General features: G+C 37.2%; 6 protein-coding genes, 8 long non-coding RNA genes and 1 other non-coding gene across 19 annotated transcripts; 11 read left to right on the plus strand and 4 right to left on the minus strand.

The window, feature by feature from the left end:
- The first annotated feature begins 15,683 nt into the window (after positions 1 to 15,683).
- On the plus strand, positions 15,684 to 16,348 carry LOC119774750. The gene is made up of 4 exons (XR_005279575.1): positions 15,684 to 15,753; positions 15,837 to 15,896; positions 16,006 to 16,111; positions 16,269 to 16,348. It is a non-coding gene; the product is annotated as an uncharacterized LOC119774750 (long non-coding RNA).
- A 2,684-nt stretch (positions 16,349 to 19,032) lies between these two features.
- Positions 19,033 to 19,967, plus strand: LOC119774749. 2 transcript variants are annotated; one of them, XR_005279573.1, is made up of 5 exons: positions 19,033 to 19,167; positions 19,294 to 19,367; positions 19,452 to 19,505; positions 19,598 to 19,703; positions 19,861 to 19,967. It is a non-coding gene; the product is annotated as an uncharacterized LOC119774749 (long non-coding RNA). The 2 variants fall into 2 exon arrangements; XR_005279574.1 differs by having other exon boundaries at positions 19,107 to 19,167; positions 19,264 to 19,367.
- Positions 19,968 to 24,243: 4,276 nt separating this feature from the next.
- Positions 24,244 to 25,337, plus strand: LOC119774743. The gene is made up of 4 exons (XR_005279571.1): positions 24,244 to 24,284; positions 24,377 to 24,450; positions 24,902 to 24,958; positions 25,067 to 25,337. It is a non-coding gene; the product is annotated as an uncharacterized LOC119774743 (long non-coding RNA).
- A 3,807-nt stretch (positions 25,338 to 29,144) lies between these two features.
- On the plus strand, positions 29,145 to 30,289 carry LOC119774739. Its single transcript, XR_005279567.1, has 4 exons — positions 29,145 to 29,225; positions 29,318 to 29,391; positions 29,846 to 29,902; positions 30,012 to 30,289. It is a non-coding gene; the product is annotated as an uncharacterized LOC119774739 (long non-coding RNA).
- Positions 30,290 to 37,582: 7,293 nt separating this feature from the next.
- On the plus strand, positions 37,583 to 38,855 carry LOC119774742. Its single transcript, XR_005279570.1, has 4 exons — positions 37,583 to 37,612; positions 37,705 to 37,778; positions 38,500 to 38,556; positions 38,664 to 38,855. It is a non-coding gene; the product is annotated as an uncharacterized LOC119774742 (long non-coding RNA).
- A 7,130-nt stretch (positions 38,856 to 45,985) lies between these two features.
- On the plus strand, positions 45,986 to 46,983 carry LOC119774744. Its single transcript, XR_005279572.1, has 3 exons — positions 45,986 to 46,087; positions 46,542 to 46,592; positions 46,700 to 46,983. It is a non-coding gene; the product is annotated as an uncharacterized LOC119774744 (long non-coding RNA).
- A 7,994-nt stretch (positions 46,984 to 54,977) lies between these two features.
- On the plus strand, positions 54,978 to 56,069 carry LOC119774740. The gene is made up of 4 exons (XR_005279568.1): positions 54,978 to 55,027; positions 55,102 to 55,175; positions 55,630 to 55,680; positions 55,788 to 56,069. It is a non-coding gene; the product is annotated as an uncharacterized LOC119774740 (long non-coding RNA).
- Positions 56,070 to 62,692: 6,623 nt separating this feature from the next.
- On the plus strand, positions 62,693 to 64,753 carry LOC119774741. The gene is made up of 4 exons (XR_005279569.1): positions 62,693 to 62,791; positions 62,866 to 62,939; positions 64,302 to 64,358; positions 64,466 to 64,753. It is a non-coding gene; the product is annotated as an uncharacterized LOC119774741 (long non-coding RNA).
- Positions 64,754 to 65,740: 987 nt separating this feature from the next.
- On the minus strand, positions 65,741 to 68,496 carry odam (odontogenic, ameloblast associated). 2 transcript variants are annotated; one of them, XM_038272409.1, is made up of 10 exons: positions 68,373 to 68,496; positions 68,210 to 68,278; positions 68,084 to 68,119; positions 67,949 to 67,996; positions 67,618 to 67,863; positions 67,452 to 67,508; positions 67,249 to 67,368; positions 66,154 to 66,183; positions 65,995 to 66,072; positions 65,741 to 65,900 (listed from the first exon to the last, which is right to left on the minus strand). In XM_038272409.1, exons 2-10 carry the CDS (start codon positions 68,267 to 68,269, stop codon positions 65,865 to 65,867), a joined length of 711 nt encoding a protein of 236 aa, XP_038128337.1. In that variant the 5' UTR covers positions 68,270 to 68,278; positions 68,373 to 68,496; the 3' UTR covers positions 65,741 to 65,864. The 2 variants fall into 2 exon arrangements, with proteins under 2 accessions (XP_038128337.1, XP_038128336.1); XM_038272408.1 differs by having other exon boundaries at positions 66,154 to 66,186; positions 68,373 to 68,489.
- A 3,193-nt stretch (positions 68,497 to 71,689) lies between these two features.
- On the minus strand, positions 71,690 to 73,102 carry scpp9 (secretory calcium-binding phosphoprotein 9). The gene is made up of 8 exons (XM_038272414.1): positions 72,968 to 73,102; positions 72,863 to 72,877; positions 72,655 to 72,777; positions 72,501 to 72,575; positions 72,350 to 72,415; positions 72,129 to 72,266; positions 71,998 to 72,048; positions 71,690 to 71,900 (listed from the first exon to the last, which is right to left on the minus strand). The coding sequence occupies exons 1-8, from the start codon at positions 73,010 to 73,012 to the stop codon at positions 71,841 to 71,843; spliced, it is 573 nt and encodes a 190-aa protein (XP_038128342.1). The 5' UTR covers positions 73,013 to 73,102; the 3' UTR covers positions 71,690 to 71,840.
- A 6,768-nt stretch (positions 73,103 to 79,870) lies between these two features.
- Positions 79,871 to 90,105, minus strand: sparcl1 (SPARC-like 1). Of its 2 annotated transcripts, none has more exons than XM_038272392.1 (11): positions 89,970 to 90,105; positions 89,088 to 89,143; positions 88,903 to 88,968; positions 85,931 to 86,848; positions 85,161 to 85,269; positions 83,167 to 83,288; positions 82,977 to 83,097; positions 82,745 to 82,881; positions 81,254 to 81,402; positions 80,666 to 80,814; positions 79,871 to 80,468 (listed from the first exon to the last, which is right to left on the minus strand). In XM_038272392.1, exons 2-11 carry the CDS (start codon positions 89,139 to 89,141, stop codon positions 80,440 to 80,442), a joined length of 1,854 nt encoding a protein of 617 aa, XP_038128320.1. In that variant the 5' UTR covers positions 89,142 to 89,143; positions 89,970 to 90,105; the 3' UTR covers positions 79,871 to 80,439. The 2 variants fall into 2 exon arrangements, with proteins under 2 accessions (XP_038128320.1, XP_038128319.1); XM_038272391.1 differs by having other exon boundaries at positions 89,966 to 90,105.
- Positions 90,106 to 97,237: 7,132 nt separating this feature from the next.
- On the plus strand, positions 97,238 to 101,247 carry scpp1 (secretory calcium-binding phosphoprotein 1). Its single transcript, XM_038272394.1, has 9 exons — positions 97,238 to 97,498; positions 97,849 to 97,903; positions 98,470 to 98,514; positions 99,173 to 99,226; positions 99,325 to 99,351; positions 99,471 to 99,512; positions 100,177 to 100,218; positions 100,306 to 100,365; positions 100,444 to 101,247. The coding sequence occupies exons 2-9, from the start codon at positions 97,850 to 97,852 to the stop codon at positions 100,918 to 100,920; spliced, it is 801 nt and encodes a 266-aa protein (XP_038128322.1). The 5' UTR covers positions 97,238 to 97,498; position 97,849; the 3' UTR covers positions 100,921 to 101,247.
- A 400-nt stretch (positions 101,248 to 101,647) lies between these two features.
- Positions 101,648 to 101,721, plus strand: trnai-aau. Its single transcript has one exon. It is a non-coding gene; the product is annotated as a tRNA-Ile (tRNA).
- A 1,070-nt stretch (positions 101,722 to 102,791) lies between these two features.
- Positions 102,792 to 109,807, minus strand: aptx (aprataxin). The gene is made up of 7 exons (XM_038272398.1): positions 109,594 to 109,807; positions 106,104 to 106,150; positions 105,601 to 105,879; positions 105,454 to 105,513; positions 105,139 to 105,365; positions 103,120 to 103,223; positions 102,792 to 103,009 (listed from the first exon to the last, which is right to left on the minus strand). Exons 1-7 carry the CDS (start codon positions 109,721 to 109,723, stop codon positions 102,852 to 102,854), a joined length of 1,005 nt encoding a protein of 334 aa, XP_038128326.1. The 5' UTR covers positions 109,724 to 109,807; the 3' UTR covers positions 102,792 to 102,851.
- Positions 109,775 to 121,034, plus strand: dnaja1 (DnaJ heat shock protein family (Hsp40) member A1). Of its 2 annotated transcripts, none has more exons than XM_038272397.1 (9): positions 109,775 to 109,897; positions 111,780 to 111,931; positions 112,012 to 112,204; positions 114,255 to 114,359; positions 117,066 to 117,293; positions 117,411 to 117,525; positions 117,791 to 117,906; positions 118,156 to 118,256; positions 119,251 to 121,034. In XM_038272397.1, the coding sequence occupies exons 2-9, from the start codon at positions 111,800 to 111,802 to the stop codon at positions 119,482 to 119,484; spliced, it is 1,224 nt and encodes a 407-aa protein (XP_038128325.1). In that variant the 5' UTR covers positions 109,775 to 109,897; positions 111,780 to 111,799; the 3' UTR covers positions 119,485 to 121,034. The 2 variants fall into 2 exon arrangements, with proteins under 2 accessions (XP_038128325.1, XP_038128324.1); XM_038272396.1 differs by having other exon boundaries at positions 109,776 to 109,929.
- Positions 121,035 to 122,694: the final 1,660 nt, after the last annotated feature.

A 122,694-nucleotide genomic window follows, 5' to 3' on the forward strand; every position in this document is an offset into this window, starting at 1 on the left:
ATACGTTTTTCAGATGTGGAACTCAAATAGTATTTTTGGAGTTTTACTGTTGGAAGTTGTTGGTTTCTTTTTTTTTTTTTTTTTTTTGCTTTTTATTCAGGGGTATAAAAACATCATCAGGTGTAATAATAGGTTTGCAAACGAGACAAGGTAGTCTTTGCCTTTTTTAAGGGATTGCAATGTCCTAAACATTTCTAAAATAAGTTACACCCAGTGGGCAGTTTGCATTAAGATGGTTTATTTTTGTAAATTTAAACACAGTTATAAGTCATATTTCTCCAATTGATGACTCAACAAAAGTATTCTGGTTTACAGCAGGTCTTGATTCTGAAATGAGATGAGATCAAAAAGTTAATAAAACTCAACCAATTTTTATTCACAATAAAACTTAACCGCTTCAAAAGATATACACTAAGTTAAAAATGAGTCATCACTCAATGTCAAACATCAAAGATCATACACAGAGCAGTAATGTCAAAAACCAGCTTTAACTTATTTGTCACTCACTTGATCATTACTGGTTAAGTAATAGAAGTAGTTGAGCAATCAGTGCGTTCAGGTCAGTTGCAGCAGTTGTTGCACCTGCTGCTGTGGTTGTGGTCGTGGTGGTCTTAGCAGAAATTAAACAAAAGGTATTATTTACTGCTAATATAATAGAAAATGATCAGCTGGGATTTAAAGTTAGTCAGAGGGGACTCTCACCTCATCTGAGTTAGAATCAGAATCAGATGAGTCAGAGCGGGCAAAGTGCTGGTGCTCCATCTGTGCACAGTTTGACATTACCTGCATTAAACTTTTTATATCATATGCTAACATTTATGAAATTAAACATAATTTTATGCTTACAGGTTCGGCCACAATGAGGCTCAGGAGGCATCCAAGAACAAGTGCTACCTTCAGCATGGTTACAGTGATCTGACCTTTAGGAAAACAAAGTTTAAAATTACTTTCTGAAAAACACATCGGTGAAAGTCTATAGACTGGATCATTAAATAAATTCATTACAGAGACTATCAGTTGCTCTTACCTTCAGTTGGCTTCTTTACAGACAAGTGAAGAGGCTGTAATGTTGCTTTTTGGATGTTGAAGTTCTCTTTTATACCCTTACAGATGCAGAAGCGTTTCAAAACTGGGATTACATTTTTCACCAACTTGTTTCAAGGTGTGGCTGAGAATTAAAGACTTAAACATATTGCATTGTGGAAAAATATCCCTAATAGTTATTGGATTGCTTACAATTGGGTAAAAATGGATAATACACGTCACTGCGACCGTAATAGTCCATTCTTAGGGCACCACAAGCAAGACAGCAGATTAATTTACAAATTGCTGAGATCTTTCTTTGATTAATATACTACCTGAATGGAGGAAGCCTCACCAGAGGAAGTTGTCAGATTTTTATGAAAAAGATTGTGTATATCAAGGAGAGCCTTATTAACAAATAATTTTTCTTTTTTGTGTCTGGATTTTTTAAAAATATATATATAATGAGATTAACAGTTAGGTTATTTATAGTTAGGCTTTGATAAAGACACATCAGTGCATTTATTTCTTTACTTTATAGTGGTTATATTGTAGTTAGTCATATTTTCTGATGCATATTTCATAAAACCTATAGATATTGGATTAAATCATGATTTTTCAGATATTCTGGGTTTGTTAATCCTACACTAGCTTTAACAAAAGCAGCAGCACATATGTTATGTTCAGTTATGTTGTGTTTAGATCCGATTGTCTAGTATGTTTTTCAGTGCTTTAAGTTGTACTTGAAATCTTAGCAGCCACTATTTGCTGCACATTTAGAAGCATATCTTCATTAGCTTTTCACAGAATATAAGGCTATAGTATTGCATGTAAATTGCATGTAAATTCCTATTCATTCATTCATACATTAATTCATTCATTCATTAATATAACACGATTTAGGCTACATATCACAAAAGAAATGTTAGAACAGGTAGACTACTTTATTCCTTATGCAGGATTCTCAACTGGTGCACTGGACCAGAAAAAACAACAACAAATAAAGACATAAAAAACCTTTGGAGCACATGAAGGTGATAATGTTCGAAAAAAGAAAAAAAAAAACTAACATTGAGATAAGAGCAAGTTATCATTATGCCTATCAAATTAATAGATTTATATCGGGAATTATATTGCCTGAACACATTCAGTTGCTTGAGATGATCGTGATGCTGACTGCAGCTTCAGCAACTCGATTATGATTCTGAAACCTGCTCTTCTCTGAATCCCTCCCTTTGTTTAAGTTAAAATCAGATGTCTGATGGCCTGAACAACAGAATGTAGTAACAAAAAAAGTGTTAAATACCATTTGCTGTTTCAAAAGGTTTTTGATGTCAGATCTTTTTATGATATTACCCAGATTTCAATTCCAAGTATCCTGCATTAAAAGAACAAACCTAAAGTTCATTTGAGGAAAAATAAAAGGCAACCCCTTGAATTGTGGCTTTTTTAGCTAGGACAAGGTATGGGTATTTTAGGCTGTTTAGTCAATCCACTTTTGCTAAATCAATGAATCTGTAATTGACTTCATGGTCTCTTGAAGAAAATTGAAGACCTGCATTTAACTTTATTTCTTTCACCTGCCTTGACTGCGCCTATTGAACCTGTCTTGGCCTTTGTGAAATGGATAAAGCCAAAAAGCATGCATCATGCAAGGTCAAACCTGACTAGATCTCTTAACCTGGAATTTCTGAATTAAACTTTTGTAAAATAGGCCTTTAACCTATTTTAGAACAAACATGAATAATTAATGTAATTAATATTGCTGGGTTGTACTCCTAAGATGTTTGCAGAGAGCAGAAATCTTTACATTGCCACACCTTGCTTTCAAATGAAGTATAATCTTTTCTTTGCAACAGTGCCGTATATATCCTGTGAATATCCTGGGGTTATTAAAGATTGCTATATCTCAAGTAATTCTACTATTAGGAAACATATGTTTATGCTTTGGATATGAGTTCACATAGCTGGATATGAGTTCACATAGCTGAATATGAGTTCACATAGGTATAAAAATAGGTAAAAGCAATTAATCAGATCATACAGTCAAACTGATTCAAAGTTTTCTATCTAAGGAAAACCAGTTGATTGCATCGACTCATTGACTCAAAGGCAATCTCTCACACAAAGCATGGTTGTAGCGTAAGTAGAGAGGGAAAACTCCCTTTTAACAGAAAGAAACCTCCAGCAGAACCAGGCTCACTGTGAGTGGCCATCTACTGAGGCTGATTGGGGATCAACTAGACAGAAGAAGACAGAAAAAGAATCTAAGATACAAAATGTGAACAAGCTTCAAAGCCAGACCTGTCCAGTAAACACACAGCCATGCAGACGAGCTCCGAGCCAGCCCTCCCAGTCAGAGGATGAAAGAGAACACATACAACACACAACAAGAGAAACAGCACTACACTGAAAAACAGGCGGAGCTCAAACATCTATTGATGGCAGCAGCTGATATTTCTCTCCAGAATGTCATAGCTAAACAGGAACATACCAGATGAAGCTACTATGAGAAAAAGCAGAGTGGTATCAGATTGAACTAACAAATTCTGCAGAACGGGAGAATAGAGATAGCAGAATACTGTAACTATAGAGAGAGCTCAGGATAACCTGAGCCACTCTAACTATAAGCTCTATCAAACACTGCATGAAAAGTGGGATTTTCGTCAATATGCGGCACTGTAGATTGTCGTGGAACTTCAGGTTAGCGGCAGTTTACGACAATTTGCAGGCTTCGCCGAAAACTACCGTAAATTGTCAGAAATTGACGTGGACTTTGTTAGGCAGTGTTCCCCCCATGCCTCCCCCCCATGGAATTCTAGGGGAGGCTTTAACATGTAAATGAACATGCTGTGAGCTATACAAATGCAAACCAGGGTTGCAGGGGGGTTTTTACTCCAAGTGACATTTTTCTAAAAGGTAAGAAATCTCTGATACAAAGAGATCAGGCTCAGTATAGCCTCTTACATTTTAGCTTGAATTGATTTATTTAATTAAAGTATAGAGACCAAAACAGATCTTTAGCTGACAGAGCAATACATTTAGAGCAGTAATTAATAAAAAAAAAAAAAAATTGCATTTAAGATAAAAAATAAAATGTTGTCTGTCAATATGCTCAATTCACAATAACTTAAGTGGAAAAGTTTCAAGAAATGAGTCACTTTATAACATGGCGCATTATCCTGTTGGAAGTAGCCATCAGAAGATTGGTACACTGTGGTCATAAGGTACGGCTAGGTCAAGATCCGCAATTGCAATCGCACCAAACAGGAAAAAGAACATCGACAAATTCCGGTTCGTCAAATTAAAATATAGCAGCAACAGATCGGTGACTAGAAATTATAGCACAATTCTTATAAAAAAAAAAAAACTAACACCGTTTATTTAAATGATTGGATCCAAACTATTGGTTATTCACCAACGAGGAAGCAGATTTCTCATCTCCATCAAAATATTTATTTTATACCGAGGGACTTAAACTTTAATCAAATCCATTCAAAAGAAACTTCTTATTACAGGAATGAAAAGAGATGTTTGGGAGAAGAGAACAAGTTCATTCAAAAAAAGCAGTTTTGAATTATCCTTATCCCCGTTACAAAAATCTACAAAAATATAAATATATATTTGGGCAGAAACTGAACATATGCTGGATGATGGTGGGATTTTTTTAATATGTCATATTAAATTAAGCGCTCACAGTGTTCATACAGGAATGAGTGACTCTAATTTTATGCTATTTGAAATTATTTTAATGCCATCAACAAGAACCATGTACACAAGTTATTAGTGTACATGAAATATGAAGGAGCTGTAAGCAGAGTTCCATGACTCCTGTATGTATGTAAACACACACACACACACACACACATATATACGTATATATATATCCTCTAGCTTTTTCTCCGCCTGGAGCGATATAATATATCTGACGAAATTGTTTTTATAAGCATTTTTTATTAAAGAATTATAAATACTTCGATAAACATATTTAAATAATTTTAGTGCCAATTAAGGCCTTGATTTAAAAAAAAGGAATGATTTTTTAATTATTTTTATTGATCCGCGGAAACCCTGGTTCATCTCGCGCATGCTCTCTACGATCTCCAAGAAACTACAGCGGTGCGGTGTGCAGCCACAGTGGAGGATGTATGCTTTGCTTTGTGCAGGCGGTCTGGAGCGTCTGGATTTCGGGGTAAAACTCCTCTTGGACGCGATGGCGACTCTGCATCGAACAAGACGAACTCAAAGAAGAGATGCTAGCGGTAAATATATGTTCGATTACTGCCTGCTAGGCTAAAAGCAGCCTAGCCTAAGCTACGGCTAAAAGCAGCCTAGCCTAAGCTACGGCTAATAGCAGCCTAGCTTAAGCTACCGCTAATAGTAGCCTTGCAAGAACAAGCTTTATTAAAGTGTATTTTTTGTGATTCACAGGAAGCAGTACGCCGTCTTCACAACTCGGAGACTAATTGCAGGCGCTATGAACCGGAGCAAGGGTAAGATTTAAAGAATATGCTTTCATTCTGCGGTAAAAGGCAATGGATACGGATGGATACCGATGAACATAGCTGTACATTTTGTTTTCACAGACTACTGTCGCCTCACAATGAGGCGGTGACCTCCTATTTGCTCGGAGCCATATCCGCAAGTCCAGATTTGCACGATGTTGATAAAGACGACATTGTGTGTAAGTGACTTGTTTTAATGTTTTCTCCTTCCTTGTTACTGTGACTTGCGTTTGATTTTTTATTTATACCACTCTCATTTAATTGTTTTCCAGCTGCCTGTAAGACGTATTTTCAGACGGTACGCAGGAGCTTCAGATATACGCAGCCAGCCAACTCGTTGTGTGCGCAGGCAATCTGCTCGGAGTCAGGCCAAAGAAAGAGGGTAAGACTTTATTTGGTGACTATTTTTCAGGTGCATTAATAGATGTGTTGTGTCCATACGCAGTGCGCTGATTCATTGTTTGTTTTTTTTCAGCTGCTGAAAGCGAGGCAGAGTGTGCTAGCAGATGAGGAAGTGGAACTCTGGAAGTCCGCCGTCGTCGGCGGTGTCTGTGGATGGATTGTACGGTCGCCGCCATTTCGTAGGCCGGATCTCACTGAACTCTGTGTTAAGCTGCAGTCCCGGTTAGAAGCGATGCCGAAGTACAGGGCCGCGCACAGTAGGCGTCTGCACGTCGGACCTGCCTCGGAGGGAATGCTGCCAGTTACCTCCAACCCCGAGGAAGCAAACGGACCGTTCACGGACGTTTAATTTTTAGAAACGCATGTGTTTGGATACGCGTTGTATATAGTTGTGTGTGTGTGTGTGTGTGTGTTTCAATAAAGCTCTTTCTTTGCATAAACAGCTTCCTGGCAAATGTTCATTTCCTGTATAGATTCATTCATGTCCTTGATGGTAGCATAATAATTGTGTAGTAGTGTAGGATAACATAAATACACACCATATGAATGAATAAATATATGAATGAATAAATATATGAATGAATAAATATATATATATATATATATATATATATATATATATATATATATATAAATATATATATATATATATATAAATATATATATGTAAATTTATATGTAAATATATATATATGCCAACCAATCACGAGCGACTTTACTTGTTTAAAAAGAAGTGGTTCCGTCCAATACTCAGTAAGAAAATTAAAGCCTGACGTGGCCACGTTTGGTTTTGCTGCCAATCACGAGCGATTTCATTTGTTTGAGAATAGTGGTTTCAGCCAATACTGAGTAGGTTATTCAAGCCAGACCTGGCCAGCCGCGCGGGTTTGCTGCATTCATATGCTAATTAGGGCCATTAGTACAGCTGATCGCTCTCCACATACGTCAGAGTCCGTTTCCGACAATTTGTGGCACGACAAACGCTGACAAGCGCGGGTGGCAAATTGTCGGAAACTGACGAAAATCAGGCAGATCTGCGGGAGTTTACGGGGGTTTACGGGGACGAAAATCTCACTTTTCATGCAGTGAAAAAGGAAGGTTTTAAGCCTACAGGCCCCGTCATACCTTGACGATTTAGCATTTGACAGCATATGCCTGACATATGAAAAATCTGTCAAAAACGCTGGCATATGTTGGATAAGTTATGGCAAGTACGACGTATGCCAGCAAATGCTCATATGTTGGCCATAAGTTAAAGGTAAGTTGAAGTTTGATTGTTTACATACGTTAGGTGTAAGTTACACATAAGTCGTGGTGTCTAGCTTATTTAAAACCTATAAGGGACGTGTGCATAACTTATGTTTGACTTATCAAGAACTTATCTCCAATGTATATCAAGGTTTCTCACATGTTCCAGATGACCACTGAATGTTTCCTTTTTTTTTTTCTTTCACTGATTGTTTTTCCAACATACAGCTACTGTATAATAGCCCCCCTCAGGACACTAGCTGTTAAATCATTTCTTGGGCATGACGTTGCCGTGCGTTATACAGCGTAATGCATGGCGATTTTTTCATCCAGAGCTATTAAAAAAAGATAATCAGGTGTAATGATAGGTGTGTAAAAGCGACAAGATAGGAAATGTTTGTTCTGATTTTTTTTTTCACAAAAATTGTGTCTTGTACTGTACTGTTAAGATTTTTTGTTATAATTTGGATATTTAACATAATGGACTTAAAATAATAATGCTTTTTAAAAGCTGATACTGGTGTTGCACCAATACTGATAACAGTATCGGGCTGGGCCCTGATCCAGCACTAAAATGGTGGTATCTGTTTCGGCGAGTACCAACAAATAGGGCACCGATACCATTTTGAGAGCCAAAAGTTTATTTAACTATTGTCACCCATTCCAGGTAGGCAATCAAAAGTTCTACTGGATTCACTTTGTATTAGTCTTTTTCGTGCTTCACAAAGGTAGGTAGCAGCTTGACAAAGCCATGATGACAATTATTTTACATCCAAGTAGTATGCAATTCTTCATATATACACACACACAAATTTTAAACGTTGGTATCGGTATGGTATCGGTATCGGGCAATACTGCACAGCCAGGTATTGGGTATCTGTATCAGGGCCAAAAAAATGGCATTGTTGCGACACTTGTTATTACACACTTACATCCTATCAGAGATGGGGACTTGAGTTTGTGACTTGTACTCGAGTCGCACTTAAGTCGCATATTTAATGACTTTAGACTCGACTAAGACTTGCATTTGAAGGACTTCAGACTCGACTGAGACTCGTGATTTCTGACTTGTGAACAATATTTTATTTTTAAGTGTTTTTTGTTTTACTAACTTGACTGATCGCCGCTCGCCTTACCCGCACACAGCAGAGGTAAAGAAAAAAAAACGGCAGAGGGGATGTCAAACTGTCACGTAGCACTGACGTCACTGATGCAACGCTACGTGACATATATGCCTGCACGCCCGTGCGCATGCATGCATTATCGACAAGCCAAGCTTTAAAAACTTCATGGCAGTCGTAGAGGAGAAATATGTTGTGAATTGGCACTAAATAAATAAACTGAATTGAATTTAACATACTGCCCGCCAAGTCGGTTCTGTCTGTTCCAGGGCATTAAGTTACAAAAAGTTATTGCCACAATGTTTCTTTTATGAAAGAATTTTTATTGTCCTGGTATTTTTTTAGGGTTTTTCTTTATCTGTTGTAGTTGCTAACTTCATATGTATTAATAAAAAGCAGGATTGTGATTGTTTTTTTTTCCCGTAGCCCTCATTTTCACTTAAAAATAAAAGAGCAGACATTTACTCCTAAAACTAGAAAAAGTTGTGACCACAAATGTCAGGTAAATACTGTAAGAAAATAGTTGTTTTTGAAAGAAAAAAATAAAGATGCAAAATTTAAATTGTATTTTTCATTTACCAGTTCAAGATAATGATCATTCTATAGATATAATAGTAACCTTTAAGCTATACCGTCTCAGTGACTGAGATGAAAACACAAGGAGAAACACGCAAGCACGCAAATTATTGCACTTATTTTAATTAATCAAGTGATTTGAATTTATTGTGCGATTAATTGATAATTGTGACAGGCGTTCTCAAGACTTGAGACTTGACTTGGACTTGCTAAAAATGAATTGTGAACATGTCTTCATCCTACTCATTTAAAGGTTTACTGCACAGATGTTTGACATTTTTAGGTGTTGAAGGTGGGGCAGTTATTGTAAGATATTAGTCTTTGTAAGAATTCAGTGGATGATGGCCAGAAATTGGATCAAGATGTTAAATGCAGACATATGGTTGACGCTCCATCGTATTTTCAGTCAAAGTAAATGACACACATATATGTACATTTGATCTTGTATGCACATATATTATATATATGGTTTTATTATATGGCTTGGTTTGAAGTAAAAAAGAAAAAAAAATCCTCCAATTCTGTTTAATCCTCCTCCTCAGTTTCCTCCTCCTCTTCATCTCTCCCTTTAATCTCCTCATCACTCACGCTCCTCCTCATGTTCTGCTGCGTGTCTGTTCTCTTCCTCGCGCAGACGGGGAGCAGTCAGGGCCTGTCGTCCAGCAGCGCAGGGCTGTGGTACTTGTATGTTACTACCACAAGTATAATGTTGAGGTATGCCCAGAAAAAACGTTTATAGCCCCAGCCTGTATGAGAGACCGGCCATTATTTACCTCCTCTGACAGCGAGACCGGCCAATGTTAGAGTCCTGGCAGCTAATGGAATACAGGCCAATATTAGAGAATTTACGGTATATATATATATATATATACTTTTTTCTGTGCGGCCCGGTACCAAAGGATCCATTGCCCGGTGGTTGGGGACCGCTGCTATAGAATATAAGCCTGACTGTTAGTATGGCCTTGAGCCTCTAGCACACAGAATATATTATCAAGGATACCTTATGCGTCATTGTTTTTGTGAAACCAATTCCAGGCTTAATAAAGCCAAGATATCAAGAAAATTCTGAATTAATCCCTTACCTTGGTTTTGTGAAATAGGTCTCAGAAAAAAAAATTTGACTAGTATCTGAAAATATGACTACTGGAAAGTGATGAAGTAACATGTGTTCATTCCATAGCAAAAACTCCCTGAATGTAAATCTCAAAACAAATGTATCCAAAATTTATGTACATAAAAAAGTTCATATAAATGATTTGATAATAAAACTCTCCATGATTTAAATATGTTACAAAACTTGACAGCCTCCTCAGAAGAAACTTTTTTTCCAATTCAGGTACTGTACTAACCAATCACTGATCTTACCTATGTCTAAACTAAACTTCTGTCTCCCATCATTAGGCTGTCTAATTTTTCTTCTTTTTTTTAAACCTCGCTGTGTTTAATCCAAAATCCATCAGGGATATTTGTCCACAATGTAATGGATTTGTCATGATGGGTTCTTAGAGTTAAGCCCAAAATGCAGAACACACACGGAAACAGGGTAAAAGTTAAACAGAGTTTATTGTTGCACAAACACAAGGATAATGAATGAGTTCTGAAACAGGGTTGGGCTGGTTAACTGAAGTCTTGACTGGGACTGGAGACTGTTGGTTAGCAGAGGTCATGTGAAGCTAAGCATCTAGCTTCAGGCTTAGCATAGCAGACCTTGATCTGAGCTTCCAGCTCACTGCAGAGAACAACAGGGAATTTCCACATAGGATTCTTCAAGGTTGAGCTTCCAGCTCTTAGCAGAGAACAACAGGGAACATCCACATAGGATTCTTCAGGATGAGCTTCCAGCTCATTGCAGAGAACAACAGGGAATATCCACAAAGGATTCTTCAGGGTGATTCCACATAGGAACCTTCAGGTTGGCTCACCAGGGCAGATTAGCAGGTTAAGCTCTCCTAGAGCTTCAGGCTTGAGACTGGTTCCTGTGAAGCAGCTCTCGCAGAGCTTCAGACCATAGACAGGGTTCCAGTGAGGCAGCTCTTCCTGAGCTTCAGACCAGAGACAGGTTTCCAGTGAGGCAGCTCTTCCTGAGCTTCAGACCAGAGACAGGTTTCCTGTGAGGCACAGACAAAGGAGAGATAAGAATCTAATCACACACTAGAGACAACCAAGATTCAATCTGTAACAGAGGCTTAGGAAGCTAACCAACTAAGATCAACACTGCGGCGTGGAAGCAAGGTCAGGCAGGAGCTTATAAAGGAGAGGTCTTCTGATGAGAGGATTAGCAACAGGTGTGCAGGAAGACTCCAGCCCTTGGAGACCCACGGCGCACTCTGCTGGAGACAGAGGGTAATCTCCAGATCCCAGCAGTAACTCCAGTCCTAATGGAAAGAAACAAAGAACAAAAGAGGATCCTCGGTGCCCTCTGGTGGGCAAGCCTGAGGATCCTAACAGAGCCTCCCCCTCAAGGGCGGATTCCAGACGCCCCCTGAAAAAAATCCAACAAAAATAAACAAAAAACAACCCACCCAGGGTGGGCGGAGGGGGCACTAGGGCAAGGAGGGCCAGGAACAAAAAACAAAGTCCAGAAAACAAAAAACAACCCACCCAGGGTGGGCGGAGGGGGCACTAAGGCAAGGAGGGCCAGGAACAAAAAACAGAGTCCAGAAAACAAAAAACAACCCACCCAGAGTGGGCGATGGAGGAGACAGGCCAGGAGGGCAAAAACAAAAACAAAGTCCAGAACAGAAAATGATCCACTTACGGTGGATGAAAACAAAAGAAAACCCAGAAAATTTTTTGGGCAACGTCTCAGGTGGCCGGTCGTGGCACCGGCAGCGGGACAGTCTCAGGTGGCCGGCCGAGGGACCGGCAGCGGGACAGAGTTTCAGGTGGCCGGCCGAGGGACCGGCAGCTGAAGCGTAGCAGATGCTCAGGAGGACGACCGTTGGGACGGAAGCGAGGCCGATTCTCAGGGAGCCTACCGCTGGGCCGGAGGCGAGACAGATGCTCAGGAGGCCAACCGCAGGGCTGGAGACGGAGCAGCGTCTTAGGAGGACCACTGCCGGGCCGGAGGCATGGCTGAGGTTCTGGAGGCCGGCCGAGGATCCGGCAATGGAGCAGAGTCTTAGCTGGCCGGCTGCGGGGTCGGAGGCGAAGCTGACACTCTAGGGGTCTGCCACGGGGTCGGCGGTGAAGATGACGCTCCGGGGGTCTTCCACGGGGTTGGCGGAGAAGATGACGCTCCGGGGGTCTGCCGCGGGGCCGAAGGTGAAGCCGACGCTCCGGGGTTCTGCCGGGGGGCCGAAGGCGAAGCCGACGCTCCGGGGTTCTGCTGCGGGGCCGGAGGCAAAGCTGACGCGCTCTGAGGGTCTGCCACGGGGTCGGCGGTGAAAATGATGCTCCGGGGGTCTGCCGCGGGGCCGAAGGCAAAGCCGATGCTCCGGGGGTCTGCCACGGTGCCGAAAGCGAAGCAGCTTCTCAGGAGGATGACGCCCACACTTCAGCAGTTACCCCCACGGAGTACCCCGTCCCCTCCTCGGCAGCTCAGGAACAGGCTCTGTAGTGACCGGCGACTGTGGCTCTGGAGGAGGCTCTGAGGAGACCGGCGACTGCGGCTCTGGAGGAGGCTCTGAGGAGACCGCCGACTGCGGCTCTGGAGGAGGCTCTGAGGAGACCGCCGACTGCGGCTCTGGAGGAGGGTCTGGAACAGGAGCGCCCGCCGACTGCAGCTCTGGGTCTGGAACAGGAGAGCCCGCCGATTGCGGCTCTAGGTCTGGAACAGGAGAGCCTGCCGATTGCGGCTCTAGGTCTGGAGCAGGGGAGCCCGCCGATTGCGGCTCTGGGTCTGGAGCAGGGGAGCCCGCCGATTGCGGCTCTGGAGCAGGGGAGCCCGCCGATTGCGGCTCTGGAGCAGGGGAGCCCGCCGATTGTGGCTCCAGGTCTGGAACTGGAGAGCCCGCCGATTGCGGCTCCGGATCTGGAACAGGGGAGCCCGCCGATTGCGGCTCCCAGTCAGGAACAGGGGAGCCCGCCGATTGCGGCTCCGGATCAGGAACAGGGAGGACCACCGACCGCGTCCCAGGAACAGGCCCACAGGAGACCGCCACCTGCGGCTCCTGGACAGGAACTGAGGAGCCCGCCGTCCGCGGCTCCACATCCGGGACATGAGAAACCACCGACTGTGGTTCTACCTCAGGAACTGGAGACACCACCGACTGTGGTTCTACCTCAGGAACTGGAGAGACCACCGACCGTGGCTCCGTCTCAGGAACAGGGGAAACCACCCATGGAGGCTCATGTTCAGTCTCTGAAGTGGCTTGAAGCGTCTGTAGAGGGCTCTTGGCAGTTTGTGGCCCCTGCAGAGAGGCTCTTGGAGGCATATTTCCGCCAACTCCAAACTCTGAAGCCCTCTTAAGTGTATGCTCAGGGGTCTCTGGATGGCACAGGACAGGCTCAGGGGTCTCTGGACGGCACAGAGCAGACTCAGGGGTCTCTAGACGGCACAGAGCAGACTCAGGGGTCTCTAGACGGCACAGAGCTGACCCAGGGGTCTCTAGACGGCACAGAGCTGACTTAAGGCGACGCCGTTTCTTACGCCGAGGGGTCTTGGGAGCTAAGCTAGCAGGTTTATTGACTGATTCTGGCAACAAGTTAGCGGGTTGGAAAATTAAAGTTCCAGAACGGATTACTGGTTCAGTGGCAAGAGAATCAGGCATGGGAACAGGTTTAAAACTAACTGAGTTATTTTCAGGTTCTGGAGCAGGATCTGGCTGGCGTGGAGCTGAATGTGGTGGCATGAAGGGGAAGATATCCTCTCTATCCCCATAAAAATAATTCCAGAGATCAGACTTATGGACGTGGGGAGCTCTAACTGTTTGATGTTTATCTGGTGGGCCTATTTTGAGTCCTTTAACGGATAGAGCTAAGTGAAGATCGCGTAAATGAGAGCTGAGACTAACCTGGCGCAGAAGGGGACTGGATCTGGCTTGCAATTCTATATCTAGCCCTATAGCTAGCTCTATGAGGTCCTCCAAGTTAGCTGGCTCATCATAAAATGTAAGCTCGTTACGGACAGGTTCATTTAGGGCAAGGAGATTAGCGGCTTTAAGCGCAGACTCGTTCCACCCGGAAACGGCTGCTTTTACCTGGAACTCGGAGGAAAACTCGGCAACGGATCTATCTCCCTGTTTAGTTTCAAGAAGTCTACTAGAAACGAAGGACTTAGTGACCTGATTGAAGGTCCTTTCAAATTCCTGGATGAAATCCTCATAGGTACAGTTAATTCTGGTCTTAAATGGAAATCTGGTCTCTGCCCATTCAAGGGCTTTTCCGGACAGGAAAGACACAACAAAAGCTATCCTATCCTTATCATACAGGAAATTAGACTCATAAAATTGAAAAAATAACCGACACTGAAATAGAAATGACTTGAGCTTACTTGGACTGCCGGAAAATCTCTCAGGCAGAGAAGGACTGAGTGAAGAATATGACGGGCTGTGTTCTGACCAGAAAGGAGGGTTATTATCTTGACTAGGAAATGACATCACTACCGGTGACCTAGGAAACGGAAGTGGATTCGGGGCAGGACGTGCCGCTGACGTGGCGTTAGCATTATCTAAGTGGCTAGCGAATGTTTGATTTAGATGTAACTCACGGAGGGTTTGTGCATGTCCATGGATCTCAGCGTCCCGTTCCTCAATCCACCGACGGAGGTGATCTGCTGGGCTTTGCGTATGGCCGCAGTGTTCTGACATGATGGGTTCTTAGAGTTAAGCCCAAAATGCAGAACACACACGGAAACGGGGTAAAAGTTAAACAGAGTTTATTGTTGCACAAACACAAGGATAATGAATGAGTTCTGAAACAGGGTTGGGCTGGTTAACTGAAGTCTTGACTGGGACCGGAGACTGTTGGTTAGCAGAGTTCATGTGAAGCTAAGCATCTAGCTTCAGGCTTAGCATAGCAGACCTTGATCTGAGCTTCCAGCTCACTGCAGAGAACAACAGGGAATATCCACATAGGATTCTTCAAGGTTGAGCTTCCAGCTCTTAGCAGAGAACAACAGGGAACATCCACATAGGATTCTTCAGGCTGAGCTTCCAGCTCATTGCAGAGAACAACAGGGAATATCCACAAAGGATTCTTCAGGGTGATTCCACATAGGAACCTTCAGGTTGGCTCACCAGGGCAGATTAGCAGGTTAAGCTCTCAGGCTTCAGGCTTGAGACTGGTTCCTGTGATGCAGCTCTCCCAGAGCTTCAGACCAGAGACAGGTTTCCAGTGAGGCAGCTCTTCCTGAGCTTCAGACCAGAGACAGGTTTCCTGTGAGGCACAGACAAAGGAGAGATAAGAATCTAATCACACACTAGAGACTACCAAGATTCAATCTGTAACAGAGGCTTAGGAAGCTAACCAACTAAGATCAACACTGCGGCGTGGAGGCAAGGTCAGGCAGGAGCTTATAAAGGAGAGGTCTTCTGATGAGAGGATTAGCAACCGGTGTGCAGGAAGACTCCAGCCCTAGGAGACCCACGGCGCACTCTGCTGGAGACAGAGGGTAATCTCCAGATCCCAGCAGTAACTCCAGTCCTAATGGAAAGAAACAAAGAACAAAAGAGGATCCTCGGTGCCCTCTGGTGGGCAAGCCTGAGGATCCTAACAGGATTTAAATCTTTATTTCTCAGACGCGCCTTGAAACAAGTTGTTGAAATATCTAATCCCAGTTTTGAAACGCTTCTGCATCTGTAAGTGTTTAAAGGAGAACTTCATCCAAATAGCAACAGTAATTTAAACTTTGTTGTCCAAAAGGTCAGATCACTGTAATCATGCTGAAGGTAGCACTTGTTCTTGGATGCCTCCTGAGCCTAGTTGTGGCTAAACCTGTATGTATAAAACTATGTTTAATTTTATAAAAACTAGAATATAATATAAAAAATTTGAATGCAGGTAATGTTAAACTTTACAGATGGAGCACCAACGTTTTGCCCGATCAGACTCATCTGATTCTGATTCCGACTCAGATGAGGTGAGAGTCCGAACTGCCCAGAATTTAAATCCGAACTGATCCTCTTTTAATATATGTGAGAAAGTCATCTGCTGTGTGTGATAATATGTTTTTATTAATTTCCTCTAAGACCACCACGACCACAATCACAGCAGCAGGTGCTACAACTGCTGCACCTGACCTGAATGCACTCATTCTTCAACTACTTCAACAATTACTTCGCCAGTAACCATCAAGTGAGTGACAAACAAGTTAAAGCTGCTTTTTGACATTTCTGCTCTGTGTCAATCACTAATGTTGAATTTGTGTGATAATTAATATTTGTCTTAATTCATTTTGTATTAATGTGATTATTTTGTGAATCTTTGACTATTTGGTCTCATGTAATTTCAGAATCAAGGCCTGCTGTTTGCCAGAATACTTCTGTTCACTCATCAATTGGAGAACTATGACTTATAACTGTCTGTACACTTAAAAAAAATAAACCGTCATAATACAAACTCTTAACTGATTGTTCCTTGTCTTAAAAATGTTAAGCCATATTGTCTTTTATTGTTTAAAGGCATCAGCCATAAAAAAAAAGAGATGGTCGAGAACTTCACAATCTCTACCATTGTTAAGGCTTTTTGCTATGAAGGGTGATATTTTTTCCCCTGACCTTTTATTGGAAATTATGAGGCATACAGAATAGCATTCTGCTCACAAATCATCAAGAATATTCAACACACAATCATAATACAAACTTAGTGTTAGGGGGTAATACAGGAGGGGCTTTGTAGGGAGATACCTCTAATTTTTTAACTCTGTTATATACCATTCTAAACGTAAATCAAACTGTATGATAAACATAATTGCACAATTTTGCAAAAAATATAGATCACAATACTTGATCAAAAATATTTAGGGTAGGGTTCTCTGCCTAGTTCTCTGCCTAGAGAACCCTACTAGAGAACTGCTAATTCATGTAAAGCAAGCATTGGTATATCACAAACATTTCTTAATTGGACAGTTTCATATAATAAGTCAGGAATATGATAAAACGTACGCATTTAGCATAATGTTAACTAATAATATCAAGACATAACATGCAATTAAATCAAACTCTGTTGTATTGGTCATTTCGGTGAGTACCACAGAGAGTTCAGGGCTCTGCCTCTCAGATGCACAGTGTTTACACCATGGACTGGGTCATCAAATAGGAGGAGCTTGAACTGCATGAAACTGACGCCCACCCTCATTTAAAAAAATCATTGAATAGACTGAATGCTTAGTGTTTTTTTCGGTACAAGTTTGTTGATGTAAATTAGCATTTGTAAAGAAAAAGATAATTTATGCTACCTTTTTGAGATGCTAAAGATTATAGATTATGTCATCCAGAAGTCAACCATCCCCCATTAAACTCTGAGTTGAATCAAAGTGGTGTATGCTTTTAGTGCTGCTTTTGTACAGATGCATGCAGGTAAAACTGTTGTTTGTGCTGCTTTTGTTTTTTTAAGAGTCATTTTAGACGTCAGTGCTACACTTGTTGCAAATAATAAGTTATCACATAACATAATATAGCATTCCTGTTCTGGCATAGGTATTTATCAAATTAAGTGGGTGGAATTGTTATTTCACAATATTTAGTAGACTAGTAGCCTGGGTGCCATTCCGAACTTAGTCCCGCCCACAAGGTTTGAGGTCGGGAAGTTCGGTCTGGCATTGCTCCATAGTAGCGCGAGTATGATCGCCCACTCTCTGGCGATCCAATCAAATTGTCAGGGCGGGCTTTATACGATGATGGACAGATGAACAGTAACGTAATCAACCACGTGACCAAAGCGCGCTTGGGTGACAACAACAATGGCTGCTGCCGGAGAGTTGAGGTGAGTAGATTCTGCTATTAGGTCTGTTCTAGAAGATATCGACAGCAAATTAATTTTAAAAGAGGAACAGAGAAACGCGATCAAGGCTCCTTTTCTTATTCTAGGCGTGCAACTGCACGCTTTGATTTTTGTTGACAACAACTATGCGTCGCTTAACATACGTCAGGCACTCCGTTGCTCTTATTGGTTGTAGGTCTATCTAATTGAGTGCAGAGGCATTTTTTTTCCAGGTTCGTTCAAAACACGCCCCATAATCACAGCTCTATGGAGCAGTATCAGACTCATATTCTGACTAGAATTGAGTAGGACTACGTCAGGCTAGTAGACTAGCCCTTTGAACTCACTCTTTCTTGACTATGCTCCCTGCAATCTGTTGTACTGGTATGTTATACTTCAAGACCCACGGTTTACCCAGTGGAGATTCAGCCTCAGTGGTATATTGAAAAAAGGAACTGTTGGAATTTCACTTGTGAATTTAGGCCTGAAATAGTGCTTAAATCCCCCTCAAAGTAATTGAAATAAGACAGAATCCCAGGAGCTGTACAGGCTACGTCACCTCTTTAAGCTGCCAACCAAACCTTGTGGGCTGATAAAAATACCAAAAAACAAAAACAAAGAAGGAAACAGAATTAGTAACAAAACTCATTGATTTTTGATTCATGTGATGCTGACTGTGCAAATAAGGCACCAGGATTACCTTAGGCTGAATGTTTGTCTAGTCTATGGCAGATTAGCTTACAGAATATATCACCATAATATCTTAGGTGTTACTGCTTTTGTGAAGCAATATATTACTTTAATTAAACCAGGACATCCAGTAAATCCTGACTATATCCCTTATCTTGGTTTTGCATGAAAAGCTGTGGAAATTCGACCAAAATCCTGAAAACATGATTACTGGAAAGTAATGAGAAAAAAGAACTTATGTGTTTATTTAATAGCAAGGAATGTCTGAATCAAAGTACAGGTGTAAAATAAATATAAATAAAATAAAAACATGAAACAGTTCTGATTAATACTTTCCTAACAAAGTACTCCATGGTGTAATAATTATCATAAAAACCTGACAGCTTCCCCAGAGGAAGCTTTTTCATTTCAGGTAATATATTAGTCAATCACTGATCTTATACATGACTAAATTTATCTCCTGCCTCATTTGTGGTGTCCCAACAATGGCTGTAATTGTTGCAGTGTGTGTTTCTTTTTGTTTTTTATGTAATTATGAGTGAACTAAACTATTAGGGATATATTTGTCCACAATGTTATAGGTATAAGTCATTAATTCTCAGCCACACCTTGACAAAAGGTGGTGAAAAAATGTAATCACTGTTTTGAAACACTCCTGCATCTGTAAGGGTTTAAAAGAAAAAGCCTTCTAACAGCAACACTACAACCTCTTCACTTGTCTCTAAAAAAGCCAACTGAAGGTATGAGGACTTGATCTTTTTATTATTGCCTTTGATAGTTTCTTTTATCAATGTATTTGATGATCTATATAGTCTGTTTACGAATTCGTTTTTCAGAAAGCAACTTTAAACTTTGTTGTCCTAAAGGTCAGATCACTGTAACCATGCTGAAGGTAGCACTTGTTCTTGGATGCCTCCTGAGCCTTGTTGTGGCCAAACCTGTAAGTATAAAATTATGGTTCATTTCATAAAAATAGCATATAATATAAAAAAGTTTGATGCAGGTAATGTCAAACCTTATGCAGATGGAGCACCAGCGTTTTGCTCGCTCAGACTCATCTGATTCTGACTCAGATGAGGTGAGAGTCTGAACTGATCCTCTTTTAATATAATATCACTGAGAAAGTCCTCTGCTGTGTATGATGATCATTTTTCCTTAATTTCCTCTAAGACCACCACGACCACAACCACAGTAGCAGGCGCTACAACTGCTGCACCTAACCTGAATGCACTCATTCTTCAACTACTTCAACAATTACTTAGGCTGTAATCATCAAGTGAGTGACAAACAAGTTAAAGCTGCTTTTTGATATTACTGCTCTGTGTTAATCACTAATGTTGAATTTGTGTGATAATTAATATTTGTCTTAATTTACTTTATATTAATGTTATTTTATTGTGAATATCTGACTATTTGGTCTCATGTAATTTCAGAATCAAGGCCTGCTGTTTGCCAGAATACTTCTGTTCACTCATCAATTGGAGAACTATGACTTATAACTGTCTGTACACTTTAAAATAATAAACTGTCATAATGCAAACTCTTCACTTGTTGTTCCTTGTCGTAAAGATTTTAAAACATATTGTCATTCATTATTTAAAGCCATCAGCCATCAGAAAAAAAAGAGATGGTTAAGAACTTCACGATCTCTACCACTGTTAAGGCTTTTTGCTATGGAGGGTGATATTTTTTACCCTGACCTTTTATTTGAAATTATGAGGCATACAGAATAGCAGTCTGCTCACAAATCATCAAGAATATTCAACACACAATCATAATACAAACTTTGCGTTTCGGGGTAAATACAGGAGATGCTTTTAAGGGAGATACATCTAATTTTTTAACTCTATTAAATACCATTCTAAACGTAAATCAGAGCGTATGATAAATAGAATTGCACAATGTTTTTATAATTATACACCACAATTCTTGATCAAAAAAATTGTAGAGTAGGGTTCTCTGCCTAGATACCACTGCTATTTCATGTAAAGCAAGCATTGGTATATCACCTACATATCTTAATTGGACAGTTTCACATAATAAGTCATGAAGGTGAGTAATTTAACAAATAAAGTGTATCAGAAGGACTTTATAATGTACATTATGTAAATAAAACTTACACATTTAGCATAATGTTAACAAATATTCTCAATGTTAATTAACTTTCTGAAGACTTAAAAATTAGCAATTGTAAAGAAATAGAGCATTTATGCTACTTTTTTTTTTAAAAGATACTAAAGATTATTTCTTATGTCATCCAGAAGTCAACCATCCCCCATTAAACTCTGAGTTGAATCAAAGTGGTGTATGCTTTCAGTGCTACTTTTGTACAGATGCATGCAGGTAAAACTGTTGTTTGTGCTGCTTTTGTTTTTTTAAGAATCGTTTTAGATGTTAGTGCTACACTTGTTGCAACTAATAAGCTATCACATACATAATATAGCATTCCTGTGCTGGCATAGTTATTTATAGAATTTATTGGATGGAATTATTGTTTCACAGTATTTAGTAGGCTGGTACTTCAACCACCTGGATCCTTCAGTTTGGATCTGCTGTTATCCCTGGCAACCTGTCAGACTCGCCTAAGCACAATAAAAAACAGGTGAAACATATGTTAGAGACTGCTGCTTAATTCTTCTCTATGCACAGCTTTGGTGCATCATCAGTTCTTGGAAATGCCAAGGAAGCACTGAAAAGTAGATCTTGTTGGTTCATCCAGAGCTGCTTTTGGTTGACATTAGATTTGTGGGTAGCTCTTATATATGGCATGGCCGAAAGCACCAGTCCAGGTGAGAGGAAGGAGGTGACCATGGTCTGCACTGGATGTAAGGTAGGACAATGAACAGGGGTCATTGAATGATTATGTACAGTATTTGGTGCTGGTCCTTAAGGTCTCTGAACAGGGTGTATAACATTGGTTGGGCTGAAAATTGCATCTTTGTTGTTTTTTGAGCCCTAATGCAACACGGGTTAAAAGGCCTAGAATGAAACGACAGGTTTTCTTTCTTTTATGGTATGCTCATGAATATTTAGATGAGCTGTGCACTAATTGGTTGGTTTACAACAACCAAAGCTGATGAGCACAGACACATCATAGCAACAAGCACTCACTCACTGAAACGTCAAAATGTTTGCTTCCAAAAGATCTATCTATCTATCTATCTATCTATCTGTCTGTCTGTCTGTCTGTCTGTCTGTCTGTCTGTCTGTCTGTCTGTCTGTCTGTCTGTCTGTCTGTCTGTCTGTCTATCTATCTATCTATCCATCCATCTCTCTCTCTCTCTCTCTCTCTCTCTCTCTCTCTCTCTCTCTCTCTCTCAAAAACTGAAGCACCTAATGAAATGATTATGTCAAACATTAGAACCATAGCATTTTTGCCCACAATGTTTACTAACCCTCACTCAACTCAAAGCTTTTCAATAAATCAGTGACATGGCCTTTGCCATGGCAGAATCATTGGGAAAAATTTCTTGTCTTTTTAAACATATGAGCCACAGATGGAGTCGTCATGTCGGATGTGCTGTTTGTTTCATCATCATAAGTTTCGCTCGAGTTGTTTCGATGTTAAACTTTTTTGTCCATTTCGACCGAAAATTATTGGTGGCCAAATTTTTGTTGCATGTGTTTGGTACGGTTAAATATTTCAACAACATGTTAGTGACTTAGTGTAGCACTTTGTCTTGTAAGAAAATGCAAATATACATTTTCACCAAGGGCTGTTCTGATTATGTGATGCAACTAAAGACGTGACAATTGTAATGATATTTAGGCTCTAAACCAAACTGATTAAAAATATAGTGTCTTGAAACTGTGCAAAAAAATTTCTAAAACATAAGTGGACATGCATAAAGGGAGTATTGGCCTAGTGGCTAGAGCAGCACACTTATGCTCTGAGAATGTTGCAAGTAACCGGTTTGCAGTGATGGGCAGTAGCGCCGCTACATGTAGCGAAGCTATTAGTTTAACTACATTTTCCAGTAGCTTGACCGTAGTGTCGCTGCTTTATTTACCAAGTTACGTTCCAGTAGTGACGTTATTATTTTTATCAAGTAGCGATGTAGCGTCCACAAACGCTACAAAATCCAGGGCATAACTAAGTAATGAAAGCAGGTTTTCTATTTTTGAAACAACAATCTGAGTTATTCGTTGGACATTCACGCATGAGCCTCTATTCTGCCTCTCCTGTCTGTGTCTACGAAACATGCGCATGCGCACTGCAGTGGAACTCAAAGAATGACACACGCAGACACACGCAGACACACAGAACCACGCACACAGGATGGAGGAGGAGACAGGAGCAGAGCGCCTTATCTTCAGAGATTTTGAAACTTGTTGAATCCTCTGATAAAAAGTACGTGTTCAAATTTCGGTTCTTGGCCATAGAGATTTCATGTGGCCAAGACTAGCCATTTGTTTTACATAGCCAAACACTCATTAAAACAAGCAACTGCAGTCAATTTTTTTAAATAAAAATGAGAAAAATATATCAGCTTTAACTTTATTGGAGCCTTTAATTTCCAGATAGTTAAATCTGATGAGTGCCTCTAAGATATATTCTCATTAGAGAGCAGTCGCCAAACTTAGATATTGTATTTTCATGGCCTAATTTACCAGACAGGTTGTTTACATAAATCTGTTTTAAGGCTTATTTGCACAGATTTTTGGTATGGAGGAACAGCTCTACCGTATAATAAAATAAATACATAAATAAATACATGCTCAATAAATAAATAAGCATTCAATTAATTACCCCCAAAATACAATGAATAGATATGTAGGTAGAAATTAAATTATACAGTGAGACCTAAATGTATATATATCTCTTAATTAGCTTCTTTATTTTTTCACCTTTTTTGTCAACAGTTTCATTTGTTACTTGAATTGACTGTTTAACTGAGGTCTGAAGAAGTTTTCTCTAAGGGAGACCCTAAAGAAATAAGATGCCTTTTGTAGGGTTTTGTTTTCGCTAGAGATGTCCATTGAATGTTAACTCATAGCCATGTCTCGATGTGTAGAACACTACACAGTACCTTTAATTTGGTTCTAATAACAGCAGATTGTTTATTTTTTGTCTAGTAGTAAATACTTTAGTTTTTTTATTATGACCATAAAACAATTCTTACACTGTGTTATGTCATTGGCTGATCTTTAATAAATGTTTTAACTAGTGTGTCAGACTCATTTTGAATTGATATTAGGTTGGTACAATGTTAAGTAGCTTCTGATGTAGTTAAGCTACTTTTAACAAATTAGTGTAACTTAGCTTGCTATAATTCTTTAGGTGGTAGCTTTGGTGTAGTGAAGCTTAATTTATTGTTGAGTAACTGATAGCTTAGCTCACTACACTGGACAAGTAGCTTGCCCAACACTGCCGGTTTGATCCCCACAGCCTCCACTCTGGGTCCCTGAGCAAAACCCTTAACCCCAAACTGCTCCCCAGGTGCCACACAATGGCAGCCCACTGCTCTCCAAGGGGATGGGTTGAATGCAAGGTAAATTTCTCCAATTTGTGATCAATAAAGTTGCATTATTATATTGTTATGAATGCAAACTTGTCTGGTTTTTGCTTGTGTCATGTCTCTGGTTTTAACCTCCCTATTGAAGGGACAAGAATGAGTTAACCTGCTGCAGAAGTTTTAATAACTTTTAAGGGATTTAAGGAATAATATTATCCAATATTGTTACATTAAGAGATTTAGAGGTGTGGTTTCTGTATCAAATCAATAATTAGATATTGCAACCAGGTTTAATCCTTTAACCAACAGTTTCCCAATGCCTCTGATCCTGATACTGTATATAAGAGGAGTCCAAAATTCAGCTCATCATCACCCCCACTTTGACAATCTGTGAGACTACAGTGAGTATATAAAGCTATGCTTAATTTGTCTTTTTATTATGGACTTGAACCCATCAGTTTACTTGACAAAGACTGTATTCTTTCTCCTACAGCTAAGATCATTACAACCATGCTGAAGGTAGCACTTATTCTGGGATGCCTCCTGAGCCTCATTGTGGCTCAACCAGTAAGTGTGACAATATTATAAGCTATTTAAAAAAAGTAGAGAAAATTAAGATTGTAGATTTCCCTGATTACTTTGCATTGATGATTGCATTAACCTAAGTGTTTTATGCTTCATAGAGTGATGTTGGATTGATTTGTTGTTGTTCATTGACTGAAATATTTACACCTGATTTTCCTAATTTTGTCTTGGACCATTCATAAATCTTCAATCTGCTTAAGAATCTGTGGACAGAGTAAACATTAGCTGAATATCATTAAAGAAAAAAAGTAAACTACAATAATAGTTAAAGATTTTTGACTTGACATCCTTTGTTAACAGTGAGATTTTTCTCTTAGGAAGAGCTGTTACAATGATTGTATGTGTATTAAAAAAATATAACACAGCACAGTATACTAAACATGATATAGCTGGGGGCCAGCTTGTGACTTGGTAACTTTCTTGTTTTCCACAGATGAAGCACCAGCGATTTGCCCGCTCTGACTCTGATTCAGGGTCAAACTCAAATGAGGTGAGAATCCATTCTGTTTTCTGATATAAACCTGAAACTTAACAGTTAATTATACATTTCCTGTTCTATTCTGATATATTTCTAACTTCAACTTTGATTTTCTTGAAGGTATCAGCAATTAACAATACGCTGCTAGCCCTCATTGCCCAGCTTCTGGCTTCTCTCGCAACAACAACAACTGCAGCTACAACAACAGTAGCTACCACATAAACGGAAGCCTTCAACACTGGCTATTTGGTCATCTGTTGTTGAGAAACTATTTCTCATTCTTTCATTTGTTAAAAACATTGAGAGCTTTATAAAAACTATGTTGTTTGTCCTCAAACAGGGATCAAACTTGCTGTTATCTGTACTATCTGCTTAATAAAGTTTAGCAATGAAAAATATACTTTTTTTGTCCTTTTAATGTTACAAACAGACGTATTGGGATTTATTTAGCTGGCAATAATTCAAGCACATTAACATAAATAGGTACACCCATGCTACACTTTTGCTTATTTTTTTAGTCATCTGCCATGGATTTTATTGTTGAAGTTCACAAGCTGATAAAAAATCTTAGGAGATTCTCCTGAAAGTTTGAACATATACCGTTATCATGGAGTCAGACTGGAAGAGAAGATAAAATCCAGATTTTCCACCTGACAACATCAATAAGATGTTTATATGAGCAATCTTCTGTTGTGCATACAGCATTGAATCCTGAACCTTCAGATTTTAATTCAGAATTATTCTTCTGATATGCATTGTTCAGCAGTATCTGAATGGGCTTTATGGATCGGAAAGGCCTAGATAGCTATAAACCAGTCCCTATTTTAAAGAATGATGGCTTGAAGAGTAGAGTAGAGTAGAGTAGAGTAGAGTAGAGTAGAGTAGAGTAGAGTAGAGTAGAGTAGAGTAGAGTAGAGTAGAGTAGAGTAGAGTAGAGTAGAGTAGAGTAGAGTAGAGTAGAGTAGAGTAGAATAGAAAATCTCTTTATTGTCCCACAATGGGGAAATTTGGGTGTTTACAGCAGCAAAAAGATTATAGAAAAAAGGTCAGACAAACATGGACCTTAGAAAAATGTATAAGAAAAGAAGAGTAAAAAGATAAACTAAAATACTGTACTGTAAAGTGTTTTAACAATGTAAAAAATGTGCTGCTGGAGAATAAATAACCAATATACAAGTAAGTACATTTTTACACTAATGGATATTTGAAAATAACAGCAACATCAATGATGTACAAAATGACAGCAGCATGTTATTTAACTGACTAAGGTAGAAACTGTGCAAAATCAGCATGAATGTATCAATTTATTGAGGTTGATCGGAACAGTGGTGGTTATAGAGTCTTACAGCTGCAGGCAGGAAGGATCTGTGATAACGCTCCAAGGTGCATTTAGGGTGCAGCAGTCTGTCACTGAAGGAGCTCTCCAGTTCTGGAACAGCTTCATGCATGGGGTGGGAGACATTATTCAACAGAGATGTTATTCTAGTTAGGGTCCTTTTGTTTCCCACCTCCTGCACTGAGTCCAGAAGGCATCCAATCACAGAGCTGGCCTTCCTGATCAGCTTATCAAGCCACTGTCTCTCAGCTACACATAAGCCGCTGCTCAACAGACAGCTCCATAGAAGATGACTGATGCCACCACAGAGTCATAGAAAGTCTTTAGGAGCGCCCCCTGCACCCTAAAAGACCTCATTCCCTTCAGCAGTAAGAGTCTGCTCTGACCTTTCTTATTGAGAGCCTCTGTGTTGTGAATCAAGTCCAGTTTGTTATTCAAATGAACATCTAGGTACTGATAAGAGTCCATGATCTCAATGTCCATTCCCTGAATGTTAGCCAGTGTCAGTGGGATGGATCTGCTTCTGTGAAAGTCCACCTCTAGTTCCTTGGTTTTCCTGCATTAATCAGAAGGTGGTTCTGCTGGTACCAGACCACGATATTCTAGTTCCTGTCTGTACTCCGAGTCGTCCCTACCTGTGATGAGGCCAACTATGGCAGAATCATTAGATAACTTCTGGAGGCGGCAGCTTGTGGAATTGATTGAGAAGTTTGCAGTGTAAAGGTTGAAGAGGAACGGTGCCAGCACTGTTCCCTTTGGGACCCCCGTACTGCAAACCAACCTAACTGAGACACAGCTCTGTTCCCTCACATACAGTGGGGGCCTCACTTAAAGGCTGTAAATTTCCAACAATGTAATCTAATACAAGCTTGTCCACCTGTTGCTGGAAGACGAAGGAATCTTCACTTGGGTGGATGCACTCAACGTCGTTTCTCTATTGGTGAAGAGTTTCTTATGTTCCTCATTCGTGTTTGAGTGTTATATTCTAACTCTTTTAACCTAATGTTTGTTTTTAGGATGACTCTTAAAATCTGTCTAGCGACAGCAGATGAAGAATAGCTGTTGAGGCTACTTCTGGTACATTTACAGACATGTTTACTGATAAAGATTCTCCCTGTCAAATAAACTAATAATTAAAATTTAACATATCAAAGATGTTTCAAGAATATCCTTATTTCATCTCCAAAATATTGCAGGATTTAGAAATATCTTGTACAGGGATTATGCAGAGAAACTAAAGTAGTCAATGGATGTGTTACATCATGGATGGACAAGTAATTCTTTACGATCAGGAAGTCCACAAACTGTAGTTAAAAGCCTTCAGCTGATCCAAAATGCTGCAGCCAGAGTTCTGGCTCTTTTGGTGCATCAGAAGTAAGACAGCAAATAAATGTTGACATTGCTAAGGTCTAAGATTGAGCAGTATACTACCTGGATGGAGAGAACGTCCTCTGAGCGAGCTGTCAGGTTTTTGTAAGAATAAGTGTTCTTTCTTTGAGTAACTTGTTAAAAAGATTTTTGTTTGAAGATTTCATATACTTCTTTTATAATGAGATGTAGATTTAGTCATGTTTACTTATGCTATATATCAGTGCTTTTATTTCACTACTTTTATGGAATGATTGCTTCAGATTCTCTTATTTTACTTTGGAACAAACAAATTCCTTCATCTCATTATATTATTGCAATGTGTTTAATATCTCTATTTAATACTCCTCAGATTTTCATAGAAAACAGAAGGATTTATCTTGCCAAAACTTCTGTTTCAGTTATCTAGTATTTCCTTGCAACAGTTTCTTGTATATCCAGGGATTACATTAGGAGGTTATCAGACATTGCTACATATCAGGGCACTCTCCTCTTAGAACACATTTGCTAATGCTTTGCAGATGATTTCACATAACCTATCATGAAATATGAAATGTTTTAGGATAATGAAACATGAAGGCCCTAACCCTGCCCAGGAGTTGTTGAATTTTGTATGATCGCTATAACCAGTCAGCTCTTTTTTATTATTCAAACAATATAGGACATTATATACCAGTTGTTTGCATGATAGTGAGTGTGTATTAATTGAACTGAAGAATTTTAATAGAAATATCAGATCATCGTGATACTTCTTATTTTATAGTGGTCTAGCTTTCTTTAGAGTTACAAAAAACTAGGATACAGGGATGACTAAAGGTGTATTTTCCTTATGTTTTTATTTATAAACCAATCATTCTCTATCTTTAGGTCTGCTACAAACCCATCTCGAGACTATTTTGTTTCATTCCATTACCTGTGATCTGGCTCCCTCTGGATTTGTAAATATCTCACTTTTGCTATAATTTTAATTATTCCCATTGGTCAATTAAATTAAAAAGAAAAAAATGCACTTGACATTGTATCTGGTTCAAAATTAACATTTCACATGTTAGTGGTTTGGAAAAAGCCTCTTAATCAAGTGCTACACAAACATGTTTGTGTTTTTTTTAACAATAGCTCTACTGATTATAAAAACTAAATACATGAAAGTTCTTATGATAAAATGGCACTTCAGCAAATCAACCTTATTGAACAAATAGTTTCTGGAAGCTGCATAAAAATGCTCTTAAACAAAAGTGGGTATGCATGAATGAAAACTTTTCTGGGTTTTGCTTGTATAATGTCTCTGATTTTTACCTACGTATTTGTTTAAATACTGATGGGACAAGAAGGAATTAAAGCGCTGCTGAAGTTTTAATTACTTGCTAGGGAATTATAAAATAAAGCTATATCATACTGTTAAACTTATGAGCTCTTAAGATGTGGTTTGGGTATGAAATTACTAAATAGATATTGCAATGAGGTCTAATCCTTTAACCAACAGTTTCTCAATGCCTCTGATCCTGATACTGTATATAAGAGGAGTCCAACATTCAGCTGAACATCACCCCCACTTTGACAACCTGTGAGACTACAGTGAGTATATAAAGCTATGCTTAATTTGTCTTTTTATCATGGACTTGAACCCATCAGTTTACTTGACAAAGACTGTATTCTTTCTCCTACAGCTAAGATCATTACAGCCATGCTGAAGGTAGCACTTATTCTGGGATGCCTCCTGAGCCTCATTGTGGCTCAACCAGTAAGTATGACAATATTATAAGCTATTTAAAAAATGGAAAGAAGATTAAGATTGTAGATTTCCCTGATTACTTTGCATTGATGATTGCATTAACCTAAGTGTTTTATGCTTCATAGAGTGATGTCGGATTGATTTGTTGTTGTTCATTGACTGAAATATTTACACCTGATTTTCCTAATTTTGTCTTGGGCCATTTATAAATCTTCAATCTGCTTAAGAATCTGTGGACAGAGTAAACATTAGCTGAATATCATTAAATAAAAAAAGTAACAACACCAATAATAGTTAAAGATTTTTGACTTGACATCCTTTGTTAACAGTGGGATTTTTCTCTTAGGAAGAGCTGTTACAATGATTGTATGTGTATTAAAAAAATATAACACAGCACAGTATACTAAACATGAAATAGCTTGGGGGCCAGCTTGTGACTTGGTAACTTTCTTGTTTTCCACAGATGGAGCACCAGCGATTTGCCCGCTCTGACTCTGATTCAGGGTCAAACTCAAATGAGGTGAGAATCCATTCTGTTTCCTGATATAAACCTGAAAAATTAACAGTTAAATAAACATTTCCTGCTCTATTCTGATATATTTCTAACTTCAACTTTGATTTTCTTGAAGGTATCAGCAATTAACAATACGCTGCTAGCCCTCATTGCCCAGCTTCTGGCTTCTCTCGCAACAACAACAACTGCAGCTACAACAACAGTAGCTACCACATAAACGGAAGCCTTCAACACTGGCTATTTGGTCATCTGTTGTTGAGAAACTATTTCTCATTCTTTCATTTGTTAAAAACATTGAGAGCTTTATAAAAACTATGTTGTTTGTCCTCAAACAGGGATCAAACTTGCTGTTATCTGTACTATCTGCTGAATAAAGTTTAGCAATGGAAAAAAAATACTTTTTTTGAGCTTTTAATGTTATAAACATAAGTATTGGGATTTATTTAGCTGGCAATAATTCAAGCACATTAACATAAATAGGTACACCCATGCTACACTTTTGCTTAATATTTCTATTCATCTGCCATAGATTTTAATGTTGAAGATCACAAGCTGATAAAAAATCTTAGGAGATTTTCTTGAAAGTTTGAACATATACCGTTATCATGGAGTCAGACTGGAAGACAAGATAAAATCCAGATTTTACATCTAACAACATCAATAAGATGTTTATACGAGCAATCTCCTGTTGTGCATACAGCACTGAATTCTGAAGATTCAGTTTTTAATACAGAAATATTTGTCTGATATGCATTGTTCAGCAGTATCTGAATAGGCTTTCTGGAGGGGAAAGGCCTAGATGGCTTTAAACCAGTCCCTATTTTAAAGAAAGGTGGCTTCCAGAAAAGATTACAGAAGAATAGAATAGCATAGAATATAATAAAATACAAAATCTCTTTATTGACCACAATGGGGAAATTGAGGTGTTTACAGCAGCAAAAAGATTATAGAAAAAAGGTCAGACAAACATGGACCTTAGAAAAATGTATAAGAATAACATAATAGTGAAGAATAAAAAGTTAAACAATAAAATACTGTACTGTACAGTAATTTAACAATATAAAAAATTGTGCACCTGGACAAGAAATCACCAATATAAAGCTATGGACATTTTTACAGTAATGGATATTTAAAAATAACAGCAACATCAGAGATGTACAAAATGACAGCAGCATGTTATTTAACTGACTAAGGTAGAAACTGTGCAAAATCAGCATGAATGTATCAATTTATTGAGGTTGATCGGAACAGTGGTGGTTATAGAGTCTTACAGCTGCAGGCAGGAAGGATCTGTGATAACGCTCCAAGGTGCATTTAGGGTGCAGCAGTCTGTCACTGAAGGAGCTCTCCAGTTCTGGAACAGCTTCATGCATGGGGTGGGAGACATTATCCAACAGAGATGTTATTCTAGTTAGGGTCCTTTTGTTTCCCACCTCCTGCACTGAGTCCAGAAGGCATCCAATCACAGAGCTGGCCTTCTGATCAGCTTATCAAGCCACTGTCTCTCAGCTACACATAAGCCACTGCTCCAACAGACAGCTCCATAGAAGATGACTGATGCCACCACAGAGTCATAGAAAGTCTTTAGGAGCGCCCCCTGCACCCTAAAAGACCTCATTCTCTTCAGCAGTAAGAGTCTGCTCTGACCTTTCTTATTGAGAGCCTCTGTGTTGTGAATCAAGTCCAGTTTGTTATTCAAATGAACATCTAGGTACTGATAAGAGTCCATGATCTCAATGTCCATTCCCTGAATGTTAGCCAGTGTCAGTGGGATGGATCTGCTTCTGTGAAAGTCCACCTCTAGTTCCTTGGTTTTCCTGCATTAATCAGAAGGTGGTTCTGCTGGTACCAGACCACGATATTCTAGTTCCTGTCTGTACTCCGAGTCGTCCCTACCTGTGATGAGGCCAACTATGGCAGAATCATTAGAAAACTTCTGGAGGCGGCAGCTTAAGAAAAAATCAGACCAATTTAAGAAAAGGTCAAAAAATAAGAAAGAAAATAAATAATGTATTAAAATTAAAAAGTAAAATGTGGAGAATAAATACAAATAAAGAATTAATAAAATAAAAAACAGCAAAAATAAAATAAGCAGCTTTATTATAGTAAAATAACACAAATGTACAATAGATTTATACAGGGTAAAGGCTACAGTGAGAAGTTGATAGAGTTTAGGGTGATTCCTAGCTCATCGAGCTTCATAGGGCATTACACGTTTATAGGCCTGTTTCACCTCAGCCGGACATCACAGAGTGTCCGACTTTCCCCCTCCTCGCAACACCGCTCTACCCTAGATGCTCAGCTAAAAGCAGACCGCAAACTCTCAGTAAGTCTTGACTCTTTGAACCTCTTGTAAGTCTGTTACCAGTTGTCTGTATATCCATTATCCGATTATGTAGAGTCTGTTCTGATCCATTGTCTGGTATGCTTGAAGTGCTTCAACAGTTATTCTGTATCATGTTCTGTGGCCACTATGCAGACTGAACTCGCGCACTGAATATGAGAATTGCATAAGTGAGGAAGTCATTTCTGTAGTGAAAAACACTAGCTGTTCACACTGCAATTAATTAATTCAATGATTATAAAGCTTCATTGAACAACTTTTGTAGCTAGTCTATTGTAAATTTTTTGTTTGTTTATTTATATTCTAATTTTAACTAATTTTGTTTTAGGATCTAAAATCTTCTAGCAAGAAATTAGATTAATCAAATTATAAATCATGAAAATATAAATTTAATATAAAATTAAATCAATTTACAATATAGTAAAATCTAGAAATGGATAGAGATAAGTGTCATGGACTGATATTTGTAGAAGTCAAACTTGTTAAATTTGTAAATCTGCCATTGTTGTGCTCAGAATAAACAAAATGTTATTTATAAGATGACATTTCCTGATGAAATCCTTATCTTTTAAAATATGTTTTTCTTTATATTGTTAAGATTTTTGTTTGAAGATCTAACTTTTTATAATTGTATTTTTTTACTATTAATATACTTATTTCATCTTGAATTCTTCAATCTCTTTTATGACAAAATCTATTATAATTGAATTTAATACTCTTTTATATAACAAGTTATCACAAATTTATTTTTATTATTTTTCTGATATGTTATAGATTATAAGTTTAGAATCTATTAGATTCTTTTGAAATTTTAATTTAATATTTATAATATCAAAATATTAGTATGAATCTACCTATATTATTTTTATATTACATCAGTTTTTTTTTAATTATATTTTAATGTTATATTTTATTGACTATTTTATAATCATATTCTTTTATTTTTCTTTTATTAAAAATAATTATTTTTTTATTTTATTTCATATTTTTTAGTTTAAATCTTTTTTTTTTATTCCTTATACTATAATTCTATGATTTAATATTCATGTTAAAAATTATATGTTCAAACATTTTTTTGTTGAATTTAATATCAAATTTGTGGTTAACATATTATTTAAATAATAAATTTAAAAAGCTTATATATAAAATTTCGATCTAATGTTAACAAATTGTTCAGAAATTACTTGTTAATTAATTACATAATAAATAATGAAAGATTAATTATTTTATTATTAGATTAAAAACTTTCAATTAAATTACTTAATTGTATTAATAATAATAAAATTTATTCATCTCATATTATAAATGATCATCATAAACATTGTCTCTTATGTCTAACTTTTATAGTTTACATGATTTAACATGTTATATAAATATTTTCTAAGATATACATGATAAATTTTGAATTGTTTTCTACTAAACATTTAATTTAAAAATGAGATTAAATAATTCCGATACGATTATTGATATAAAAACTGTATGATTATTGTTTTATTGAATATTCTTTTTTTAAAAATTGCATATAATTTAATCTAATCGAATAACATTGAAATAAATTAAAAGTAACTTTAGATTTTGAACACATTTACAGTGAATTTCAAGTCATTTTTGTAAAAATAAAACAAATTAATAAAACTTGGCTTATTAACTTTGTTCAAGTAACAATCGCTTACTATCAGTATATAGATATTCTTCTATACTAAAAAATTAAAATTTCTTTTAAATTTACTTTATTTAATTAGATTAAATATGTCATGCACTTCTTCTTCAAAAATATAAACAAACATAAAACTAAATTATTGATTGTTAAACATATTCTTCATTAAAAATAGTAAATAATTGTTCTCACAGCATGTTTATTAATAATAAAATCAAAATTTAGTTATTAAATATTAGTAAAATCAATAAAAAAAGAATAGCATAGAATATAATAAAATACAAAATCTCTTTATTGACCACAATGGGGAAATTGAGGTGTTTACAGCAGCAAAAAGATTATAGAAAAAAGGTCAGACAAACATGGACCTTAGAAAAATGTATAAGAATAACATAATAGTGAAGAATAAAAAGTTAAACAATAAAATACTGTACTGTACAGTAATTTAACAATATAAAAAATTGTGCACCTGGACAAGAAATCACCAATATAAAGCTATGGACATTTTTACAGTAATGGATATTTAAAAATAACAGCAACATCAGAGATGTACAAAATGACAGCAGCATGTTATTTAACTGACTAAGGTAGAAACTGTGCAAAATCAGCATGAATGTAACAATTTATTGAGGTTGCTGGGAACAGTGGTGGTTATAGAGTCTTACAGCTGCAGGCAGGAAGGATCTGTGATAACGCTCCAAGGTGCATTTAGGGTGCAGCAGTCTGTCACTGAAGGAGCTCTCCAGTTCTGGAACAGCTTCATGCATGGGGTGGGAGACATTATCCAACAGAGATGTTATTCTAGTTAGGGTCCTTTTGTTTCCCACCTCCTGCACTGAGTCCAGAAGGCATCCAATCACAGAGCTGGCCTTCTGATCAGCTTATCAAGCCACTGTCTCTCAGCTACACATAAGCCACTGCTCCAACAGACAGCTCCATAGAAGATGACTGATGCCACCACAGAGTCATAGAAAGTCTTTAGGAGCGCCCCCTGCACTCTCAAAGACCTCATTCTCTTCAGCAGTAAGAGTCTGCTCTGACCTTTCTTATTGAGAGCCTCTGTGTTGTGAATCAAGTCCAGTTTGTTATTCAAATGAACATCTAGGTACTGATAAGAGTCCATGATCTCAATGTCCATTCCCTGAATGTTAGCCAGTGTCAGTGGGATGGATCTGCTTCTGTGAAAGTCCACCTCTAGTTCCTTGGTTTTCCTGCATTAATCAGAAGGTGGTTCTGCTGGTACCAGACCACGATATTCTAGTTCCTGTCTGTACTCCGAGTCGTCCCTACCTGTGATGAGGCCAACTATGGCAGAATCATTAGAAAACTTCTGGAGGCGGCAGCTTGTGGAATTGATTGAGAAGTTTGCAGTGTAAAGGTTGAAGAGGAACGGTGCCAGCACTGTTCCCTTTGGGACCCCTGTACTGCAAACCAACCTAACTGAGACACAGCTCTGTTCCCTCACATACAGTGGGGGCCTCACTTAAAGGCTGTAAATTTCCAACAATGTAATCTAATACAAGCTTGTCCACCTGTTGCTGGAAGACGAAGGAATCTTCACTTGGGTGGATGCACTCAACGTCGTTTCTCTATTGGTGAAGAGTTTCTTATGTTCCTCATTCGTGTTTGAGTGTTATATTCTAACTCTTTTAACCTAATGTTTGTTTTTAGGATGACTCTTAAAATCTGTCTAGCGACAGCAGATGAAGAATAGCTGTTGAGGCTACTTCTGGTACATTTACAGATATGTTTACTGATATAGATTCTCCCTGTCAAATAAACTAATAATTAAAAATGAACATATCAAAGATGTTTCAAGAATATCCTTATTTCATCTCCAAAATATTGCAGGATTTAGAAATATCTTGTACAGGGATTATGCAGAGAAACTAAAATAGTCCATGAATGTGTTACTTCACGGATGGACAAGTAATTCTTTACGATCAGGAAGTCCACAAACTAGTTAAAAGCCTTCAGCTGATCCAGAATGCTGCAGCCAGAGTTCTGGCTCTTTTGGTGCATCAGAAGTAAGACAGCAAATAAATGTTGACATTGCTAAGGTCTAAGATTGAGCAGTATACTACCTGGATGGAGAGAACGTCCTCTGAGCGAGCTGTCAAGTTTTTGTAAGAATAAGTGTTCTTTTTTTGAGTAACTTGTTAAAAAGAGTTTTGTTTGAAGATTTCATATACTTCTTTTATAATGAGATGTAGATTTAGTCATATTTACTTATGATATATAACCAAACAGTGCTTTTATTTCACTACTTCTATGGAATGATTGTTTCAGATTTTCTTATTTTACTTTGGAAGAAACCAAATCCTTCATCTCATTATATTATTGCAATGTGTTTAATATCTCTATTTAATACTCCTCAGATTTTCATAGAAAACAGAAGGATTTATCTTGCCAAAACTTCTGTTTCAGTTATCTAGTATTTCCTTGCAACAATTTCTTGTATATCCAGGGATTACATTAGGAGGTCATCAGACATTGCTACACATCAGGGCACTCTCCTCTTAGAACACATATGCTAATGCTTTGCAGATGATTTCACATAACCTATCATGACATACAAGATGTTTTTGGATAATGAGACATGATGGCCCTAACCCTGCCCTGGAGTTGTTGATTTTTACATGATGGTTATAACCAGTCAGATCTTTTTTATATTTAAATAATGTAGGACATTATTTACCAGTTGTATACATGATAGCTGAGTGTGTAATTAATTGGACTGAAGAGTTTTAAAGAAAATATCAGATCATCATTATACTTGTTATATTTTATGGTGGTCTAGCTTTCTTTAGAGTTACACAAGCATGGCTGAAATTATCTTAGCTGTTGGAGAAAGAATACAGTCTTGTCAAGTAAACAGATGGATTCAAGTACATGATAAAAAGACAAATTAAGCATAGCTTTATATAATCAGTGTAGTCTTACAGAACAGGAATGTCTAAAGGTGTATTTTCCTGATGTTTTTATTTATAAACCAATCCTTCTTTATCTTTAGGTCTGCTGTAAACCCATCTCAACACTATTTTGTTTCATTCAATTACCTGTAGTCTGGCTCCCTCTGGATTTGTAAATATCTCACTTTTGCTATGATTTAAATTATTCCAATTGGTCAATTATAATAAAAAGAAAAAAATGCACTTGACATTGTATCTGATTCAAAATTAGGGTTTCACATGTTAGTGGTTTGGAAAAAGCGTAGTAATAAAGTGCTATACATTTTTTTTTTTTTTTACCAACGGCTCTACTGATTATAAAGACTAAATACATGAAAGTTCTCATAATAAATTGGCACTTAAGCAAATCTACCTGATTGAACAGATAGTGTCTGGAAGCTGCCTAAAAATGCTCTTAAACAAAAGTGGACATGCATGCATGCAAACTTGTTTGGTTTTTGCATGTATCATGTCTCCGGTTTTTATCTACATCTTTGTTTAAATTATGATGGGACAAGAATGAATTAAAGCGCTGCTGAAGTTTTAATTACTTGTTAGGGAATTATAAAATTAGTTATATCATACTGTTACACCTAGAAGCTCTCAAGGTGTGGTTTGTGTATGAAAATACTAAATAGATATTGCAATTAGGTCTAATCCTTTAACCAACAGTTTCTCAATGCCTCTGATCCTGATACTGTATATAAGAGGAGTCCAACATTCAGCTGAACATCACCCCCACTTTGACAACCTGTGAGACTACAGTGAGTATATAAAGCTATGCTTAATTTGTCTTTTTATCATGGACTTGAACCCATCAGTTTACTTGACAAAGACTGTATTCTTTCTCCTACAGCTAAGATCATTACAGCCATGCTGAAGGTTGCACTTATTCTGGGATGCCTCCTGAGCCTCATTGTGGCTCAACCAGTAAGTATGACAATATTATAAGCTATTTAAAAAATGGAAAGAAGATTAAGATTGTAGATTTCCCTGATTACTTTGCATTGATGATTGCATTAACCTAAGTGTTTTATGCTTCATAGAGTGATGTCGGATTGATTTGTTGTTGTTCATTGACTGAAATATTTACACCTGATTTTCCTAATTTTGTCTTGGGCCATTTATAAATCTTCAATCTGCTTAAGAATCTGTGGACAGAGTAAACATTAGCTGAATATCATTAAATAAAAAAAGTAACAACACAGTAAGTACAACAGTAAGTACAACAGTAAGTATGACAATATTATAAGCTATTTTAAAAAATGGAAAGAAGACTAAGATTGTAGATTTCCCTGATTACTTTGCCTTTATGTTTTCATTAACCCCATTTTTATGTGTTCTATGTGGTGATGTCTGATTGATTTGTCGTTGTTCATTGATCTGATTGTACTGATTTTGGTTTGGATTATTTATAAAAAATAAATCTGCTCAAGAATCTGTGGACAGAGTAAACATTAGCTGAATATTATTAAAGAAAAAAAGTAACAACAATATATATTATTATAATATATATATTATAACATATATAATATGTTATAAAATAATATTGTATGTGTATAAAAAGAATAGAACTCAGTACATACAGTATACTAATCATGAAATAGCTGGAGGCCTGTTTGTGACTTGGTTACTTTCTTGTTTTCCATAGATGGAGCACCAGCGATTTGCCCGCTCTGACTCTGATTCAGGGTCAAACTCAAATGAGGTGAGAATCCATTCTGTTTTCTGATATAAATCCCAAATAATCAGTTAACTCTATATTTCCTGTCTTATTCTGATATATTTCTAACTTTATCTTTGATTTTCTTAAAGGGATCAGCAATTAACAATACCCTGCTAGCCCTCTTTGCTCAGCTTCTGGCTGCTCTCGCAACAACAACAACTGCAGCTACAACAACAGTAGCCACCACATAAACGGAAGCCTTGAACACTGGCTATTTGGTCATCTGTTGCTGAGAAACTATTTCTCATTCTTTCATTTGTTAAAAACATTGAGAGCTTTATGAAAATGTTGTTTATTAAAACAGGGATCAAACTTGCTGTTATCTGTTTTTTCTGCTTAATAAAGTTTAGAAATGCAAAAATAACCTTTTTTATTCGTCTAATGTTGTAAACATTCGCATTGAGATTTATTTAGCTGACAATAATTCAAGCACATTTACACCCATGCTGCACTTTTGCTTTATGTTTTTATTCATCTGCCATGGATTTCAGTGGTTAAGATCATAAGCTGATAAATATTCTTGGGAGCTTCTTCTGAATGTTTTAACATATCCTGTTGTCATGGAGCAAGACTGGAAGAGAAAACACAATCCAGATTTTCAATCTGACAACATCAATGAGTTGTTTAATACCAGAAGAAAAAAAAGAAAACATGCATCTTCTTATATTGCCGAATACGCATAATTGAAAATGATCTTTAACCTTCATAAATCAAACTAAATGAGGCAGACCATGGTTCTGAAAAAAAACAAGCCAAGCTAAAATATTCTCATACTGCCATTTTATGTCACGTTCTTTATTGGTTTATGTTAATGTTTGTATTTTAGCTACAAAATAATGCAACAGTGCCATATTTGTACTATAATTAGCAAAATAAAGTAAAGTAAAATCTTAACACTTTGCTTCTAGCACTGCACCACTGATGGTGACTAGAGGTTTAGGTTATGCCATGACTTGAGTTAGGGTATAATAAACTCTGGTTTGAGAAAAACACAGGTAAGTGACCATGATAATCTGATGGAGAATGATTATCCATGTGAGTCAATTACCTGGTTTTTCACTTAAGTCCATCTCTATTGAACGCGGTACTGTAGGCGGGCGCCACCCAGATTGTCCTCGATGCTGCAGTCTCAGAGAGCAAGCAGGAGTTCAAGCCAGATCAGGGAAACGGATCAGAACTAGAAGGCTCCAAGGTCCAGGAGTTCAAAGTCCAATCAGGGATACAGAACAGCAACAGGCTGGTTCAGGGTTCCAGGAGACCACAGCTCAGGTAGAACTTTCAGATGGGAAAAGGCAAGCACAGTGGTTGAGAGACAGAACAGGTCAGGAGATCAGGAACACTACGGTACACAAAAAACTTGCTCCCTTCACTGAGCCAAGACAGGAACAGTGGATAAGAGGCAGATCAGGAAATCAGGAACAGCACGAAAACACAATTTGCTTAACTAAGTACTGTTTGTTGTTGAATATAAGATATTTTGCAGATATATTTTTTATACTTACATTGTTTAGATTTTCTTATATGTTTCTACCCGTTTTATAGAATAGAATAGAATAGAATAGGCTAGATTAGAAAATCCCTTTATTGTCCTACAATGGGGAAATTCTGGTGTTTACTGCAGCAAAAAGATTATAGAAAAATGGTCACACAAATATACATATACATACATAGAAAAATGTATAAGAATAGCATAATAGTAAAGACTTAAATCATAAACAATAAAATACTGTACTGTAAAGTGTTTTAACAATATAAAAAGAAGTTCACCAGGTGAATAAAACACCAATATACAGCTACGGACAATTGTGCAGTAATGGATATGTGAAAACAGCAGCAACATCAGAGATATGCAAAATTACAGCAGCTTTTTATTTAAACGACTATGATTTATATCATTACATTTGCTTGTATTTGTTCATCCTCCACTCTGTATCCTCATGAGTGTAGTCTTTGTTCACTTTACAATAAAAATTTTAAAAGAAACTGTTTTGAAAAGTTTGATATTCATTCAATCATTCGTTCTTTTCCTGCTTTGTGTGTCAACTGTCACAATTGCTAAGCGACAGAGCATACAGTGGAGAAAGACCTGTATGGCTAGACCTGTTTGAATTAATTTATTTTCACGGACTTTGAAGGATCCAGTCCAATTAGACGGCATCTTTGGAAGCCCATAAGTCAATTTTGATAATGTCATCTAGTTAAACAATTACAAACTGTCCCACCATGTCCCTGATCATTTACAAGATGTTAAAAAAACAGCTGGAGCGTTAGTGAATCCATAGGGCATAATGAGGTACTCATAATGACCTGTAGGGGTGTTGAATGCTGTTTTCCACTCATCCCCCTCTCAAATGCGTACCAAATTGTACGCGTTGGGGAGATCCAGTCTAGTGAACACTTTAGCTCCCTGAATCTGGTCAAAAGCTTAATCAGGAGAAAACTGGTAATGATTCTTAACTGTTATTGCATTAAGTCCCCTGTAGATAATATAGGGTCTGGGTGAGGATTCCTTTTTCCCCACAGAAAAAAGACAAAACAGCACTTACTGGAGAGAAAGACAGGGGAACAATCCCAGCCTTAAGGGAGTCAGAGATGTACTTTCGCATGGCCTGAGCTTCATGGGCATATGAAGAGTATAACCTCATTCTAGGGGGTGTAGTACCAGGAAACAATTCAATACTGCAATCATACAGCCGATGAGGAGGCAGTGCAGTGGCCCTACACTTATTGAAAACCTCCTGGTCATGGTATTCCCCAGGATCTTAGACAGGTGCAGATATATCTCCTACCCCTCATTCTCAGTCCACTCCGTCGACCTCCTGAGCGAGAGGTTGCCCAACCTAAGACCTCAACATTTTTTAATCTGAAGGGTTAGGGTTTTTCACAGTGGTTGCCCCCCAGCACAAGCTCCGGTTTACAAATAGGTGATGAATGATTAATCTGGTGACTGTCTAAGGCAGGGGTCACCAACTCTGTGCCCGTGGGCACCAAGGTGCCCTCAAGGTCCACATGGGGTCCCTCAGAGTCTTCTAAATAAAGAACAACCCACCAGTGGGCTAAGTTTGAAATTTTATTTTATTCTGTTGTTATTCTTTTTAATCATTTATAGAGATTTCAAAATGACAATGTCTAAATAAACTTAGAAATTAACAGAAACAATAAAAATATGTTGATAATGAACAAAGTTTAGGCTAACGCTAACCCTTGCAGCTCATGGGTCAGTAATAGTCACCCTTCCTACGTCTCGGTACCCTTGAAGTGACCCTCAGCCTTAAAAAGGTTGGTGACCCCTGGTCTAAGGCTATAAAATTGTGGAGGCCGGGGAAGGGAGAAGTCTTATCTCCAGTTATCCAGCAAGCCCCCAATCCATGCATCCAGTATCGGTATTCTTCTGTTAAGGTTGGAAAACAGAAGTGAGACAGCAGATAAAATTTGACATTGCTAAGGTCTGAGTTTGAGCACTATACTACCTGGATGGAGAAAACGTCCTCTGAGCGAGCTGTCAGGTTTTTGTAAGAACTATAGTTATTCCTTTGAGTAACTTATTAACAAAACACTTACTAAAAGATTTTTTTTATTTTTTCTACTTTTATAATGGAATTTAGATTTAGCCACTTTTACTTTTGATATATAAGTGATATATATCAGCAATTTCATTTCATTAGATTTCATCAGAGTTTCTTATTTTAATTTGTAACAAATTACTACGTCCATCTGATTTTATTATATCAATATTTAATATCTCTCTTTAATACTCCTCAGATTCTCAACGACAACAGAAAGCTTTATCTTGCTACACCTTGTGTTTAAATGATGAAGTCTTTCCTTGTGCAGGTTTCTTGTAGATCCAGGGATTACTTTAGGATGTTATTATACATGGCTACATGTCAACAAACTTAGGAAACAATGGCTAATGCTTTGCAAATGATTTCACATAGCATGTTAGGAAATCTGAGACTTTTTAGGATAATGAGACACGATGGCTCTAAACCTGCCAAGAAGTTATGAAATTATTTGCTAGTTGTTTGCATGACAGCTGAGTGTTTATTTAATTGGACTGAAGAGTTTTAAAGAATATATGAGATCATTATTATACTTGTTATATTTTATGGTTGTTTAGCTTTTTTAGAGTTAGACCAGCTAGCATACATGGAGGGCTAAAGGTGTCTGTGGCTGATGCTGTTCTTTACAAGACCATTAGAATTGCTCGGCTGTTTTAAATCTTTAATATTACGAAGGAAAGCTTTTGCAGGGTGTTGCTATGGTGTAGAGATAAAAACACAAGACCTATATAGTGGCTGTCATGGGTTTGTATCCTAATCCTGCTTTGCCAATGTCTCTCCCATTTCTTATAAACAACTAATTTTCTTCCTTTCAATCCAGGTTGGAAAAAACTTTCCTAAAATGATCCGACACACAAATTAGTATTTTATTCATTTAAGAAACATATTATATACAGTATTTACCTGCCATCCATTTAAAATGTATGACAGTTTACAATTAAAGAAACATGTCAAGCTGAATAACTCAAAAATCCCAAAAAATTGAATTATTAAGTGATTCAATCCCATTCAGCTAACTTATGAAAATCATTTAGTTGAAAACATTTTGTACAGATATAAGAAAAATGTATGAAGTTGAAAAATAGCTTTGAGTTCATTTAAATCATAATCAGAGGGCTACGAAGTTAATTGCTTATAAAAATGTTTAAGGAAAGTCAAAATAAGTTGCACAACAATCAATGTAGCTAAATTTAATTTAGTTCCTAGTTGCCATTTCAACACAGATCCCAAAAACAACTCCAAATTCATCACTGGTTGCTCAGTGACGCGGTGGGTAGCACTACTGCTTTGCAGCAAGAAGATTCTGAGTTCGATTCCCGGCCCGGAGTCTTTCTGTATGGAGTTTGCTTGTTCTCCCTTAGCATGGTAGTAGACGGGTTGTGGTTAGCCTCGCTGCATATAGTTAGCCAAGCCTTGTTGCTAAATAATAAAATTACCCTGTCGATCAGCCGCACTTTATAACAGATGACTGTGATGACAGAGCTGTGCTGGGAGTTAGTGTGCAAATGAATTTGCTTTCAGCTCTGGGCGCAGGAGAGCTGCGCCTAGGATGGTCCTATCTTTTGCATTGAAGAGGAGAGTCTGGCAGTGTGTGAATGTCCGCTTGAATCCCTATATTGGGCCATTTTCACAATTTTAGATGAGTGTCCGAATGTCTTGTAAATGAAAAAGTAGTGAAATTTCCCACAATGCACCTTGAAGAGTAGTGATCATCCATGGTCACTAGACGAGCAGATATATCCCGGAATGCTTTGCAAGAGCTCTCCGTTTCTGAAGATATCTCACATCTGCTATGGCTTAAATTATTCCCATTCGTTAATTAGATTGAATATAACTGCCGTTGCATTTGATTCAAAATTCATGTTTCACATATTAGTGATTTGGAAACAGGCTTGTAATAAAGTGCTACATATAAAACATTTTATAATCAAAGGCTCTACTCATTATTGAAGTATTAAACAGGTGACAGTTCTTAGTTTGGGACTTTAACAAATGAACCGGATTAAACAGATAGTGTCTTGAAACTGCAAAAAATAAAATAAAATCTAAAACATAAGTTGACATGCATGAATGCAAACTTGGGTTTGTTTGAATTATGTCCTGGTTTAACCTACCTATTTGTTTAAGTATTGAAGGGACAGGAATGAATTAACCTGCTGCTGAAGTTTCAACAATTTGTTATGGATTTAGAGAATAATATTATACAACATTGTTACACCTAAGAGTTCAAAAGGTGCAGTTTCTGTAACTGTTGTTTTCGTCAAGGATAACGATGACAAAATCATTTCGTTGATGCTCCTTTTTTCATGACAATAATGAAAACTGACAATCTAAACATGGATCTTTGATGACTAAAACATGACTAGTCATAGTTTTGAGATTTAGCCAATGACAAGAAACTAAATAAAAATTAGCAGGTCGTCGGTCAGACGTTTAAAATGCATCATTGTGCTGTAATGAGCAAGGCAATATCAGCCGTACAACTGCGTCCTGTTTAATCCTGCCGCCCACCTGCTATGCAAATTTGCTCATGCTGCAGGAGCACAGACGGATCATGACAGCAGCAGCGGCAGGGTCTGGGAAAATAACTTGGATTGGTACTGCATGCTCAACACTGACAAATTCTGCTCCGAGTCTGCGCTTTATGCTCCACTCTGATGGTTCACTCTCAGCAGTATGGCTCTTTCATCGCCACTTAAGAAACTATGTGGCTGATCAAAAGGAATCTCTAAATTATATCTAAATAAAGTAATTAATTTAATTATGTTTATTTTTGTATAAGGAGCCCGATGAAAAGGTACATAAATCTTTCAATATTTCTCTGTCATTGTTCTCGTTTCTATTTAAATATGATGTAAATGTTTCCTTGTATTGTCAATAAAACATTTTCTCTGTTTCCTTTAAATATTTTAACATTTTAGTTAGCATATGCCAGGCAATTAGGTTCTCTCTGTATTTTTTTTATATCAAAACCCTGTGAATTTAAATCTATTTTGACCCCTGAGCAGTGGAAACTAAGGGGGAAATTCTCAGGAGATAAAGCCAAAATTGCGAAAGCAGAAAGAAGAATTTTTTAGTTCTTTGCTTTTTTTGGAGTGATGACGATTTTATTGATCTGTGTGTAATGCATATTTCATAGTAGATCAGGAAGTGTTTGCTTTAGGATTGAAACCTTATATGTCTAAAACGATTAGTTTATTGTACATTTTGCTAGCTTGTCTGTCTGCTATATTAACCAAAATGATGTGTTTAACTAGATCTACTATTTTCACAACTTTTGTGAGACACGTTTTTACAAATCGATTCTAAAGCAATTCTATAAATCAAACTTTTCTGCCCAAAGGCAATGATGAATTGCACGTCAGCATTCCATACCCAGCTATTGTAGTATCTAGGCAAGAAGTGTCAGTCTGGTCAAAAAAAAAAAAAATGGTTGTTATTCGAACTTGTAAATGTTCACTTTTTTTTGGAACATAAAACAGACAAAAAAACTTTTTTTACGTTTTAGTCCAATAAAACTAACTAAAACTATTCCATATCATAATGACTAAAATGTGACTAAGACGAATAATAGTTTTCGTCTTAAAGACTAAGACTAAATTTGGTTGTCAATGGTTGTCAAAAACATCACTGGTTTCTGTATTAGATCACTAAATAGATATTGCAACCTGCTGTAATCCTTTAGCAAACAGTTTCTCAAGTCCTCTGATCCTGATACTATATATAAGAGGAGTCCAACATTCAGCTCAACATTACCCTCACATTGTTCATCTGTAAGACTACGGTGAGTATATAAACCTCTGTTTAATTTGTCTTTTTATCATGGACTTGAACCCATCAGTTTACTTGACAAAGACTGTATTCTTTCTCCTACAGCTAAGATCATTACAGCCATGCTGAAAGTAGCAGTTATTCTGGGATGCCTCCCGAGCCTCATTGTGGCTCAACCAGTAAGTGTGACAATATTATTAGCTATTTAGAAAAAAGTTTTGTGTGGTGACGTTGGTTTATTTTGTTGTTCATGGAGTTAAATATTTGCACCAGAATTTTAAACTACTTATAGGGTATAAGGATATACATATATAGTTAAACCAATTATAGATTTATCTTTATATTTTACTAACAGGTCTTACATTGATTTTGTTTTGGACCATTTATAAATCTTCATTCTGCTTAATAATCTGTGGATGTGGATGCTTGCTTAATATAATTAATGACAAAAATGTAACAACAACAATAATAGTTAAATATTTTGGCTTGACTGCCTTTGTCAACAGTGAGAATTTATTCTTAGGAAGAGCTGATTAAGGAATGTATTTTTATTAACAGAATACAAAACAACACATATACTAAACATGAAAAAGCAGGAGGACAATTTGTGACTTGGTAACTTGTTTTCCACAGATGGAGCACCAGCGATTTGCCCGCTCTGATTCAGATTCAAACTCAAATGAGGTGAGAATCCTTTCTCTCTTCTGATATAAACCCCAAATAATCAGTTAACTATACATTTCCTATGTTATTCTGATATATTTCTAACTTTATCTTTGATTTTCTTAAAGGGCTCAGCAGTTAACAATACCCTCCTAGCCCTCTTTGCTCAGCTTCTGGCTGCTCTTGCAACAACAACAACTGCAGCTACAACAACAGTAGCTACCACATAAACAGAAGCCTTCAACACTGGCTATTATGTCATCTGTTGTTGAGAAACCATTGCTCTTTCTTTCATTTCAGTTTTTGAAAACATTGAGAGCCTTACAAAAACTATGTTGTGTCTCCTAAAACATTGATCAAACTTGCTGTTGTATGTATTATCTGCATAATAAAAAGCAATGAAAAAATGACATATTTTTTTGTTTTTGTTTTTTTGTCCTTGTAGCCTTTGTACATCTTCTTTTTGGGATTTATTTATCTGACAATATTCCGAGCACATTAACTTTAACAGTTTAATTCAAATATGCCTATTTGTTACTCTCAAAGGAAGGGGAAGACATCTACACACCTATGTTGCAGGTTTGCCTAATACTTCTAGTCATCTGCCAGTGGATTGTATTGTTGAAGGCCACAAGGAAAAAAAAAATACTAGTGCTTCTTCTTAAAGTTTGAACATATCCAGTTGTCATGGAATCAGACTGGAAGAGAAAAGAACGTCCATATTTTCAATTTGACAACATCAATGAGATGTGTCACGGTTTTGCACTATTTGGTTGAGTTTAAGTGTTCTTCAATCAGTTCATTAGTGTACTGTAGCGTTGTTTCTGGAAAGCAAAAAGTGCAGGGGACCGAAACGGACCTATAAAAAAGTGCAGGGGACATTTCCTCCATATCCAAACCCCCCCCCCCCCCCCCCCCCCCCCCCCATTTTCAGCTGAAATCTTCAGCTGAAAATGCATAAAAACATCAAAAAATGCCTCTCTAAATTCAAACTTTTATAGCTTTGAGCCATATGGAGTAAAAATAAAATTCGGGGCTCCATGTAAAGAATATACTGTCTAGTTTTCACCTGTAGATTCTGATTTACTGTAACTGCACTGCTGTGTATCAGGTATGCTTTATAAACAGCTCTGAATGTACAAAGACATTCTCGTGAATCAGACTAAACTTTCAAAATCTTTTAACCCTTTAAAGCCCGATCCAAGAATAAAACAAAATAGAAAATTACTTTTTTTTGGTTTGAAGTCCTTATTTGGCCTTTTAACAAAATATGTAAAAAGAAAAAACAGAAATACATTTTTGATATTAATAATTTATTACTATGCGATAAGTCAAGATTATTTTTTGTGTAGTCTTCTGCCCTCTGTTATCAGGTATATCTGATTGTGTACAATAGGATTTTGAGCAAAATTTTTACCATTAAATTATGCAAAAGGTGTCAGATGTATACAGTATGTGATACCGTATGTATCAAATATGATACATTTGGCATTACAGGGTTAAACACACGTTTTTATTGAAAGAAAAGATAAATGTAAAAGGCAAAAAAAAAAAACACCAGTGAAAACTGAATACAAAATATAGAATAATCTTAAGAAAACTATCTAAAACAAATATGTGTGACCAGGTGGGCTTCATATTGCGGTCTTTGTGCCATTTATCATAACAGTCCCTGCTAGGCTCAAGGCACCTCGCAACATCACAAGTGGCACATTTTAATTGTGTTTTCAAATCACATTCTTGGCATCTAAGTGTCCCAGAGGTACTGTGTCCACAGAAGTAAACAGGCCGGCGATGTGCTGGTGCTGGTGCTGCAGGTGGGGAGTGTGGTGGTTGTGCTTCTTCTCTCACCTGAGAAAGCTCCAGAACAAGAGTCTCTCTGAAAGCCTTTTGATGCAACGGCACAACTTCTTTGTCTTTGCAGTGGTACTTTTACAGGATGTAAATGAAAAAACAATGTCCCCTACCACTTTTTTGTTTTTCGTAGCAACTCCTCCCATATGCCTGCAAAGTAAAACTATACAACATGTTAAGATAATACAGTAAAACTAAAATATTTTACAGGTTATGCATATTGTACATACTTGTTATAAACCTTGGTGGTCCATCGCACTTATGTGTCCTTCACCTTTCTTTTGACCTTCTCCGCCACATGATCTGCCTGCATCCTATCCTGCATTTGGCCCCCATTCAGAGTCTGAGTCAATCAGAAAAGGCATGAAAAAATAGAGGGTACAAATTAGTACTTGTAAAATTCATGTCACACACTCTGCAACACAAAGATAATACCAAACCAATACTGCATATCTGCACCATATATATTAATGCTCTGAACTTTCATATCAATGCATTTTTGGCACCATTTTTTTTTTCTCCCACACTGTTTATATTTGATCACTGTTTCACTTTTTTGAATGGGAATGTTAATTTACTGTCTGAAAAGCTGTAATAAATAAAATTTCTTTTTGTATACACTCTATGCAAAATGACAATAAAAGTTGTCTAAGTCATTTTTGCACAGTTTCTGTCTTGGTCACTTACATAACATGATGCTGTCTTTATGCACATGTCTGGTATTGCTGCTATTTTCCCATATCCACTGCTGTAAAATTGCCCACAGCTGTATATTGATTATCTAATATTTGTGGGAATTCACAGTATTTATATTTGTAGAAACACTGTACGGTACAGTATTGTATTTTGTTTTTTTGTTGTTTTTTGTTTTTAACCCTGTCACTTATTTTTGTTATTTTTTATACACTTTTAAGGTCCTCATCTGTGTGACCAATTTCCCTCCAAGGCCCCTCCTTGGGTGCTTCTCATTTCCGAGGCCCCTCTGTGGGAACTTCTCATCTCCAAGTTCTCTCCCTTTGTGTTCCACATCTTCAAGGCCCCACAGTGGGCATCCCTTGCCATCTGCACTGCCACTTTGTGAATCTCAAGCTGCGCCGCCTCGCAGTCTGTGTTTCACAAGGCTCCTTCCTGCTGCCTCCAAGGCTCCTGCTGCTGAGACGGTGGCCTCAAAGTCTCTTGCTTCCGGGACGGTGGCCTGCAAGGCTCCTGATGCCAAGACACCGGCCTCCAAGCCATCCCTCCAGAGGCACTTCTTCTTTGCTGCCCTTCTTCGTCTCCAGCCTCTTGGCTGTCGTCCAGAGGCCCTTCCTCATGGTCAGCCTCCCGGGCGTCCTCAAGAGGCCCTTCGTCGCTGGCCTCCCAGGCTTCCTCTAGAGACCCCACGCTGCCTCCAGGCTCACAGCCAGCCTCAAGAGACTTTGCTCTGCTTCAAGCCTCACAGCCAGCCTCCAGAGTCACACCTCTGGTAAAATTCACAAATGATATTCTCATCTCAGGGCTGCATTTGACAGAGTTGATCATAAAATTTATTTAGAAAGACTAGAATATTTTGCAGGAATTAAATGATCAGCTTTAGGGTGGTTTAAATCTTTTTTATCTGATAGATTTCAGTTTGTTTACGTTAATGATATATCTTCCTCTTGGGCCAGGGTTACCTGTGGAGTACCTCAGGGATCAGTGCCAGTTCTCTTTACTATATACAGTATGTGCTCCCAGTTGGTAGAATTATTGGACAGCATGGGATTAAATTCCACTGTTATGGTGATGATACTCAGCTATATCTGTCTATCAATCTAGATTAAACTAACCCATTACATAGATTACAGGCATGTCTTGGAGATATAAAAACCTGGATGAGTCTTAACTTCCTGCTCCTGAATGCAGAAAAAACAAAAGTTATGCTCTTTTGACCAGAGTCTTTGAAAAAGAAGCTGATTAGTCAGTCACTTCATTGGATGGGATTAAAATGATCTCAGATAATAAAGTAAAACGTATCGGTGTTATTTTTACCTGTGATTTAACTCCCATATCAAAGAGGTTTCTTGAATTTCCTTCTTTCATCTGCAGAATATTGCAAACAGAAATATCCTGTTCAGGGTTGATGCTGAGAAACTAGTCCATGCATTTGTAAGTTCAAGGCAGATATGGGGGTAAGTCTCATACAAGTAGATCTCAAGTAAGTCCAAAGTATAAGCACTCAAGTCTAAAGCAAGTAGCGAGTCATTTGGAAGGATGATCAAGCAAATCAAGTCCAAGCATAGTGTTAGGATAATCATCATTGATGATGTCTGATATTAGTCAACCAAGTGAAGTCAGTCACAAGTCAAGTCCTTTTTTTTTTTTTTTTAATTCAAACTTTTATAGCTTTGAGCCGTATGGAGTAAAAATAAAATTCGGGGCTCCATGTAAAGAATATACTGTCTAGTTTTCACCTGTAGATTCTGATTTACTGTAACTGCACTGCTGTGTATGAGGTATGCTTTATAAACAGCTCTGAATGTACAAAGACATTCTCGTGAATCAGACTAAACTTTCAAAATCTTTTAACCCTTTAAAGCCCGATCCAAGAATAAAACAAAACAGAAAATTACTTTTTTTTGGTTTGAAGTCCTTATTTGGCCTTTTAACAAAATATGTAAAAAGAAAAACCAGAAATACATTTTTGATATTAATAATTTATTACTATGCGATAAGTCAAGATTATTTTTTGTGTAGTCTTCTGCCCTCTGTTATCAGGTATATCTAATTGTGTACAATAGGATTTTGAGCAAAGTTTTTACCATTAAATTATGCAAAAGGTGTCAGACGCAAAACATTTCAGAAACCGTATGTATCAAATATGATACATTTGGCATTACAGGGTTAAACACACGTTTTTATTGAAAGAAAAGATAAATGTAAAAGGCAAAAAAAAAAAACACTTCAGTGAAAACTCTGAATACAAAATATAGAATAATCTTAAGAAAACTATCTAAAACAAATATGTGTGACCAGGTGGGCTTCATATTGCGGTCTTTGTGCCATTTATTATAACAGTCCCTGCTAGGCTCAAGGCACCTCGCAACATCACAAGTGGCACATTTTAATTGTGTTTTCAAATCACATTCTTGGCATCTAAGTGTCCCAGAGGTACTGTGTCCACAGAAGTAAACAGGCCGGCGATGTGCTGGTGCTGGTGCTGCAGGTGGGGAGTGTGGTGGTTGTGCTTCTTCTCTCACCTGAGAAAGCTCCAGAACAAGAGTCTCTCTGAAAGCCTTTTGATGCAACGGCACAACTTCTTTGTCTTTGCAGTGGTACTTTTACAGGATGTAAATGAAAAAACAATGTCCCCTACCACTTTTTTGTTTTTCGTAGCAACTCCTCCCATATGCCTGCAAAGTAAAACTATACAACATGTTAAGATAATACAGTAAAACTAAAATATTTTACAGGTTATGCATATTGTACATACTTGTTATAAACCTTGGTGGTCCATCGCACTTATGTGTCCTTCACCTTTCTTTTGACCTTCTCCGCCACATGATCTGCCTGCATCCTATCCTGCATTTGGCCCCCATTCAGAGTCTGAGTCAATCAGAAAAGGCATGAAAAAATAGAGGGTACAAATTAGTACTTGTAAAATTCATGTCACACACTCTGCAACACAAAGATAATACCAAACCAATACTGCATATCTGCACCATATATATTAATGCTCTGAACTTTCATATCAATGCATTTTTGGCACCATTTTTTTTTTCTCCCACACTGTTTATATTTGATCACTGTTTCACTTTTTTGAATGGGAATGTTAATTTACTGTCTGAAAAGCTGTAATAAATAAAATTTCTTTTTGTATACACTCTATGCAAAATGACAATAAAAGTTGTCTAAGTCATTTTTGCACAGTTTCTGTCTTGGTCACTTACATAACATGATGCTGTCTTTATGCACATGTCTGGTATTGCTGCTATTTTCCCATATCCACTGCTGTAAAATTGCCCACAGCTGTATATTGATTATCTAATATTTGTGGGAATTCACAGTATTTATATTTGTAGAAACACTGTACGGTACAGTATTGTATTTTGTTTTTTTGTTGTTTTTTGTTTTTAACCCTGTCACTTATTTTTGTTATTTTTTATACACTTTTAAGGTCCTCATCTGTGTGACCAATTTCCCTCCAAGGCCCCTCCTTGGGTGCTTCTCATTTCCGAGGCCCCTCTGTGGGAACTTCTCATCTCCAAGTTCTCTCCCTTTGTGTTCCACATCTTCAAGGCCCCACAGTGGGCATCCCTTGCCATCTGCACTGCCACTTTGTGAATCTCAAGCTGCGCCGCCTCGCAGTCTGTGTTTCACAAGGCTCCTTCCTGCTGCCTCCAAGGCTCCTGCTGCTGAGACGGTGGCCTCAAAGTCTCTTGCTTCCGGGACGGTGGCCTGCAAGGCTCCTGATGCCAAGACACCGGCCTCCAAGCCATCCCTCCAGAGGCACTTCTTCTTTGCTGCCCTTCTTCGTCTCCAGCCTCTTGGCTGTCGTCCAGAGGCCCTTCCTCATGGTCAGCCTCCCGGGCGTCCTCAAGAGGCCCTTCGTCGCTGGCCTCCCAGGCTTCCTCTAGAGACCCCACGCTGCCTCCAGGCTCACAGCCAGCCTCAAGAGACTTTGCTCTGCTTCAAGCCTCACAGCCAGCCTCCAGAGTCACACCTCTGGTAAAATTCACAAATGATATTCTCATCTCAGGGCTGCATTTGACAGAGTTGATCATAAAATTTATTTAGAAAGACTAGAATATTTTGCAGGAATTAAATGATCAGCTTTAGGGTGGTTTAAATCTTTTTTATCTGATAGATTTCAGTTTGTTTACGTTAATGATATATCTTCCTCTTGGGCCAGGGTTACCTGTGGAGTACCTCAGGGATCAGTGCCAGTTCTCTTTACTATATACAGTATGTGCTCCCAGTTGGTAGAATTATTGGACAGCATGGGATTAAATTCCACTGTTATGGTGATGATACTCAGCTATATCTGTCTATCAATCTAGATTAAACTAACCCATTACATAGATTACAGGCATGTCTTGAAGATATAAAAACCTGGATGAGTCTTAACTTCCTGCTCCTGAATGCAGAAAAAACAAAAGTTATGCTCTTTTGACCAGAGTCTTTGAAAAAGAAGCTGATTAGTCAGTCACTTCATTGGATGGGATTAAAATGATCTCAGATAATAAAGTAAAACGTATCGGTGTTATTTTTACCTGTGATTTAACTCCCATATCAAAGAGGTTTCTTGAATTTCCTTCTTTCATCTGCAGAATATTGCAAACAGAAATATCCTGTTCAGGGTTGATGCTGAGAAACTAGTCCATGCATTTGTAAGTTCAAGGCAGATATGGGGGTAAGTCTCATACAAGTAGATCTCAAGTAAGTCCAAAGTATAAGCACTCAAGTCTAAAGCAAGTAGCGAGTCATTTGGAAGGATGATCAAGCAAATCAAGTCCAAGCATAGTGTTAGGATAATCATCATTGATGATGTCTGATATTAGTCAACCAAGTGAAGTCAGTCACAAGTCAAGTCCTTTTTTTTTTGTCAGTTTTTTCGATGTAGCTAAAACACCATACCTGACACATAATATAAGGACAATGTGAGAAGAGAAATGACTGTTTCCTACCTACACACCCATAAATGCACACGCATACATAGCCATTTGATGGGTAGTCAGTTCTGGTTATGACAAGCCAGCTCTAGTTTCTTGCCACCAGATTTTGTAATTTTTGGGAAATACATTAGGAGGTTATTAGACATTACTACATATCAGGAAAGTCCTCTCTTGGGACACATCTGCTAATGCTTTGCAGATGATTTCACATAGCTTATTATGAAATAAGAGATGTTTTTAGGATAATTAGACACAATGGCCGTAACCCTGCCCAAAAGTTGTTGAAATTTACATGATGGTTATAACATTTCAGGTCTTTCTTATTATTTAAGTAATGTAGGACTTGATTTACCAATTGTTTGCACGATTGCTGATTTTTAATTAATGGGACTTAAGCATTTCAAACTATCAGATTTTTATACTTGTATTTTATGGCTGTCTAGTGTTTTTTTAGTTACGTAAGCTAGGACACAGGGATGGCTAAGGGTGTCTTTGTCTGATGCTGCTCAGAATTATTTTGCTATTTTTAATCTGAAAAATTATAAGGTGATGTATTGGGCTCTTATAATAGATATAACACATGTGTTCATGTATGTTTTTTTAGTTATGAGTGACAAAAATGTTTTTAAAAAAAGTGGACGTGAATGCAACCTTGTCTGGGTTTTGCTTGAATCATGTCCTGCTGTTGACCTACATATTTGCTTAAATAATGAACGGACAAGAATTAATTAATCTGCTGCTGAAGTTTCCAAACTTTGTTATGGGTTTATAGATTAAAGTTTTATCATATTTTTACACCTAGGAGCTCTAAAGGCGTGGTTCCTGTTTTAAATCACCTAATAGATTTTGAAACCAATTTTAATCCTTTAACAAACAGTTTCTCAATGCCTCTGATCCTGATACTGTATATAAGAGGAGTCAAACATTCAGCTCAACATTACCCTCACTTTTTCCATCCGTAAGACTACAGTGAGTATATAAAGCTATGCTTAATCTTTCTTTTAGTTATGTATTTGACAAAGACTGTATTCTTTCTCCAACAGCTAAGATCATCACAGCCATGCTGAAGGTTGCACTTATTCTGGGATGCCTCCTGAGCCTCATTGTGGCTCAACCAGTAAGTGTGACAATATTTTAAGCTATTTAAAAAAAAAAGTTTTGTGTGGTGACGTTGGTGTATTTTGTTATGGACTTAGATATTTACACCAGAATTTTAAACTACTTATAGGGTATAAGGATATACATACATATATAGTTAAACCAATTATAGATTTATCTTTATATTTTACTAACAGGTCTTACATTGATTTTTGTTTTGGACCATTTATAAATCTTCATTCTGCTTAATAATCTGTGGATGTGGATGTTTTCTTAATATAATTAATGACAAAAATTTAACAACAACAATAATAGTTAAACATTTTGGCTTGACTGCCTTTGTCAACAGTGAGATTTTATTCTTAGGAAGAGCTGATTAAGGAATGTATGTTTATTAACAGAATACAAAACACATATACTAAACATGAAAAAGCAGGAGGACAATTTGTGACTTGGTAACTTGTTTTCCACAGATGGAGCACCAGCGATTTGCCCGCTCTGATTCAGATTCAAACTCAAATGAGGTGAGAATCCTTTCTCTCTTCTGATATAAACCCCAAATAATCAGTTAACTATACATTTCCTATGTTATTCTGATATATTTCTAACTTTAGCTTTGATTTTCTTAAAGGGCTCAACAGTTAACAATACCCTCCTAGCCCTCTTTGCTCAGCTTCTGGCTGCTCTTGCAACAACAACAACTGCAGCTACAACAACAGTAGCTACCACATAAACAGAAGCCTTCAACACTGGCTATTTGGTCATCTGTTGTTGAGAAACCATTGCTCTTTGTTACATTTTAGTTTTTGAAAACATTGAGAGCCTTACAAAAACTATGTTGTTTCTCCTAAAACATTGATCAAACTTGCTGTTGTATGTATTATCTGCATAATAAAAAGCAATGAAAAAATGATAGCTTTTTTGTTGTTTTTTTTGTCCTTGTAGCCTTTGTACATCTTCTTTTTGTGATTTATTTATCTGACAATAATCCAAGCACATTAACTTTAACAGTTTAATTCAAGTATGCCAATTTGTTACTCTCAAAGGAAGGGGAAGACATCTACACACCTATGTTGCAGGTTTGCCTAATACTTCTAGTCATCTGCTAATGGATAGTATTGTTGAAGGCCACAAGGTAATAAAAAATACTAGTGCTTCTTCTTAAAGTTTGAACATATCCAGTTGTCATGGAATCAGACTGGAAGAGAAAAGAACGTCCATATTTTCCATTTGAAAACATCAATGAGATGTGTCACGGTTTTGCACTATTTGGTTGAGTTTAAGTGTTCTTCAATCAGTTCATTAGTGTACTGTAGTGCTGTTTCTGGACAGTAAAAAGTGCAGGGGACCGAAACGGACCTATAAAAAAGTGCAGGGGACATTTCCTCCATATCCAAACCCCCCCCCCAAAAAAAAGTATATTTACATGAATGTAAACAACAAGAAAATACATTAACATTCCCAGGATCTTCAGCTGAAAATGCATAAAAACATCTAAAATCTAAAAACATCACTTTTATAGCTTTGAGCCATATGGAGTAAAAATAAAATTTGGGGCTCCATGTAAAGAATATACTGTCTAGTTTTCACCTGTAGATTCTGATTTACTGTAACTGCACTGCTGTGTATCAGGTATGCTTTATAAACAGCTCTGAATGTACAAAGACATTCTCGTGAATCAGACTAAACTTTCAAAATCTTTTAACCCTTTAAAGCCCGATCCAAGAATAAAACAAAACAGAAAATTACTTTTTTTTGGTTTGAAGTCCTTATTTGGCCTTTTAACAAAATATGTAAAAAGAAAAACCAGAAATACATTTTTGATATTAATAATTTATTACTATGCGATAAGTCAAGATTATTTTTTGTGTAGTCTTCTGCCCTCTGTTATCAGGTATATCTGATTGTGTACAATAGGAGTTTGAGCAAAATTTTTACCATTAAATTATGCAAAAGGTGTCAGACGCAAAACATTTCAGAAACCGTATGTATCAAATATGATACATTTGGCATTACAGGGTTAAACACACGTTTTTATTGAAAGAAAAGATAAATGTAAAAGGCAAAAAAAAAAAACACTTCAGTGAAAACTCTGAATACAAAATATAGAATAATCTTAAGAAAACTATCTAAAACAAATATGTGTGACCAGGTGGGCTTCATATTGCGGTCTTTGTGCCATTTATTATAACAGTCCCTGCTAGGCTCAAGGCACCTCGCAACATCACAAGTGGCACATTTTAATTGGGTTTTCAAATCACATTCTTGGCATCTAAGTGTCCCAGAGGTACTGTGTCCACTGAAGTAAACAGGCCGGCGATGTGCTGGTGCTGGTGCTGCAGGTGGGGAGTGTGGTGGTTGTGCTTCTTCTCTCACCTGAGAAAGCTCCAGAACAAGAGTCTCTCTGAAAGCCTTTTGATGCAACGGCACAACTTCTTTGTCTTTGCAGTGGTACTTTTACAGGATGTAAATGAAAAAACAATGTCCCCTACCACTTTTTTGTTTTTCGTAGCAACTCCTCCCATATGCCTGCAAAGTAAAACTATACAACATGTTAAGATAATACAGTAAAACTAAAATATTTTACAGGTTATGCATATTGTACATACTTGTTATAAACCTTGGTGGTCCATCGCACTTATGTGTCCTCCACCTTTCTTTTGACCTTCTCTGCCACATGATCTGCCTGCATCCTATCCTGCATTTGGCCCCCATTCAGAGTCTGAGTCAATCAGAAAAGGCATGGAAAAATAGAGGGTACAAATTAGTACTTGTAAAATTCATGTCACACACTCTGCAACACAAAGATAATACCAAACCAATACTGCATATCTGCACCATATACCGTATTTTCACGACCATAAGGCGCACCGTACTAAAAGGCGCACTCTCAGTTATGTGTCCCATTTCTGTATTTAACACACACATAAGGCGCACCGGACTATAGGGCGCATTTTTTATATACAGGTACATGTCCTCTACTACCTTTAAATAGCTCTACTGCGTATTTTAAAAATACAGCGGGCCCAAAACTGAGTATGACTGTGCTTTATTCATGTATTTATTACAAAGTATTAATCAAACTTGGCAGCTGGCCATGAGACAGACACATCGCAGATGACACAGCGATGTGTTCACTCCTAAATTAACTTAAAATCCTGAAACCTGCCGACGGAATATGTTCGCTTTTATTGCCGGTATCCTGGTGCCTGCACTGTAAATTATTTAGATTAAAAACACCTGCCAGCCGCCGTGGTGAGGCTGCTGTTGAAGGGATTTCTGCTGTCGGTGCACCGCTGGAATGTGGGGGTCTGAGCGCCTCCGACAGAAATAGATAATCTGGATGAACTGACTGCAATTAAGTTTTCAGGTGGCCTTTCTCACTTAAAAACATATTAAAACTACTTTATTCCCACTGATCACAGCAAATATAGCTGCAAGATTTAGATTATTTAGATGAAAAAACACCTGCCAGCCACCGCAGTGAAGAGGAGGAGACCCGCCCAGAGGCTGCTGTTGAATTAAGTTTTCAGGTAGAAAAATAGAGCGGGAGCAAAACTGAGTATGATTGTGCTTTATTCATGTATTTATTACAAAGTGTTAATCAAACCCATCAAAGTCATCATCCTCTGTTTCTGAATTAAACAGCTGCGCTAAATCAGACATGCCAGTTTCCCATTCTTCGCTGTCAGTCACTTTCCGTGCAGCGCGGCTCCACAGAAATAATGCCTGCTTTTGCGAAAGCTTGAACAATAGAGCCAGCAGACACGTTAGTCCAAGCATCTACAATCCATCCGCTAAAGGTGGCGTAACTTGCCCGGCGCTGCCTTCCACTTATCCTGAAACTGTGGTCTCCGTCTGTCATCCATCGCTCCCACGCCGCTCGCAGCCTTACTTTGAACAGCCGCTTCACACCGATGTCGAGCGCTTGAAGTTCCTTTGTCAGACCCCCGGGATAACGGCGAGCACAGCGTTCATTTGATTCACCTTTTTTTCACATCGGCTGTGAGATGGGCACGCAGCGATGGTGATGCGTGGAAAAAAGCACCTGGTCTCCTCACATACACCTGCCTTTCATCATCTTCTCATCCATCCAGCCTTTTTCATTTGCGTTAATATCATGTCATCAGAGCGCTGTGTCTGTCTCGCTGTCAGCTCCCAGATCAGCTTCTCTGATTGGTTGATGCGGCGCGTCCAGCAGCAAAACTTCAATTTTTCCATCTCGAGCTGCAGCAGCGCGTTGGCGGCGCGTCAGATGCTTAAACGCTCCCGACGTGCTGCACCTGCAGCTCAAAACGCGCTGCGGGACCTTTTGCTGCGCCTATACGCGCGTCAACCATTGACTTTGCATGTAAACTCGCTGCTTCTGCTGCACCTGCTGGGTCCGGTTCACACCGATGTCGAGCGGTTGAACAGCGAGCACAGCCTTACTTTGTTTCCCCATGTTTTTCACATCAGCTGTGAGATGGGCACGCATGGAGTCACATATTAACAGCGATGGTGATGAGTGGAAAAAAAAACACCTGGTCTCCTTACATTCAGCCACTCTTTCATCATCTCCTCAATGAGGTGGTCTCAAAAGTCGCAGTTACAACACACATAGGGCGCACCGCACCATAGGGCACACCGCACATTTTGAGGGAAAAAAAAGACGTTTAAGTGCGCCTTATAGTCGTGAAAATACGGTATATTAATGCTCTGAACTTTCATATGAATGCATTTTTTGCTCCATGTTTTTTTTTCTCCCACACTGTTTATATTTGATCACTGTTTCACTTTTTTCAATGGGAATGTTAATTTACTGTCTGAAAAGCTGTAATAAATAAAATTTCTTTTTGTATACACTCTATGCAAAATGACAATAAAAGTTGTCTAAGTCATTTTTGCACAGTTTCTGTCTTGGTCACTTACATAACATGATGCTGTCTTTATGCACATGTCTGGTATTGCTGCGATTTTCCCATATCCACTGCTGTAAAATTGCCCACAGCTGTATATTGATTATCTAATATTTGTGGGAATTCACAGTATTTATATTTGTAAAAACACTGTACGGTACAGTATTGTATATTTTGTTGTTTTTTGTTTTTAACCCTGTCACTTATTTTTGTTATTTTTTATACACTTTTAAGGTCCTCATCTGTGTGACCAATTTCCCTCCAAGGCCCCTCCGTGGGTGCTTCTCATTTCCGAGGTCCCTCTGTGGGAACTTCTCATCTCCAAGTTCTCTCCCTTTGTGTTCCACATCTTCAAGGCCCCACAGTGGGCATCCCTTGCCATCTGCACTGCCTCTTTCTGAATCTCAAGCTGCACCACCTCGCAGTCGGTGTTTCACAAGGCTCCTGTGCCGCATTCGGTGGCCTCCAAAGTTCCTGCTGCCTCCAAGGCTCCTGCTGCTGAGACGGTGGCCTCAAAGTCTCTTGCTTCCGGGACGGTGGCCTGCAAGGCTCCTGATGCCAAGACACCGGCCTCCAAGCCATCCCTCCAGAGGCACTTCTTCTTTGCTGCCCTTCTTCGTCTCCAGCCTCTTGGCTGTCGTCCAGAGGCCCTTCCTCATGGTCAGCCTCCCGGGCGTCCTCAAGAGGCCCTTCGTCGCTGGCCTCCCAGGCTTCCTCTAGAGACCCCACGCTGCCTCCAGGCTCACAGCCAGCCTCAAGAGACTTTGCTCTGCTTCAAGCCTCACAGCCAGCCTCCAGAGTCACACCTCTGGTAAAATTCACAAATGATATTCTCATCTCAGGGCTGCATTTGACAGAGTTGATCATAAAATTTATTTAGAAAGACTAGAATATTTTGCAGGAATTAAATGATCAGCTTTAGGGTGGTTTAAATCTTTTTTATCTGATAGATTTCAGTTTGTTTACGTTAATGATATATCTTCCTCTTGGGCCAGGGTTACCTGTGGAGTACCTCAGGGATCAGTGCCAGTTCTCTTTACTATATACAGTATGTGCTCCCAGTTGGTAGAATTATTGGACAGCATGGGATTAAATTCCACTGTTATGGTGATGATACTCAGCTATATCTGTCTATCAATCTAGATTAAACTAACCCATTACATAGATTACAGGCATGTCTTGAAGATATAAAAACCTGGATGAGTCTTAACTTCCTGCTCCTGAATGCAGAAAAAACAAAAGTTATGCTCTTTTGACCAGAGTCTTTGAAAAAGAAGCTGATTAGTCAGTCACTTCATTGAATGGGATTAAAATGATCTCAGATAATAAAGTAAAACGTATCGGTGTTATTTTTACCTGTGATTTAACTCCCATATCAAAGAGGTTTCTTGAATTTCCTTCTTTCATCTGCAGAATATTGCAAACAGAAATATCCTGTTCAGGGTTGATGCTGAGAAACTAGTCCATGCATTTGTAAGTTCAAGGCAGATATGGGGGTAAGTCTCATACAAGTAGATCTCAAGTAAGTCCAAAGTATAAGCACTCAAGTCTAAAGCAAGTAGCGAGTCATTTGGAAGGATGATCAAGCAAATCAAGTCCAAGCATAGTGTTAGGATAATCATCATTGATGATGTCTGATATTAGTCAACCAAGTGAAGTCAGTCACAAGTCAGGTCTTTTTTTTTTTGTCAGTTTTTTCGATGTAGCTAAAACACCATACCTGACACATAATATAAGGACAATGTGAGAAGAGAAATGACTGTTTCCTACCTACACACCCATAAATGCACACGCATACATAGCCATTTGATGGGTAGTCAGTTCTGGTTATGACAAGCCAGCTCTAGTTTCTTGCCACCAGATTTAGTAATTTTTAGGAAATACATTAGGAGGTTATTAGACATTACTACATATCAGGAAAGTCCGCTCTTGGGACACATCTGCTAATGCTTTGCAGAAGATTTCACATAGCTTATTATGAAATAAGAGAGGTTTTTAGGATAATTAGACACAATGGCCGTAACCCTGCCCAAAAGTTGTTGAAATTTACATGATGGTTATAACATTTCAGGTCTTTCTTATTATTTAAATAATGTAGGACTTGATTTACCAATTGTTTGCACGATTGCTGATTTTTAATTAATGGGACTTAAGCATTTCAAACTATCAGATTTTTATACTTGTATTTTATGGCTGTCTAGTGTTTTTTTAGTTACGTAAGTTAGGACACAGGGATGGCTAAGGGTGTCTGATGCTGCTCTTAATTAGACCATCAGAATTATTTAGCTATTTTAAATATGAAAAATTATAAATTGATGTATTTGGCTCTTATAAGAGATATAACACATGTGTTCATGTATGTTTTTTTAGTTATAGGGTAACAAAAATGTTTTAAAACAAAAGTGGACGTGAATGCAACCTTGTCTGGGTTTTGCTTGAATCATGTCCTGCTGTTGACCTACATATTTGCTTAAATAATGAACGGACAAGAATTAATTAATCTGCTGCTGAAGTTTCCAAACTTTGTTATGGGTTTATAGATTAAAGTTTTATCATATTTTTACACCTAGGAGCTCTAAAGGCGTGGTTCCTGTTTTAAATCACCTAATAGATTTTGAAACCAATTTTAATCCTTTAACAAACAGTTTCTCAATGCCTCTGATCCTGATACTGTATATAAGAGGAGTCAAACATTCAGCTCAACATTACCCTCACTTTGTCCATCCGTAAGACTACAGTGAGTATATAAAGCTATGCCTAATGTTTCTTTTAGTTATGTATTTGACAAAGACTGTATTCTTTCTCCAACAGCTAAGATCATCACAGCCATGCTGAAGGTTGCACTTATTCTGGGATGCCTCCTGAGCCTCATTGTGGCTCAACCAGTAAGTGTGACAATATTTTAAGTTATTTAAAAAAAATGGGAAGAAGATTAAGGTTTTAGATTTCCATGATGATTACATTAACCCAAGTATTGTCATAAACGGGACAGATGGATCCAGTATTCAAGGTGAGACAGTCAGTAGGAAAGTTAATTAAAACAAAGGCATAAACAGACAGAACAGAAGCATGGAGTTTATGTGGATCTGCGGAGCTGCAGCAACTGTAGGAGGGGGGGTTGGGACACCCCCCGATCACTGACACTCTGGTTTAACAGTTCAGTCCATCCACTCAATAATAGGCAGGATCAGCCGATGTACTGCCAATGAGATGTGGCCCTGAGCATGCAGGAAACCGATCCAGGTCAAGGGAAAACAGAGCAGGCAAGAACAGTTCAGGAATCTTGGAGACCTCCGCTCGATCAGAGGTTCCGACCCAAACAGGAACAGAGGGATTCAGGCTTCCAGGAATCCTCAGAGCATGAAGGCAGGTTCAGAGTCCTGTGCGTCGAGCAACAAGCTCAGACAAAAACGCACAAAGAGGCAGAATCCAGCAGGAGTCCAAAGGTGATTAAGGCAAAGAGATCAGACAGGTACAGACAGGGCCAGTGGATGAGAGGGAACGGAATCAGGAAATCAGAATCACAAAGGAAACGATGAAATGCTCTCACCACAGGTTAGGGGTTAAACTTGCCTAAAAACACTGGCTCCAGAATAGTCTCCTTACTGGAATGGGCACGTGAACTTTTGACTAACTAAAACTAAGGAAACAGAACAAACAATGGTCTGGCCCCGATAGCTGGAACTGAGTCCAATATAGAGGAACAGATGCAGATGGATGAGATCAGTGATAACTAGAAAACCGAGCAGAGTTAGGCAGGTGAGTGAATTGAACAATTAAGGCCAGCTTTCAGGGCAGATCATGATGAGTATTGTACAGTATGTTCTGTGTAGTAATGTTGGTTCAAGTTGTAGTTTTACATGGTTTTAAATAGTTACACCTGATTTTCCAAGTACTTATAGGAGCTGAATCTCTAATTAGTTAAAACAATTGTAGATTTCTCATTATATTTTACTAGAACCTCTAACATTGATTTTTTTTGGACCGTTCATAAATCCAACTTCAATCTGCTTTAGTATCTGTGTATGGAGCAAACATTAGCTGAATAGTATCAATGAAGAAAAAGGAAAAACATAATAATAATCAAACATTTTTGGCTTGACTGTCTTTTTTAACATTGAGATTTTGCTTTTAGTCAGTGCTGTTGTAATAATGTTTGTGTATTAACAGAATACAAAACAGCACATATTCTAAACATGAAATAGCTGGAGGCCAATTTGTGACTTTTGTGTTTGTGTTTTCTACAGATGGAGCACCAGCGATTTGCCCGGTCTGGCTCTGATTCAGGGTCAAACTCCAATGAGGTGAGAATCCTTTCTGTTTTCTGTAATCAAACCCAAAATAAACTGTTACTATATAACTCCTGTCTTTTTCCAATATAGTTCTAACTTTAGCTTTGATTTTCTTAAAGGGATCAGCAGTTAACAATACCCTGTTAGCCCTCATTGCCCAGCTTCTGGCTGCTCTCGCAACAACAACAACTGCAGCTACAACAACAGTAGCTACCACATAAACTGAAGTCTTGAAGACTGGCTAATTGGTCATCTGTTGTTGAGAAACCATTTCTCTTTCTTTCATTTCATTTTTTGAAAACATTGAGAGCCTTAATAAAAAAACTATGTTGTTTCTCCTAAAACATCGATCAAACTTGCTGTTATATGTATTATCTGTTTAATAAAGTCTAGCAATGAGAAAATTATAGTTCTTTTTTTTTTTTCCTTGTAGGCTTTTTAAACATTCCTATTTATGGATTTATGTATCTGCAAATGATTCAAGCACAAATATGCCTATTTGTGACTCTCAAAGGAAGGAAAAGGCATTTGTACACCTATGCTGCATGTTTGCCTTATGTTTTTATCCATCAGATTTTATTAGTGAAGGTTACAAAGTGATAAAAAAAATCCCAAAGATTCTTCTGAAAAGTTTGAACATATCCCGTTATCATAGAGTCAGACTGCAAGAGAAGAAATTCCAGATTTTCAAGCTCAACATGAATGAGATGTTTAACGAAGAAAAACTCAGAAGTACAGTCTCTTATTTAGCCTAAAATACATACATGCAAATTTTCTTCATAAGCAAATCTAAAACTGTGGCAGACTGCGGTTATGAAAACAACTACAGGTAAACGGCAATATTCATATACTGTAATATGTTCTTTACTGATTAATGTTTATTGTTGTTTAACTGCAAAATAACTCAAAAGTAATATATTCGAACGAGAATTAGTAAAATAAACATGATAAAATAATATCTCAACACGTTGCCACTAATACTGCACCAGTGATGCTGTCTAGAGGTTTAGGTTATCCTATGACTTAAGTTAGACTGACTTGAACTTTTGGTCAGAGGGTAATATTATTACTACTACTACTACAAACCTTACCTTTTTTAGCCTCTAGACCCCCTCCACTACCAACAAATCAAGTGTGATGTGACCCACAAAAATAAATTTTTGTAGGTAGCTGTTTTGCTGGCATTGAGCAGTTATTTTTTTCTTATTTTTTATTTTAAAATCTTAACCCAATGTGCTGCCTCAAGTCAGTATCCCAACATATCTGTGTTAAATTGCCCAAAAACAGCTTTTTTTTAACCTAAGAATCTGTTAGCCGAATATCTTTTCTAAATTCAAGAATTGTAATATAAGACTTAAGAGAGAGGCATACCGGTAATCACTGAGTGAAAAAGATTTTACTTGGCAAAAGTATTTATTTAAAATGTAGTCAAAGTAAAATATAAGTTTCATTTAATTTCCACTTCACTCCTCATGCTTTTTCACCTCATCTTTGAGGTTGCTTCTTTCCAGGTAACATCTATGGCTCAAACAGGAAAGGAAAGTTGCCATTACCCTGAAGGTATAAAAAAGGAAACAAATGTGAAATCGAATATGGAAAAAAATTAAATAAAATTTATGCCAAAGAAAGTTTAAACTTATAGGAGCACCTCATCAGGACCAGTTGCATCACCACGGGGAACAGGGGGAACAGTGGTGGACTCTCCATGTGTCCCTGCTGGCCATGTCTGGCAAAGACCACAGAGAAAGTTACATAATTGTGCAGTTCAATACTTAAATCATGGGCAAAAATGGAAGAAATATATCACCTTTTCTGTCTGTAGCTGTGGCTTAGAGCCCTGCTAAAATATAAAGTACATGATAGTTAGATTGGGTCATTTATAATGTTAATATAGTAAACATAAGATGTTTGGCAGATTATACAGCTAGTCTTTAAACTTAAATGAAAAAAATCTTACTGTACTCTATAAAAATGCACATCTACACAGACTTGAGTCGTAAAAGACAGCTTTAGAAATTTTATATATTTCAAAAATTGACAAATTATTTATGGTTTCAAAGCTAAGCTACAGAAAATGTTGCTGGAAAGAATAACAGTTTTTAAATAAATAAAATTTTCTGAGTATCAATCCTACACCGCAAAAATTATCTAAAAATACGTAAAAATCTCTTGAATTAAGTGCATATACCCTTTTTGAGTAGTTAAATAAGATAATTTGCCAATGGAATTAGTATATTTAATCCTAAGATAAGATGATTATATAATATGCACTGGAAATAAAGCAGTACATTTTTTTTTCTTATTTTAAATGTAAATTATCTTGCTCCATTGGCAAACTTACCTCCTCAAATGTAAAAAAAAAAAAAGCACTCATTTTAAGAAGGAATGACTTAATCAGATATCAGTTTTTGCAATCTTCAGGTAAGAGTTACAAGAAGCATCACTGAGTTCAGTAACAAAACTGTCTGTCTGTTTGGTTTAATAGCCAGACATCATTGCAACACACTTAATGCATCCACACTGACTCAACACCCGCAACCATGTTATTATCATTAAGCCTTGATAGTGGGTAACCAGAGTTGGCAGCTTAAACCTTTAATTTTAAGCGATACACAAAGTAAAATGATTTTTGTTTTTTAAAGTCAAACTGATTTGATCTTTTTATTGATTAAATTTAAAGTACTGAATGTTTCTCTACAACAGGAACCCCAAATAGGTGAGTTTTCAAATCTCTTACCCTTGTGTTCTCAATCTGTGTGCCTCTTTTATTGCATACTTTTCTGGTAGACACTTGATTGATTCTTTGATTGTGAAATATGCTATACAGATTATTTTACTTATAGTCACCAAAAAACTTAATTTGATATATAATTTTAAAATAGATTTTTTATGAAACAATTACCTGCAGTGGGAGCTGTGGTCTTTGTGTGGCTCTTTCAACGTTCTGCTGTCCATTGTTAGGCAGAATTGCAGGGTTCCTCTGCTGGGCATATCCATACCGTGGTAGAAAGTAAGAGTAGCCCTTTAAAAAAAACATTCACTTGTTAATAAAAATGTCTATATAATGCAATGATTAGGATTGGATCAGTATGTTTTAATAAAAACCTGTTGTCTGTGAAGCTGAGGGAATCCAAACGATGGAAACTGAAACTGTGGATACATCTAAAAGAGAGATTACAAAAATTAGAACCCCTTCTTTATTAATGCGGGAAGTCTTGAAGCAGTTTCAGTAGTAAAACAGTATGTTTATCGTTAGTGTCTGCTCTGGTACCTGCATAGGGTTCTGGGCCTGCTGAGGATTGTTGGGATTGTTCGGGTCCTGTTGAGGTCCAAGCTGCTCTTGTTGTCCATTAGGGAGAAGCATTGGTGTTAGTTGGTTACCCTGGTTGGGCATCAACAGTTGTGGCCCCTGGGGGCCGAATGGACCTCCCAGTTGCGGGTTCAAATTCAACACCTGGGGCGTGAGCAAGACATCAGGCGTCTGCTGCTGCAGAACATACTGGGGCAATAAAGAGCCCTGGAGGAAGAGAAAGTAAAAGTGTGTTAAATGATAGAGCACACAAAGGAACAAATTTTTTTAGCAGTAACAGTGGCTTGTGCACCTGTGCTTGTCCAAGAGCAGCTAGAGTTAATCCATTCAGTCTCAAGATCTGAATACAAATTAGTTCAGTTACATCTATTTGTTTCATTTACTGTATAACAAACAAAAGGAAAATTAATAGTTAAATATGATTTACCTCATTGCTGTTGCTTGCAATTAGTCCAATCTGCACCTTCAAAAAGAGACACAGAACATTTGATTAGTCATTAAACATTTCTTACTTGGTTTATGTGTAGTAATGCTGGATCTAACAGAAACTCACTGGCAGAGCAAGGCTTGACCTAAGAAGGCAGATTACCAGAAGGGCACTTTGTAGCTTCATTGTGTTCTGCTGTGAGCCAAAATATTCACACTTTGTTAAATTCTAATTAAAAAGTAGTTGTTTTAAACACCTTTAAAAACTGAACACAATAAACTCAGCTTACCGATGCTCTGCTCTTCGTTCCTTGTCAGTTCTGTGCCTCCTCAGTCGGTTCCAGATGCCTTTTAAATTCTCTGAACATGAGCTGAAATAGTCCACTTGCAACTCATCCAGACAATATGTGGTCAGAATGACAGACATTTCACATGACAACAGACTCAGACACTTACAACACAGAGCTGCTAAGACTGTCATTAAGTGTAAGTCACGTCTATAAGCACCATGACATGCCCTGTGGAAAGTTGTTCATCACTCTGCAGAGATTTAGGATCTCTAACTTTGTTTGCTTTCGAACAGGAGAGATGAAATAATCTGAAGCCTGTCTCAGGTTTTTCCACCTAGTTGACACTTTTTCTGCTTCATTGACAAAGTTGTCAAACTTACTCAAGACATTTATTCTCCTAGAGTTTAAGCGCACATGTTAACACTCGCAGTATGTAATTAAGTGCATTAGGAGCAATTCAAAATTTTGCTTGTCAGGAGAAAAAAAAGGGAGCAGAAGGCTCATGATCAAACTGCCATCCGTCATCAAGGCTTGTCTACAGAACCATGGTTGACTGCAGTCTCTCCATCCATCCATCCATCCATCCATCCATCCATCCATCCATCCATCCATCCATCCATCCATATGTCCTTCAATCCAACCATTATGGAACGATATATGGTTCTTTGTGTACTGTTTTGCCAATATATGGCAATCACTGTCGCAGAGCATAAACCAAGCAGACCATTAAGGTTGTTGCCGTAAGATTTTTGATTTAAACATGGAACACATTCAAAAACTGTTTAAGGCTACTAAAGGCTTCAGATTTGACCAAGGTTAATACCTCCCAGCAGAAAAAATAACCCTAAACATAGGGTAATAGGGTTACAATGACCCAATTAGTCCTTCAGTGCAAGTTTCCTGCAGCTTTTGAAGCCACTGCTGATGCAACAAACTTAAAACGAAAAAATGGTTAATGGCCAGGCCTCTCATTAACTTGAACCAATGCCAAGCAGGTACTTTAGCCTTTTATTTTAGGTGTGACCGAGCACAGATGCATAAAGACGATCCCTTAAAAACCTACATCCAACCGATAGGAAGCCGGTTCAGTTAAAAATATGTTTTTCATCACAATTGAAGGGATAAAAATCAGTTTAAATAGATGCTTTCCATTCAATCTGGCTTGACTTAAAATAAAGAAAAAATTAGAGGAGAAATGCAGGCAGAGAAAAGCCTTTAAATGTATTCAGACTGAAATGTTTTTTACAACACTGTTGATTTTTTTATCTGTAAAAAAACATTTTTCACATTTGAAATCATGTACAAAACTGTGTCTGTGGATAACATAAATCCTTTAAAGGAATGCGGAATGTTTTTATAAACACTTTTGCAATAACTATCAAGAATTGTTGAAAAATAACATGTAATGCAAAGCGAGGAAAATCTTCTTGTTCTTCTGAATTGCTTTAATTTTATTCTCTGAATTATTCCTACAATTTTTTTACTTCAGTCTGTTTATTTATTTATTTAGTTTCATTCGTTGCTCTCAACATAAGCATGTCCCAGCCTTTTAGTTACTATAACTTCTCTTCTTAAAATATCATCTCCTTTTATACATACTGCCTTTACTTATTGGTATTTATAACATATCACCTTCTTTATCTTTTTTTACTTGCACTCAACACCATATTTAAACTTTTATGCAAATGCTGCTTCTTGTGTGGAATAGTTGAATAGTTTCCATACCTGTGGTTCTATTTAAAATCTGTATTCAAAATATTGAATTAAGTTGTACAAAATTTAAACTACACAAACTTTTTCGAGAACTGAAAGTCCTGCAGTTTACTAATGACATCTAGAATTAATCAATATTGATGAGGAGATTTGAGAATTTTTCATCTCTATCCAGTTTTCCACAGCCAAACAGTAAACAAAGGCTACATACTGAAGGCAAAATATATCTTTTCAGAGGATAAACTTTCAAATAAGCAGACAAAATGCTCAAAGGAAAATGGGTATTGATATTATCATCTGTTATTGGGAAAATAATGTATTATGGCTATATCGCTTTATAGCTATGTTGATCTTTGACAACAGCATTTAGATAAATAGGGTCTTTTTTTGCGTGTTTGTTTTGTTTTCTTACAATAAACCAACAACGTTTAAGACTTTTATTACAAATTTCAATAAAGAATAACTAAGTAGAAAAAACACAATATATTTTTTCAACTTCTTTACAAAAAATCAGAACATCAGAAATTGTACAGATTTTTAAACCATGGATTGAGGATGGAGTCAATTGTTTTACTTATATTTGAATATATATATATATATATATATATATATATATATATATATATATATATATATATATATATATATATATATATATATATATATATATATATATATATATATATATATATATATATTGTGCTGTCCTCTGAAGGGAGTAGTACACACCGTTGTAGAAAATCTTCAATTTCTTAGCAATTTCTCGCATGGAATAGCCTTAATTTCTAAGAACAATAATAGACTGTCGAGTTTCAGATGAAAGTTCTCTTTTTCTGGCCATTTTGAGCGTTTAATTGACCCCACAAATGTGATGCTCCAGAAACTCAATCTACTCAAAGGAAGGTCAGTTTTGTAGCTTCTGTAACGAGCTAAACTGTTTTCAGATGTGTGAACATGATTGCACAAGGGTTTTCTAATCATCAATTAGCCTTCTGAGCCAATGAGCAAACACATTGTACCATTAGAACACTGGAGTGATAGTTGCTGGAAATGGGCCTCAATACACCTTTGTAGATATTGCACCAAAAACCAGACATTTGCAGCTAGAATAGTCATTTACCACATTAGCAATGTATAGAGTGTACTTCTTTAAAGTTAAGACTAGTTTAAAGTTATCTTAATTTAAAAGTACAGTGCTTTTCCTTCAAAAATAAGGAAATTTCAATGTGACCTCAAACTTTTGAACGGTAGTGTATATGGAAACCATGGATGTTTTTAGTTCTACTTCACAGTTATGCACTGTATTGCAGTTGTCTATCAAATAAAACCCAAATAAAATGCATTGTGAGGGTGAGGGTGTAGCATCACCTAATAAGAAAGGTTTAAGGGACATGAATGGTTTTTGCATTTGCTTTGTTTAATATCTTAAGTAGTTATTAATACAATATTACATTCGTTAACTGTCAGGTGATATTATATGCCATAATAGGGCTTGCATTTTAAAATAACAAGTTACTTTAGTTAGTTTTATTTACGAGGAAATGAATTTGCCCTTTAGATGGCAGCAATGATCCACAGCAAACTTCACTAAATGAATACAAATGCATTTTGATTTTAGAGCAATTTATTTATCAGAGAAGCAGATACAAAAGCTGATTTCATTTTGATTAGAATTAGAGAGAAATATAGATCAAGACAATTTAAGGTTCCTCTTTATGTCATGGTGGCTGATTTTAACAAGGTATAAATGTGAACTTAATTAGCTGCCTTGTTGCCACAAGGAGGAGCTTTTGTGGACTCAGCGGGACGTGGAATCTGAGGAAAGATAGCAGTGACAAAAATGAATAAACATGGATGAAGTAGAACAGGATCAATATTGAAAAAGAAAACAAGGTCAAATGAGTTGTTATACCTGAGTGTCCAGAGCAGGCCTTCCTGAATTTTCAGATTTCACAGTCTGACGCTGGAGATAAACACAGCAACATTTAACCCCTTTAAGGCCAAATATGTCTGACAGACATTTATACATTCATAACTTCTCACCCTGAATCTCCGAAGTGGATCTGGCTGAACCGGCGGCTGAACCTGAGACTGAACCTGAGGCTGAACCTGAGGCTGAGCAAGAGGCTGAAAAAGAGGCTGAAAGGGAGGCTGTTGCTGCATTGCACCCACCGCCATTCCCTAAAAGAAAAACAGAAAGTCTTAATCATTCTTGGGATTAATGCATGAATAATCCATGATCTTAGAGAGAAACTGATGTTTACCATTGGAAATTGCTGTGGAGGGTTCATTTGTGGCATTTGGGGAGCACCCATCATAGGAAGCTGGTACTAAACAAGAAATACAAAAAAATAAGAACTTTGAAAGCCTTAAACAGTACAGGGTGAGTTTTGTGCTATTGACGTGACTGCTAACCGGATTGATTGCGGCTGGGAACATGTTAGGGATAGGAGCTCGAACAGCCAAGGCGGCAGGAAGTCCAGGAACTAACTAAAAAGAAAATAAAAAGTATTTCCATGTGTTCCATGTAACTGTATTCAAGTAACAACAGATAGACCTTTGTACTAACTTGAGCAAACTGGGGCTGTCCAACTAAACCCATTCCACCACCAACCATCAGAGGTGGGTTCAAACCTCCACCCATCATCCCATTAAGCATCCCGGCATTCATGGCTGCTAACAGTCTTGCAGTCTGCAGAAAGCACAGGTTTTTGTTTTTTAATTATCTCTGTTATTTCAAAACACTCTTGAATTTACAGTGAGGTGAGGGTGCTCACCTTTCCCCCATTGACCTACAGGAAATAAAAAGATAAGATTTTACATGATAATGAAATGGAATGATAGCGGAACTAAACAGACTGGTGCAAACAAACCATACTTACACTGGAGATAACTGCCACAACCACGGTGAAGAGAAGAAGCTTCATTTTTTTGCACAGTAAAATCTGCAAAATACACTCTTGCTTCAGGTTTTGAAAGAAGACTGTAACTTTTGGCTTTGAGAGCACCTTTTTATACCTCCCAGACATTACTATGAACCAATTAGAGCACAGAAAACTGACATTTTTGCACTGTGTTTGTCACACGTCTGTCATGGAAACTGGTGAAATGACATATTCATCATGCAAATCTTTAAGGAATGGTAAAAGTCACAAGTTACATTTTTTAAGCTTCTTCTTTGGTCACTATTCTTCTCCATACAGGTGAATGACCACAAAAAGATGACGGCGTGATTCAGTGTCTCAACGTGGAGCTTTAGAGGTTTGTGGATCCCACTGACTTATAAACCAGTAAGAACCATTTAAATGATGAGGATTGTGGCTACAGTAGGAAAACAGATGACATCAGGGTTTTTTTGTATCAAAGGCAAATTTACAAGTCTGATGACAATAGATTGAAAAAACATTTATAGCTCTAGAACTTGTCATAAAATTGTCTGCAGCAACCACACTCTTGAATGTACATTTTTGGTGCTTAATGGTAGAACAAAGATATGTTAAAATTATAGAAAATTGCATGGTATTCAAAAAAAAAAGGAGGGTGGTGGGTTCAGTTTAATGTGCAGTCTAGTTTTTTCTACCACAAATCATACTTTAAAACACGTATTTGCACGCGATATTTTAAACTCTAGATAGATAGAGTATAACTGTATTTTAACTATAACCTTCCTCTCTCTATTCTTTCATACAGACCATATTAGTGGGACATACAACTAATTGTGTCAGCAGACTCTTTCATCTGAACTGTGTACCTCTGCAGCCCTTAATAAGTCACCAGAGCCCTATTGGCTTCTCCTCTGCTTCTCTAATGGCAATGTTTCATGGGGCATCAGATTCATACTGATGTTTTATTTTTCAAAATTTGCCCATATCTACAGCATCTACAAAATTTAAAGCATTTAAAAATCTGAAACTGTGGCAAAGGTCCTATATTTATTGTGTAAATGCACACAGAAGGAACAATTGTAAATGCGTTAAAATGGGAAGGGAAGCTTTAAAGGTCACAGAGATCTGCACCAAAGAGCAGCATATTGCTGTCCAGCTGATCCAATATTTATTACTCAGTACACTTTCCTGCATATGTTTTCGAGGAAACCCAAAAACTGTTGAGGGAGGTGTATAATACGATGTATAAGAAAAATTATGAAAGTACAAAAAATATCTACATATGGAGGTTTTACATTTTTAACTTCTAGTAGAAATTTAGGACGCCTATCAGCTTATCCATTGTAAAATATCCATCACTGTAGAAATGTCCATAGCTGTATATTGGTTATTTATTCTCCAGGTGCACAGCTTTTATGTTGTCAAAACCCTTAACAGTACAGTTTATTTTTTTATTTTTTTATTTTTTTAACACTTCACTATTACGTTATTCTTATACACTTTTCTAAGGACCACATTTGTGTGACCATTTTTTCAATAATCTTTTTTGCTGCTGTAAATACCAGAATTACCCATTGTGAGACAATAAAGGGATTTTCTATTCTACTTGATTCTATTCTATAGTATTCTATTCTATAATCATTTGACACGTCCCCCTTGAATAAATTCTGGTCACAAGTCTCCTAAACAAATATCCAAAACATGACATTATGACAGATTTACTACATGGTGGAACATTAAAACTACAGCAGTCAGTTGTAGTGTTATATTTTTTGTGTTTTTCATTACATTAACTAAAAGTATTCCAGATATAATCTAATAATTTAAAAGTAGAAATAAAAGTAAAAATATTTTGTTTCAAACCTGTGTTTGTGTTGTTTTAAATGGTTTGTATATTTGAAAACGAAGAGAATATGGAAAAAATACATTGGGACTGACTTAGTCTACTGTTTTAATGTCACAAAGCAGTAAAAGATGAATGACAATAGATTTTTACAGAGGCTTGCAGAAGCATGCATAGTCCTTTAGCTTTCTCATATTTTATTTGATACAACCATAATCTTCAGTGTATCTGTCATGATCTGGCCTCTTTGCTCCTCTTGAATTGATCTCTTTCACATGCCGTTTTCCCTACCTGCCTCATTATAATTTATTCCTCTCACCTGTTTCTTCTGGTTATATTCAGTTCAGCCTGAGCATTCGGGGCCAGATCATTATTTGTTTTTGTTAAGTCTGTCTTTTCACTTTGATTTCATGGTTCATGTCCTGGATCCTGGCGGCCAGTGGAAAGAGGTTTTTGTGTTTGTCTCGTCTCCTGATCGTCCACTGTTCCTCCCCCGTGGAGTCCTCTGGGTTTCTGGCTCTCTATGTGGGGAGGTTCAGTTTTTATCTCAGTAAGCCTGGCTCCAGGGAGGAGACCAGTTTAAAGTCCTGCATCAAGTTCTGGTTCCACGTCCTGTCTCGGCTGCCCTCTTCCACTGAGCCTACTCATCTGCACCTGATCCTGTCTGCTCCTGTGCGTGACCACCTGGTCACACTTTCAGACCTTGTCAGACTCTGAACCCTCCTGGGAGCTTATGGATGCCCGGAAGTCTGGATCCTGCCACCTGTTTCTGTTTCTGTCTGATCTTGATCCTGCCACCTGTTTCTGTTCCTGCCTGATCTGGATCCTGTTCCTGTCTGCTCCTGTCTGTTCTGGATTTCTGACCAGGATCGGCTTCCAGCATGTCCTCTGGGACTGCAGCACTTGGGGACATTCTTGGACTGGACTGTTAAACCAGGTAAGTGACAAACTCAGATAATCATCTTCTGTCAGATGATCATGGTCACTTACCTGTGTTTCTTCTGCAGAGTGTCTGTGATTGGGTGGTGCCCCGCTCCCCATCCTGCAGTGTCCACAAGCCACAGCTCCACTTTAGTTTTTGTTTTATTTAATAAACTTTTGAACTTTCCTTCTGACTGTCTCTCCTTGAATACTGGGTCCATCTGTCCGCGTTTCAAGACAGTTTCTTAATCAATAGACCGACTCAAAACAATACATTTCACTAATATGAAAATATTTTAAAAAAATCTGTGAGTATTGTATTTTCTGCCCCATTTAAATTTATATTTCTTTATCTGTTTTTGTTGTTTCAGTTTTAACCATGTTGAGTGAGGTGCTACTTGTCAATTTCTGGGTTTTTAAATTTTTCTTCTGTATGTGTTCTGTGTGTCTTTGTTTCTAAGATTTGTTCAAAGTGTTTGAGAAGCCCCTATCCAGACTACAAAACCCATTTATCTACGGGTATCAATAAAGTTAACCTTTAGCCCCAAATAAAAATCCAAAGGAACCAAATACCTTCAGAAATTAAGAATAGAGCATCTTCTGAGCATAATTTAACCTCATCTTTAAAGCGGCTGTTCTGTGTAAGTCTGTTGGGTTGTGCCCGGGTACAATTCCTCTGCAAAAAACATGAAACCTTGTAAAAGCTGTTGGAGGATAGATGAAACTAATAAAAGATAACAGTGGAAGAAAAGGTTTAAGACAAGGATGGAGGTCCACCTTCCAGTGAGACAGATTTTTTAAATTTACAGCAAGCGGTAGAAAGAAATGCTTGACTTGGTGATGATGGTGCAGACAAATTAGATATGTACATATACATAATACAGAATCTATGACTATATACAATATAAAACATGCAATATACAATATATAGTATTTAGTTATATACTACATACACAGTAGACTGTGCATTAATGTAATGCAGGAGGTCCGGAGATGCTACGTTGGTGTAGATTCTAGGTCCTAAATGGGAGAGGCAGAGTCACAAGGGTCTCAAGGCCATGTTGATAAGGCTGGTAGCGGTTGGGAAGAAACTGTTGCATGAGGTTTTGGTCCTGATGGTCCGCAGCCTCCTGCCAGAGGGAAGTGTCTGAAATATAAAGTTTGTGGCTGGGGTGCGAGGAATCAGCTGCAATCTTTCCTGGAAAGATGGAAGATTGCAGCCAAGCTTTATGTAGAGATCTACATTCCTGCTGTGTTTTCTTTTTTTTGGGGGGGGGGGACTTTTTTTTGTTCTTTCATTCACAAATATGCATGCATATTTTATTTTTAATTACTCTATCCAGTGCCATGTTTCTTTCATCTTTGAAGGGAATTGTAAAAAAACGTCCAGCATGTTTTCTGATGCTGCACATATTTTACCTCCAATCTCTACAGTCCATAGTATCTAATAACACCTTAAGACTTACAGATTTCTATAGAATTGTTTTTATTGTATCTTGGCTCCTTTGTTTTAATCTTGGGAAGCACTTTGCAAATTTTTATCTGGGAAAGATGCATTATGGTTAAAAAATGCTTATTGTAAAGTCTCTTATTTTTATTTTGTTTTTATTTATTCTCTCTTTTTTGCGTATATGAATTCTTCCATTTGCTGGTCCCTTTGCAGCTGGTACATATGAATTTCCCACTGAATGATAATAGAAAACATTTAAATTCTATTTTTATTTTCCTTCCACTCTACACCTATGTGTTACTTTACTGTTCTAGTAAATAAAATAAAAAAATAATAAAATACCCTGAGGTTTGTGGTTGTACCTTGACAAAGTAAGAATATATTGAAGGGGTATAAATATTTTTGGAAGGCACAATAAGAAATCCGTGGAGCAGGCGAAACTCAAAGCCAATTAGTCATTTTCTGAACTATTATCTTAAGCATCTGAACCCATGATCAGTCTTCATACCTTTGATAGATTTTTTTGGTTGCTGATTTCTGTTATTAAAACTCTAAAATCATGACATAAAACCAAAATGTAAGGTCTTAGATTTATATATTACTCCTTATTTGAGTCACCTCAAGTCAAACTTTATTGCTTCAAAGAAAATATAAATAATTAATGTAATCAATAATAAAATATTATTTCAATTAAGACATTAACCTTGAAGCAGCTTCATATTCAAGTCACACAGTAGCATACAAAATAAAACTTTAAATCTGCTGCTCACCTCCACATGTTTTGTAATCATTAAAGACATTCCCTGCATATAGCTAGCTTAATTTTCACTCACACACAGACTGTCTGGGAACGGTTTCTTTACTGCTGACTTGGCAGCCCACAGTAATATACGTAAACACCATGTGGGAAGTCTGGTCTGGACATCTAATTACACGCTGCGGTTGTGTTGCCAGTGAGAAATATGTTCTTGCTTGGGGCTTTATATTGTGAAAGCTGCTATTTTCCAACATGAATATAATCATTTATCTCATGTAGGAGATTGGATTGCTTGTTTTTATCGTGTCATGGACTTTAATCAGATACAGTTATTTACTCTTCTAAGCAGTGATGTAAATGTTTTTGCTTTTTTTAAGTTTAGAGAGCCAAATGACCAGGTTTAAAGTTGGGATTAGATTGGAAATAGAAGTTTGTGTATTTACTAAATAACATCAGTGTACAGATGTATGCATAATAATGTGGGTTGATGTTGTTTAAGGTTCATTTAGTTCGTGAACTTTTAGAGAGAGACAAAATGTAAACACAGCAGTCAACAAAGTTTCAATACTTTTATATTTTAATCAAGTCATTGACCGTTTTTGTAAAAATGATTTCACAGGGTTGATCTCTGAATGATGTTTTCATGATAAGTATGTGAGTATAAAGGTTGAATAAATCATTAGTCAGAACAACATGGTCTTATTATTGTAGCTTCTCTTCTGTGTCCATCCCAGAGCATTCTTCCTCCTCTTCATCAGCCTCGGCATTCATTAACGGAGACTGTGTTATCCCCAGGCGAGCTGCCAACGATCGTTGAAACCTCAGTCTTCCTCTTGCCTGTGCACCACCACCACCAGCAGCTACACCCAGCTGCTGCTGTTGCTGCGGATTGTTGGGCCCAGCCAGTGAGAGCAGCTGCAATTGGCCAGGAATCTGAATTGGAGGCTGAGGGGCTATTCCTGCGTTATTCTGGGGCACAACCGCAAGCAACATCACTGGCCCACCTCCACCTTGCTGTGCCATCTGCAGATTCCCGTTCGCTCCTCCGCCCTGTCCCACAAGAAAAGTCCCACCCTGCTGGAGAGCTGAAATGGGAATGAGCTGCTGCAATGGAGGTTGGCCCGGGTTTCCAACCGGCTGTATGAAAAGTGACCCACCAAGTTGGACTAAGCGTGCCATTATGGTTTCACCAGCCAGGGGAACTCCATTCTGAGCCCCAGCATTGGCAACATTCCCAGCAACTGGGGTGCCCCCTCCATTGTTTTTTGCTCCCGCTTTGAGAAGTGCCTCAGCACTTCCTGAGGAAACACCACCCTGCACCACAGCAGCCAGAGTTGGAAAAATAACCCACAGCATGCAGAACATGTTTAATATCAGCCACAGCAGACGGTTAGCAGGTACCAACTACCTTCTGTCCTGCTTATATAGAGAGACGCAGATCCAGAGGTCAGGCAGAGACGTCCAATCAAAATCCACTGATTTATCTGGAAAACAACAACACACTGCTATCACCATGACTAAGGCTTCTTCTTTCGGTTTGCTGCCTTACAGAGAACCATTATTTAGGTTTTAAGGGTGAAACCAATACCACGGATGAGTGACTTGCATTTTTTAGACCTATTGTTGCTGAAGTTAGTGTAATGTAGTCACACAGAAGGCTAAGAAAAATGCTTAACTTACCTACCTAAATTGAACTTTCCGTCCTTAATTTCTCAAAAATCGGTTCAGTTTTCTTAACATAAGACTCAACGTTTTTGATTTAGCTGTACAGATTACATTTAAACCCAAATAAGGAGTTTTTACCAGCTAATAGCTTACATTAGATTCATAGCGAGATAAAACCTGGAATAAATAAGTGGGTTTGGTTTGGGTTTAAAAATGGGACCAAGTAGACAACTGTTTTTGACAAAATTACAAAAGATTTTGATAAATTGAAGGCAGCATTTTATTTTGTTATTGGGGTGAATAACATTTGAATTTAAGCATCACAGAACAAATTCCTTTTTTTAATCTTTTTTTTTGCCTTTAATAAAAAAAAATAACATAAAAACACAAGACATTTACAACATTTACTAACAGGTTAAATGACACAGTTATACATTAACAGCAGTATTATAGCATAAAAGTTTTATATTACACTAACTCTTTATCATTTTAATGATAAATTGTACTTTAACTTAATCTACTTAACTAAATGCTTATTTTTAACCCAGCATAGCATACTGTACAATGTCTCCTCTGCCCGTAAGAAAACTTTGCCCCTGTGTGCAATGCAATGGAAAAACAGTTTCTGGATACAACACTAGTTTAATTGAGTATTGAATTCCCTAATTAAATGATCAAACTACTCCTGGTTAGTTTTAAATGCAATGACAAAATAACCCTGACATAGGAAAACAGCAGATACTCCAAAAGGCTTGCTTTCAGGTGATGTATGGAAGATTTCTCTTGTTTAGGTTCCCAAAAGTTTTGCTGGTATTTGAGTTTGGAGATGACATTCAGAAAAGCAGGTTCAAATCCACATCCTCTGTGGAGAAAGAATGATAAAGAAATTGTTTGCAACAAAACCGCATTTTTTAAATGGAATTGAAAGTTGAACTTTCAGCTATGAAACATTTTTTTTTATATGTTCTCTGTAGCCGTTTACATCCTGTTGATTCAGTCTGAAATAATTATATGAGCTCAGAGTAAATTATTTAGTTTAATCAATAATATTAGTCTCACCATCTTTGATACCAAAGCAGGAAGTCCATTCTTTGAAGGTAACTTGTTTATCCTTATCAGCGTCACACTCCTGGAAGAACAGAGAGGTGCAGTGCTCCATTGGTACCAGAGGGACCCTGAGTGGAGCCAGCTCTGAGTGGGACAGGATCCTGCACAAACCGAGCAGAAGGTGGTCTTTTTTTCACTTTGGTCAAATATAGTTTATATAATAATCAAAGTTTTTTTTATGCAGTATGAGAGTAAAAACACTACTATTATGAATGGTACAGGTGCAGTGTATCTCAAAAGTGTTTCTTGATATAAAGAAGCAAAGAAGTAAAACTTGCTTTGATAGGCAAAAGTTAGAGTACTTTCCTAACTTCTGCCATGAGAAAAACCGCCATAGTAATATAGTAATTTACTAATTTGAATTCAACCACTTTATATCAGCCTAAAATACAATTAATAATAATCTGTGCTGATTGGTTATTATTAATGAGTATGGAGAAACAAATACTGTAGAGTTCAGACTTGAATTTAATGTAGAAATTTTCCAATTAACTACCAAATCTTTTTCCTTTTTAATTAGTTGTCTTAATGAAAATGTACCTGTCAGAAGGATGCTGGTCTAGCTGAGCAAACTGCCAGTGCACTGGATAGATGTACATGTTGTAGTTCTTTTCAAAGTCCTGAGCAAGGAGCTCAACCGAGTGATTTCCAGCATGAAGACGCCTGTCATTCTCAAAGATTTTTTTCACCTACAAAAAAAAAAATCTGAACTGTTACAAATAAACACCGAATCTGTTATTATCTTTTGCTGATGATAACTGATTAGATGTCAGTTACAAGGTCTATAAAAAAGGACATTATGAATAAATTCATGCATGCATGGGAGCTGGAATCTTCCTGCCAACAATATAATACACTGTAAATAAACGAACTGCGGTTTTGAAATGTAGAATAGAATAGAAATCCCTTTATTGTCCCACAATGGGGAAATTATGGCGTCTACAGCAGCAAGAAGATTATAGAAAAAATGGTCACACAAATGTGGACCTTAGAAAAATGTATACGAATAACATAATAGTGAAGAGTTAAAAGATACTGTAAACAATAAAATACTGTAATCTAAAGACAGTGTTTTAACAATATAAGACTGTACATCTGGAGAATAAATAACCAATATACAGAATATAATATAATATAATATAATATAATATAATATAATATAATATAATATAATATAATAGAATAGAATAGAATAGAATAGAATAGAATAGAATAGAATAGAATAGAATAGAATAGAATAGAATAGAATAGAATAGAATAGAATAGAATAGAATAGAATAAAATAGAATAGAATAGAATAGAATAAAATAGAATAGAACAGAACAGAATTTATCTCACAATGGAGAAATTAACTTTTGGCATTGGCTCTCATAAACAAACAGAATTTGCAAAACTGAGGAAGAGGTGCATGGATTATATACAGTGCATTAAGATTTAACAGTGGATTGTAAAAACTAAAGAAGGAGATATTTGAGGTGACCTATATGTACAGTATCATATGTACAGGTAAAGTGTGGTTTCTTGTTTGTTAAATAGTATGAGTTATTGCATTGTTATTACATCTGGTTATAGTGCAATAGCATTGTAAAGTCTGCTGGTACATGCCATGTATAATTTTTATATTGTATAAGGTTGATACCAAAGGAGCTGCTCAGCTCCTCTACAGTCTGGTGCAGAGGGTGAAAGGTGTTTTCCATGATGGATGTAAGCTTGGACAGCACCCTCCTCTGGGCCACTTCCTCAACCGACTCCAGAGGGAAGCCCAGGATAGGAATTTAATGGTGCAATATGGTTACTGAGGTCTCTGATTCAAGCTATAACTAGATTCAAAATGTTGTCAAAGGCACATATTCCCCAGTTGTGAGGGTGTGGGGGGGTTACATCACATGTAACACATGTAAACTCAAACTGTGTTGAATTGATCCTGTAACAAACTGAAATCGGATTAACCAATTTGTCTAAAATGGATATAGTTTTCTCTAAAAGAGAAAAGCAGCTTGCATGCCATTAGAGTAAATTTCAGGGTCTTACTCTGAAACGCTGTTTTGGTGTGAGAAAGCCTGGAGACATGGCATCATGTTCGTAGAGTTGCAGGAGCACATTTTTCAGCCAATCCCTCATTCTTAGAGGAAACTGGACAAGTTCATTCTTCACACAAGGAGGTATTACTGAGAGAGATGGACAAACAATGCCGGTACAACAGAGAGTCACAGATGTTTTCTCAAGAATTTTTTTCTTCAACTAATACCTGCCGGGTTCTTACATTTGCATGGGCCACTGTAGTCCAGGTGAAGCTTCTGGCCTCTCTTTGTGCCCTCAAACTTGCATTTAGTAGCAAAAAGCTCACATGACGTTTCATAAGTTTTGTTATCTGTCCCGCAAACCTGATCATAAAACAAAAACGTTAAAGTTAATATCTCAAGTTAAAAAGGTAAAATAAAGCGCATACTTACATGTTCAAATTCATTTATGCTGGGACGGCACTCTGATGGTTCTTGACACACACACCCAGGTTTACCATCTGCATCAAGTTTACATGTTTTTCCACGCTTGCAGCGATAATTGTCACATGGCTCTAGAGGAAGGAAGAAAAAAAACTCTTTATTCATCTTAAATCAGAATGACAACAAAATGGCCACTTCTTGTGGAAACCAGTGAGCAGTTACCATTCTGCATCATCTTCTACATCCCTCTATCATTAGAGCTGGTACAGTGATTTAATTCAGTCTGATCTGCCTCATTCACTACTTAAGCCTGCAAAGCTGTGTTTTGGTAGTGGCTGTAAAGCAATGTTGTTGCTATTCATGTGGAAGTTGGACCAAAGTGGTCCAGTCAGCAGATTCTCCTGTGAGATTGTTGGGATAGGGCATTAGTTCCTGGATGGTGAGCACTAATGCTCCGAGACCGTTGAGGACATTTTAGTCCAAAGGACAAACAGTGATTTTGCTCTTAATCTTATCCTGAATCCTAATGTATTGTAGCTGATAAATTTCAATTTTCGGGTAATTTAAATATGTTTAAACACAGAATTTGAAGTATACAATTCCATTTAAATATAATTGATTTTAGCAAGGTCATCCATGTTTTAAATATTTAAAAAAAAAACTCCTTCTTTTCCCCCCTATATTCTCTTACATTTATGTCTTTAAAGGTAAAAATATAAATCATTGTTCCATAAATAAATACCAGGAATGAAATAATATAGCTAATATAGCCTTATCATTTTGGTTTAAAAGCTTTAAACATTATATTTAAGACAGGAACAGAACAAATGCAGTGTTTAAGTAAAATCAGCTATTTAAAGAAAGAAGCATAAATGCCAATTTTTTTGTGGCTTTTTTTACATTAATTTCATGTTTCAGGCTTTCAAATCACATAATAAAAAAAAAAAGTAAATTAACTTAAAAAATAGGCAGCAAAATTATAAAACTTCTTGACATTTTAACGTGATGGATCACATAAGCTTAGAGAACAGAAGAAGCACCCAGCAGCACTTTTTTGGAGATATTTAATAACAAAGTAAGTCAAAATATATATTTTTATTTATAACAAAAAAGTCTTGTGTTGTGCAAAGCCTATCCTAGCTTGTAGCTGTGAAACAGAGGGTTTACTAACTCCACTGCAAATCCTGTACTATAAAATATCACACCAACCATATTTTCTAATAAAAAAAGTTTAGGAGATTTATTCATCATATGTCCAATCTTTTTTTATTTGATGTGCTAAATGTTTACTCTCATGTTTACATTTAGATCAACTAATTTACTGAAAGGTTTGTTTTTCAGGCTATTTTTGCTGCAACTACAGCATTCACGAATTACAAACAATGTTTCTGTAAATGTAAGTGCAAACTTCTTTCCTCCCCAAACATATTCCACCAAACTAAAGGACTGTAAAATGGGTCCCAGATAGGATTTTTGTTGCACTGGAAAAATTATGTAGAAGTGTTTTTACCCTTAATTTGACTGGGTAAATGAGATAGTTTGCCAATGCAATGAGTACTTTTACTCGTAAATTAAGATAATTAGATAACATGCACTTGAAATAAGACAATGCAATAGTTTAAATATAGTGAAATAGTGTAAATTGTCTTGTTCCTTTGGTGAAATGTCCCACTTTCTACCTCAATTGAAGAAAATGTAGGTTTTATTTTTATTCATTTATTTATTTATTTATTTTGGAGAGTGGGTGACAAATTGCAATCAATAAAACTGTTTATATCATTCTGATGCAGAACCAGAACCAAAAGTCTGACCCATATGGGGCTTAGATGTATTGTGTAATTGGTCTCAACCAAGAAGCCAATTATGAGCAAAGGGCTCATTTAGCACATGGTCTGAGTCAAACGCCTATGATGCTGACACATAGCTCCCAAGTTATGTCTCATCATCATATCAGCTTTATTATATTTCTTTTTATAACAAACAATCAAATCTTAAACACAAACCTGGCATAGTTCCTGAGAGATGTATGTCCCCACTAAAAGAGGACCTGGAGCTGGGATACAAATCTACTGCAGCTCTGATCTGTACTGGATTCACCCCCACCAAAGGACCCTAGTTACACATGATTTAAAAAAAAAAAAACAATTAACAAAGAAACTATAATCCTACTGACAGTGTGTTGCAGTGAAAATGTCATTTTGGCACTTTTGATGACAATTTAACAACCTAATTCTTTGGGTGCAGAGTCATAAGATCACTCCACCTTTTCTTGTTTTGTATCATGTTAAGGCAATGAACTCCTTTGTCTTTTAAACTGTTAATATTATGAGGATAGCAGGTATTTATATAAGTGCCTCCTGTAGCAAAAATTGCTGCAGACATTTTTGCATAGGAGGTTGCCCCTTATTTCCAAATGTGCCTTACACTGAGGGCAGAGACATAAAACCGTTTGCATATTATGATTTGCACCTGCTTTGTAGATAAGCTCTAAACATGCTAACAAATTTGCATGTGTTTTAATAAATGCAAACCAATTAAAGGCCCGGCCAATTAAAGACCAGGCCCTTGGTGAAGTAGATTTTAGTTCCAATGTAACAAGATATTATCTGCTCTTCCTTCAAATGGTGGGCTGAGTTTTAACTGTATAAATTTGGGGTCAAAAAGTACTGTTTGAGTTGAATAAAGATATAAAACTTTATTTTCCATTGTTGCTTACTGAACAGAAAAACATAGATGAGCTACCTAAAGGGCAATAAATGAACAAATACTTTACCCATGTTCCTGTCCGTTTCCTCTTTGGTTTGTGGACTACTGTCTCAGTGCTGCTGCCCTCAGACCCCTGATGGTCGAGTTGACCCTGATGTTGTTCAAGATGTGTTTCATTCCTCTGTGGAGAGTGCTTCCTTGCTCTCTTGTTTTTCTTCTGCTTCTTTGTCTTTTTCTTAATGAAAGCTCCACTCTCATTCTTACCTCTCTCTTCTTCATTTTCAGACCATTGTGAACCAGATTTAAGCCCTGGGCTGCTCTGAAATTCTTGATGGTCCAGCATTACCTCTGGTTTATTATTATTCCCAGGCTGATTTTCTTTTGAACTGGTGGCTAAATCATGATCATTATTAGTCTCTTCCTCCTTGTCCCCTATCTTAAGGGACTGCACATCTGGAGGAGACTCTTGATTTTCAGTTGATGGCTTGAGATCTTTTGATTCCACCTGAGCAGGTATCAAGATTCCACTATCAGCAGCATAATCGAGATCAGCTGGAAGTTCGGATTCTGTGCTGCTCTCTGTTTCCTCCAGAAATCCCACCTGACCATCATGCTCAGTCAGTTTGGTTGCAGACTTTCCCACACTCTTTTTTTCTGGATTCAAACCCCCATGTGGCTTCTTTTCATCATTTAAGGTCACCTCACTCTCAGTGACTGCCGTTTTCATGTTATTATCCTCTCCTTCTCTTTCTTCTGTTACTTTATCTTCTTCTGCTTCCTTCTTCAGAAGGTCTGTCAGTTCTTCTTCACTTAACAAAATTGCAGGGCTTTTTTGGCTTTTCTCTGTAATATCTTTATCTGCTTTTTTGGCATTAGTGTTATCCTCAGAACTGGTTTCCTCATCTTCCTGGACATGGCTGCTTGTCTCAAATGTGATCATAGTGGGAGAGACCTGAGGCATGCTGGCTTCCAATTTGAAAATGTCCTTTCCGAGGAGAGAATGGAAACATTTGGTTTACAGTCGTTATCAAAGGTATTCGTTATGTTTAAACCTTTATCATACGTTGTAATGTTAAAGCTTCTAACTTGTGAAAATTAAGGAAGAGGATAGACAGGTTAGAGATAGAAACATGGAGAGTGTTTAAAGCATCACCTATCCATTATCTGAAAATGGAAATAGTGTCGGACAACTGCAAGCCTTCCAAGATAAGCTGTCCAGCTAAAGTTTGTCAAGAGCTTTGTCAAGAGAAGCCAAAATAAGACCCATATTGATTCGAGACTCTAGAGCATTGATTACTAAAGTTGGGCTCTTAACACCACAATAAACCAGTGGTTTATTTTTCAGATCAAATACAGATATTAAACTAGACAATAAATATTTATTTTATAGTACTTACATTTATAAAAGCATTGCTAAAAAAATGGACAGTACAAATACTTTTGCTGTTGATGATGTTTGTAATATTATTATGCCAGTGGTTAATTGATGATGTATAAATATTTGGATACTCAACCAATAGTTTGGGTCGACTGTATTACCATTTTTTGGGGTCATAACGTAAAAACATTTCGAAACCTCTGCTCTAGAGGCACTACAGAAGTAGGAAAATGTGTTACCATGAGCAAAAGACCTGTTAAAGAATGGCTTCTATCACATGAGAATAAAACTAAACCTTTTGGTCAACAAAGAAATCTGAATATTAAGCAGCTTACAAAAGTATCTATGTCCCTTAAACTTTTCTGCACTTTGTCTCATATACATTTTATTACAATCCAATATGAAGCTAACAGAAAGTGGAATATAATCATAAAGCAGACATAAATTCATATATAATTTAAAATGTATTTGACAAATAAAACCCAAAACGCATTGTGTGCAAAAGAATCTGCAAGTGCAACCGATTGCCATCAAAAGTTGTCCAATGATATCTAATGTATCTAAATCTAAATAGAGTCAACCTGTAATCTAATCTCAGCACAAACAAATTAAAATATTGGGGAGCAAATAGCATCATGAATTCAGAGGATGACACCAGACAAGTTAGGGATAAAGTTGTGGAGAAGTTAAAAGCATATTTATGTTTTAGAATGAACTAGTCAAAGTCCGGATCTAAACCAAAACAAGAATCTGTGGTAATATCTAAAAACTGCTGTTCATAGGTGTGGTGGCCTGGTGGTTAGGGCATTGCACTTGGATCTCAGAGGTTCTGAGTTCAAGCCCCAATCCCACAGACCCCAGCTCTGGGTCCCTAAGCAGGATCCTTAACCCCCACACTGCTCCCCAGGCACCGCACAATGGCAGCCCCCTGCTCCCCAAAGAAGGGATGGGTTAAATGCAGAGAGTAGAATTTCATTGCTTTGTACTTATGACAGTGTAATGACAATAAAGTTGAATTCTATTCTAATCTGATTGAACTTGCGCTGTTTTGCTAAAATGAATTGGCAAACAATTCTGTCACAAGATTACAAAGCTGGTAGAGACAGACCCTCAAAGAACTACCACTGTACTTGCAGAAAAGGTTGTTCCACAAATATCTTTGCACAATGCTCTTTTCAGTATTTTATTTGTTTAAAAAGGGAAATGTATAATTTCAGTTGTACTCTACAATTGTATACCTCTTTTTGTTGGCCTGTCACATACAATTTAAATGTTTATGTTTGTGGTTGTAATATGACAAAATGTAGACAAGATTTGGAAGCCCCCAGTATTGTAGAATACTTTAAAACATGTTGGTGGCAGTCGCATCATGCAGTAGGAATTATTTTTCTTAAACATGACCAGAGAGTGCACCTAGTTAAAGTAGAAAAAGGCTGGAAAAGAGGTCAGAGCTCCATTTTCCTAAAGAACAGAAACATTATATAGTCAGAGATGTTAGGTGGGAGAGTAAGCATGTGGGACAGAAAATGCAAACATTTTAAAGTTGGTGTTTGTTGAGTGAGGGAATCTGCTCAAATTTAGGTGCCATAAATGCTTTTAAAGGGCAAATGTTGAAATATCTTGGTCAAAAGTTGGTGCTTGTTTTATATGAAATAATTTACCTTTTCTTTGGCTGGGTGTGAGGTCTTCTGTATCCCATGATGTTTACCATGTGATTTGCCTTCAACCTGATCAAAGAAGGAATAATGATCATATACCATCCAGCTATATGGATTAAATATTTATGTTATAGCATTTGAATGAGTTTGATTTGTTAAAGGGAAGGATGTTATACATTACTACTCACAGATGGAGCAAACATTGCACCTAGTAAGAAAATTAGTATCCAGCAGGCCTTCATTTCTGAAACATTGCAAGAATAGGGAAGATTCAGTGATGGAGAAATGGTAAAACCACAGCAAAACTGCATTTTTATGAATCCCAGAATTTAGCTTTTTTTTCTCCCAGACTAAAATGGAATGGTGAATCTGTATAAAGCTCGGTACTTTTAGGAAAAACTAAATTTTGCTTGCTTTCATTATTGTCAAGGTTTTCGGGACAAGTAGATTGGCCTTTCTCTCAAAAGTCACATTCAGGGATAAAGCAAACCCCAGAAGTCACCAGACTGAAAAAAGTTGACTCAATCCGCAAAATTAGTTCCGGGACAGAAACAATAGAGACCTCCGTGGATCTGCACAGTGGAATTAATGCTCTATGGTTCTCTGAAATAAGCCTGGCATGAAGGAAAGCAGGGCTGCTCATCTGAAAATGACTCAAATGTAAAAGTGGAAAACTTCTCATTTTAATTTCATTGTGATTGAAGCACTGAAAGAAGAAATGTTAGATAAAAATATACCCTATGTTAATTCAATAGAATTATAATTTTCTGATAAACTATTCAAATTAAAATATGTCATAATTCTTTGTGAAATACTTCATGTAGCACTTATGATTCCTGTACCATCTACAACATAATGGAAAATTACAATATAGATATAACATCATTTGCATCCTTGTGTACAAAAGCAATTTCAAAAGAAATTAAGCAAAGCAAAGTAACATTTTTAAAGAGCCAGTAGGCACTGGAAAGACCATTCACCAGCTGAAGATCTTGTGTTTTTAACACATTTTCTTACACACAGGTTAAACAGAAGAAAAGGTATAAAAACACTAGTATCGTTTTACCTGCCTCTGGGTGTAACAAGACAAATATGAGAGTCCTGCAAAAACACCAGAACGTGCTAATGTTGACCCGATGAAGATTCAATGCTCCCCTCACTGCCCATGCAAGCTGTAATAAACCAACACAATGGAGTATTTCAGGTTCTGGGTTCCTACTGATTGGGGAGGGTCTTTTGCCTCACAGAGGATATTACAGGGTTTTTTTGTTTGTTTGTTTTTTCATTCAATTTCAGATATGTTGGCCACTTTTAAAATGGAAATCATTCTCTCCAGAACAGAACTTTATAATAAATATCTGTATATATCACCTGTAACATACAGGTACAGTAAATAACTAAAACACATTTTGTTTTGGACTAAATTTAAACATGTGATTAAATGTTTACTGCCTTAGACCGATTTTACTGCCTCCGAAAACTGTTCATATTTTGTCTCACTACAAATTAAAACACTGATTTATTTCTATGTATCATCCGTAGATAATGACTATCTCATCAAACATTGGACACGGGGAAGGATATATCCTAGAACGGCTGCCAGTCAATCATATTACAACAAATAATAACAAAACCATGCACCATTTACTCCTACTTATGGAAATTTAGAGTAACCAATTAACTTATATTTTTGGACCATGGGAATGAACCCACATATACACAATGAGTGCCTACAAACTCCATACATATCGTTCTGTGTGCGTATAGTCTTTTTTTGGCTTGCTTCTACATTCCTGAGAACATTCCCTGTATTTGATTTCAGTTTTATTTATATTTGAAATCTTTTTTATTGCACTTAAATTTACTACTGATTTTCTTGTGTCACCTGTTTTTATTGAGGACCTTTCACAACAAAATTTCTCATGAATATAAATTGTAAATGTGAAGCTGAATGGCAGTATAGTCTGTCAAAGTCTCAGGCTGTAATTAATAAACAGGACCATTTGTTGAAAGGCAAAGGTGCTTTAACTCCACAATAGGGCAGCCTATAAAAGTTGCAGTACTTGTTTTAATTCATCAATGATATGTTGTTAATTAGAACTGTATAAACAACATTTCTGGGAGAGATCTATTTAGAGAAGCAGTCCATGGTGAATCTGAGGCAGCTTCAGAGATCTTCAGCTCAGGTGGAAAATGTGTTGACAAAATAACCATTAGTCACACATTGTTCAAGTTTGTCCCTCAGGGAAAAACAACAACAAGATTGTCGTTGTTGAAAGAGTCCCTTTTAAAGTTCAGTTGATGCGTGAAATGTTCTGGTCCGATGTGGTATGTAGGAAGGAATACTCAGAAAGCACAACACTATACTCAACCCCCTTATTAACACACAGGGTGCTTTACATCTGCAGGTAAGGCTACACAGGGTTGGATGAGAAGATGTTAGGAGCTAAAACCAGGATCACTGAATAGGCTACAAAAGTGTGGGACGGAGCTTCATCTTGCAGTAGGACAAAGAGAAAAATACATATAACAAAGCTAAGGTGACATAGTTTAGGTCAAAACACCATTTTGTGTGCTTTGGAAAAGATCAGTACCAGAGCTGCAGAGTTTTAAGGCAAGGCTTTAAAACAGGATGTTCCTGCAAACTCACTATTTATCTTTAGTGTCTAAATGTAGGATTTGGTTGCCAAACCCCAAAACTGAAATTGTCTGCATGGGTCTCAATGACATGTGCCTCAGTTTTTCAAAACATTTTTATGTAAACCTGAAAAAAAAATGTACAATCCTTCCACTAGACAATTCTGTGCTAAAGTCTGTTGTTTGGTAACATATAACCCCAAATAGAATACATTCAGAGCAAGGGCGCAGATAGCGTGTACGTCAGGGGTGTTCTGACGTACACAGATTCGAATGACCCTCAATCCGTCCCCCCCACTTTTATTAAAAAAAAAAAAAAAAAAACATACGGCGAAACTCACAGAAAAGCAAAAAGCTTTTTCTAATTTACTGCTTTGCAACAACAACATAAAACAGTCAGATCATAGACAGGCAATCGTTTTGTTTAACTGCAGGCTGCCTGCGTCGTAGAGATTCTAATCTAAAAGTTGTCTCTGGCGTTTACGTCTCGAGCCTGGTTTCCATGGTTACTCAGACAGACAGTAGTGGCGGGACAGTTCCCAATTCCGGAGTCCGGACATCAACATGAGGCCAGCCAAACCGAAAAAAAAGAAAACAATTGCATCCTTTTTTCGAAAAGCACCAACTGTAAGTAAACTGTTCATCATATCACTTTGCATTTTCTTGGTTGTCTGTTCGATGTCGCCGTGGAAAAAAGAGTAGAGACGGTCAGTGAGAATAGCGTGAAGAGAGGTGCCAATGTTATAAGGCGGGAGGCAGGGGGAATCGACTGGCATTTATTTATTTATAATTAAATCGACTGTTCCGACTTTTTCTGGAGTTGTTGGGGGTCTTTCAGAAATGTGTAGGCTACAGTAGGCTACTTGAATCCGTATTTATGCCAAGCCAAATGGTTTAGGTTGTTACAGGTTGAATCATGAGAAAAACGAACTTCAAAGCTAGACAAATTCCACTACACAGGGGCGGATTTAGGAAATTTGGGGCCCTAGGCAAAGACAGGCATGGGGCCCTCTGAATTGAGAAGACAACATATAGAACAGACCCATTATACAGATACAGAAATTTTAATAGAATAGAAATTTGAGGATGTCATGTATCTTCAAGTTTGTCTATGTCACTGTAACTCGGAGGAAAGAATCTCTCTCTCATATATATATATATATATGTGTGTGTGTGTATATATATATATATATATATATATATATATATATATATATATATATATATATATATATATATATATATATATATATATATGTGTGTGTGTGTGTGTATATATATATATATATATATATATATATATATATATATATATATATATGTGTTTGTGTGTGTGTGTGTGTGTATATATAAATAAATAAAAGGTGCATGTCACAGGAAAGACTAGTGATGTTACAAATATGACAATTGCTTAAACTACAGAACAGTAAATTATTTAATATATAATTAACGTGGCCCTTAACATCCCCAGCTGTACACAATAACACACATTAAAGCAATGTTAATACAAAGCTGTAAAGTAGAGTGAGACGTTGATAATAACTTCCTTATGTTTTTTGAATGTATAAATTTAATTATAAAGGACTAAAACACCTAAAACTTATGGGTGATTTTACAACATTTAAAAGCCTGAGATTTTACTGAAACTGGGGCTACTGGGGCTCACTGGCCTTAGATGTAATGAGCGAACTGGAAGTGCTGAATACATCGCTCCAAAAAAGCACCCAGACATTGGAGGGCATGGTCTCTGCAGTCTCAGTTGTCCAAGAGAGATTACGGGACAAAAAAAACCAGCCCACTTTGAGGCAGTCTTTAAGGAAGCAGTGGATATGGCTGAGAAGCTGTCTCTAGAGCCCATTGCTCTATCTCGAACACATAGGCCCCCAAAGAGATATTCTGGGCCAGCACCTGCACACAATCCAGAATCTGCTGTGGAGTACCACAGAGTGGAGTTCTACAGAGTCCTTGACAAAGTAGACACACAACTTTCTTCATTTGAGGCCATTTATTGAAAAGCCATGAAAAGTACTTATTTACAAATTTGTTTTTGTATATATGTAGGCTTTGCTGTTCGTGTTTCTGTGTGTTTACAGCCTGCACTTAAAGTCAGTCCATGTTTAAATAAAACCTTTTTTTTTTTCACACGTCATGTGGCATGTTTGGTGTGTACTTGGTACCAATACATGTTATTTTCTTGCAATGATGGGCAATTAAGACTGATGGGTTGTCATAGCTGAGTAATAGCCAGTAATAGGGCTCGGGATCCACGTTGCATTGTGGGACGTCGCAGCCATACTGACTGCTACGCAAACGTAAGCATAGCTCTGACACAACGTTGTTGTTGAAAGAAGAGACAGAAGTAGAGAGAAAAAAGATGTTAAAATCCCGAAAAGGATCTGGAATTTACCGGGACACATTAAATAGAGAAGCCAGGGACCGGTATGGTGACAAAATCAGCATTGTTAATCATTTGGATCCATATAAAGTTCCAAACAATGAGTGGAGCACCGATGAGTGAGCGCCTATACTTCAAAACAGTTCCCAAACTACAAGTCCTTGGAGTCTCATGTGCAGTTCATGAATGGATGGGTTCAGGAGCTGCAGATCATAAAGCCAGCAAACAGTGCGGACACAGTAATCCGTACGAAGGTAAGCTGTGATCAGACGGGCTCTGGAACCTGCTAGTTTAGCAACTGCTAACCGCTAGTGCTAACAACCACTCACGCATGTAATGCACTTTTAACTAGCTGCTATGTGTTTCAAAGATGTAGTTAGTAACGTTAACTGCCAACCCTCCGGGTTTCTCACGTATTTGAGCATTTTCCCGCTGCCGTTTTTATTATTTTCCCGTAAAAGATCCCAACTTTGAAGGAAAGAAACAAAGTAGGCTATAAAATAAAACCGTGCATCTTTAACTTACCAGAATGAAAATGCAGGGAACACACTCTCAATGACATTGGAATACTGTGGAAAGTTATGTTCGGTCGTCTTACAGCCGCGATCCAAGCTAGCCGACGACTCTTTATCTCTGATGCTTGGTCTCCATGGTTACGCCTCCAGTCAGGAAAGCGGTGGAAAGTTAACCCATTTTCTATGTTGTTCCCATGGCGATGATGTGTTGAGCTGTTACAGCCCACAATACAGCAACGGTTTACCATGGTTGAAATCAAGTTAAGGTGAAATTAATCAAATTAAAACACGGCTGAGAGGGAGTACAGTACGCGGTAGTCATAGGCAGTAGTCTGAGCCGCGGTAAAAGACGCATTCAACATGGCGGCGACGCGAAGTGCTTACGTCACGACGACCAAGCCCTATAGTAACTGTCCCCCACAGTTTCAAAAACCTATCTGCGCCCCTGATTCAGAGTGTGTTTTTAAGAATACAAACTGCAAAAATGTTATTTGCACCGGATGCTTTGGACAGAAATTAGTCAAACAGTTTATAATGCTGACCACTAGATGTCACTGCATACAAAGACTCTCCTACAGAATCAAGTCACATTTGAGAAGATGGGAAACAGGATGGATATAATCTTTAAAGCCTCTCTTAGAGCAGAAGCTTAAAGTAAAACCATAATTTTGTGCAGATGTTTAGAGAATAAGCCTTAGAAAGCTAGCTGTGTTTGTAGAAAGAAGGGCAGTAACAATTTAAGATCTTAATCTAATGTTGGGTCATTACAGCGTGAAAGAGCAGTATCCTCCCAGGAAAACCCTGTGGGGGTGTCAGCAGTGCCAATAACTAGGTGTAAAAGGGTTTACAGGTTATAAACAAAGATGGCCAAAAGCCAATGCATAGATGATGTAAAAAAAAGATAAAGATTTTTCCTGAAAGTTGAATTTGTCTAATCTGCATCCTGTATTGAGATAAACCAAACATCCAGTGAAGAAATTACTCCACAACACACAATACTTTTTCAGCAGTCAACCTTTGTCTTTCTTATTGCTGCAGGTTCATACTGCATTCCTATTGTAATGCTGTATATGTATTATCAATTTGTTATGCACACCTCCTTATTATGTGCATGTCATCCAGTTTTAGTTAAGAGTGGCGAGGGTATTTTTCCAAATTTGACAAAGTTGGACTTTGCCCCTTGTTTTTTTTTTTTTTTTTCAATCTCCATATATCCAGAGTTAGTTTTTTTTAAAATACTGTTTAAATGTATTTTTTCCACTGCTCATATATGTTATCATTGAAAAGCTTTTTCCCCAACTTCATACACCATCTGCTTTTCACATGCTTCCACAAGAAGGGGACTGCAACATACTCATATTACCTCCCTGCTGCAATTTCAACTTACAGAAGGGTTACAACAGTTGTCATTTCAAATAAAAAATGTGCTAGCCTGTTTAATTGAACAAAGATCACAAAGAATTTATAGAAGACTTTTTTATTATATTTTAATAAAAGATGCATTAATAAAAGATACTGTGCAGAATCTTCAATCTCCCAGGCTTGGAGGAAAAAGAGAGACAGCCCTGCCTGTCCGTGTATATACATATATATATATATATATATATATATATATATATATATATATATATATATATATATATATATATATATATATATATATATATATATATATATATATATATATATATATATATAAAACACAGACATTACTAATTTCTTAGTTTATCAAACTAAAATTACAACGGAACAGAATCGTACATTTTTTTTAAATAACTAAACATATCCCAAAAAAAATTCTCCAACCTAGCTGCTAAATTGTAAATATTCTGCTCTGAATACATCCTCTTCATGCAATTAATGAATTTATGGCCATCATAGCGAACAATGTTTTAAAATCAAAGATTTCATGAGTACAAAAGGTATAGGTAAGGCATCATTTAGGTGACACCAAAATTATCCCATTTTTGCAAAACTGATATACAGAGTCTATGCTCTAAACCTAATATAGGTCAATTTGCATGAGTTGCTCTGGGTATCCGGTTCAACAGGACCATGCAAGTTTGAGACTGTCACCTAGGAGCGAACAGATATTGTTGACGGCCTGTGTACCACAACAAGCATCAATCATCCTGCATCCCACTCTTGCCCTGTGGTCTTGGTGGCTTGCTCCAGACTGGTGAACATCCCGGCTAATTGCAGGTTTCATCCGCTCAGGAGAAAACCAGAGTGGGGTTAAACATGGAATTCGGGTTTCTTATTTTTGGGTCTGCCCATATAAGGACATCCTGGAAGCAATTATGAGCCTCAGGGAGAAAATATAGAAGCGGTTCTACTCTGCACTATACATACCTTGTTTTTAAGGATGAGTCATATTTCCGACCATACTCTGCCCAGCCTGGTTGGATGTATTATTCCTAATGTAAATGTCTGACCTGTTAACTAGTGAGGTTGCTCCTCTTGAGATATAATTACTGAGACAGGTACTTGTAGCACTCTTTATGTATCTGTCTTGACATTTATCAGGTGAAAATACTCAAAGCTTCAGTTTGATAATTTACCCAAAACTGTATGTGCTGGACTGAGCTGCCTGGCCCTGTTTCTCTCACAGTGTGGGTGAGTTTGTTTTTTCAGCAGATTACAAACCTATGGTTTGGGAGGCTAAATTATATTTCCCTTTAGACATGAGAGTGGGCGGAGGAAATTTACGAGAGTGAATGTGTGTTTCTTTAGCCCTGCAATCATCATCATCATTATGCCAGTTTGAGTTTGTTTTCACCTCACTTTCTGAGACAAATATACCTTAATGTGTCTGCAATACGGAGTAAGAGAGAGAGGTACCCGGAAGGAAGTGATGCAATCATCTTAATTGAGGCATTCATATATACAGCTGTGTTTGGAGTGTTGTAGCATTTCCATTCATCTTAGATTAAGCCACGGCTTAAGTGAAAAGCTCTAAGCATCCACTGGATTTTACTTAGAGCCTTTATCTTTACTATACCTGGACCCCTGCTGATATCTTCTACACAGACAGACTCTGAAGGAAAGAAAGGTAACACATCTGTGCTTTTACTCACATTGTGATTTTATGTTTAGGTTGTTTTCAACCAATAATTGATATTATGTCTCATATAAAAATGGGTTCACATTAATCTAGTTTAACCCTCTATATTTAAAAGTAAAGTTTCTGTGTGCAAAAATACCTATTTAAGAGAGGATTGTTAATTGTGTCATGTTTAGGCTTTCTACTAACTAAGGATTGGAACTTCTCTTGATTACTTTATTCAGTGAACTACATTGAAAACACATTTGCTGGTTCTTTGTAAAAAAAATAAAATAAAAAAAAATAAAAAAAAGCAGAATCAAACTAATTGCTATAACATTTTTTTTTCTCTATTACAGAATGAAGGTTATCATTATAACATTTTGCCTTTTCGGTGCAGCTTTCGCTAACCCAGTAAGTATGAAACTCATTAAAAAGTAAAAACTCAACATTTCTGATGTAATTCACGAACTTAATTATTTGTTTTGCTTTTTATTAAGCATCAAGAAATCTAAACAAGACTAAACACCTACTACATTTTTGTTATTCATTCACAGAGCAAAAAAGTTGTTTTTTCTAGAAAATAATAGCACTTGTTTATTGACTTATTCCTTACTTTGAAAAGGAAAAAATATTATTACCAAGGATATTTCTTCAAAGTAACTTTTTCAATTACATATTTCAGCTGATTTCATATTATGAAATAGAAAATATGAGAAATAAACATTTACTTCAACAGCTTCTCAATTAAGAAATTTGTTTTAGTAATCAGAACAAAGCAACTTTATCATATGCAGTTTATTTCCCTGAAATTTGATATTTAAAGATATCCAGCTTAAGAAGCACATTTTTTACAGTGCAGTATTGACTAAAGTAGAGAAATACTATTTTAGGTTGTCTACTTACTGAAGCAACAGTTACCTTAAGCATGCCTGGAGGTGTTCCACTTGTGCTCATGTATTTTTTTTTTTTCCTTACAGATTTTACACAACATTTTGGTATCAGCTGAGTCGGCATCAAACTCTGTAAGTATTATCAGATATATTATTTTCATCAGGCTCCACTCAACTTAATTCCATTGAGATTTTAAGCTCCCAAGATCGGTTTCACTGTTTCAATGCTCCTGGATGGGAATCTTGCTGCAGACAGGGTCATTAGGGAATATAGTTCTTGCTTCTTCTGACAAAAAAGTAATACAACTGAGGGTTGCACAGCATCTACTATTATCTATAGCTTATTAATATGTTATATTGAGATGTACTGTAAGAATACCAGCTGTTATTTGCTGAAGCAGGATTAATAAATGCTCCTATTTACACATTTTATACTACAAACTGTCTCTCACTGATATTTAATGGTGTTATGAAAGAAAGGGACCAAACAATAATGTATTTCAGTAAAAGAGAATATGAATTCCTGTGACTGAGTCAGGAGAAAGTCGAACAATGTGTGTGGTACAGACTTCAAGACAATCCTTACTGCAGACAACCTATTGTTTACAAGCATGCATATCTGTCTGCAGACATTTATGCACCAATAGCTCTGCCTGAGTCTGAGCTTGTCATGGAGGAGGCTTTTAATCACTGTTTTGCTTGTTGATATCACTGTCATGATGTATAATTAAATCTAATTAAAACTACTTGGGTGTGTGCTCATTTATTTTATTTTTTTCCTTCTTTCCAGACAGAAAGTTTGCCAGTTTTAGAATCTTCTGAAAATAATACATCAGAACTTCAGGTAAAATACACACTCTCTCCTTTTCAGACATAAATATTTCTCACATTTCTCACATTTTAGTTAAATGTTTGTGTTTGCTTTCGCTCCTTTGGATGCAGAGCTCGGAGGAAAATACCTCGAATCAGGTGAGTCTTTTTCAATCCAAGATATGTTTCATCCATGGAATAAAATTTTAAATTTTATTGTTTTTAACAATATAACTGTTTTCTGAAATTTGCAATTAATATATTTTTTTATAAAACAGAGTTCAGAGTCTGAATCAATGGAATCCACTTCAGAGGACAAGGTGTGTGATTTAATCATTCATATTTACTGTCCGCTGCTCATCATACAGTCCTCAGTTTCATGAATCACTGATGTTAGTTATTTAAAGATCGAGAATTCAAGAGCAGATTTTGAATGTTAGTAAATGACTAAATTCAACTAGAGCAAAACAAAACTAAGAGTGAAACTATTTAAAGTGCCCAGCATAAATATTCAAATCACTTGAACATTAGGCTTTGTTTTCCAGGGGTATTTGATGTGTCAATACAAATAAATACTTAATATATGTATTGCTTGTTTTAATACAAGTAGAATCTAAGTATTTTTAAAAGTTGCATTTGGCTGAGTTCATCCCCAGAAAAACATCTCCATAGCATGATGCTGCCATCATCATGTATCAGCATTAAAATGCAGGTTTAAGGGTGAACTGTAATTTTCTGCCACCCTACTTTAAACTTGTCATTAACTTTATTCTGTGCATATTTGGTGTCCATTGTGTTTCATGATGTAGTTATCTAACTTTAGAGTTTGTTATATAATAAAATAAAATTAAAATTAAAATATATTATTAGAGATCCTGTCCATAGAAAATCAGCGTTTACGTAAAATACAAATAAATCATTTGTTTTGCTGTAATACAAAACGTTTTGAAGGTCTTAAATTGTGCTTTTCTTAAAAAAAAACAGACCTCAGAGGAGAGTAACAGTCAGTCAGATGAAAATGATAAAGTAAGAGGAAACACTTTAAAAAAAACATTTTCTAAATTTTTTCCAAAGCTGTCATTTTTACTCTTGTAAAATGTATTTTCTACTCAGATGAACTCCCTGTTTGAAACCAAAGATAACAGCATGGGCAGTGAGGAGAATGTGCGAAAGGTTAGAAAAATCCTTCTTATACTTCAATTTTAAACAAAGCCATAATCCTGCTAACCATGCTCTCCTTTTACCCTGCAGCAAAATTGGGTGAGAGTCTTTGCGAGTGTCGTAAAAGGAGAGAGTGCAGAGGACAAAGGTCACCCAGAACACCAGAGCAATGAGCTGAGTGATAAACAGCAGATTCACACCAAGACAGTTCAGATCAGCACTGTCAGTGAAAAGTCTGGCGACACCACCAGCGACAGCGCGGACACCAGTGATGTTAAGGCTGCCGCAAGTGACAGCAGTGACAGCACCAGCAGTGAAAGCCAGGAGAGCCAGGAGACAAGTGACACCAAAAGCAGCAGTGCTGCCAGCGAGAGCACGGAAGATAGTGATGCCAGTGACAGCGCCGAAATGAACCAAGTCAGAGAAAAGGACTGTGTGAATAGTACACAGAGCTGTGAAAGTGAGGAGTATTTTCTGCAGAGTATAGGAGATGATGCCCATTCTACAGGGGAGCATCTGCTGGTGCCAGACGAGGAGGATAGAGAGCTGCGGCTCAGAAGGCGATGAAATGTTACTGTTATGTTGTCAATCTGAATTTGATTTAATAACAAGCTTAAAGACTAACGAATGTTCACCTTGGAACATTGATACTGCCATAATACTACATGCCGCTGATTCACTCCTATTTGTGGAATTTACTGTGACAATATAAACTACACTTGTACTTTGCTTTAATAGTATATGGAATTTAAATGAATATAACCATTGTATGTAGATACACAAAATATCAGAACACATGATCTCCTATTTATAATATTAAAAATACTCTTTGTTGTCCCATGGTGGGGAAATTATGCATCCATGTTCTTGTCTAATAAATTCTTAAGAAAATGACCTTTCTAAAATAATTTATTTGCAAAGGCAAGCTGAAGAAGTTGACCCATTACTTGCTATTGGCATTGATGATGCTTTCATATTGTATCATAATCATAGTTTCTTGCAAAAGTATTTAAACTCCTTGAAGAGGAATTCAGTATGTGACAGATGCACATAGCAGCTTTCAATTAAGATTTGGTAAAAGCATGACAGCAAAAGCATGACAGAGCTCATTTAACATTTCCTTCACCTGGGCTGTGGATTTGCAGATACCATGCTTGTTTTACCTCAGTTTAGGAAGCCATCTGTAATAGTAGGTGTACAGTAGTATTTTCCATTAATATAGACGAATTAACATAATGCCTGTGATGTCTGTGATCCTACGGTCAAGTTGTGTCCCGGCTTCACCGGGCGTCATGGCCGGTTAGCTCAGTTGGTTAGAGCGTGGTGCTAATAACGCCAAGGTCGCGGGTTCGATCCCCGTACGGGCCAATACTTTTCGTTTCTTGTTAATTTTGAAAACTTTTTTTTTGCCATCTTGATATTATTTATGTCATGAACATACTTCCAAAATTTACTTAACAATTTAATGTCATGAAGTGTACGACTTTTTACTTGAACATTGCGTTTTAAACATGTTACCACCAGATGGCGACAAAGCTAATGTCAGAACTGCTTCTCTTTCTTCCAAATAACAGCTAGGTACTATTAGAATAAAATATTTCATGAACTATTTATGTACAGAAAAGATTGCATTGTTATGACTTCTTGTAATAATAATTCAAACTGATCAGTAGATCATCCCCTTTACCAAGGTTTTGTTTACTCTCCCTTAAACAGAAATGAATCCCTTAACCATTCCAAACACAATGAAGTTCACACAGTATTTATGGTTCAAACAAGAAGAGCAGAAGTGTGTGATAATTGCTTTTTAAAGAACTATCAAAAATATTCTCTAAAAAATGAAAAAGACTACATATTTTTATTGTTATAAATTTTTTCAACAAATGAAGCAAAATTACACTGAATTTGAAAATACTTACTTTGTGAATTCTGGATCCCATTCAGCATTTTTTAATAGTTTTAGCAACGTTTGTCTGCTAAATTTATAATCAGGTTTTTAAATGGAAGCATAATTTCATTTATTTTTTCACTGTAAAAAAAAACAAACGGGAGGTTTATATTTCTACAGCATTCAAAATTATAATGACATCTTCAGGGTGACAGAATTTACAGTTTGCATCAGCATAAAGCAGTCTTAATTTCCCATAAGTATTGATTAAAAAAAATATTCCGGGAGAAGGAGTAAAAAGAGGTTTAATTTCCAGAAAACCTTTATTGCATCTGAGAACTAAACTTGCTGAAAATGTACAAACAAACAAAAAATATTTAGCATTTCAACATTTATCTGACAAAAAGAGTGAACGAAAATAGTGAGATTGCCCTTTTTTTTAAACAAACAACTGACAACTCTGCAACTTGTATTGCAATACAATAATTGAAAAAACGCAACAGTTTTGTTTTTTTATATATATATATATATATATATATATATATATATATATATATATAACAGGCAACAAACCCTGTAAACATGTTTTACTTTTATGTTTGAGGTCACATTACTGTCTGGGAAAGTGGGATTTTAAGTGTTCCTTCAGGGAAGGTATTGTGGGCAACTCCTTGCGACACACATGGCAGCATAGAGGTAGTTTCAGCAACTCACTGGTGCCATCTTTAACCAACACTTTTCCACTTGTTTCAAGCATCTGAATCACATCTGTGGGAAAAAAAAAAAAAGATTTATGCATTCTTCCTAATACCATAAGCTGGGCTATTATATACAGTAAAATACGTTAAAAATATGAACAGAAACGAATGCGTCCCCACCATGGGAATCAATAAAGTACTCTGTTGTAAAGGAGTTCCAGTGCTTCTTGTTCTTTAAACAAGGAGAGTCAAAGTCCTGGCTGATCACATGGAGGTGAACTTGACTGAAAGAGAGGATAAACAAGTATTTATTTTAGGGATGTGCTGATACAACCTTCTTGTTTCAGACATGTAACCATAATGCACCTTTGATTATTGACAGATATTAATATTGAACCGATACAATAGCAGCTTGAACGCTAGAAACTTTCATTACTTATTTTGTAAATGGGGAGGTTAAAAAAGGGTTGAACAATGACATAGATCAAAGAACAATAGTCAGCAACAAAAGGCATGAGAATAACTGACCCATTTGCTAATAACCAGTGATTTGTATTATATCTAAATAGAATCAAAAATGCAGGCCGATACAACTTTAGTCATTTGTCGATGTTATAATAAGATCAGGGCCTCCCTAATGTCTTTATCTTATCTGCACAACCATTACAAAGTAACATGTCTGATGTTTTAAACAGTATTTAAAAATGTAAAGGTTCAGCCTAGAACACCAAATGTTTCTATAGGAGACTAATGACATAGGACAGTGGGCTTGTTATACATCTTTAAATTGACAAAATAAAGCTAGTTAACTGGTTCTAAGGTTACACAAATATTTCTCTTATTGTAAACAGAGATGACCGATACATCAGCCTACTGACATCTTATTTTCTTGTCTCTGCATCAGCCAATACATATATGTTTTTGCAGATCTATTAGTGCATTTAGCAGCTTGATGGGAGTGCTGGCCTTGTGGTTAGAGCAGTGCGCTTGTGCTCTGAGCAGGTTTCAAGTACCTGGTTCGATCCCCACAGCTGCACTCTGGGTTCCTGAGCAAGCACTGCTCCCCGGGTGCTGCACAGTGGCAGCACACTGCTCCCCAAGGGGATGGGTTATACGCAGAGAGTTAATGTCTCCATTGTGAGATCAATAAAGTTCAATTTTTCTGTTTTCTTTTTTTATTTGACACCACATAAAACTCATGCAATCCTGGTTCATCCATTTACTATTAATTGTTAATGTTTGTTTTGATTTGTCTTTTTTTTTTGTTTAAATTGACATTTGTGTACCATTTTTTACCACTGTGATATTCTTACCATGTAAATGGAGGAAGAAAATGACAATGTCAGTTTCTTGATTGGAGGTGGTTTACGCACAAGCTGCAAGGTAACGACACTACACGAGGAAGGACCTCGCGGATGTGTCACTCATAAACCAAGCCTTAGGCTCATGTCAAAATAATTGGTATCAGAGCCACAGAGATTCATCTGATGCCTGAATTTCATTGGTAGACGTCTAACAGAATTTGAACAGAGGATCAGTGGAAAGCAGCTAAAATCACCCAAACCCCTCAACTTAACTAAAATCTATTAAATCTAACCCAGATCTGCTGCAGGGACTTGATACACCTACTTAATTGGTGGCGTCCCGATCCAACCTTAATATTTATCAGTCTGATTTCAGACGAAAAACTAATATCAGAATATATCAACCTGCATCTAGTCTCTGATATTACCATGCCGATATAAAAACTCTGCATCCACTTATAGTTTCTGTAACCTATTGGTTAATATTGCATGGCTCAGTTTTTTCCAAATTTTTTTGTTGACTACTGTTCTGTTTTCTTCCATTCTATGGGGAAGCAGACCCATTTTAAATGCATTAAAAAGAGAGGGAGAAACTTAGTGTCTTACTCGCGTTTTTTGTAATGTGACTAAAATCAATTTCCTCTGCAAATCATGTTTTGATATTATGCGATTATATTGCAAATGCAATCAATTGTCCAGCCCACGTACAATTGGTGCTGATATCTTATCAGGCCAATATCAGTATAGGCCAGTTCTCAAAGCTGCAAAATCTGTATCATATTGGAAAATAAAAAGTTGTATCATGACACCCCTACTACTTAACCATTGTTAGTATAACTATCAAAACCAACCGAAGGCAAATCTCCTTCCAGTGGTAACATTAAAACAGCCTTACCTCATACTTGGGATAGCGTGATAACCTGTGCGGAACCGCAACGAGCTGGAATCCGGACATTGCTGGATCATGCTGTCAGCCACCTGCTGCATGTGCTTGAGAAGAACACAGTGCTCTCCACTTAAAGCCTTTAGGCTGGGAATCGACTGCCATGGAAGGACTAACCAATGGTAGCGAGCTTTGGGATATTTGTCTTTAATTACCACAACTTTATCATCCTTGTAAACCTGCAAAACGGAAATCAGGATAGGGTTACAAATAAGGCTATAAAGGAATCATGAAAGCAGTTATAGATCATTTTCGTAAGGAAGTGACCTGCATCTGAGGATCTTGCATTGAAGTCTTTAGACCTTGGCTCCAATGTCCCACACTCTCCTAAAACAGATGAGGAATCACAACTTTAAACCAAAGGAATTCAAAATATTAAAGCAACATTTTACAAGGTTATTTTTCTCCCCTTACATTTCTAGTGTTGTGTTCTCCATGACTGGCTGATGGTGAGTCATTTCTGTTCTGTTTTGCAGCTTTCGGAGTCTGAGCACTTCCCTGGCTCTCGCCGTCTTCCGATGTTTGCACTATTGGTCTTTTGGTGCTGCTCTGGTGGCCAGTGAGATCCTCTTTGAACTGGATGGTGTATGGATAAAGCTGATTGACAATATGAAGCGTCTCTCCAGGCTTTATTCTGACCTCATTGCCTTTTCCTACCACCACAGAGTTTACAGAGGTGGGGTTTAAGCCCAGCTTTATTAATTGAGAAAAAAAGGTTAAGGTTAGAGGGTGTTTTGAGTCTGGTTGAACAACACTAATAATTTAAATAAAAAGTAAATATTCAATTTTTCAGACCAAAAAATACTGATTGAAATTCACAAAGACAGTTTTCACTTAGAGTGTGTTATTTGAACATTAAATACGCTTTTATATCATTAGTGTGTTTTAAAGGATGATTCAAAGCTTTACAGTCTTACCTGTTTAACTTTGACATAACCTTTGTTGCATTCAGCTTTCAGTTCAACTGGGTAGGAAAAGGATAGCATTAAGGTAAGATAAAATCTATAACATTATAGACCACTTTGCCCTTTAAAGGTATAGTAGAGGATATTCGCAAATTTTTGAAAAAACCCGCCCTCTCCAATTAAAACAAAAACACACATGCACAACCCTGTCCCCGCTCCCGAGAGGGGACAACTATTAACACGTGCAAGAGTGTGCACAAGCCCATTTCCCCTTGTGCATGCTATGTTTAAAAGTTTCTATTAGCATACAAGCTTACTTTCCAAAACATTTTCAATTTTACCAGTATGTCAGCCTCCCCACTTGTAAGTGAAAATGGGGAGGAGCATGTAGGATGATCTTACATAAACATATCACCAGGTTGATTGACAATTAGGAGGACCTCTTAGATCCATCTTGAAAAAGATCATCCTCCACTTTACCTTAAAAGTTGGCACTTGACTTCAGGAGAAACTTTGACATCTTCCAATGGACATTTTAAACCTGCTCTATTAATGTATAAGTTCACGTAATTGTCTCAAATATAATTACAGTCCACTTAAAGGAAATGTGGCTTTGTAACTCAAAAAAATTTATCTCACAGTAAGAGATTGAGGTTGCAATACAGTGCCCAGAGATATAGAACATAACTATAATGATTAGGGTCCTACTGGTTTACTTAGCTGTCTTTTACTAAGCTGTCAAAACAAGTAATTCTATGAAAGTGTTTTGGTTGGAACAGGTTTAAAATGTTGTTAAATTTGATAGGAGAGGTTCCAGTCTTTCAATTCAGTCAAACAATGTTTTCTTTGTTTGCTTTTAACCCCTAAAAAATGTCTGTGTTTTAAAGTTCATTAAAAAAGTAAAAAGTAAAACATACAGGAGATGACATTCACAGACACAAAAAGTTAACTGGCACTGCTCCATCTGGGCTTCTTTGGCATAAGTCTTAATGCATCATTATATTCAACCTTCAATTTTGAAGGTTTTTTAACAATTGCACTGTAAGTGTGCCATATAAAGTAAAGAACAATGTCAGCGAAACAAGTTCAGTTTCACTTCATAAGAGCAATATACAATTTCCGAACTAGAACAATGTGCAGCATAGAATTGCAGAAATATTGTTTTAAGAATATGTTTCCAAACATTTTCATGCCGAGTATACCAAATGCACCGCAATGAAGCGACTTCTTTTACTAATGGTTGGGTAGAACCAAATAGTACGACTTTTGGTAAGTTGTTGTTTGGTTTTTTTTCTTCTTCTTGTGTGGTTTTAACAACATTTTATGTATCGGTCTCCGCCAGGTGACATCAATTGTTTACCTCGGGCGTGGTGCATCGTGGGAAAACCACCATATTAGGTGGAAAGTCAAGATAAGCCACACGCGGCTGTTCTTTCGGCACAATTATTTACCAGAAATGACACGATCGTGTTGTGTGAGAGGCTGCCAGTCCCGGTGTCGTGCCAAGGTAGTTATCCCTGCGAAAATTATTTGTATCCCCTCGTCGGGAGCGCGCACGGAGTAGGAAGAACAACCCGAGTTAACTCCGCTTCAATTCCAACGTGCAGAACTTGAAATTTGAAAGGTTTTACGTGTATGAAAGTTGAGCTTTACTGTTTTATTCTTTACTTCACATGTTATAGCAGAATATCGCCGGTGATATTGATCTACAACTAAAAATAAAACACAAACGTTTGCTTGAAAGCTGGTCGCTGACAGCAGTGTCTACTCCTTCCTCTGAAAGCAAACTGATCCGTGTTCTTTTCCATACGTTCCTTAAAAAAATCTCTCATTGTTTTACAGTGTCCAAATGTTCTCATCCCATTGAAAACTGTTGTAAACCATATACTTGTAATAAAAATGAAATAGAAAATGGACTGCACGTGTAATCATTAAAGACTATATGCAGAAGGAAAATAATTTTTTCCTGGTTGAAATTTAGTACTTAAATCTATATTTGTGTTTATAGTAACGTACAATTTATTGTACTTTACTTAATAAACAGTTTGTCTTCTAACATCAGCCATTTTATTTCATCCCATATTGTCAGAACTGGCAATATGGGATGAAATAAAACCTGCTGTAATCTGTTCCCCCTGTCTAAATCAGGCAAAAAAGGCCCCAGCTTTTCCATTTTTGGCTTATAACTTATAAGCCAAAAATGGAAAAGCTGGGGCCTTTTTTGCCTGATTTAGACAGGGGGAACCGATTATAGCAGGCGGCCTGCTATTATTTGTTTCCCCCCTTATAACTTTAAGAAATAAAGGTCAATCAACTCCAAAGTTTCAGGGGTTAGTTGTCATCATAAATATGCTTATAACTATAAGCATCTTTTATGATGACAACTAACCCCAGAAACTTTGGAGTTGATTGACCTTTATTTCTTAAAGTTACAAGGGGGAAACAAATTATAGCAGGCCACCTGCTATAATCTGTTCCCCCTGTCTAAATCAGGCAAAAAAGGAGCCATTTGTGAACTGTCCGTGTGCTTCCAGTGACCTATATGCTTTGAATTCCTCGCAAGTGTAGGCACTGACGCCAAACACTAGGTAGTTTGTTATGTCCACTGATGAGGTCGGAGGCAGTGAAGTGACGTCGGAACTCCAGTCTTTGCTGCGGAGATCATAAGGATCTATGCCGTTAATATCCGACAGTTTCGTCAAGTAACGGTCCCTGGCCTCGTTATTAAGTTTTTGCCGGTACGGTAATTACGCATTCTGCTTACTTTTTTCCATATAGTCAGAGAAACAAACTCAATCCTTTAGTCCTTCGTTTAGCTATGCTGCGGTTGTTTACACTACGCCTTCTCCACCTAAAATGGCGTCTTAGCAACAAATGTCACGTGACTGGCGGAGCCCGATTGGGTCATATGATGGAGAACTACATTTTAATAAGCTTCTAATTTAATGATTTTTAGCTGACACTTGTTTTTATCTTAAAAGTGATTTTTATCTGACACTTGTTTTACGTCAATTGTTTATATGTTTCAAATTGTTTAAATAAAGTGTTAAAAGTAAAAAAAAACATCCTTTCCTCCTTCTTCTTTTCTATTATGGCGGATCGCAAGCCACTTTAAGGTGCATACTGCCACCTACTGTACATGAATGTGTAGCAACATTACTTTACATCAAATTCTATCTTTTAATCTTGAATTCTGTAAATAAATAAATAATGCTTTCCTTAATCTGTGAATATCCTTCATATTTCCTTCATTTCCCAATATTCATTTAAGGCTCCATTCTTTGCCTGCCCTTCCAACCATCCTTCTTCCTTTCATGTTCCTAAGTTTTACAGTTCATCAGTACGTGTTCTACATTTTCCTTATCATTATTTCCCCCCCCTAATAAAATATAAATTGTCATTTAAATAGGTATGACCCACTCTTAATCTGATCATTATTACTTCTTCCCTTCTGTTTCTGGTAAGTTACTTCGTGTTAGCATACTGATGTTGAATTAGTTACCTTGCTGCCGAGAGCATTTCTTGTCTTTAATGGTCGTTTCGGGGCCTCGCCCAACGACAACCGCCTGTAAATGATGGAGCTGAATTGGTTTATGTGAACTCTCTTCGCTAATAAGCCAGCAAGTTGGCATTTTATCATGTTCCTTTATCTGTTTTAATGCTAGCTGTGTTTACATGTGTATTAGCAATCCCCAGTTTGCGCGTGGTTTCCAAGGCTAACTTCTCGCGAGATTACAACGTGAACGGGGCTGGAGTGTTTTCGCTTGGCACGCGGGCCAGGAAGGTTCTCGAAGAAAGGCTTTGATGTGAGTCTGCTGCTTGTTGTCTTCATACAAAGGTTGGAAAATAGTTAATATCAGACATGTTTTACTTTTGTCATTCACAGCTCTGCTTAATTTGGCCCAATGCTGGGAGGACAGCCTAGCTGGCGTTTTAGCTGTGGCCTGACCAAGTAGCTAAATTAGCTAAGAAAGGCCCTATCCGTTTCACTTTATGTGGCTTATGCTGCGATTATGTGGGGGTTTACCACCCGGACTCACTGAAGCCTTTACAATCGTTGAAAATGTCTTATAACGACCCCAGACTTTTTTTTTCTTCTAAAAAGATCCCCATAGATAATATATTCAACGGACATTTAATTTTTTTTTTCACCTGTGTTGTCACTATGAAACGAAACAAGATTTTCTTGGCATCCAGATGCGAGCTAACGAGCACCAGTCTGTTATAAACCTTTTATAAACTGCTTAACGGGGAAAGCCAAATTCTAAAATTGAATTCCAATCATGAAGGGTTCATTTGATAAAGGGAAAAAAATTTAAGAGAAACGCTTTCACCTGTTGGAGAATCATTCCCAAGTCCAATAATGTTAAATATATTGGAGCATAAATCTGTCATTCATCTGGTCAGATTATAGATTTTATTCCGTGACTGTTGGAGACATGCTGACCTGCTATATAGTTAAGGCTATATAGTTAATGCCAGAATAGTTTTTCCCCTCCTTTGCCTGTCTTTGTTTTTTTTACCGTTGGAAGGCTTAGTGAGCTAAAATTTAGATGTAATTACCATTATCCCATAAAAACAGGAAATAATGGATAATTTGAACTTGATAAATACTCTGATCAATTAATAAAGGTTAAGTTTAAAGAAAAAAATTATTGGTGTAACTAGCTATTAAACAACATTTCCTTTATTTTTAGACTTAGACAGATTTATTTTATCATTTTGTATACACAAGTGTAAACAAAAAGAAATTTCGTTCAGAAAAACTAGACAATTTCATTGTTTTTTTGTGCAGCCTTGAAAAAAGTAAAAAAAATACATAAAAACCGTAATATAAATATATGATTGTATATTTACAATTCTAACATTTCAGCGTTTTTTTTTTATGTTTTTCTTTTAAATAAAATACTGTAAAATAATCAATTTTACATAACATTCAGCAGTACAGCTATTGCCATGGTGTTCCGCTTGATTTCTGCACATAAACAGCTTTATTATAATTCATGCAGGGAGTATTATAGATTACAGAGGGGAGTGGCATAGGGCTTTGAATCCTGAGGTTGTGAGTTCGATCCCCCACTCCCACAGACTGCCACTCTGGCTCCCAAGACCAAGCAAGACCCTTAACCCCACACTGCTCCCCAAAGGGATGGGATAAATGTAGAGAAGTAATTTCCCTCTCGGATTATTAAAGTATAAAAAAAGAAAAAAAAGATTATGGACACTGCTTTGTTAGTAGAACAGGAAAGGAAAATCAGAGAAAAAAAAAAAGGAAAGAAAGAGGAGATAAAAGGGGAAATGAAAGGGAGATAACGATAAAACATCTTCAGTCTGCTTCATCACCTGCAAAGAGATGTAAAAAGAACATCACAACCAACGAATATAGTATAAGACATACAATAAATTAACACCTTGATACTATCGCTGAAGTATTAGTCTGAAATGTTCTCCGCATCCTAGTGGTTAAATTTTAGCATTAGTGGAGCTGAATTACTCTGGTTCTAAAGGAAAACATTTTATTCGGTCTAAGATAACTTCTTAATTAATTAATCTTTTTTTTTAAATGTGTTTGAACCTCATTGTAACCCTTCCCTTTATGTAGGTTTTCGCTGACAGAAAAAAATGGTTGCTGGCATTTAGTCTCATTTAAACATTTAAATAATGTTTTTTTTCTCTTTCATTTTCTAGGATTATCTGATAGGGGGAAGATGGTGAAGGAAACAGGTTTTTATGACACACTCGGTGTTAAACCGAACGCAACTCACGATGAACTTAAAAAAGCCTACCGTAAATTAGCCTTAAAGTATCACCCTGACAAAAACCCTACTGAAGGAGAAAAGGTATGTTCCCCTTCATTATGACCAATGACCACAGCAGCTCTGACAGGTAGATTTTAACCCGTTTTTTTTCTCTCCTGAAGTTCAAACAGATCTCACAAGCATACGAGGTGCTATCAGATGCCAAGAAGAGAGAGGTGTATGACCGTGGAGGTGAAAAGGCTATAAAAGAAGGTGGAACAAGCGGCAGCAGCGGAGGGGGTGGTTTCACATCCCCCATGGATATCTTCGACCTGTTTTTTGGTGGAGGCAGTCGGATGCACAGAGAACGAAAAGGTGAGCGCAGGTGTTTGGAAAAGCTTAGAATAGCTGTTGATCTTCTGAATAAGTAACTTAAAGGCTCCTTAGTTGGACTAATAACTGATCCTCTGTTTTAAAAAAGAATACAATATCTATAAAAACATATTAACAGGAAATAATCAGTCCAAACAGTACCCATTCAGTTTCATCTACCAGTTAAACAGTTGATGCCTTTAACCGGAGAAGCAAAAGCAGCTGTCTGTAAATGTAATGCATAACATTTACCACTAGAGGGCAGAATAGACATGCTGATATTAGTGAGGTCTTAGAAAAGTTAACTCATAGATAATTTGTGCTCCAACATTATTCATGATAGGTGACTCTTGGGGCACAGAGTGAAGCTGTTCCTCTCTTACCATCTATTTTTTTTGTATTTTAAAACCTCAATACGGTAAAAATGTCACCTTTATATTAAATGTTAATATTTATACATAAATGAGCTGAAAACTGAGCAAGACCTCTGCAGTGTATATGGAGAAAAAAATTCTAAAGATGCATCAGAACCCTGACCATGTTGTTTAGTCAAATAAGGGAAGTCCTGCCTCCACATATTAAGCTTTCTGATGTACCCCCTGAAAATCTGCTCATCTTCACAGTTAAAGCTTCTGTATAGACAGAATTCAAGGATTAGACTTAAATAACAGCAGAACCCCTACGTTGTTTTTGTGCAATATCTTTAAATTTCCAATCTTTTTTTTTTTCTATTAAAGCCATACCCTCTATTGGGGTTAGCAAGTGATTTTCACTCTGCATTTTCTTCACTTTGCAGCTGTGACAGGCATTATTCCAAAAGGTTTGAATGTAATATTGAATCCTAGTTATCTACTTTTCTGTCGGTTACATACAGATAAATATACAAGACTTTGATGATATTGTAATCTGAGAGTTATAAAAAAAAACATTATTATAAAAGTGTATTTATTCAACGTAACAATTAGACCATAAATTCAAACTATAGTAAGTGTTTTAGTGCTCCATTGTCTCTGAATAAGTTTGAATTACTTGTTGCCTGGTAGGGATATCGGATAGTGTCAGAAATGAGTCTGATATCAGCCAAAAAATGTATATTAGAGTGCATCTAAAATCTCCAATATAAGCAGTACTTTTGCTTATATTGGAGATACTTTTTTTTTGTTTATGTTTTGTTAATGATTAAGGGGTCAGCTGTTCTCATAGCTATCGTTACCATTTTTCTCTTTTGATTGAATCACAATCGACAGCACAAAATTAACAATAAACTATTTATTATTCATTGGGTGTTCATTGGTACCAATATATACTCAAAAATGTAATATTAGTATGGCCTACAACAGTTTTGTTATTTAGCTGTTTATTTATGATAAATAATTTAGTTTGATAATGTGGTGCAGGAAGGACACCACACAGCTGTCCTGGGATCTATTGCCCAACCATGCCACCTTCGCTGCATGTCCTCTTTCTCTGACTGCCTGTTTAGTGTCTGAAAACTGTCAGTGAGGACAACTAGTGCCAAAATAATAATATAATCTTTATAAAGGAGGTCTTCAATAGGGGGTCTGTGACCCCTAGGGGGTCCACAGAGGTACTGCATGGGGGTCGTGAAAGTTTTGGTTGACTAGACTTTTTTTGTTTTTTAATCCCCCCTGCAATTTTCTGTACTAATTGAAATGTCTTTAAATACACATTGACATGAATTCAACACACTGTAGTAAACAAATAAATGGAGACAGAAGATGTTTTTCAGTCATCGGTGCACACATTCAGCGACACACAGGAGCTCTTTCAATAGAGTGTACTATAGGACCAGTTGGATATAACAGAAATTCATACAATATATATAATTAGGGGGTCAGCGCTCCATCTCGCCATCAGTTTGGGCGTCCTTGGCCTGGAAAAGTTTAAGAACCCTGTTTCATAACATTAGATATCAGCCTATGAGCAAAAAAATAAAAAGTTTTAAAAAGTATTTTGATTGAGATTGAGGTATTTTAGTTTTTTGTATTTTTCTTAAGTCTATGAAATGTTATATGATTTTATTCCACCATAGGAAAGAATATTGTCCATCAGATCACTGTGACCCTGGAGGATCTTTACAACGGAGCAACCAGAAAACTCTCCGTACAGAAGAACTGCATTTGTGAGAGATGTGAAGGTAAGAGCCTCTGCAGTCTGAGCACACAGCCTACCAAGGTTGGTTAAAATTTGAAGTGTTTCTTTACACATTGGTTTAATTTACTGAATTATGATGTTTAAAGGATTGATGAGACGTTATTTATTTAATCTAATTTCACATTAAAATGTTGCAGCAGGACTTAGTAAATGGTTATTATGAATCACATAATATCAAATTATTTTTAACACAAATACCCTACATGTAGTAGCTCCATGGAAGCACTCCGATGATTAAAAACTAGTAGAAAACCATCTCCATGTGATCACGTGAGAGGGAGAATAATTTTGTAGCTAGATAAATATTCTAGCCGTAGGTTTGGTTTCTGGCAGCTGCTCACGGTAGACGCTCACCAAATAACCAAAAAACACATCCTTCTTAAAATGTCCAAGCACAGAAATGAAGCCTGGGGTGCTTTTTGATATAATTGGTGCTCTGAGTGGGTTGCTCTGACAGCTAAAAGCATATTTTACTGTCTCTATATTCCAGTTAACGATTAATCAATAACTAAATTAGTTGACGATTATTTTAACAATCAATTAATCCGTTTAATTGTTTCATCCCATTCAGTTTTTTCAGGTTACCTTTGTTTAAAGGGGTCATAGAATGCTTATATAGGGTATTTGCTGCTGGTTCTTAAGGTTTCTGAATAGGGTGTGTAACATTGGTTGGGCTGAAAATGGCATATTTGCTGTTCTATGAGCACTAATGCAAGCCTGGTTAAAAGCTCTAGAATGAAACAACAGCTTTTCTTCCTTTTATGGTATGCTCATGAATATTTAGATGAGCTGTGCGCTGATTGGTTGGTTTACAACGAGCAAAGCTGCCGAGCAAATACTCATCATAGCAACAAGAACTCTCTCAGTAGCTACGTTTACATGGACACAACTAATCGGATTGAAGGCCTGATCAGATCAAAAATGTTTCATGTAAACATGTCAGACTGAAGATTCTAATCCGATTCGGTCCGATCGGATCTAAATTTAATTCCGAAAGAGAGAGGTGGTTTTTGCCGATCGCCATTCCGATTGGCGTCCATGTAAACACCCATTCGGATCTTAAGAGTAAAATAATCTTCACTGCGCATGTGTGCGACGTCAGCGTGACGTTTTTCCGCCTTGTCAACAACAGGAAACCACCGGTCGCTCTCGCTCTCGCTGTGAACAACATGGCGGGGGGAGTCTAGGAACGCCGACTTATACACTCAAGTTCATTTAAAGCTGCAGGAAGCAGGAATTTATCCTCTTCCTCTTTTCTCTCTCCACAGCCCACTCGCTCTCCCACGCCGGTTCAATCGCTCATTCTCTACATTTTCTCTCGTACATTTCGCTGCCAAGCGCATTTTTCCTCCTCTCTCCTTTTTTCTTTCCGCTCGCTCCGAGCGCATCGTTTGTCAGGCCTCCCAAAAACCAGACGCAGACAGAACTGTCAAGTTTGGCAGGAAGTTCTGCGCATGCTTAAAAGATTTAATCTGATCCAACGCTTGGTACATGTATACACACGTCATGATCGGATCATTTCATTTAGTGTCCATGTAAACGAAGATTTTGAATTTCCGATCAACCAAGGTTTGGATCGGATCGGGGAAATTTTGCGCATGTAAACGTAGCTACTAAACATCAAAGTGTTGATACAGTAGGGTGACAAGACACCCTCTTTTTTCCCGGGCATGTCCTACTTTTCATACCTAAAAAAATGTCCAGGGGGAATTTCAAAATTATCCAGGATTTTGGTCGACTACAGTGCAGCAGAACCGAGCCATGAGCCGGGGCTCCTGCCTATTTTATTTATTTATTTTTTTTTCCTACTTGCTTTGATTCTGTTTTATTTCCTATATTTTAATCATGTAAAGCACTTTGCATTGTCTTTGTACTGAAATGTCCTATACAAATAAATTTTTCTTGCCTTGCCTTGACTTGCCATGCCTTGCCATGCCTTGCCTTGCCTTGCCTTGCCTTACTGGGCAGGCGGGGGGAAGCATACTAATATATATATATATATATATATATATATATATATATATATATATATATATATATATATATATATATATATATATATTAGGGTCATAGGTACTTGTTGATGGCATTAAAATTATTTCTAAGTACATTAAAAAGCATTAGATTAGAGTTCCTCGTTCCTGTATGAACCCTGATACTGCTGTGATGATATGACTTTTAGGCTAATGACACAATTTTATCTGTAGTTGGATCCATGTGTCCTCAGATTAAGAAATGTAACAGCAGGCATATTTTCAGAAAGCCAATCTTCAGCAGACATATCAAAACACACAGACAGGACTTGTTGAGACAACAGTTGAGACTCCCTTCAGCTCCTGTGTGGACTGGATGCATGTGGAACGCTGGAGCTTAATTAGCTTTGACAGGTGGATTAGATCAGAGTCTGACTGGTTTACTTAGCTGTCAAAACAAGTAATTCTATGAAAGTGTTTTGGTTGGAACAGGTTTAAAATGTTGTTGAATTTGATCAGAGAGGCTCCAGTCTTTCAATTCAGTCAAACAATGTTTTCTTTGTTTGCTTTTAACCCCTAAAAAATATTTTCTTCACACTCATGTACTTCTTTATGCATGTCTTAAAATCCCATTAGGAGAAAGGAGGAAATAATGGTGGTTTAATTTCCCTTGTGGTTTTCATCTGCACTGAAGGCTCTGTTTTTCTCCATGGCAGGTCGTGGAAGTCGTAAAGGAGCTGCACAGATGTGCATGTCCTGCCATGGTACTGGAGTGCAGGTCCGCATGCATCAGTTACTTCCCGGTATGGTTCAGCAAGTGTCCACGGTGTGCCACAGCTGTCAGGGAGAAGGACAGAGAATCAGCCAGAAGGACCGCTGCAAAACATGCGGAGGACGCAAGATCATGCGGCAGAAGAAGATCCTGGAGGTTCACATCGACAAAGGTTTGGATTAGACTTGTCTTTTTTGGTTGGACAGTGTTCATTAATACTTGAAAGAGAAAGTTGAAATTTTATCTGTTTTTTTTTTTTAGTTGTTTTTGTTTTTGTATTGTTCTACAGGAATGAAAGATGGGCAGAAGATCATTTTTCATGGTGAGGGGGACCAGGAGCCAGGGCTGGAACCAGGTGATATCATCATCGTCCTCGACCAGCAGGAGCATGCAGTTTTTACACGGTAAAAAAACAAAAGGGGAATAAAATATGCAGGGTTTAATTCCACTGTAGATAGACTATAGAATAGTCAGATTTACAATCAATGTTAATATAGTTCTATCTCAATGGGTTTTAGCAACGATATGTGTAAAAAATGCAAATGAGGTAAAGAATATATTCCAGAACACATCTAGTAGAAAGAAAACGTCTGCAACTTGAATTATATTTATAGATTTGATGTAGTGTAGGGAAGTCAGCTCTGTTGTTGAAGTGTTTTTGGTCTTCAGGAGAGAAGAAGACCTGCTGATGTCGATGGAACTGCAGCTGGTCGAGGCTTTGTGTGGTTTTAAGAAACCGGTTCAGACGCTGGATGGCAGAACTCTCCTGGTCACATCCCATCCAGGTAAAGCTGAACTTTCAAAACAAAGCTGAATGTTTATTGTTTGAATTCTTTCTGGTTTAATCATTGAAGATGCTTTTTATTTCTCTGTTCATCAAGGTTTAAGTTTATAATGATGCTGCTTGCCTATTTGACAGTCAAAAAATTGAGTTATTTTATATCCTTTTTTTTATTATTGCATTAAAGATGAGAAGTTGTTTCCCAGCTAGTTTGCTTGTACTAATCTCTCTGCTACCCCTATTTGTCTTTTAGGAGAGCTAATTAAACCTGCAGACACAAAGTGTGTCCTGAATGAGGGGATGCCCATGTATCGCAGACCTTTCGAGAAAGGACGTCTTATTATTCATTTCTCGGTAAGAACTGGAGGTTATTGATTTTTAGGTAAATATAAGCCTGAAAGAAAGCTGTTCCAGAACCCTTTGCTACTCTGATATTTAAAAAAAAGGGCTTAGATCCTCAGGCGAGATAAAGAATTAATAATAAGTTCTCTTTTCATAAATGTTTCACTTTGCTATATATGGACATTTTAGTTGCTTATCGTCTTGCTCTGAGTCTTTGTACAAAGTTTCAAATGTTCATCCTTCTAGAAACATAAATGTTTGTTGGCTCTGCAGAACTGGGTCACAATTTCTGAATCTCTCCAAGAATTGCCACCTGCTCTTATTCTATAGTTGTTGCTTTTAAAGATTCGGTCATTCTAGCCTTACTTAACTTTAGCATCACTTGTAAACTATGAGCGGCAAAACTTGTGAAGAAATATAATACTAAGACGTTGAACACTAAAGTACATTTACAGTAGTTAAAAGTATCTCCATTTCACCTTTTATATTATAGATAAAAATAGCATTGAAGTAAATGAAAAGGATTCATCTGGGGAAATATCTACAAGCATTAGTGTATTTATCTGAATTTAATCTGACAGAAGAAGAGAGTATATTTGATGCAGAAGAAAACAAGATGCACCCTTTCCCCAATATTTTAAAGATTCAAATATGGAAAGTGTTAAGAGGATTAGGGCCACTGAAAAAAAAAAAAAACTGTTAACTGATTATTAAATTTTTTTTCAGTTTAACATAGGAAAAAGTCAGAATTCTGACTTTTTTTCTCACAATTCTGACTTTAATCTCACAATTCGGACTTTTTTCTCAGAATTCTGACTTTAATCTCATAATTTTGGATCTTAATGTAGATGGGCATCATGGAGGAAGAGATGTGTTTCTATACATCCTTCCTGTTTCAATGCTAAAAATGATGGGTGATGTGACAAAATGTAAAAAGCTGAATTGATATGAATACTTATGGAAAGCAGAGCTCCAAAATTAACTACTTCCTGCCTATATCCACTAGGTGGTGTTCCCGCATGCCAATTTCCTCCCCAAGCACAAGCTGAAGGAGCTGGAGCACTACCTCCCTAGAAAGGTGGACACAGAGGAGATGGACAGCATGGACGAAGACCTCTACATCTATGCCGACCTGGAGGACTGTGACTTGGAAAGCAGACGAAGACACAGGCATCAGTACTACTACATGGACGAGGACGACTACTCCAGCACCGGCGGCGTTCAGTGCCACACGTCTTAAGTCCCATCTTGAGACCAAAATCCCCATCTCTGATGCAATGCACCTTTTTGGACTTTTGTGCACATTTTTCATTCCATCAACTTATTTTACTTTTAATTTCCGTCCTAGCACAATTTTAAATGTCTGGACTCTCTATTTGTCAGCGGATTGTGTTTTTTTGGACTTGACCTTAAGTTCCACATTCTTCTTGTGACCATAGCTCCATTTACACTAGCCTTTTTGAAACTGCTCTCATTGAAATTTGGGGCGGAGGATGCTATCCAGGCACATAAGTTCCTTAATGTTATGGGCGTCGCCATTTTTGTTTGCATAATTCCCGCCTTGAGATCTGTAGTATCATGGACCACAGCTAAAAGGCAAGGAACCATGCTAGGGTGATGTATAAATGGTCGTAAGAACCGAGCTCGGCCCGGTTAACTGATCCAACCTCCATCTGACCGCGGCACGGATCAGTTTCAGAAGGCTAGTGTAAACGAGGCACATATTTCAATCTTTTTTGTTGTTCTAAAGCACTGTGGTTAAACATGAGGGTTGTTATCCCAGTGTCTTTAGACAAATTTAAAGCATTTACACTAAAACTGATGCCAATATTCCTTTAAAGATAACCTGATTTTAAGTGGTGTTACTTGCTGGTTGTAAACAATTTGTTAATGACTGTTGGTTGTTTTAAGAAGCTTTCAGATCGAGAACTGTGCTGAAACTTGATTTGAATTTTTGATGCTGACTTACCCTTTAAAGGGCTATTATGAGACAGTTTTAATGAATCTTAAAATGTGACTGGAAGATGTGAGTTTGAACAAAGGGGGCAGTACTTTTAAAGGTTCAAGCCACTAAATTGTAGATATTTCAAGCTGATATTTAAGTTTAGTATTTCACTCATTCTTAGCTTCAGTTCTGTCTTGGGTTTGATATCAGATGTTTAACTGAGTGTTTTCTGTGCGTGGTTGTTAAAAAAGAAAGCAATTTACAGATGTTTAAAACCCTCCAATCATGTGATTTGCGAACGTTATTGGTTGTAACCCCAGGGTATAAAGTGCCTGTTGTAGCTACATTGTCAAATGAAGATTAACCAAGGTGTGGATTCCTTATGTAAAGACGTGGTCAAAAAGTCGGCAGAAAAAGATGCACATAAATTAGGAATTCAGACAACTAATCAAAGTACAAAGAGGAATATTTTGGTGCGTTTGTATTGGTACCGAAGTTGATCATTGTCATGTAAAAACCAGATGGGATCTGCAAGGTTCCAGAGGGATTTAAATGGGGCAAGTCTTGTACCTCATTAAAGTGTCGTCTTTTTCAACGCCTTATAAATCAACTTGAAGTAGCTGGATGATGCGGTGGTCGTCTCCTGACGTTGGTTAGCAGAACTGCTTCCACAAGGACGCATTCAGGAGATCATCTCCTCAAAGCAGGTTCTATTTGAAAGTATTCAAGGTGTGATGAATGATTCTGAAGTAAGTTAGCTAGAGTGTTCTTTTAACTCCATTGATGTTCGGACCAAGAATGTGATCATGTTTTGTTAATAAATAGCATTTTGGGGTCTTAAGTCATATGAGATATCTGATTTTTTTTTTTTTTTATGGAATCACTGTTGTGCTGAGGAAAAATCCCAACTTGGCACAGACTAGTGGGAGTTCTCAAAGTGTTTCTAAGTACATTTATTATGGTTACACTGTGTCATCAAAGATTTAAAACAACTGTTCAACAGTCAAAATAATTTTATTGAATCTTAACTTTTTGCTACAGTTTGAAAGGTTTGGCAGAGCATTTGTGGTTTTGAAGAATTAACCTCTTAATTTTTTTTCTGTAGCTTTTTCACACCGGTAAATATGGAGGACCAGGAGGGTCATTGAAAAATAACCAGATTTAACATTTAAATCATACAATTAGTAATCCAATTTAAAAAGCGTTTTCTGATTGCATGTTTTGTGAACAAAGTGGAAAACAATAATGGAATAACTGATTAGGAAAGTTACATCAGATTTTAAAAAAGTGTGGTTATTAAATTTCCGTTTAGATTTGAAAATACATTAAAGACCAAAAGTTCCGACAAACCTCATTCAAAGAGTTTCCTTTATTTTCATGACTATGAAAATTGAAGACTCACACTGAAGGCATCAAAACTGAATTATATACTTAACAAAAAAGTGTGAAACAACTGAAAATATGTCTTATATTCTAGGTTCTTCAAGTAGACACCTTTTGCTTTGATTACTGCTTCACACACTCTTGGTATTCTCTTGATGAGCTTCCAGATGTAGTCACCTGAAAAGGTCTTCTAACAGTCTTGAAGGAGTTCCCAGAGGTGCTTAGTGCTTGTTGGCCCTTTTGCCTTCACTCTGCTGTCCAGCTCACCCCAAACCATCTCGATTGGGTTCAGGTCCAGTGATTGTGGAGGCCAGGTCATCTGGCGAATCACCCTATCACTCTCCTTCTTGGTCAAATAGCCCTTACAAAGTCTGGAGGTGTGCTTGGGGTCATTGTCCTGTGGGAAAAATAAATGATGGTCCAACTAAATGCAAACCGGATGGAATAGCATGCCACTGCAAGATGCTGTGGTAGCCATGTTGGTTCAGTATGGCTTCAATTTTGAATAAATCCCCCTCACACCATCACACCTCCTCCTCCATGCTTCACAGTGGGAACCAGACATGTAGAGTCGATCCGTTCACCTTTTCTGCATTGCACAAAGACACAATTGTTGGAACCAAAGATCTGAAATTTGGACTCATCAGACCGTGGCACAGATTTCCACTGGTCTAATGTCCACTCCTGGAGTTCTTTAGCCCAAGCAAGTCTCTTCTGCTTGTTGGCTGTCCTTAGCAGTGGTTTTCCTCGCAGCTATTTTACCATGAAGGCCTGATTCACACAGTCTCCCCTTAACAGTTTTTCTAGAGATCTGTCTGCTGCTAGAACTCTGTGTGGCATTGACCTGGTCTCTAATCTGAGCTGCTGTTAACCTGCCATTTCTGAGGCTGGTGACTCGGATGAACTTATCCTTCACAGCAGAGGTGACTCTTGGTCTTCCTTTCCTGGGCCGGTCCTCATATCAGCCAGATTCTATGTAGAGCTTGATGGTTTTAATTAGCAAGTAATGATGGCCACTCGTTTTTCTTTCCTTAGCTGCTTTTTTCTTGTCATAATACAAAATCTAAGTCTATTCAGTAGGACTATCAGCTGTTTATCCACCTGACTTCTGCACAACACAAC

Source organism: Cyprinodon tularosa, unplaced genomic scaffold, assembly GCF_016077235.1.
Source record: "Cyprinodon tularosa strain WSP-4 unplaced genomic scaffold, ASM1607723v1 ctg829, whole genome shotgun sequence".
Taxonomy (NCBI): Eukaryota; Metazoa; Chordata; class Actinopteri; order Cyprinodontiformes; family Cyprinodontidae; genus Cyprinodon; species Cyprinodon tularosa.

Bases quoted from the DNA above. Each gene is read 5' to 3' on its own strand.
- odam (XM_038272408.1), bottom strand. From the start codon at position 68,269: ATGAAGCTACAAAGTGCCCTTCTGGTAATCTGCCTTCTTAGGTCAAGC. The intron at 66,187-67,248 runs GTAATTGTTTCA...TTTATATTTTAG, and splicing joins GACCACAGCTCCCACTGCAG to CAGGGCTCTAAGCCACAGCT. The intron at 66,073-66,153 runs GTGATATATTTC...GGTCTTTGCCAG, and splicing joins CACAGCTACAGACAGAAAAG to ACATGGCCAGCAGGGACACA.
- scpp9 (XM_038272414.1), bottom strand. From the start codon at position 73,012: ATGAAGCTTCTTCTCTTCACCGTGGTTGTGGCAGTTATCTCCAGT. The intron at 72,416-72,500 runs GTTAGCAGTCAC...TTTCTTGTTTAG, and splicing joins TCCCAGCCGCAATCAATCCG to TACCAGCTTCCTATGATGGG. The intron at 72,267-72,349 runs GTAAACATCAGT...TTTTTCTTTTAG, and splicing joins CTCCACAGCAATTTCCAATG to GGAATGGCGGTGGGTGCAAT.
- sparcl1 (XM_038272392.1), bottom strand. From the start codon at position 89,141: ATGAAGGCCTGCTGGATACTAATTTTCTTACTAGGTGCAATGTTTGCT. The intron at 88,969-89,087 runs GTGAGTAGTAAT...TTCTTTGATCAG, and splicing joins GTGCAATGTTTGCTCCATCT to GTTGAAGGCAAATCACATGG. The intron at 83,289-85,160 runs GTTTGTGTTTAA...TCCTTCCTCTAG, and splicing joins TCTCTCAGGAACTATGCCAG to AGCCATGTGACAATTATCGC.
- scpp1 (XM_038272394.1), top strand. From the start codon at position 97,850: ATGAAGGTTATCATTATAACATTTTGCCTTTTCGGTGCAGCTTTCGCT. The intron at 99,352-99,470 runs GTGAGTCTTTTT...TTTATAAAACAG, and splicing joins AGGAAAATACCTCGAATCAG to AGTTCAGAGTCTGAATCAAT. The intron at 100,366-100,443 runs GTTAGAAAAATC...TTTACCCTGCAG, and splicing joins GTGAGGAGAATGTGCGAAAG to CAAAATTGGGTGAGAGTCTT.
- aptx (XM_038272398.1), bottom strand. From the start codon at position 109,723: ATGCCAACTTGCTGGCTTATTAGCGAAGAGAGTTCACATAAACCAATT. The intron at 103,224-105,138 runs GTAAGGCTGTTT...CCTCTCTTTCAG, and splicing joins CACGCTATCCCAAGTATGAG to TCAAGTTCACCTCCATGTGA. The intron at 103,010-103,119 runs GTGGGGACGCAT...TTTTTCCCACAG, and splicing joins GTACTTTATTGATTCCCATG to ATGTGATTCAGATGCTTGAA.
- dnaja1 (XM_038272397.1), top strand. From the start codon at position 111,800: ATGGTGAAGGAAACAGGTTTTTATGACACACTCGGTGTTAAACCGAAC. The intron at 111,932-112,011 runs GTATGTTCCCCT...TCTCTCCTGAAG, and splicing joins ACCCTACTGAAGGAGAAAAG to TTCAAACAGATCTCACAAGC. The intron at 118,257-119,250 runs GTAAGAACTGGA...TATATCCACTAG, and splicing joins GTCTTATTATTCATTTCTCG to GTGGTGTTCCCGCATGCCAA.